The sequence below is a fragment of the Cupressus sempervirens genome, chromosome 3, assembly GCF_028749045.1.
Source record: "Cupressus sempervirens isolate cs-2001-9-10 chromosome 3, ASM2874904v1, whole genome shotgun sequence".
NCBI classification, from domain to species: domain Eukaryota; kingdom Viridiplantae; phylum Streptophyta; class Pinopsida; order Cupressales; family Cupressaceae; genus Cupressus; species Cupressus sempervirens.
The window spans coordinates 464,467,256-464,611,434 of NC_143120.1; the positions used below are offsets into that span (position 1 = coordinate 464,467,256).

Sequence of the window (144,179 nt, forward strand, 5' to 3'; positions counted from 1 at the left end):
TGCTAACAAAGAATGCTCCAGCCACGGTGTCTCGGACGGATCTCTAATGGTAAAATTGAAAAACCACTACCACTCGACCGCATGGAACCTAAATGGCCCACTCCCACTGTGTTGAGGAGATAGTCTCAAGTTCCAAATAGGATATCAAATCACATAACACAAGATAAAAAATCACATAACACAAGTACTCTCTAAGTTTAGGAATCCTGAAAGTATGCTAACTCAAAGGTTCCAACACACAGACCAACATTTAGTTCCCAGAGGCACAACAAAGACATGTAGGAAACTTACTATGTAAGCGAGAAAGTGTCGTCGCAAGAATCATGCTAGAGTTACCTTGGTAGTCTCTCAATAGACCCCGACCCCTTAGTAATCCCTATGCTGCCACTAGTATCCTCTCATACTGACGAGGCATACTACAAAATGCAAGGTCACAACCAAGCATTCTCTCTACTCCCATTCTAGTTTGTACTAGCACTTGAGGCATAGGCGAGAACATACAGTTATCTTATTAGGTTCATTTTAATCCCCATTTAGTGTAAATGTGTTCACTCATTAAATAACTTACAATGAGTTACCCTGGCAGCCACTTAGGGCCCCAACCCCCATTGCAAGCCACTTCCCTATATACTACAAGTAGATAACCTATCCTAGGCTCAAGAAATCACAAATCACAAAAATCACCTTAGTCCTATAAAAGAGACTGAAAAAATACCAAAACATAATCCAAAATAAGAACATCAAATCTCCATGAGAAACTAAAAAACATCCTTTGATAATCATGACCACAACAGTTCTCTATTGGCAACTAAAGGTATCAATGATAATCACAATATCCATCGGTCCTCATCGAGCAACCGTATAGTATTCCAAAATAAATCTCAATATCCATATCAACGATAAATCACAACATCCATCGGTTCTCAACAAGCAACCAAAAAGGCATCTCAAAGAAAATAATACTGATTGAAGACTCCAAAATGGTCGAGTCAAAACATGTCACCACATGACAACATCAAAAATAAATCAACACTTCAGTCCCATCAAGGCGACTGGAAAGTAATATAAGTATGATTGATCGACGACTCAAAAATGGTTAAGTCAAGTATCTCAAATACATACACCTCAGCTTCACACAGAAAGACTGGAAAACAATATCAATTAGTAAATACAAACATCTCATAGAGCATACCATCACATTACCATGGTTGGGTTTAGAAAGATCGAGACCAAATAACATCAATATGCCATCACATTCGCATAATGCCCAAGCCTCTGGTAGACGTCCTAACTGGTCAACACTCTAGGACTACCCAAACCCCAAACATGGATAGCATAAAGAACAAGATACAAACACATATTTTTGTTTGCTTTTGCAATCACATGGTTAAGCCAAATATGAGGTTTCAGTTTTCATTTCAAGTATTCCTCAAGTGTATAAGATTCTTCATTTAATCTCCAAGTCAACCCATTTATCTCTTCGAATAAAACATAGAATTATCCCTCCATTATTTTAAAATAATTTTCTAAATAATCAAAAGATACTTATTTAGATCATTGAAATAGTTCCCATTGACTTTTAATAAAAGCATTAGCATTATTTTACTAAAATCAATGTTACTATTTGAATGAAAATTCTCTTAATATCTAATTCAATTTCTCCAAAAATAATTAGAGGATAAGTAACCATCTAACATTTAAATTATTAAAATAATGCTCTTGAATTTCAACAAATTCATCTTGACTCTATTAAATCAATATTACAATAATTTCAACACTTGAATTAAACAACTTCCCTCATTAATTAATCTTAATTAAATCATATTAATTAAGTTAATTAATAATGTACATAATTTCGCAGTCCATGAATCCTTATCATTTTAATAATACTTAATTAAAACTTAATTAAATATTATTAAAATTTAAATCACTTAATTTTAATCATTATAATAATTGTTTATTATAAATTAAATCTTCACTAAACAACTATTATAATATCTAAAATTATTTATTGACATTTTATAAATTACCGTCTTTTAAAAATATTTAATGTATATTAAATAGTATTTAATATACATTAAATAATATAAAATTAACATTAAATAATATAAATTTCATACAAACTAAATTACATATAACTTAAACTTTACTAAAATAATAATAAACATTACAAAAATTTAAACATACTCATAAGCTATTACAATTGTTGCAACTCATATATAGCCACCGACTTAACAAGCCGTGTGGCCCCCCTTCAACCCTCTGGTACACTATGTCAGCATACAATGTGTAGGCCGACAGTCACATCACTCTACGAATACTGTAGTACAGGCCGCCACTAAAATAATAAGGTAAGTGGGGGTATGGGGTGGGTAAACCCACCCCACCCAAATTTTATATTTTTTGATTTTGATTTTATTTAATATGTTTTATAATAACGTTAATACTAACTTCCCAAATGTATATAATACATTTCATTTCATTTTAAATTTTATTTCATTCAATAAAATATGTCCACAATCCAATTGTGTGTGTGTGTGTGTGTGTGTGTGTGTATCTTATCATTATTATTATTATTTTTATATAGTTTACAAATATAGTCTGATAAAGAATCACTACCAACTATGCAAATTTCTCATTTCAGAATTTCTTTTCAAACCCTAGCAAAATTTAATTCTCAATTCTATTATTATTTTTTAATTCAATCCAAACTTGATTTAAAACTAATTTCTTTCATCAATGGAACGAGGGTTTTCTAATTGAGTTTTTCCTTGATTTCTTCACACAAAGAAAGAATCAACATGCATACCAAACTTCCACAATATAAAACTTCCATCACAAGACTTATCCAAGTAGACATGATGAAGACAAGAAGAGAAAGAGTGTAATAAAATATGTGAAATAATCATGAGTGCCTACCTAAACATTGATGCTAATTCGCTACGCCTCAGAAAATTGTAGAGAAGCTCCTCCTCTTAGAACCTTATCTTTTTCGAAAATTCCTTCCTTCTCCAACATTCACAATTCCTCCAAGAACCGAACCCCCCCCCGCCCAAGTGACTAGGAGTGCTTGTAGAAGCATACAAGCTTGTTGAAGCATACCAGCTTGTAGAAGCCTATGAGCATGTCCATACACACTAGGAGAGCCTGTATATAAAGGCCTCTAAGATGCATCTAGAATGTGTATAGAAAGAACTAAGAGATAAGCATGACAACTAAGCACATATCTTCCATGATAAGAAGATAAACATGATGAGGTGTCTAGAATGTTGTAGACACCATGTGCTCAAATAATGTGCTAACTCCTAAATGTAGACAACACGTGCATAATTAGAGTGCAAAGTCCTATGTTGTCAACATGACAACTCACAAGAGTTCACATACTCCTATGTGAATAAGTATTAAAATAATGCACATTAATTTATTCAATATTCACTTGACTCCTTTTTAAATTAATTTATTAATTTTAAATCTCATGCACTCACTTTATTAAATCCACTTGTTTTATCTTAATATATTTTAATCACATGCACGCATCATGCGATCTAGAATCTTTTAATAATTTAATATCTTTTTCACTTTTAAATTTATTTTTGAAACTTAATTGATAAAATATTTATTAATTTAAATAATAATATTATTTAGCATTTATTTAAAAATGAACTCTAAATATATTATTATTAAACTAAATAAATATTATCACGTTCCAACTTTAAACTTATAACTTTTATCTTCAAATTTAATTAATTTTCCAATTAATAAAATAAAATAAATATTAAAATATCATATTAATTTTTCATTCAATTAAATCATTAATTAAATCTTTTAATTGGACTTAATTAATATAAAATACATCAAAGACTCACAAAGTAAAATATGAAAACTCGTCTTAGCAAAACACATACAAAATCAAACCAAGGGTTAATATCACGAATTACGTCATCCGACGCATTCAGAGGGTACTCAACTTAGATACTTGTCCTAATTTTCAATTAGGACAAATGGCTTAAAGGGTTGGGATTTGGACTTGAGAATTTATCTCCCCTCTCTTACCATTGAGATAATGTGATAGGGTATGCTCCTCTTCACAATTCAGGGAAGTCGATACCTGGTACTTGCAACCTACATAAAATCCATGCATGTACATACACAATATATACTAAGCTAAACAAGCAATGGTAGGAAGTGGTACATCGTGTAGATCCCGACTAGCAGGTGACTACGACTCCCTTCCTTAACCACATTAGAAATGCCATACAGAAAGAAAACAAACATGCACACCATACACATGCAAGTATGGGGTAAGTATCCATAAGAAAACACATATGATAATAAATCATCTAACTAATCATCATCAATAACTGCAAACACTATAATAATCATCATACATACATGAACTATAAAGTACCAAGTAATCTCATCATATAATAAACTGAATCTGAACAATATCTGATAATCTCAAAATAATGTTACTAATAATCATCAACATAAAACTAGCCCTAAAAGAGTTCGGAAATAATAGCAAAATGCAAACTAGGGCAAGCACTACATACCATATATAATGTGAGTAAAAGCCTCTCTTTGAAAAGCATATCAACTATATAATGTTATTACACAGGAGAGATTTAACCTCAGAATATCTACGTAAATATATTATATTGAATTTTTGAAAGTCTAATAATTTGATCAAAATTAACAAAATCCCTCTAAGCCTTTAAAAAACATTTAATTAAACAACTTCCATGACTATTGTGGATTCCCAAATGCACATACACACTCACAGGTCTAGACACATATGCATAATGAATCCAAATTTACCAATTACCAGAGGGTTAAAATAATAATAAAGATACATCGCCCATACAAGGATGATATTGGCTCGACATGAAAGATCTGATCACTAACTCCATGTGCCACTACCAGTGATATAAGTCCTACATAATAAACACACCCAATCAAGTGTAGATGCACAATAATTATAACTGAAGCAATATTTAATTGAAATCACATAATTAAAGCTTTTAATTAATTTAATTTAAATAATCATTTAAATAGTCCATTTTGCATAACAATGGAAGTGAACAAGATAAATATCCACAACACATAATTTCATGAATTAGGCAAAGGCATACTCAACTAGATAATGCAACAATATAAATCAAATCACCTTGACGGTGTAGACCACTCATGGTCCCAATCATGATCACTCATAAAGAAAGATCATCAAGGTTTCATCCATCAGGACAACTTATGTAAATCAAATGGGAGAGGCACTACATAAAACATGAAAATAATCATTTATTTGAGGTTGAGGATCAATTTAGAAATTTTACAGTTGTGGGTTGAATGGCTAAGACAAAAATCACGTGTGAAAATATTTGGCTATGAAGCATGTATTTGGAAACTAGTTCTATTGATGTTTTTTTGATGGTTTGGAACACCATCACAATTTTGGTAGTTGATTGATAAAGTTCACACTTGTTGGATGTTAATTTAGAAATGCCTAAATAATAAAAGGAGAAGCAACAATCACAACAATGAAAGGGAAAATAATACAAAGGGGCAATTTTGTCCCCATGTCTAGCAAATCTATGATCTCTTCTTGGCTACATGTTTTCTTATGATTGAGTGAGAACATTTCAGGGATTCATTGTTTTACTGTTGATAGTGGCTATCTCACTTTATCACATACATAATCTCCTTCTCATGCATACGTCAATCTATTCCTTGGGACCACAGTTGTCTCCATTACATGCACAATTGACTACTCAATTATAGTTTGAAATATTCACACTTGGTTATTGCTTGTTTTTCATGGTTGGGGTTATTGAGAACAAAGGTAAGAAGTGGGAGAGGAGTGAGAGTAATATATTGGAGACTTTCTTATGCTTGTTTGAAAAAAAGGAAGAAGATGTAGAATGCTTTTTTGTGAAGCTTTAGAGAAAAGTGGAGGCAAAAAAGATTATAATTTGTTAAATGAACACTAACTAACTATTTTATTGGTGTAACCTCTAACTACTAAAGTTAGATCTAGTCATGAAATGTTAACAATTTATCTTTTTAAAATTTGTCATTCAACTATTTAAAAAAAATTAAAACTTAATATTTTATGTTTTATATATTTTTCTTATAAATTCAAATATTTGTATTATTAAATGTCATTATATAAAAGTAACAATTATAAACCCAACAATTTTACAATATAAATATTTTTTGAAAATACTAAAATTATATCCCCAAAAACTATATAATAAAACTGTTTTTGAGAAATCTATTTAAAAATTAGATGATGCTAACTTTTAAAAAGCTAACTATACTTCCTTTAGGCCATTCTTTTACTCTATGTTTAAACTTTCCAAGAAAAGAAAAGAAATACTATTATTGTTTACACTTTGCACATGAAGATCTTGATATGTATGTGGACTTAAGGGGTTTTCTTCACTTAAAAAAATTATATGGTGATTATTTATTATTGTTTAATATTGAGATTACAATTATTAGAAATATTATAATTTTATGTTAAAAAAAAATTAAGTGTTGGAAAAATAATTATTAAATATATTCATTTTTTTTGAAGGTTTGATTTTTTCTTATTTTAGATCATTTTCATTGTTCTTAAAAAATTATCAGATTATTAAAATTGAAAAGTATTTATAACTTTAAAGATTATTTTTTAATAATGGTTATTCTATTATATTATGAATTGTAAAGTAACTTTATTTTTAAAGATAATTATTCAATATGAATTTAAATGAACAAAAGACAAACACTACATACTACCCACTAATCTAATTGTGTGATGAATCATAAACATTATAATTATAAAATATAAAAAATGAGTTTCTTTTAGAAATATAACAACTTTAACAATAAAAAGGTTTCTTAATCGTAACTAGAGTTAATTTTTAACAGTCTTAAAGGGAGTTATAGTTTTGATATTTACTACACTATCAATATATATTTATGATTGGTAACTTCCAAAGGCCATCAATTCAGAAACCTCCTCCTCTTCACAAGGTTTTGACTTTTGAACATGTACCTCTTTGATAAGTCTTAAAATATTTTAATAACTTAATCCTAATTTTAATGATAAATATAAAAGTATTTATAAACCGAGATTATAATCTAATAATTTTATCCTAATTTATATAGTGTATCTTTAACTTGTCCATATTGAAAACTTACATACTATCTCTAATTATTTGATCTGTAGAGAAGAGGTCCCTTATGTCTTTAATGTATTATATTCAATTTCTTTTCAAATGCCTTCCATGTGTTATGTTCAATTTCTTTAGGAGGTAGTCTCTTAGAAGGAGCTTCAAGTTCTACAATAATTGAAACCTAGGATCTACAAGTATTGAGTGATAGGCAAATGATATGAAAGGCATGCAATAAGATAAACTAAAAGCCAACTATACTTCCTTTAGGCCACTCTTTTACTCTATGTTTAAACTTTCCAAAAAAAAGAAAAGAAATACTATTATTGATTACACTTTCCACATGAAGATCTTGATCTTGTATGTGGACTTAAGGGATTTTCTTCACTCAAACAAATTATATGGTGATTATTTATTATTATATAATATTAAGATTACAATTATTAAAAATATTATAATTTTATGTTCAAAAAATAATTAAGTATTCCAAAATAATTATTAAATATATTAATTTTTTTTCAAGGTTTGATTTTTTTCTTATTTTAGATCATTTTCATTGTTCTTAAAAAATTATCAAATTATTAAAATTGTAAAATATGTATAACTTTAAAGATTATTTTTTAATATTAGTTATTATATTATGAATTGTAAAGTAACTTTATTTTTAAAGATAATTATTCAATATGAATTTAAATGAACAAAAGACAAACACTACATACTACCCAATCTAATTGTGTGATGAATCATAAATATCATAATTATAAAATATAAAAAATGAGTTTCTTTTAGAAATATAACAACTTTAACAATAAAAAGGTTTCTTAATTGTCATATAGTAACTGGAGTTAATTTCTAATAGTCTTAAAGGGAGTTATAGTTTTGATATTTACTACACTATCAATATATATTTATGATTGGTCAGTCCGAAAGGCCATTTTGATATTCACTACACTATCAATATATATTTATGATTGGCAAGTCCCAAAGGCCATTAGTTCAGAAACTTCCTCCTCTTCAAAAAGTTTTGACTTTTGAACATTGACCTCTTTGATAAGTCTTAAAATATTTTAATAACTTAATCCTAATTTTAATGATAAATATAAAAGCATTTATAAACAGAGATTATAATCTAATAATTTTATCGTAATTTGTATAGTGTATCTTTAACTTTTTCATATTGAAAACTTAGGTACTATCTCTAATTATTTGATCTGGAGAGAAGAGTTCCTTATTCCTTTAATGTATTGTGCTCAATTTCTTTTCAAATGCCTTCCAAGTATTATGTTCAATTTCTTTAGGAGGTAGTCTCTTAGAAGGAGCTTCAAGTTCTACAATAATTGAACCCTAGGATCTACAAGTATTGAGTGATAGCTACATGATCTGAAAGACATGCAATAAGATAAACTAGAATCTAATCTTAGAAAACAAAGATCCCTACTTTGAGCTCTTGCATTTTTAGTAGTTTCTTATGAGATGGGGTTGGTAAGTTACTTCATAGTTTAAATTATTTTTTCAAAGTCATATAATTGGAAGGAACCTTATAGATTTTGAGCAAGTTTATGAAAGAAAGAGTATTTTATTATTATTTTTATCTTGTTGGGATGTAGTATTTTAGTTTCCACAAACTAAAGGAATCATTAGTCTCCTTAATTTTTCATAAGAACATTTGTTAATATTTTTAAGTAACCCCTCCACATGATCATAGACTAAGGAGATGCCCAAAGTCCATCTTATTCCTAAAATTTTTCATGGAATGATTTATAATGGTTAATTCCCTTTGAAAACATTGGAAGTGTTGGAGACTTACAAAAATATTAAAATAGAATGGAAAATCAATAACTTAGGTACTAAAATTGTTGAATTTAATATAATAAAAATAAATAAATAATCCAAAATATGAAGAGAAGTGGAATTTAAAGATATCATAAATAATAAATAGATACAAATAAAATTGAAGGTTTTTAGGGGAAGTTAAGATCTTCTTCAAAGAGATAAGTTCAATTTCTCTATGAAAATCTTCAGAATTTGTTTTGGTCAATAATCTTAGATTCACTTTAAAACACAGGAACTCTTCCACATAAATAATTCACATCCACATAATAAATTTCTTTATCAAATTTGATATGAAAATAACAAAATAATTCAGAAATTGAAAAGACCTGAAAATTAAAGGTATCATATATATAGACAAACAAATAGAAGACAATTGAAGGTTTTTGAAGGGAAGGTAAAAAACTTCCAAGGAGATAAAGGTAGAAAGAAGCAGGTTTGATGGTGTGTTATTGAGAGGAAAAGGGTAAAAGGGTCCCTATCGCCTTTTTTTAAGGCTTGCCATTCCTTAATATGGGAACAAACCCCGTTAAGAGCGAGTGATGGTTCCTCGTAACATTTGGCTCCTAAACTCCGGCCAACAATCGGATTCTCTCTCTTCTGTCTGTTGTAACACCGGATTGGCTACGCCAAGCTACATTTCTCTTTCTTCTCCGTTTCCACGGCCTCCACATCACCTCAATCAGGCGAAGATTACCCATAATGACGAAGAAATGAACAAGGTATAAAACAACGCGGCGCTGGTACTGGTGTTGGAGCAGAGGCGGTGAAATCGTTTCAAGGATTGGGTGCAGAGGATCTATGTCTCCTCCTCTAATGGATGCCCGATCTTTAGTGGGATGGGCTCTGATTGATTAGAGTAAGTGGGAGGGCATCGTAGTGAAGAAGAGGAAGAGGAGGATCTGGTTGAGGAAGGGAAGGGACGAGATGATGAGCGGCGGGGGGACATCGGCGTCGGCGGAGGGAGGTGGAGGAGAGGAAGCGCAGTTATCAGCCGCAACCAGTCCTCCTCCTTGTCTGGAATGGAAATTCTCGCAAGTATTCGGTGAGCGCGCAGCTGGAGAAGACGTTCAAGAGGGTAAGTGTCCCTGTGACTGCCTCAATTTTTTGGCCATTGGCTTCTACTCCTCTCAGCACTTGATTTTATGCATCGATGTCGTGGGTTACAGTTTAGCGTAGTGTAATTGAATTGGTCAATGCGTTTTTGCCTTTGGCATCCTGTTCAGATCTCTGAAGTACCAAAAAATGTAGGCCGGAGTACCCACACATGTTTGTTCGGTTCTGCAATTTGTAGTTTGATCGATCAAATTGCCGGAAGGAAGCTTCTGCATAGATTAGTATCAAAATATCCCGTATAGTTTGTTTGGAAGTTAGCCTTTTGTAAGACATCTTTGCATACCCAAGAAGAATAATTATTCACTAATTCTCTGAAGCGAACAAAAAAAAAAAAGTTTTTGGGTTCCTTGGAACTACTTCTAGACCAAATCCACATCTACCATTGAAATGGAGAATTTTTAGTTCTTCTTTTCAGGTGAACAAAAAAGAAAGGTTTTTTGGGTTCCTTGGAACTGCTTCGTAATGAGATCAACATCTATTTTTGATATGAGGCCTATAGCCTTTTTTAAATGCCTTGTGTCTGTGTTGCACTTGGTACTTGTTGTCATCTATAGTAAGAGAGAAAGTACCAATAAATAACAAGAAATCAATACCCTTGCAGTAGTGTTTGTGTACTTGTGGTCTCCAACTGTTGAGTGAGATATAGCATAATCTATATTGATTCAAGTAAATATGAGGAAGGTGAAGTAGGTACAGGCACACCTGTTAAGCATATTAGTTATAAGGATTCATTACCTCATGTCCATCAGCAGAAAGAATACCCTGGGTTACCATTAGCTGTAACGTAATACATAGATTACAGCTGTTATGGAATATGTGGATAACTTTTTTGCTGTCAGGATTTGCTAAAAGGCAAAAAATGATGTATCTTGTTGGATGTTGTGAAGTATACTTTTTGTATTATTTGTCATGAAATTTGACACCTCTTGGTATTTAGGATTTTCATGGTAATCTACATAATACAAAGTAGGTTTAAGGGCTATCATACTTAAAACAATATGATAAAGTTGTGAAATTTGTAGCAATTAACTTGCAACTATTTACAGATTCTGAGAGTGAAGTTAGATCATTGAAGTTGATGTTGGCTTAAACTTAAAAGTACATTTTTTCTGCGGTTCTTGTTCTTATTTTATCAGTCTTTCATCATTAACACTATTTTTAAAACTTGACTACAATGACTGTGGAAAAACAATTCATTAACTTCATTTACCAAATCTATGCCACATTGACTACATAGTTTGGGGCAGTGGACAAACTTTTCTGCACAATGTCGGTTGAGATTATTTAAAAGAATCTTGGATAGGATAACCAATGTGTTAAAATAACCAACAGCATTTATGTTTGCACATTAATTGTTGCTGGATCACCTTTGAAGGTTTACCATTGTAATCTTCACTGTGCGGGATCACTTATAAATGATCTTCAATGGTAGTACATTTTCTGCCTGTTTTTGAATGCAAGCCAAATGTTAGATGTGATGTATATCATCATAAGCATGTGCTAGCTATGACGGTCAGAAAATGCCTATTACTTCGAAAAGGACATTTCACCTGGCAGTTTTTCCTATACTGGGTGTGCTCAGTTAGGGGCTGGAGGTGGGTGCAGATGCATCTGGAAGTTGATTTGGAAGCGGATGCATCCAGAAGTCCACAGGGATCATGAAAACTTCCCGTGGATGCACATGGATGCACAGGCAGGTGCATCCACAGGGAGTTTTCATGCTTCCTGTGCACTTGGCATATTTAGGGGGCTTATGCATGACATTCACAGCTTAGAGCTCTTTGGTCATTCAATGAAAAGCCAGAAAGACTCTACTCAGATGTCCCTGTGCCATTTCCCTAACTAGAGTGAACTCCTGCAATGAATCTTTCTCTGCCAAATTCTCCATTTCCCTTTTTCCTTTTCACAACAATCAGTTTGCACAAACAAAAAAGGCCAAATCTTAAAGGCCAAGATATGCCCAACTCATGTAAACATACAAATCATATTATTGGAGTGTGAATTATTTTTCTTGCGAGCCAGACTTTAACATGGTGCCATTGCTGGAGCTGCTTAGATGGGCAATGGTAAGTTTTCACTGTGAATCTATGCAAAGATACATGAAATGACCCACATAAATGAATGGAAGGTTGTATTTTAGTCTTGTGCTGCGGCGTTATAGCAAAATATCTCTGCAAATATAAAAGCCAAATAATCCAAGAAAACCCAGTGCCATATGCACAATGAAAATAGTTTGAGAGGCACAGATATCTCAAGGATGGCAATCATCTGCAAAAGGGAGTTGGCTAAAAAAATGTTTGAGAGGAGTGGAGTACAACTCCTAATTCTCAAACACCACAACATCTACCCTTTAATCTATTTTTATATAGAATACAAAGACAATAAATGAGTACAGCACAGGATTCAATGGACATTTTTGTCCCACTCGCTAATTCTGAACTTTAAGGTTATTCAAATAGTTATGAACTATCAATTAGCATTTAATATTTATCTAATATCTTGATCAATAATGAAGTATCATACTATCAAATCATTTAGTTCTGTATATTTCTTGCATTTTTTGTTTGTGTGAATAGATATGTATATATACATACATATCTATCTATCTATATCTATATATATCTATACATATATTTACATGTGCCAAAACACACCCAAAACCCCATTTTTTTTCATGCATCCGCATACCAGATTCTTGTACCTGCATCCACATCTGCACCTGAACCGGTAACTTAGATGAGAAGCATAACTATGGGCTTTGTAAACACAGGCAAAATAAGATATATATTAAGAAATACTATAGCAGAATAAGTTTCTATTAGCTTGCAACTAAGGTTTTAGACCTAAGCCATGTATTGCTAAATAATTTGACCGTATGTTGAAAATTCATAACGATTTTGCTTATGATTTAGACAAATCTAACCCTCTTTATAAAGCTTAACTAGAATAATCTTGATTTCTCACCGTCTGTTTGTTCTGAACAGACAGGTCCTGTTTTTCTACTTTCAGCTGATTCTCTCAATTATTTATAGTCAGTGCCATGGTAGCCAGGGCTTGTATAGTTTTTCCTAGCTCATTATTTTGAAAAATACCCCCTTGTTCATCTCAATATGGAACCTGATTATGACTTTCTGTAATCTACCACATAGATTTAGAGCACGGGTTTATAAAGAATTGGGTGAAAGTTACTGGAGTTGACGTTTCAGATCACACCACATGATTCATCACCAGGGTGGAAAAATATGTTAGGACTGTGGATGAGAGCTCCTTGTATTAAATGCTTATCACATACAAGAAGCCAATTGGGCTAGCGTAGGTGACAAAAAAATTGATCAACCATTCAAAACATTAATGAAGAAAAGATGTGATTCTCAAATTTAATCTCTGGTAAATTTCAACTTGCCTAACTATATAACTATAAATTATTTTCAACACGGCATTTTGTAAGTAATGCCATATTAAATAAGTTGTTCTGGTTGACCACTTTCTTTTTCAGTGATAATAGCAAGCAATTGTTCTGTAGTCATATAGTATGCTTGAGAATTGGTAGGCACCATACATGTCAAATTGATTTAATGTGGCAATTTAACTAAATCACTGTCATTTGCTACATGTTTCTTTGCGACAGTTATTTATATTTTCTACGAATGTTGTTTGTTGGGCAAGAAACACACAAATGAATTCATTAGCTATTTGATCAAAACAAATCTTGAGGTTTTCTAAGCTTTCGTAGAGGAGTAAATTGGCCAAAATCCCAAAACTGCTTGGAAGAAACAACTTCTAGCTATACTAGTCTTTACTGGACTTACTATAAGAGGTATTAAAGGAGACGTCCAAATTACTAATTGTATTGGCATACTTTTCTCTTGGAAAAAAAGAATAATTTCAGAGTATCTATACTCAGAACATTATCTGGGTAAAGATAGCTTCCAACTATAACAGCTCCTGGGTTCCACTATATATCTATGGAAATCTTACTGCAAAAAGCAAGACCAAACAGTTGTTGGAGGAACCATGCATGTTTGTCAGCATTCAAAACCGAAATTATCTAAGATCATCATGAGCAGCATCTTCCAAGGCTTCAACCAATATTTCCCTGAGGATAGTTGTCACAAATTGATAAGGTGATCATGGTTTAACTGACCAATAGAGTTCCTATTGTCCTGCGAGGATTGATCTTCCTCTGACAAGTCTGCTCCCATCCCAGCATAAAATATCAGTTACTGTTCTTTTCTTTAGGAGCATGGAGAAGCATTGCTCGTTGAAAAATATCTAATTATAAGCCGGTCTTCTGTTGATGGATGCTAACACGGCAATTATTTGGACTATCATTGAACTACTTACTTTGGGCCTCTACCAAAGTCCCAGAATCTCTTTCTAGATGGACCACAAGGACTCTATAATTCAAGGTTACATAACATTTCCTTCACATTCCTTTGCAAATTGCAATTATGCTAATTGATAACTTTACTAAAACATGGTTTTCAGATTCTGCAATGAATCTAATCCTATAATAAAAGAGAAACTAAAACATGTTGAAACAGCTTTAACTATCAGGTGCAAGAATTTATTTACACATAGATAGAAAACAATAAATATAACTTAATGAATGATTGTCAAAACCATATCACTGATATTCAGTAATTCTGAATATAAAATCTGCTACAGAAAATAGATAAATTTCTCTCTGTTAGACAAGAAACATCTTCTTAATTTGTACCTGTCCTTTCTCTTATAGATCTGAAAAGGGTATATCTTTTCGGTTACCAGAAGTGAATCTCATTGTAATGCCCCAAGCTTTTGCTCCAACTAACAGACAAGATTAAAGAAACTTTTGTTTCACAAAACAAAAGTGGGAAAAGACAACCCAATCACAAACCATCTGCAACCTATGATGACACACATGTCATGCACTAAGGGCACAAGTGGAAGACTTAACTCCACCTTGGGCTAAGACACCAAGGTTGACACAAACCAAGACATGGGAGACACAAAGGGTTCCCAACCTATTGGAGCAACCTTCAAACATCTCTACCAAACACCTCCAAATTCCACTGTGTTATGTTCAAGAGAAAAACTTGGCAGAGCATTAGACTTTATACGACTCTAATAGCTCTAACAGGTATTGTACTTCTTACAACTCCAATACCTTCACTATGTATTGGATATCTTTAACTATGATACCTTTAATATGCATTGGAGTTCTTCCAGCTTTAATATTGTGGTAATAGATTCCTCCTCTTGTCAATAACCCAAGGGGGACGGTATCATAATTGAAACAACTCTAATACTCCAACAACTAACCTGAAATAAAAAATGCACGAAGGCACACAAGAAAGTACTCTGAATTCTTGACGAGGCATAATATCTTACATTTATGAGCTGTTATAAAATAATTTGAGGATAAATGTTCAATGGGTCAAAGAGGGCACTGACTTGACCACACATGGTCCACTTGAGGGGCATGATTTCCAAGAATCAAGGAGAAAAAGTACACTAGCTTCCAAGCATGAAGGCAAGCTACTATAAAGCAAATTATGAGAAAGACTAAATCAGAAAGTCATACTTTTTCAACACCAATGTCAGACTGGGCCAAAGACAACGCATTAACATTCAACCATTATGGTAATACATATATAGATTCTCATTCACCCACAGACATCCCTAATCATAGTTACAAATTTAGAACATAGTTATTATGATTTCAGCATTACAATCATGAAAACACTCTAAGAAGATAGGTGGAAAAATGTCTAATAAGAATAATTAATTTCCTTCAAAGGGTTTCATAATAAATCTTGACAAATCACAAAATACATCAAAGTACAACTACGCACTGAAAACAAAGGAATCATGGACCTCACTTACAAAGGTTGTTATAGACACTTGAATGAGATCATAACATAATTCCAAGGTGGAGTGTACTTCCCACACATTGAAAGATCTCACTCAAACATACAATTTCTGTAACAAGTATTGTCACATCAATAATGAGCCACCTCTAAGGTGCTTAAATAATCATGATCATAATATAAAATTAACTAGGAACTTTTGATTTCCCAAGATGTCTCTAAGGATGAACCAATGGGGAATGTTACCCCCTGTAGACCATATTACCCATAGTTGGAAAACTCGGACTCGACAATAACTCATCTGACTCAAAATTCTAAAATAGCTAGGACTTGCCAAAAACTCGTTGAAAATATCAGCACTTTTATCAAACATTTGAAAATATATAATTTGTTAAAATCTCCTTACAAAACACACATATACACCAAATTTTAGAACATATACTAATTTGAGATTTCCATCATATATAAATCAAACTTCTGATTTAAATACAGATAAATTTATGAAAATATATTAATACATACTTATTAATTCATAGTTATAATTAATAAATCATTTATGAACACATAATGGTAAGATATTCATAAATTTATAAATAATTAATGAACACATAATGGTAAGATATTAAAATGACAAGATTATATAAATTTATAATTATATATTTGTTATGTTAAATAATAGTAAACCATGATATCAAAATATTGGGGTTGATTGATATTGACCCAAGCTTAATAATAATCAGTATGAAAATAATATAAAATGAAGCAAAGTAAATTTTAATACTATTATAACAAATCTTAAGTCAAGAAAATTTTGAAACTATTATAAAAAACTTAAAAGATTATATTAACCTTAAAGATATACATTTATAATCCGAGATTGTATCTGTGGTTTTGGGCATTTGAGTCGAGGAAAAAATAAAATCATAACAAAACTGGCATTCGACTCAAGAAAAATTAAAATACTATAGACTGGAGATTAAATTCATAGTTTTACAACCTTCTCTCATGTGGGCTCCCGCTACAGCTTTCAATCGTTGGCAATAGTGAAACAAAAACCTAACTTTACCTCCTTATGTTTTGCGTCTCACTTTATTGCTTCGATTTCTTGCTCCTAAAATCATGCAATTGCATGATATTTACCCTAAAAAGTACTACCAAGCTTTTGGGCAGTAATATTGTCTGTGGATAGGACGAGCATATCACGACTTTGGTATGTTTATGCAATTTCTTCAATCATCTATTATATTACCAATGCCAAGTGCAATATATGTTTATGCCCCTCCAAACAACATGCACACTATGCAGATTGTCGTTGCAAAACTCGTCAAATACTTGCAAAGCTTGCGAGCACTGGCGAGCCTATTAATCAGGTGAGTTACTTATCCAATCCTTTTTCAATGAGCTTTTGTAAAACTTGTGGTGATTTTTGCTTGAAAAACTATCAAGAAAATGCAAAGTCTTGAGTTTTCCGATAAAAACTTGTCCAAATTCATCAAATTTAGTTCTTCTTGCTTGTAGTGAAAAAATGTTTTTCATTGGTGATGATCTTCACTCTCTCTCATCTCATTTTTTCTAATTATTTTGCTCACATCTAACACCTTGTACAGATTATTAGCGATACTGCTCAAAACCATTAGGGTCTCCACCCCCAAAACCCTGCTAGTTATTGGGATCGCTTTGCTTATAAATTCTATTTTAGATTTATATATGATGGAAATTAGTGACATGCTCAACAATTTTAGTAAAATGTGTGTTTTGAAGAAGTATTTAAAAATTGCTGAGTTATTGTGATTTTTTCCCAAAGTTTTTTGGTGACTCTTGAGTTTTTGAAAATATTGGGCCAGCCAAGTCATTGTTGAGTCCGAGTTTTTCAACAATGAAGAACATGGATGCATCACTGTCAAGGCCAAGGCTTAGAAAGCTTACATGGCAGGCACTCATGCCAATCCAAGTACACAACATCACATGAGATAACCCACATCAAATAGAGCATAAGGCAATATATGACACATCCATCATTCAATGCATATACATAAATAATAAAAATCCATGTCGAAATTCAAATCCAACGTATGGAAGGACGAGAATGTTGGATAAGACAAGGTCGTTATTGACGTCGTGTTATCTTTGGCATTCATCAATTTTAGATTTGGAACATGCCCTTTGCAGCTAGAACAAGTCTCAAATAGGTTCCAAGTCCTTGCATAGATTTTCTTGTTTAAATAGTACTTATCCAATGTGTCATTTATTCAATTGATTGAATTCTATCACCATGCTTTTTCCTGTGGTCTCTTTATACTGTGGTGAATGAAGAAAGCCACACCTTACCTATCCTAAACATTGAATTGTCCAATTTTACAAGTTTGCATCCAAACAAATGCAAACTTTAATGAGGCTTTGCCTAAAGATGTTGAATTCTGAAATTAAATAGAATTCATATCACAAAATAATACATTCATACGAGGATTAAAATGTCTCAAATCTTCAAGGAGGGCAAAACCATAAATATTCCCATGTCTTCATTAATGAAATCACATGATACTTTCAAAATCCCTTAAATTTTCTAACTTCTGAAATAGAAGAAATAAATTTCGATGATACCATTTTGATCTAAAAATGCACAGCCTACTTTGACAATCAATTTTTCCAAGTATTTTGGTGATAATTTGGCCTCACAATGACCATCTAAAAATATAATTAAAAAACATAAATCAAAACCATAAATTACAATCTTAAGTCATTCCTATAGAGTGATGCCATATGATTCTACCTACATGGACATGGCTAAAGGAAGAAACTTCACTTAAATGCAATTGGAATTAAGGAAAATATATTGTACTCAAGCTCAATCAAGAAGGAAATCCTCCTCTTCAGCAACACATATATAGATCTGAAATCTATACCATGTACTTCCACTCCAAGTGTGAGCAATTCAAATCTAACATCAACCAATTCTGTCTGCAACTTGCATGCAAATATTTTTTTCCCTGTAAGGGTTTTCTTGAGCAAGAAATGCGAGAATGAATGAATAAACAAAAGTCTTCTATTTTCTTTCCTTTTTTTTTCAGTTCTTTTTAATTGTGTAATTTCCTTTTCCTCCTTTTTCCCCTTTATTACCAATTAATTGATTTAATAGAACTATACAGAATATATGTTAATTTAATTCTAATTGTCAACCCCTTTCTGATAGCTATGAACTTAAATCAATTAAATTTAATTATGTTATGATTAGCAATAATCTTACCTAGTCGAAGTACCATGCAAGTATTAAATATTCCATAACCATGTCAAACACAAATTTTGGGGTAAATCTAAGTGCATTCTAAAAGACAAATTAAGCGCACGGAAGGGGCTCAACTGCATAGGGCTTTCACAACATATGCATTTTGGAATTGCCACTGATACGGATCTGGGTAAACACAGGAATTCATGAGGACTATGAAAGGTGGGATGGCTAGGTAGAATCTATGTCAACTTCTCCTCATGCCAACCATTGGTCTAATTATTTTTATTACTGCACACTCAGGTCAAAGTTTTGGTTTGCCCACTACAGGTAATATTAGCTGAGGCAACATAAATTTACCAATGTAGTGTACATCAAAACATGACTTTTTTGATCATCACTGTAAATCATCTTATGATTAGCATGAGGAATGAGATGTACAAGCAATAATGTTACATTGTTGAAATACTTTATTGATCTTACATGCATGGGCACAGCATATGAACCCCGATAATGCATAGCTGGAAATCAATGCCAAAATAAAACCTCATTGGAAACACCTCAATGGTCATACAGACATCTCCACGTAAGTATCTAGAATACACCATCAGAACACCTTGATGGCAAGATCGAGGTCCTTACAATGTTCAGTGCAATGGATCACATCTCTTGAATCGCTCAATGTACTGGTGAAACACTCACTATAGCATATATTATATGAATAAGAAATCACACAAGGAAAACATGAGAGTGGGCATGACTTTCACCCTTTAACTAAAGATCTGCATGAAGGGAAGTGAGAGTGCTCTCCAAGAGAGCTAATATTTTCATGTAATCTGTGCCAGACGTATAGCTAGACTTCACAAAAAAATAAATCCTAATCAATCTAAAGCTGGCACCCTAACTTGAATTAAACCTCAGTCTTTGTTAACTGATGCTGGACCCTAACTGGAACCAGATGTAAGTTTTTGTTAACTGATGCTGCACCCTAACTGGAACCAGACCTTAGTTTTTGTTAATTGATGCTGCACCCTAACTGGAACCAAGCCATAGTCTTTTTAACTGATGTTGCACCCTAAGTAGAACTGTTTTTTAAATTTTTTTAATCCAATGTACTCTACTTATTCTAGCTTCCGTCCCTTCCCTGTCTGAGTTGCCTCTTGATACGCCACCAGCATTAATCTTAGTCAAGGATGAATTAGGGCTTTCTGCAAACCTGACTTTTCCATATGATTCTTAGCTGCTTCATTGTGGGGTCTGTTTCCTTTGCCAAAATCCTAAGCTTTTACTAAAAGTCTTTTGTTGGAGTGAGCTTTAATGTCCAACCAATAGAAAGTTCTCTCTGTCTCAATTTCAGTGTGTAGCGCCTGTCTCCACACCTACTATAAGAGTCCTGAGGTATTTTAGAAGATTCTGTGGTTCCTTTCAAGTCAAGTTTGCCGACAAATATTTTGTAACTGAAAATTCCTAAAGTCTTGAGGAAGGATTCTTTTTTTGTGGGAGAACTTTCTGTCTCAATTTCAGTGTGTTGCACCTGTCTCCACACCTGCTATAAGAGTCCTGAGATATTTTAGAAGATTCTGTGGTTCCTTTCAAGTCAAGTTTGCGGACAAATATTTTGGAACTGAAAATTCCTCAAGTCTTGAGGAAGGATTTTTTTTTTTGTGGGTTCTCTTTGGAACTTTGGACTAGCTTTTAAATATTGTGCAATAGTTTTCTTACATGATTAAAATTTTTAAAGAGTGAAATCCAAATCAGCTGTACAAAAGAGGAAGCAACAATAGATGAGAGGCATTCTTCTCAGCTTAACCACATAGGAGATGATGTGAGTCTTGTTTTAGATTTTGGTCGAGTAGGAAATCTATTATGGAAAGTAATCAAGAGTGTTTATTTTTGGCCTTTTCATGTGATTTCAAATATGCCTGTCAACTTTCAAGTCTTCTCTTTACATAAATTTATATCTCACCTTTACTGAATATCTTTATGATCTCTTGCATTGCATCCCAAGGACATCCACTTTAATAAATGGTCTGCTTTGGGGAATTTTTTAAAGATTTTTTTTGAAAAGCTCCTTCAATTTTCCGTTATTCACATAGCCCATATTTTTCATCTTCTAAAGACCCAAAGTCAGTGACTTTTCTTTGGCCAAGAGAATATTATAACTTTTGAGGCATTGAATTCAGGAAATTCTACCTTCAAGGGCTCATTTTGGTTGCAATAATCTTCTCAAAAGTCAGTAGATTATCTGAAATTATCTCAAAAACACTTTTCTTGATTACTGCAACACCAAGTTTTATACCTGCCAAATGACTGAATCAGTTCCCTCCCCTGGAAATCAAGGAACCACTTTTTCATTGCTTCTAATTGGGTTTTTAGCTGTTAAAACTTAACAGCCAGCATCATAGGCTGTCTAATTTGTTACCCCATTAGCAATTAAGCTTGACAGCTATGACAGTATTATTTAGAATGGCCTTTCCTTGTCAAACCATCCTTGTCTCTTGGCTGACAAAATTTATTCCAGCTCCTCTCTTTTGACTGGAAACTGGCAGAGAATATTACATTTTCTTTCAAGACTGCTTTCAGAGTTGTATTAGAGGTAACTAAATAAATGGTTATAGCTTATAGGACGGACTTAATCAAGGTAATTTTTTCAACTAGCAATAACTATCTCAAGATCCAAAGGGAGATGCTACTTTAATTTTCTCTATATTTGCCTTGGATTCCAGTTTTGTGAGGTGGAGTCATGATAAATATATTAATAGGAAGACAAGCGATTCTTAGTTGAAGAATATTTAAAATTCGATTTGGATACTTATTCTGCATTGAAGAAGACTACACAGGACTTGGCCTGATTAAATGGTTTCCTTGAGACTCTTAGGTTGATATCTAAGCATTCTTTAAAAACACGGGTCTCTGGTAGTTTTGGTTCTCTAAGTAGTTATCTGTCAGCTATGGACTATAGGTGGGTTGGCTTTTCCTATTTTTCTGGAACTTTAATATCACTTTAATGCCCTTTCTCAGAAAAGTAGAGTACAATGTTGCATGTCCTTTAGACAAGACAAGAAGCTAATCATGGAGGATTGAATCTCCTAGTTTGTGGTTTCTAGAGTATTCCACAAACCTTGAAGATGAACACAGAAAAGGCACTGAAGAATAATAGCTCCAAATCAAGCCCACCCAGTCTTGATGAAAACCAAAAACTAACATCTTCTCAAGTTCTTCCCACTCAGGCATGAAAGCTTTAGCTTTATCTGACTTGATAAGCATTCCCATATCATTGGAATAATGCATGTAATGAATCGGTTTCTGGGGTATGGACTTTGCCATCCATTATTTGCCCAGCCTCCACAATTTTTCTTTCTGTTTAAAGAACGTGTAATCCATGGAGAGTTTTTACCTTTCACCAATACTATCGTAAGACTTTAGAGACTACTTTGCATAGAGTATATTATTATTAAAAAAATGTGGCATCTGATTTGAATTCTGGACACCTTAACTACACTGATTGAAACAGAATTAACAATGCTTCGAAGCTGCTGAAATTTTTATAAAATCCACCAAAGTGTGTAACTTTCCTTCTCTTCCTATTAATGACTACTTCCTCCATTTTAATAAAATTAGGATATATTTTTGCTCATGATTAATTTTGGGATAGTTTATAGTAATCTGTGCTGTCTGTTGTTATCGATTTGATTTTTGAAAATACAGAATGATAGAGTTCTACAGCAGGCTTCTACATTGCAGGTAGGGAAGTTTCCAAGGTTTGGTTAGTTCCTCCAATGCTCTCATAACATTGACTTGTGAGCTAAAGGGGATGGATATATGGCAGAGGAAGTGTTTTGGTTACTTATTAAGCCAATTGATTTTGGGATTGGGTAAAAATATAAAAAATGTATAAATGATCTTTATTTATCCCGATTTTGTAAGTTTTTCCATCACTTTTTCAGGCTTTTCTTTATGATCCCATCTTCAACATATTCAATGAACCTCGCTGGAATCCAGTAGTGTTTATCAATTTTGCTTTTTCATTTTGTCTCCTTGGAATTGTTTTAATTCTTGAGTCTTACTTATTCCACAATAGCATCTACAGTCTGCCAAGGGATATCTGATACTTTAAAAATTTCCTATGAAGGTAATTCCATATAATACTTTTGACTTCCTCTTGCAATAGGATTAGTATCTTGTGTCTAGGTAGGATGACATTGAGTCTCCTCCTCTGAGGTGATAGTATCTGGGAGAATTTTTTCTCATTTTACACTTTTGGTTGGTCTGCCAATGACCCTACTGCAGACAAGTTCTCGTTAGATTGGTTACGCAGTGCATCTTCTAAAAGGAAATTATCAGTGTTCCGTGGTGATGCATCCCCAGGAATCTAGATGAGACCCTCAACTCCTTGGATGTCCTGGGTACATTGAGGGAATTCACCTCCTTTTCAGGAACAAACTTCCTGCTCTACCTGGTGCATGAAAATGAAGGCGGCAAATTGTAAGGTGAAAGAAATGCTAAAAGCCCTTAGAAAGCTAAAGGAGGGAGAAAGGTTGTTTCAAATTCAGCACTTTGTATGTACCTTATAAAATATCAGCTACTTTTGTTTTGTTTTGGTACTTAAATAGCTGTCCCCAGGCTGCCCCCCTGCCATCTGAGGCCATACTCCCCCCTGCTGTTTCCAAACTTTGAGAAATTTAATACTCTTCACAAAATTATGTCTGCACATCCTTGTGCCCTATAATTTTGGAGAAATACTGAATTTTTGAATACTGCAAACTGAGTCATGATCTGGTTCCTACCTCCACATCCTTGTGCCCTATAATTTTGGAGAAATACTGAATTTTTGAATACTGCAAACTGAGTCATGATCTGGTTCCTACCTCCTTGCTTTCAGTCAGTGTACTGTCTCGATCTTTTCTTGTGCTCAGTTGCGTGTGGTTTCCTTGTGGAGCTCTCCCATTCCTCTGCTGCTGTTGGTTACATCCTGCATGTTTTATCCTTGTCTTTGCACAATATTATTGCCGCCAAATTGATTTTTTGATCCATTCTCTTCTTGCATATTATACTTTTTAGTGACCAGTTCTCTAGTTGTGGCCATTTCTGAGTTAGATGGCCACGTGTGTAGCACTTCTGTGTCTATTGCACCAGGTCTTCATATTCTAAATTTTGTTTCCAATTGAAAGTACCTTCGTGTAACTCGATTGTGTCTTCTAGAAGGTTGGTAAGGTCCATTTCAACGGAGGCATTAAAATATGCAGGCAATCTATTCTTGCTAGGTAGCTTAAAAAAGGCCCTTATACTATCTCAGAGGGATCTGATAGCTTTCAAAATGTCTTCTTGCCATGATTGAAAAATTCACATCCAAGCTGGGATCTTGGTAGGAAATTCGTCAGTAGGGAATTCTTATAAATTCTCTATACCTATCAACTATATTATAAGAATAAATTCAAAAAGTAACAATTAACAGACAATACAAATAGACATATCTCCTGATGGTTGCCATACAGCCCTTGTCCACTCTTCTACTTTGCTCATGGTAACTCTGAGGTCAATAAATGCACAGATAAGATATGATTCTTTGCATAGACAATGCTATCTATGACTATTTCAGTTTGAACTCCGGTCTGAGTTTTCTTCACTTTTTTTTGTATGTATTTTTTATATTCTTAGGAATTTTGGAATGCAGTTTTAAATTTTAATTTGTCAGTGCTTTAGAAGTATTGCAATAGCTTCCGGCAGTTTGTCTCTTTCATCAGATCCTTATTAGACAGCTTTTAAAATTGATTTTGTGGGATTCCTCTTGGTGCGTATCGAGGCAGACATGGCTGTTGCTAGAAACAGAGAAAGCAGCTGCAAATCCCTACAGTTGTCAGACTTTCTTTCTGTTCAACAAGTATTTTTTATAAAAAGAAATCATTTTGTGGCTACGAACTTGTATTGTATAATTTGTTATGGTAACCAATATTTTCCAAGTGGTAATTCTATCTCAATGACTATTACTGCATGTCCCAAGATCTAGTCTGTTTTGTTTGTTAGAGTTTGGTTTTCTTGGTAAGAGTTCAATTTTTCTATAGAATACAACTATAGGCATCATCTAGAAGAACTAAGAAGTGCTTGGAAATTTTCTCAGTTGAATGATTGCAAAAGTATCCTGTATAGTAAATACACGTGCCTTGAGAGTATTGTGAAGAGATTTGCATGCGGAGTCTTAGATGTTGGTAATCTGGTGCACTCTATCTTGAAGCATTGGTCCCATTCTCTGTTGATACATAAACAGTGAGAGGAAGTGAAGATAGAATGGGGTTGAAGACTGGCAGGCTGCATATGTTTGGAAGCTGTGATAAGGAGGGAGAGAATTTTGATGGTGTAATTGAATTGTATGGTTTACAGGTGTACATGATATGCATTCGTAACCTGCTAAATACTTCTGATCCTCCAATTTTGCAAAGAATTTATCTGATATTGTTGGTAGCATCCCATGGATCTTGAACTCCAATTAATAACCTCTATGATGATGTATTCATGAAAGAATCATGTGTGGGGTTTAAATTAAACAGTCCCATGGACTGTGTATTTTAAAAAAAATAGTCACACGGGTTAAATCTGTAATGTACTTCATTAAATATGGTCACATTGGACAAATGTTCACCACTGCTCATTATTTCATATCAGTTTCCAATTATAGTCACAAAGCCAGCTCGTTTTCTGAAAGTTGATTTAAATAAATGTACAATAAAGTGCAACTTATAAATACATATTTTTATGTGTGAATATGCAGTCCTGTTTTCTGTGCTTGAACATAAACTTTCTTGAAACATGTGAAGTTTCACATCTGCAGTTGAAACCTACACTAGTATATTGAAATTTGCTGTACATGAACGTGTTTTCTTTGCAGATACCACGTGCATAGCTAATTGTTGATTAATAACCTTCTTGTTCTTTAGTTGACATTTCGCTGAAGGCATCTTTGGTGCTCTTTATTGTTGTCTTGCTTTAAGTTTTCTTTTATGTATCTCAATGGTTGTTTTGCCCGTCTACTTTTACTTGTTTTCAGTTGTTTTTTGTGTAGATGTCATATGACTGACTGATTACTATATTTGTATTGTGCAGTTGATATCATCTCAGCAATTGAGTTTGATAAGACAGGTGAACATCTTGCTACTGGAGATCGTGGTGGCCGTGTTGTACTTTTTGAGAGGACAGATGGAAAAGATGTAAGTTTTTGGCTCGATGGTTAGAACATGTGCTTATGTATTCTTTTGACTTATTGCAAAATAAATTTGAGAGTTTGTTCCCAGATCTGATGTATTTATTCTCATAAGCTATAATAGCCCTACTTTGGAATGTTTAACATTCCTTCGGTCGGAATTTTTTTAGATGCATTCTCGAAAAGATCTGGAGAGAATGGATTACCCTGTTACAAGGCATCCTGAATTTCGTTACAAGACAGAATTTCAAAGCCATGAGCCTGAGGTATTTTTCCACATTGTTTAAGTTTCTGGTGAATTTATATTAATCCCAATTTTTGTTCACTAAGCTTCTGCTACCCTGAACATGAACTTGTATTAATTTAGAATTTTGTTCACAATTGCGGATGACATTAAGGATATTCTCTGATTTTTTTCTCTTGTGGGTTTAGTTTGACTATTTAAAGAGTTTGGAAATAGAGGAGAAGATAAATAAGATAAGGTGGTGCCCGCCAGCTAATGGTGCTCTATTCCTTCTTTCAACTAATGACAAAACTGTCAAGTTCTGGAAGGTAATGATATGGTTTTCTTTACTTATCTGAATACCTTTTTATTTCCAGGTAAAAGGTTTTCAAATGTGCTTAGATTGTGTATGAGTGGCATGCCTTACTGATTTGGTCTTTTGCACCTGATGTCTGTTACTTTTCTAATCCTTGGTTTTAGCTGAGTATTTTGTTAATATTCGCATATATACATTTTTATGTTTACCTTTGGCTAGTTCTGATCAATGTAGCAGTAGCTTATTTTGTCTAGTGGGGATTCCGTTAGGAAGAGAAATTGTTTTTGGCCAGGATTTTTCTTTCAAATGCAGGCCTTGAAGTCTAAACTATAGGCTTATAGAGCTCACCTAAGTAAAGAACTTTTACCACTCAATAACAACAGACATCGAATATATCTTTTCTCTATACTAGGCAAGATTATCTGTTTAAAACTTGCTATAAATTGCTTCGATTTTAGAACTTATATGTTAATTTGCCTTGTGTTAGTGTTCACGAGCTTCGCATTTGCTGTTTGATGAGATCTGCTTCTCTTTATGTTTTGTTTTGTAATTTTTTACAAAATCATGTAGTGATTTCCTTACCCCTTTTTCTATATCTACCTAGCTATTTATGGCTTTACTAATTGTCACAAGTTGATTTCTTTCTGTGGATGCCACTGTTTCGCTCAATTACAAATATGCAGATACTATCAGTCTAATCTACATATTTAATAGTATAATCCAGCTTCTTAGTTTGCAGATATTGATTGGTAAGCAGTTTCTTATTGTTGCTTTGCACCCTTTCCAACAAGGATATTTTACTAATTCATTAAGTGGAATCTGTTGACTTGAGACTTGTGCAGGGTTGATATTCTGCAAAGCTTCTTTGATATGTAGGATCAAAATCTATAACATGACTAGCAATCTGTTTAGAAACTACTCTCTTCAGTTTTGGTGGACTTTTTCTGTAGTGGATGGAAATAATCTTCAGTTCTGCTGTATTATTTATGTGGTGGATGAGCAAAACATCTATGTTTTTCTTGACCATCATTTAAGATCAACACCCTGGATATGATCATTAGTGTCTGAATAGAAGACTTTCTAGACTAGAAATGTTTTTTCAAATGTTTTTTTTAAAAATTATTGTTTATTTATCTGACAATAAGAAAGTTTTAGTGCCACATTGTGCTATAAAAAAAGAAACTTTCAATGCACAATTATGCTTGGCAAATAAGAAAAGCTTGATGACATTTTGATATGGCTGCCTATATTTGTCTGTATGTCTAGGATAAGGCATTGATTCAAGGGAGCTCTCTGAATTGCTTTGTGCTCTTCAGCACTTTTTTTGTCAGAGAACAAGGTTTCGTCAATAAATTTGTGGTTGCCTCCTTTCTTGCTTGCTGCTGCACTTGAAAGAGTACTATTTTAATAGCATCTGTCATGTCCATTCTATATAATAATTAATGAGAATCAAGTACTGTAATCGAATGCACTTTGTTTAATGTTTAACACATATTGCCATTTTTTTCACCCTTTATTTTGTGATAAAAAAGAATGTACCCGTTTGTGGGTGCCTTCTTTCTTGCTTGCTGTTGCACATGAAGAGTACTATTTTGGTTGCATCTGTCTTTGTCCATTCTATGTAATCATATAAAAGAAGCATTGTCTGTAATTGTATGCAATTTGTTTACTGTAATACATTTTGTCATTTTCACCCTTTATTTTGTGATAGAAAAATAATGCATCCTTTGTATAGCAAGGTTTGATGGTATTGAAAATCAATGACCTAAATATGAAGATAAATAGGCTGGACGAAAATTTTCTTTTAACTGTAATTTTTGCTTTTTGATCTGACAGTAATTTTACATATATAAGCTTTTTTGTGGTTACCCATGTTTCTCTTGTTTAGGTTAAGCATTGGATGGATGCTTCTGTTTTGATGTCCTTTCTTTCTTCTTGTGAAGTGTTGCTGGAAGAGTTTTTTTTTTTTTTTTGATTGCCTTTGTTGTGTGTACTTTTCTATATTCACAAGGTGATCTAGCCTAGGCTGCAAACTCTACTCTCCCTCTTATTTCTACAAGTGCTTCTTTTGTGAATACCAAATAAAATATATAAAATGCACATTATGCAGCAGTTATGGTAGGGCCATGTTCTGTAGTTATTAAGGGTTGAACACTTATTGTTACCGTACACAATTCTGTTGGCTTACAATTGTTGCATGGCTTATAAACCAGGTTCAAGAAAAGAAGGTTAAAAAATTACTGGATATAAATGTAGAATCATTAGGACATCGAGAAAATGGAAGTACAAGTGCAGAGAGCTCTGTTATTAGCCCCAAGTCATATTCACCATGTTCCTCAAATGGGGGTCTGTCAGATCAGACCAGTAGTTATTCGTGCAATGACTTTGCATTTCCTCCAGGAGGCATTCCTTCACTTCGTTTGCCTATGGTATGTATAATTTGAGCCTCTTAACTAATGGCTAATAATTACAGCTAGGTTTTTGTGTTGTTGAAAATATGGACTGAATCCACTATCTTTTTATGAGTATGACAACCTGATTGCTTTTTGTCCTGTCATCAGGTGACAAGCACTGAAACGAGTCTGGTTGCCAGGTGTCGGAGAGTATATGCTCATGCCCATGATTATCATATAAATTCCATTTCAAACAACAGGTAATACAAGTTGTTTTTCATTTTTAATTTGTTACTGATTGTTTATATAAATTTCATATTTAATCGATCCCAAGGACATGAGATTATGCTGTGTGATTGAGGTTGTATATAAGATGGCAACAAGAATGCAAATGTTACTGATATACTTCTGGGCAACATTATGTGTATATTTTTAGCTTTGCATTCGTCAACTCTCTCATTCATGATGATGTATCATGGAGTATGATCAGAAATGGTGATGCTAAAAATTTACACAAAATCTTTCCAGAAGTATATCAGTAACAATTTCATGGATTGTGGGAATCTGCTATCTTAAATAAGAATGATAATTTGTAACTGTTTACAGTTTTTTTAACATAGTAGTTAATCAGAAATTGTGATGTTCTTATCCTCATTTCTTTGTTTGCTTGAGGTAAGCAACCTTGATTTAGATCAAGGGACACCATTACATTCTTGAACTCTTCAGCTTTGAAATTACAATGTATTGGACCTAAGATTTGCGCTTCTATTGAGGTTATGTTATAGTATGCCAGCAATAAGCATAATTTCTAACTGTTCACATTTTTTTTAACACTAGTAGTTTATTAGAAAGTGTAATATTATTATTCTAATGTCTTGTTTGCTTGAGGTAAGCAACCTTGGTTGAGATCAAGAGACTGCGTTACACCCTACACCTTTCGAGTTTTGATGCACTAGACCAAAGATTCTGTACATGAATTCCATAGAGGATTAATATAAAATATATAAATAATGAAGAAGCAAATGAAGTATATCATCTACACTAGTGGTAGATGGATATTTATAACATCCAATAGGTACACATCTAAGAGTCATGAAGTATCTAATGTGGGTTTTATATACTATAATATTTTGGTTTTTAACAATTAAATAAGGGGGTTCACTGGGTATCCTCATTTGCGAAAAGTGTAACTTTCGACATACAGCTTGAGAAGGCAGCTAGACTTGTAATACACGATCACTTCTAAATTGTTGATTTTGCATAGCTTGGATAGGAACTTTCACACAAAGTTCAGCATGAATGTGTGGGATGAGTTTGAGCGATTCAATTTATTGTATTTTTCGTTTCACTTTGAAGGACTAAAGTGAAAGTCTCTAATTTAGCTAAAAAAGTCAAGTGATTTATACTTATCTTCCATCTTGTCATTATAACTAACAGGGATGCTTTTTGTAACTAAAACTGAATTTGGTGAGATTAGATTCTTATATAAAGCTAGGAGCGACATAGAAGTTTGATGGATAGATTGTCTTTCAAAGGAATGGAAGAAAGTTTTTCGAAGGACCGAAAACTTGTATGTAACATAGTTCATGTTGGTTTTTATTTTTTGAGATTAAACTTTTAACAGAATTGGTATATTGATAGGAACAAGATAGAAATCTGATATGCGATTGTCTTTTGAAGGAATGAAAGTCAGTTTTGCAAAGGAATGAAAACTTGTATTTTACAACATTGTTCATGTTTTTTGTGCAGATGTGAGTTGCATCAGTTGTGGTTGTTGCTTTGTAGTTTAAGAGCTGGATAAGGACAAGAAGTCACCATGCTGACTGCATTTGCTAACATGTCCTTAGTTTTATGCTTCTCTGAAGCAATGCTTGATGCAGATGATGTTGAAATTCCCCTAAATATTTCTCACCTGCTTGAGGATATGCTCTAACCTTTCAATAAGTGTTTTACCTTTCAACATAGCATCATCGTTGGCAGCATTAGTAAGATAGCTAGCTTGAGAGCCTATATCAAGGTTGAGGTCTCTGCCTTTGTTTGTTTTTATGAGAATATGATTTGCAGAAGCCATATGAGCATGTCTTCTGAACTTTGATGAATAATGAGGCATTTAGCTATGACAACCCTGGGTTTCTCCTTAATGGACCAGTAAAACTGACTTTCCAAATATTCCTCAAAGTGGGTGACTGTTTGGTAGATGTTCCCTTATGTGTTTTAACATTGGATTAATATGTAATTTTTAATAGCACTGGATCCTCCTTCTGGGTCTCCCAGGGATTTGAGACTAAACAGATCCTTAACTCTTTAGTGGCCTTCCTCTAGCACTTCTAAGGGTCCTCAGAAACAGCATGGGATTTCTTGTCCTAGGGCTTATCCGTCGGTTCTAGTTTTTTTCCAGCTGCTCGGCTCAACTAGCTGAGCTGTTTGGTTTGGTGGTTTCTTCTTCCTCTTGTTCGTTTGTTCCGTTCTGTCTTTTCCTCAGACACTGCTTGGTATTCCTGCTGTATGCTGCTTTGTTTCAAGCAGTTCCTTGGGGCAGCGTCTATGCATCCAACTAAATGCCTGTGAATAAATAATTTTTAACAATTTAATAATTAGTTTTAAAATTATTTGCAAAGGGTTTGTTATTTTTAATTTAATAAAAAAATTACAATAAACATAAATCCATCGGCTAGTTAGCCACTGGCGTCCCTTGGACCCTCTTGTTGGCCTTTTGTTGGACATTAATAAATTTATCTTATCTTAATACAAGATAAGCTTGTAATATAAAAAAGGAGCTAGGTTTACTATATTTCTCTTGTTCTTCAAGAGCTTTGACTTTGAATCATTGTGAAAACCTTTAATCAGTGATGAAAATCATGTTTGTTTTAAAAGTCCTTGAAGGCTCTATGGTTACCGAGTCCAGCTGTTTCCAGATTTTTTGGACTAACTGGTTTTGTCTGATTTGTCCCGTGGAATTTTCAATTCCATTTTTTTAAATTGAAATTTTAAAATTCCCTTTTTTTGACTTACCGAAACTTGATCCTGGTAACTGAGCTATAATCACATGAAGGAGATAAGACTGCTTGATCTTGATATCTTTTCAGACTAATGGTGCATCAAATTGGGGTAGATCCATTCTAGATCAATATTGATAGCCCTTGTATTTGAATAATTGTTTTGAGGATGCTTATGAACTTCAAGCCATAAAAACATTCAATAACTTGGAATAAGATAATTTCTTAGGAATTAATGAAAACTTTGTTGTCTTTAATGAGAATCGTCATGATTAGGATGATCATATGGTTCAATAAGGCTTCTTTATTAGTGGCAAAAAGTTTGTCTGCATTCTCAATTGGTTTTGCAGGTTCTTCTTCATTAGTCAATTGCTTCTTAGTTTGTGTTTGCGACTTATGACATGCATATTTTATTAAATTTCCGTGGTTTTGATTCCTCAAGTGAGCAGTTCTGTGACATGATGCTTTAAAGGATGGATGACTCAACGGTAGGGGATGGAGGCCTATTTACACGACCTTCACATCTTCATATGGATAGTAACCTTTTATGAAATATCCTAGACACACCATGATGATTTACATGATTTTAAGTATTCTTCTCAGTTACACTTCAATTTCATAGTACTCTGAAGGATTTTGATGGTTAACATGAAATTTTTATTAGCTAGTTTTACTTTTGCAATATTTTACTGCAGACTCATGGAAGGGGCTGATAACTTATAGGATATTCCACATATACACTACCAAATTGTACACATTCTTTGGCTGTTTACAATTCAACTTTGTCCTTGGGGAAGACTATTATAGGCTGTCCTGAATGGCCTCGTGGAATATCTACATCTTGTTATGATTGACCCACTTCCATATTGTATTCTCATTTATCTCTTCATGTTGGTAGGTAGAGTCCCATCCACACGTGAGGAAGTTTATTTTGCTCTCATATTACAAGGACATTTATAAATAGTGACCAATCATTGACTTTGAGTCTTATTACTTGGATTATTAGAAATTTTATTACTTAATGTTCTTCATGTTAATTTTGTTGACCGTTATCTAGTTAATTTACTTAAGCAAGTGAAGATGGGCCATCATGTTTTTAATGGAATCACCTTTGTACATTCCTTTCTTTATGATTATTAACGAGGTTGCCAATTTATATTTGTGAGGGAGAGCATGATCAATACATATGTTAGCTGGAAGTGAGAATAAATCATTTCTGTCTTTTTTGTGGCTCGATGTGCCCACAGTATTGTGAATTTTCTTTGTTCTATGCATCCTTGGCTACAATTTGACAGAACACATGATTTGTGTACTGTACATGTAGCTGTCTTCTTATGGTTGTTAGTGAACATGTTTTCAAGTCTTCTAACACTCTATCAATGAAGTGGATGCTTAGGTTTACCATTTGTTACAGTCTCCAGGGGACATGCTAACATGCTGAAAATATGTTCATATATCAGCTTCAAGAGATCTCCCATCAAAATCTGGTTCGACTTTGACCCACTTGGCGAATTAAGTTGTAACCACCACATTGTCCTTCTTGATCTCCCATTTCTCATAAGGACCAAGAGATCAATTAGGGCATTACAATTATCATGTATACTACACTTTTCATACGATTGGCATGTCAGAAACCTTATGCAGTCTTTGAAAAATGTTGGTGAATGTTGAACTGCATCCAAAATCTTTCTTCTTGTCATTTGCTTTGATTAGTGTCCACTACACCTGCCATCTTGAAATTCTTCAGTTAACTCATTCCCTTTGTCTTACCCCATGGTGTATCAATACTTTCCATTATCCCCCACATGATATAGGAATCCACTTGGCTTCAGCTGTGATGCTATTAGGAAAGTTGAACTCATTTAGAAAATTGTATATAGCCAAATGCTCAACTAGGAGTTTCATTAACAAATAATCCAAGTTGCATTGGAAAAATCTTAATTAATAGAGGACCCCATATTTTCCAAGGCCTGGGAAACTGAATCTTATTTAATGTGCTTCTTTCTGCACCGATCCACTGTATGAAATTTGTATTCTTGCAAAAACAATATTCATGTTAGTATGCTAAAGATCAGTTGGGCATGTTTACAATAATATTTCAGCGCCTGATCATCCATTATAACAATAAACTTTTACCTTTGAAAAGTTCGTGAACTTTATACATTAGAAATAATGGCAGAGTCCTCTTTCTTGGTTAAAATGTAATTTACTTTAGTGCAACTCATCTGCCTTATGCCAAAGTATACTGGATGATCATTTCTGAATGTTCATTTGGCTCAAGGTGCTCCTGAGGGCTGTATCTAAGTATCTGTATAAATGAATACTTGGTTCAGCTTGGATTTCTTAGAATCAGCGAAGTCATCAAAGGCCTACTTAAGTTGCCCGAAAGGTTTGTGTACCTTCTCCTCAGTTCAAAGGGATTAGGTTCTCTTGAAAGCAATGCTAGGGAGATCTTGATAATTTCCAGTGAACCTTCTGTAGTAAATCATGAAACCTAAGAATGACCTTGTTATTTGTAATTGCAGGTATTGGTAGTTTCTAAATTATTGCCATCTTCTGCATTAGTTTCAATCATCATCCCAAAAGGATGGCCCAACAAGTTACAAGAGACCTTTTTAAACAGTTGAATAAAATTTTAGCTGGATTTAATGATCTCTTTGATATTTCCAATTGTTTGATCACCTTTCCTAACTGGGATGAATAATTTACCCTTTTCCCATAAATACAAAATCCTTGAATTTTTTTTTGATAAAACTGCCAATACAGGCTCAAAAACTTAATTTCTAAACCTTTGAAATGTTCTGGTGCATCGCAGGGACCAAAAGGCATTACTTACTAAATAGATGTCCCTCAAGGAGTAGTTAATTTAGTCTTCAGTTACTCTTTCTCAACTATACTTGGGATGTATGTAATCATAGGTATCCTATTACTTCAGCCCGGATGTAATTAGGAAAAAAATAAGAAGTTTAAGGATTCTACAATTATGGCGTGTCGTTTATGAGGCTAGCAAATTGCATGTGGTCAATAGGCTGTAGATACTAGATACACTTACTTTTGTATACTGAAGCAATGGCTTCATGCCTCCAATGCGACTGGCAAATTGTGTGGTTGACAAGTTGCAACTATTACTTATCTTTTTATCCTAAAATAATTTGGATAACCCTTTTGTGTGGTTGCAAAGTTGTTTACTTAATGTATTTTAATTTAAGTAATTTTACAAATTGTATGTATTTTGGAAAGCATGACGGGATTGACAAATTTAAATGTTTTATGTTCTTTTATATATTGGGAAAATAAATCCAAGTTAAGCAAAACCAACTTTAAGAGAATGATATTAGTGTGGAATTTTGATACTCAAACTATGTTTCACATTTCTTTTTTTTTCTATGGAATCGAGAGCGATATTATCATCCTCCTTATTATTCTTTGAGATCACCCACTTTGAATATTACCAAAGACAGTAGATAGAAGGCTCTTGAAGGACAGTCTAGGAACTTGTACATTATCTCTCCCACATAAGGGTTCGGTAAGGAATCCAACTTATTATGGGATGGGGAATGGAGGAAAAGTTGGCAATAGTGCCTTTTTTGGAAGAAAGTTTGAAGTCCTCTTCCTAACACTAGCATTTACCCCGTTTTTATTCACAAAGACATGCAACATGAACTCCGAGCTTCCAACATACCACAACCTTTAATGATTTGTGCCCTTAAAATATTGAAGCAGAGGAACAAAAATATTGTTCTAGTCGGAAATATGGGTTAGTTGACAACATGTACATTTCATTATTGACAATGGTAGCTAGAAGTGTTTGATTTCTTGAAACCTTACCTACAACAATATACCAAAGGATGGTTTGTGTCATTATAGGTTTGTGACATGATATGAATATTTGGATTCAACTACATAGTTTTGGAGTCAAAATCATTGACCCATATTTCATAAGTAGTGGTTTGCATCCCATCTCTCATGAGAACGCTCCACTTATAACTCATTGTATAGAGGTGATGCTTGCAAGGGTTACGCATCAAGACATCCTAGAAGTTCACCAATAATAGATGGAGTTATCAGACATGCCCAAGCCTACATAGCTTTAGAGTCAAACTCATCGACCTGTATTGCATGAGTAATGGCTCAAATGAACCCATTTGTGATTAAGCATATCTTTTTAAGCACCGTAAAATTGATGAAGCAAATCTTAGAATTGTTATCATGCATGTTGATAATATTAGATATCAATTATTGGTAGTTGGCCATAAGGTTTTACTCATCTGTACCAAACAATGCAAGAAGTTCAATTCTGGTTAGAATTTTGTGCTCCTAATGGCAGGACCTAATATGAGGATGTTGTTGTGGTAGAACCCCTTTAAACAAATCAATGAAATTGTGATATTGCTATCAGGATTTAACTATGTAGTTTTTGGGTCAAACTCATTGACCCACGTTTCATGAGTAGTGATTCAGACGAATCCATCTCTAATGAGAACGAATGGAACACTCAACACTCATTGGATCTAGGTGATGCTCATAGAGGTGATGGTTTTGCAAATGGGTTTGAAAGTAGAATGGGTTTAATTGTGGAGGAGTGACCTAACCATGGAGGAGTGACCTCCCCGGAAGTCCCGGTGCTCCACCTCTGTGAGCATCACCTAGATCCAATGAGTGCTGAGTGTTCCATTTATTCTCACGAGAGATGGATTCGTGTGAATCACTACTCATGAAATGTGGGTCAATGAGTTTGACTCAAACGCTACATAGTTAAATACTGTTAGCAATATCACAATTTGACTTGTTGTGGAAAATATCTCCTACTTATCAAATCAATGAAAACTAAATATTTTAGGTGGATTTCAATATTTTTAAAGGTTATGTGTTGGAGTGCCTAAGTAGCGCACAATGAGTCATTCAATTGATTTCTAAGCAAACTTTTACTAAAACATAAATTCCTAGAGAATGAAAAATCAAACACTAGATCCATGAACTATTGAAGATGGACACGTTAGGCACATCTCAGCTTGTGACAGTCCCTCTCTGCTGATGCTAAAGAAGGTAGCATATGGAGGCTGTGGACAAATACAGAGCTCTCAACGAGATCAATGTGAAGAGCCTCTATCCTTGTCACAAGATTGAGGACCTATTATCCAGCTGCATGGTGCCAGATGTGTCATTAAGATAGATCTTATGTCAAAGTACTAAGAATTTTTGTTAAATCCTTAGAATTTTAGAAGATACCCTTCAAAGCAAGGGAGGCTTTTTTTGAAACAGCTTTTGCTTGACTTTCCTAAGCCATGATAAGGATGATAAATGAGGTTCTTTGGCCATTTGTAACTTTATTCATTGTTTATCATTTTCAGCAAAATATGGTTAGAATGCTTGTGCATATTCAATAAGTGCTCTATAGTATATACATGTAGGAATTTATTGCTTATGATAATGATGTCATAACACACAATGGTTATGTCTAACTAGGAAGTAGCTTGCACAATGTTAGCTAAAAAATCAATGTTACTTCCTTATATTTCACTAAACGTAGCATATTCTTTTTGAAGTAAATGCTTACAATCATCCCAATCTCCGTGCATCCTTCCTTTTAATGTTTGGTATTAGAGTGATTAAGTCCAAGTATAGCATATGTTAAGGTTTAAACCAATCTGTTTGAAAGGGCAAGAATTTAAATTGTATTTGGAAGGTTGAGAAGGGTCAACCGTGAAGAGGAAAAGCTAATTCTGAAGGCTGTTTGTTGCTCCAACTATTGCTTATTGTAAGGGCCAATAGTTGCTGACAGCAAGGGTCAATTGAATTTCTGTGATAAGGTTAACTACAACTTGGAAGAACCAAGTACAGCAATGAAACGACTGACTGATATTGCTGTATGAAGGTAGACTGGGCTTTTTGTTAGTGTTCTTTTATCTGAACAGAGTTGTGCAGTGTGGGCTAAGAAGAAGGAAAAGGGCAGATGCTATGGTCAAATCCTAGTGCTTCAGAAAAAGGGAAGGCACTCCGGTGAAACTTTAGTTCTATGAAAAAAAATCTAGAATGATGCGACATATATGGTAGCCAAATAGAGGAAGTTAGATGCGTACTGTGTTTTTATTCAGTCTACTAGTTTGCCTGTATCTGATACAAGACTCCATTTTTGGTAACAAATGGGTGTTTTAAAGTTGGTGAATCATCATGTTTATTGCGCTTGCACCAAAACACATAGACTTTCATTGTTACTCCATTTGACAAGGTGTTGATTCTGATATATGTTTCTCTCATCTATTTATGTTTTATCTTCTCTATTTGCGACCTGATTTTCCTCTAGTATATCAATATGTGAATTTTGAGTTGAATAAAAGAAGATCAGATATGTCAAACACTGTCAAACTTATTGAAAGGATCAGATTGACATACCAAAGAATGCAGTAACAACTCTTGGAGACACAATCCAAGGAAAATGATGACATGATCAACATGGGAAAGGGCAAGCACACCAAAGAGTTCGAGACTAAATCTCGATTGGGCTTGCTCTCCACATCAGCAGGTATAGGCTTCAAGCAAAAAATTAATTCGTATGTCCATTAACAAGAATGCAGGTTGACAATACACCCAAGGGAGACCAGCTTCCATAAATAAGTTGGAGACAGATTGTTTTACTCTTTAGTAGTTTTCTCTTCTTTCTTAATACACGAAAGCTTGAAGATTGGTCAGAAATCGATCATAGATAAATGAACAAGAAATTTTGCTGTCATTCCAAAGTTCAAACAGATTGAAATTTTGGCTGGTTGCCTCTTCAAATATGAAAATTGATATCAAAATTAATGAAAAGAATCACTATAGGTTTGTAAAGTAATTATCAGTGTTGCTACCTAGATTGGTGCAATTTTGACCATGAACTACCAAGAAATGACTAGTTAAGGCAATAGACAAGAAGACTGTCAAATAAGGTATCACATGACATCAAAATTGTTCGATATTTGATAGACAGCATGATATTCCAAAAACTTACCGAAAAAAAACTGCTCAAGAAACTCTAGAGAATCTGGTCAAGATGTCTTTGTTTGCGGAGAATGGTTTATCAGCTGGCACCAGATGTTCTTCTGTGAGTTTATCTGAAGGATTCCTTCCCAGCAATGGAAAATGTGCAGGAACATTGTTTGTGGTAGATAACAGTACAACCTTTTTAAAGATTCTGTCATTTCCAACCTCTTTTCAAATTGATATCAGTCTGTGAACTTAATATCTTTAGTTTGTTTTTAAAAATTTACAGAATCTTTAATTGTCTGTATAAAACTCATTTTATGTACATTTGGCATAAAAGTTTCCATAATCATCTAATGTGGTTCTTCAATGTTGCCTTTCACACAAGAACATCTGTAGGGATAAGTATGATGAACTTTGCCTCTTAGAATCTGATCTTTTTTTGAGCTCTCTTTTCTATTCGTTTCGAGTTAAGTAATTTTTATCATGAGTTCTTATTCTCATTCATACTTCATTGTTGTTTTTAAGTGATAAATGTTTCCTTTCACATAAGAACATCAGTAGGGATAAATATGATGAACTTTGCCGCTTGGAATCTGATCTTTTTTTGGGCTCTTGTTTCTATTTGTTTTGAGTTAACCAATTTTTATCGTGAATCCTTATGCTCATTCATACTTCACTGTTGTTTTTCAGTGATGGTGAAACTTTTATATCAGCAGATGACCTAAGAGTGAACTTATGGAACTTGGAAATAAGCGATCAAAGCTTCAACATTGTTGACGTGAAGCCAGCCAACATGGAAGACCTTACTGGTAGCTGCTGCTTTTTAGTTTCATTTCTGTAATATAGTATAACTGTACAATAAGATTTTGATTTTGTTGCAGTAAATGGTAGTTCTCACCATTGTTTCAAATCTGTTTATCTTTATTCGCTTCAGTAGAGATGAAGTAGTTTGTTATTGGAATGATTCACTTTTAGGCTGAAATGCTTTTTGGATTTTTTTTCTGTGCTAATCTACCCAAGAGACGCAGGATTAACTCTATATAAATTGTCTTGCTTGGATAGCAAACATCTTACAGTGAAACAAATAATCTGCATCCCCCTTCACCTTATGGCCAATGTCAAAGTTTGACAAATGGATAATTTTAGTGGGTTTTATTTTGGAATCTATCATAGCGGCAGTCTCTCTTGCTTGGTTATAAGAGGTGGTAAAAATGTGATTAGTGTGCAATACTGTATGAAAGATTCATTATTATTTTTGCAGCATTTTGGTGCCTTTACTTGCTGTAATCATTCATGAGAAATTCATTTTGACAATTAGGTTGAACTTCTTCCTAGTGTTACTTGCTGTAGTAAATCATTACATATTTTCTGCACTGGGCTCTAAAAGGGCTGAACTTGTTTCCATAGTATATGAAATTCCTGTGTAAGAGAAAATGATAGAAGTTTTACCATGATTCTAGAGTCAAAATTTTCCAGCAACAATTTAGCTGGTCTAGGACCAAAATAGATTATAATAAGCCCCAAACGAGGTCTATTGATGTAAGCGAATGTTCAGTGTAAAGCTAAAAGACAGTATAAATTTATCATAGGAAGATAGTGTAAAAAAAAAAGTTTATTTTAACTAAATTTAACAAAGTGACTATGTGAAGGATAAATCTAGTAAAAGAAATAGGTGAATCTTTTCATCTCTTAAATTTTCTACATTACTTGCTATTAACCATTTTTTCTTTGTAATCTCTAAATTCTCTACCTCTTGGCCTTCCTCTCACTGCTTCATATTTTCAAATTCCCTTTGTTGCATAGAGTGCATTACTCAATCAGCAATTATTTACTTATTCAACCCAGTTTTAAATTGAGATGTTGGAGCTCTCTGCCTGGAAAGGGAGATATATTGGAAAAATAATTTTCTTTGGAGGTTGGCTCCGTTATCTTCACAACTATCAGATTAGCAAGAAGATGAATGAAAACACATCATTAATTCACTAAAAATAGCAAAGAATTTCATGCTGTCTAGTGTAAGGAAAATTATAGGGAAAAGGAAGGATGATGACAACATTACTCCCATCCCACATTTAAATAAAAAGACTTAATGAATGGAAAGGCAATGCCTGCCAGTAAGGAGGAATAGAAACATTCTCTGTACCACGTTCAATGCAGTAAAGAGAAGGTAGAGAAAGAAAGCACAAACAATGAAAGCTTCTGAAATGAGCATTGCATGGAAAAGAATGATAAAGGATGAGAAACTTAAAGAATAGGGAGTAGAGTCTCCTGTTTGGAAAAAAAACAGCTACACACCATGCCAAATGTGCCAAAAGTGTGGTTCATTGTGGAATGTTTGCTATTAAAAAATCCATTTGCCTACTTTGAACTGATGTATAAACCTATTTAATATACCATGCAATGATTATTTGGTTTTTTAAGTTATTAATTATCAGCAGTTCTTTTTTACTCGTTTATTTTGTGGACATAACATTGATATATTGGTTAATTTTGTTTATATTTTCAATTTTTGTTATGGATGTATCCAAGCTTTAAGGATGACAGTGTTCCAAAAAATCTGGCAAACACTTGAACCTGTATCTGCAGACTGGGAATTCAGGTAATTTGACCTTGTATCTTAGCTGTCTAAAAAAAATATTCAACAGCCTCCCAACAGCTACACATAAGCATGCACTATGGAGTGTTCTTGTTAGCAAAAGAGTAACAAGTTAGCAAAATCGCAAACATTTCCGAGCTAGCATTATGGCCATTGAAGATTTTGAGGCATGGGATTTTCTACTTTATCCTTGTGTGGAGGACTAGGTCCTCTCTATTCCAATTATTCAAATTAAATGACAACTTGAAGTTTACAACATCGAGTTTGTAGAGGAAGAAAACAAAAGGACATGGGTAGTATGTGGTTGGTCAAAGGCACATTTGGTCTGTTGACAATGAATCTGCACACTGGGAACTCAGGTAATTTGACCTTGTATCTTAGCTGTCTAAAAAATATAGCCAACAACATCGCAACAGCTACACATAAGCATGCGCTATGGAGTGTTCTTGTTAGCAAAAGAGTAAAAATTTAGTAAAATCGCAAACATTTCCTAGCTAGCATTATGGCCTTTGAAGATTTTGAGACATGAGATTTTCTACTTTATCCTTGTGTGGAGGAATAGGTCCTTTCTGTTCCAGTTATTCAAATTTAATGGCAACTTGAACTTTACAACATCAAGTTTGTAGAGGAAGAAAACAAAAGGACATGGGTAATGTGTGGTTGGTCAAAGGCACATTTGGTCCGTTGCCAATGAATCTCCTTTAATGTATTTAGTATGCAATGCTCGGCTCTATAGGAAACAGCTTTCTACTCCTACTTGGGGACTTTAAAATAATTAAAAGTGCAACTTCTAGCAATGTTAAAATTGTTTTAGTTGTGCAAAGCCCTTTTGCATTTTGGTGAATCTCTAGATATATCTCTTGTATATGCTTCCTTTGATGAGTTATAGTTCTCCTTTCTAGTTGCAAGTGTGATTGTTGAAGATGAGTATTAGACACGATTCAAATATGTTGCACTTTTGTGTGGATTTCTAGATGCTTTATGAACATGCATATTTTCTTCTTTCTATTGATTTTTGTTTGCCACCGCAAAGATTCATCCCCACATTTGGGGTATCTTTTGGGTTTTTTTAATTCCTTGAAACCTAAAATTGAAGTTGGGGTGGTGGGCTATTGTTTTTCTAATCAACAATCTTTAATCAATTGAGGAGTAGACTAACAAGTAAACCAAATTTTTTGCATGTTAAGGTTCAACACATTTACTATGAACATCACCATTGTGTTGACATGTGATCTTTGGAACAAGGATGGATAAACTACGCCATCTGAATGTAACCTAGCATTAGGTATAATGATTTTGCATCATGCTCATCTTTAACTAATGATTGTCCAAAGGGGAGAGGAACCTTGGTATACAATATTTAGGTGAGTGAGGGAAGTCCTTTGACAGAGAACAATCTACTAAATTTATCAATAACCTGTTGCATCAGATGAACATGCATAATATTCAAGTTAATAAATAATTGCATAGTTATGGAGACTCAGGTTAATATTCTTATTTTAATTCACCATGAATATGTACGATACCAGTGTTTTGTAGGGTCATGTACATCTTGAAAAGCACACCTTTTGGATATAGGGATGTGCTTAGGGGATAGGGACAAAATAATCATTATTGCTCCCTATTGCCACTTGTAACGAGGTGCCCTTAAGATTTCCTTACAGAAATAAGGGATGTCCTTGGGGCCTCACCTCTTGTAATGTACAATGAGGGAAGTCCCCAAGATAAATAGGGGAACCCCCATGTACCACACAAGAAAGCATCTCCATATCTCTATCAAACTCATCATTCAATAAATCTTTGTAGGAGAAGGCTTTGCAAGATAGTTGCAAGTGATGAAGCCTAGAGGCCACTTTGAGACTCTTCTCCAAGGAGTCCCTTGGAAAAAGCTTTGGTTGCCAGTAATGAAAAATAATGAAACAAAGTTGACCACCTTGAAGCTTTGCACCTTTTGCCAACGACATGAACAACACTGGATAGTTTCTTCACCATCTCATTGATTCTTTTAAAATTAACATGTTGCCAAACCATTTTGATTATGGATTCGTTATTGATGAATGATGTATGCCTCAAATACTTGATTTTTTGGATAATTGTCTACAATCTCCTTCACATGAACAATTCTTGGTATTTTCTTCACCATCTCATTGATTCTTTTAAATCTAACATGTTGCCAAGCCATTTCAATTATGGATTCCTTATTGATGAATGATGTACGCCTCAAATACTCGATGGTTTGAAGTTTGGATAATTGTCTACAATCTTTTTCACATGAACAATACTTGATAGTTCTTCACCATCTCATTGATTCTTTTAAATCTAACATGTTGGTACTATAGACTCACAATCGCTTGTAGGATGTTACCATTTTGTGTTGCTAATAATACACCTAAATTGATTCGTTATTTCTTATTAAGGGGAAACGAAATAACTAAATAATCTCTCCTAAATATTTTACTATAGAAAAATGTTCATAATCATTTTATATTTTCATTAAGTATTATAAATTCACATATAAAAATATTAAATATTCTATATATAATAGTACATATTATGTTTGTGTATTTGTACTATATAAATCCCATATATATATATATATATGTATGTATGTATGTATGTATGTATGTATGTAAGTCTATATTTATTGTATTTGCACCATTAATAATTGTCGCCTTGATGACCCTTGTTGCTCTCAATTTTTGGTCCATCGTTCTATAGTCCTCAAATCCCATCCTTATGCGCTGCCTTGCACCTCCTCCTGAAACTTTGCAGAACATTGCATTAGACATCTGTTTAATAAAAAAGAGTACTAGGAAAGACATTTGCATTGATCTGAGACAAGAGAACATCCTAACTGATGTTTATCACTGGCAGCTTTGGTGAACCTACATACATGGAAAAACCATGTGTAGTGTGTGCCTTCCTTTGTCTCTTTTGCCACCTCAAGTTTAAAATTCAATTACAAGTATGTATGGAAACAAAGAAAGGTTTGTTACAGTCAAGATTGGGTTCTAAAGTTCATTGGGTTCCATAAAGGCTTGAGGATTAATCTTATTCTACCTCCTTGTTGTTGCATCAATACATTGGGTGATGAGTGCATTGATGAACCTAACTTCATATGCTTAGTGGTGTGTATAAATGTTGGTTAAAGTTCAAAGATATAGTGTTCTAGAGGGTATCAATGCCCTCCTTATTGGCATTTGACCTTGTTGGTGATGGAGTTGGTGTCGAGTAGGTGATATGTTGCTGTTGAAACTTTAGTACTTTGCTGTTCATAGGGAGAACTAATCGTGTTAGTAACTTATCACATAGAATCATGAAGAAAGCTAATTGGAATGCTGACACTTTGAGGAGAACAATGTAGAACTGTATTGTTTTGAGGAGAGATATTTTGAGTGTTTTGTTTTTGAGTAGAGCTACTCATAATGATATTTTGTTCCAGGACTATTTTTGACTTGGGGAGAATTGAAGAGGTTCTAGCCATTTTGAATTGTGATGAAGCAAAACATGTGGAACTTGAATGGTGCTTGGATCATGTGACATCTAGAGTTGAGGACTTGATCACCATACACTAATGCATGGATGAGTTTGGCACTATTTGGTGTAGCACTTTAGAATTAACAAGTTACTTATCATAAGATTCATTTTGACTCGCCCCTCTATAGCCAAATCGAGAAATGTTCTGGTTGTAGGTTTCATCCCAAGAATGAACTATGCATGGGCTTTAATGGTTATCCAAATGGCATTGTGTAAATGCCTTGAGTTTTGTCTTCCTTATCAATTACTATGTTAGACATACCATTTACGTAGATCCCATGATCTTGATTATCTAAAAGATTGAAGATGACTAGTTGCTTTGTAAGCCAATCATTACCCACACACTTAACCTCTTTCTTTCAATTTGAAAAATCCATGCCAGATTCCTTTGGTTGCAGTTTACGATTCTACTTAAAAGATGAATTTTGTGCTAATAAATTAAAAAAGTCAATGTAGTGCTTGTAGGTTTACACGGTTCAAACAATTGGGGTGCATCTTGTGATTGCTCATTTTAAAAGTGAAAAATGGAAACCCAATTTTAAAACAAAAACAAATCTTATAATAGTTATAAAGGCATCTTTTAATTGCTTTACTCCAAAGTTAGCCCAACTTTTTGGACAAGGATGCTAATTTTTCAAAACCAGAATAGCATTGACCTGAATATTAAATATCTAAGAACACAAATACAGATTGACACAATTATTTACCCAATGGAAACCCTCCCACTCAAGGAAAAAACCAACCACACCCAAAATATATCCTTTATTTATTGATGAGTTCAATTTAGGCAATCAATAAGCCTGATATACCTCCTTTACAAGTTAAACACTTTGACTGCATACAACAACAACCAAGAATATCCCCTAGAACCTAGAAATATGAAAATGATTCACACTAACACATTCATCACTCACAATCAAAATCTTTGGTAATAAATAGAACTGAGTTCTCACTTGTTATAAAAATGATATTTTAATGCTCCAATCTCAGCATATCATAAGCTGCTCACCTACCAAGCTCTCTAAAAGTTCTTCAATAGCACAAAAAACATAAATAGACACTCTGTAAGCCATATTCACTTTTGGTAGAGCAAGAGTCCATCATACGAAACTAAAACGTCGCATCCTCCATAGAAGCATTACCAAAACATAAAGGGGCTCCCACAAAATTGCTAGAGTTGACAGTTACAAACTTTGACAAAACACATGATAGCCTTGTCATACGATAATGGTGCTAAGTCATCAAGTGTTTCAGTAATACAGTAGTGAGAAAGGGGAATAGGATAGGTGTTGAAAAAATACAAGAACCATTTCCAGGCAGATGAAAAACAACAGACATAATGATGAGCCATATCACGATGCCAATACAAGAGGCATATGGAACCAGGTCACACACACAATAGTGAAGAAGGTAAGAGGACATTTGAGTGAAAACAGTTCACACATAATCCTCCTCATCAACTTGGGCCACATCTTCAAGACCAACATCCCACTGTAATACCAGAGTCTGCTGATATGTTGGAGTTAAACAATCTTGAAGTCGAACAGCACTTACCTTCTTTGTTTGTCTAGAGGTAAGTCTCTTCCTTTTTATGGAGTGGAAAAAGCCATATGTAGATCAATTACTCTTTCTAACAAAGGAATTAGCAACTTGTGCAACAAGGCAAGAGGCTAGCACCTTTAATTGTGATGTATCCCTCCCATGCCATGTCCACCATCCAATAGGATTTCTCCGCACCAATATGGATCTATCCAACCTCACTGGTGATTTACTCAATGTCAAGGAATTTTGTGTGATGTATGGAACCTTGCTCCACTAGAGACATCTTATCATGGTGTTGGATTTCCTGAGATCACTGTAAATGTAATGGCATTGCTGTTTTGTGGTATGTGTTTTTCAAATGCAGATCCAAGTGTATATAAATAGGAGTAGAAGAGACGTCTCATGAAAAGACATGTCTTTACATTAATCAATATTGGTTATTGTAAGTTAATTGTCATTAGACATTATTAACAACTATATATATACATGTCTAATTGACGATTAATTGAATGCAATCATGTTTAAACAATAAACATAGGGGATCGAGTCTGGATCAAATCAATCCGACTGAAGCTACAACGTCAACACTCCCTCTTAGCTAGGGAGGATAAACACGACCATTATCTCACTGTAATATAAGAATATCTTTGATTAGAAGATATTCAACATTTTGATATCACATTTGATATCATGAGTATTGGCCTTTGGAATATCAATTTGCATAACATATAAAAAATGTTCATAAGGTATTACGGTCTTCCTCATCTATAGATCAAACCTATACAACGTCACATTGCCAAACATTGGCTCAAGCTTATCTACATCTGCGATCTTCACTTCCTCAGTGTCCCAACCCATAGATCGTATGATTGAATTTGTCAATTTAGATATGATGTTGGGAGTGGCTGAAGAGCTTAACGAATTTTTTTGCAATCTACCAATAGAGAGGAAAAACAAAGATTATAAAACACTTGTTGGCTCTATGAGCATCGAAATAGCCAAGATTTTCGTCTTGCATTGTTTTAAGTATAGAAACATATGTGAACAAAACTGTGTATTATGAGTCAACCATGTGATTTGCTTATATATTGTGGGTCCCTGTCTATCGACTAAAACTTCCCAAACATACATGTATAGAGAAATATAGCCGTTTGTAAAACTTCATGGTAGCATATGACGACGATGTCGCCTCTTGTGAAATCATGCTTTCTAAGCCTCCTTATATTTTCTTTCCAAGCTATAAAAATCCAAGTTCTGTCCTGCACTATTTCACCACTTGTGGTTGAATGCAATAGTTCAGGATTTAGTCTGTACAACAACTAGGGCTTTGCAGAGAAGTGTCATCGATTCATTTTGTATTGGTGTTCCACAGATTTTGATCTTTTATAACATTTGCTTGTATTGTTAGAATGGATTGGGAAGGCAGAGACATTTGTTTTAACGACGAATCTATTAACTCTAACATACTCTTCATGTTGGATTTTGCCGAGTCTATTGCTGACTCTTTTTTCTTCTTCCCATGTATTATTTTCCTACTCCGCATCTTAATAGGCCTTATATGTTGCACATATAACCCTAAAGTAGGATCCTTTGCCTAAATTGTTTTCTTTATCTTTCCAAATATATTGTCAAATGTCTCATATATCTCTCCTAGAGTAGGAGAGCTTGTATTGGCATAACTAATGATGACTATGATGGGCGAGATGATAGAGCAAAGATATCTACTAAATGCAATCGTTATAATCAGAAATCTATAGGAAAAGCATCGATCTAATATTTAATTATAAATAAAATCAGCAATTTAGTTGTTATTACCTCGTAGTGCTCTCCAATTGTCATCAAGGATCTCTTGCTTCAACAATTATCCTTGAGGAGAGGCTTAATTAGGCCATTAGGTCCAACATTAGATACACCACCTCAAACATCCTCTCCAACAAGATGAAGTAAGTGACATACTTGTAATATATATAATTAGAATACACAATGTAACTGGAATAGTGAATATACATGTAACAATGTTTGAAAAGGAGTAGGGTAGATTTTTCAAGATTTGGTGTTACAAAGTTGGAGGATGTTGAGGAAGATGACGATCATACTGGATTGGGGGTTTATGTTGTGTGGTGGTGGTTGGTTTTGTCCTAGTTGGGCCTTTATGTGTAGGCATTCATTGGTTGTACAAGGTTGGGGCTTCTTTGGTCCTTGGCAGAATTGGGGTTTCAACTGCCCAAATGACCATGATGATGTGGTTATCTTGATGTTTGTGTCCTAGCTATTTTGGTTTCAGATTGGCTTTTATGGAAGTCAATATTTTTGTGGAGGGTTTTGGGTTTTTGTCTAATGTCGTTGCTACCTTTAGTGGCTCTATTTAGAGTTTGACAAAAGATTGTTGGATTGATCCCTTTAGTCATTCAATAATGTTTCTAGGGGTGGACTATTTCTGTAGATAGGTTTCTACTAGTTCCTCTTCAATAACTGCTTCTAAGTAATTATTCAAGTGGGGGCAATGCCCTAGAGAATGCTTTGCTTTTACCCTTATTGTGACATCCTACTTGACGCTAGATTTGTCCCTGGCATGGGGCTATCCAATGGAAGAGGTTTGACATCGTTCTTCTCAACAGTCTATGCTAGGTGTTTCTTGATTGTGAGACTACATCTCGTCTCATGGGTTTGGTTCATGTTACTATGTTGCCACTAACCACTTCTCTTTGGTTTTGACTTTACAAACTCCATCTGCATCCCATGTGTCTTTGTTTGAGGAATGTAATTTTTGGGTGGCTCTTTGAGTGGGTGTGAATAGGTGTTCCATGACTCCTGTGCTAGTGCATCTTTATCACTAATCTCTTTTGTGTTCTTGGCGAGGGGAGATTCTTCTTCCTTGGTTTGGAGGTGGAGGATTTATTTTGGTTTAGTTTGTATGCTCCCAATTGTGGGTATGCCATTTGCGATTCTTTCTTGTGTAAAGGTGTTGGATGTCTTTGATTCCTCTCATGAGTGGAGCTCATTTAATATGGTGGTTTGCCTAAGGAGGGATTTGGTTGGTGTGGTCATTGCCCAAAGATTGTTTCTTTTGAAGTTTAAGCCCTATTTGGGGTTGTGGTTTGGTGGTTTTGTGTTTTTTTATGAGGCTTCTCTTATTCATCAAGGTGCAATTGACAAGTCTTTGGATCCTTGTAGGAGGGAAGTGGCGTGTGCCGCAAGGGTTGTTGTTCTGGCCCTTATAAGATGGTTGATGGAATCAATGTACGAGTTCTTTTTTTGTTGGTTAAGGTAGGGGTCTTTTCCATCATCTTTGGTAGGTATGTCCTTGACACTCTCGATGAAGGGTGTTTGGTGTCTCGTGAGGTTGACTATGATCTGATCTCTGAGTTTGGAGAAGATATAGGAGTTTGGTGGAGTTGTATGCTTACTGCTTCCGGTAGAGTCTAGCATGTGGAAGTTTTTGTTGGCTCTATCTTTATTGGGGCTTGGGTGGTTTTAACCTTTAGCTTGTTGGTGTTGTTATTCTTTTAGAGTTTATGTTCAATTTGGAGGGAGATTTTACATCTTCTTTGCTTGGGTTTTCTTTCCTTTTGTAATATGTGGATTTGGAGTGCTCTATTAGCTTGTAGTAGAAGTTGTCTACTTGGTGATTGGCCTCTCATGGATGGCCCTAATTTGGCCGTTGGGGCTTTGATGTTGGCGACTTTTATTTGGTTGTGTTGTAAGACTTTGGTTAACTCTATTCTGTTACTGAGGGTGGCTATTGTGGCTATGTCCCAAAGACCACTCTTCTTGCGGCTCTTCCCTTTTCTTTGGGGATTGTGGGTTTGGTGTCTCTTGTGTGCTTGGAGGTGTTGTGCTTCTAGTGGGAGTTGGTGTTTTTTGTGCACTTGGATCTGTTGATGTGTTGCTAGTGGGGTGTTGTGTTTCTTTCCTTTATAACGTTAATCCTTTGCAGATTTTTGTTAGCTTTAGTCAAGGTTGATTGGGCTCTTGTACTTATACAAAGAATACTCTTGTGCTAACTAGAGGTGCAGTGGGTTGTGATTTGATTGATGAAAAAGTGACAAACCAACTTATTATAAGGCCTGGGGATGGTTATTGGTATTTTTTGCTCCCCCCTTGCAGTGAGCTTGAAGATGGTGCTTTTTGTGGTTTGCAAGGTTGGGTTTCTTCACCCTTTATAGTTGGGTCATTGATGCAGGAGCATCCTGGGTTGCCTTGCTATTGTGCTCATCTTTGTTCTTTTTGCTTGTTAGTGCCGAATTCCAGTGGTTGCCGAGCTGCAGTTGTTGCTGAGTTGTTCAGTATTGGCCAAGTTGTTCAGTGTTGGTCGAGTTGTTTAGTGTTGGCTGTGTTGCCCAATATCGACCAAGTGCTTTGGTGGCTGAATGTTCCTTCATGCACCAAGTGAACATGATGTTTGTTGATGTTCGGTTCTTTCTTTGACTGAGTTTGTCTACGATTGGTTCTTAGTTTGAGCCGACTTGTGTATTTAATTTGGATCGTGAATTTAATGTAGGGATCTTGTCTTGGGATGAGTGCAAACCATTTTAAGGTTGACCTTCTATTATGTAATGATCTAGAATCTATCCATATGGTATTGTGGAGTCAGAACAACTTTATCCATCTATTGTAGTTTGCAAGCTAAGGTATTTTGATAAATCAACAAAATAATGTTAAACTAGGGACCTACGTACTTACGCTTCCCCGAACAATCCACGACTTTCAGAAAATAAGAAGAAATAAGGGATGTGACAATAATATTTATGTCTAACACTAGTCCACCCATCCATTGCAATAGAGTAACCTATCCTTACTCAAGTCCATCTCATATCCTCCAAGAATGCATTAACCTTGTAATACTTTGTCTAGGAGGGGAGGGTATTTTGTAGCTTATGATCTCTAGGGGGTATGAATGATCTTGAGGGACCCATAGTAGCTATATCTTTCAACATTTGTTTGAAATAAGAGGAACAAGCCATATGAAATGGAATGGCATGATCTAAAAAGAAATTGGGTATAGAAAACTTTGTAGCTTCTTGTGCTTTTGCATTAGACTACTTTCTACCAATTCTCCTTTCTCACTACCACTAATCTTCTTTTTTCCTCTTATCTCAATAGGACTACTACCATTAGTGGATGACATAGGCCTAGATGATTGTGCACTTGCAAAAGAAGGTGACATCCCCATGTCACAAGATCGTTTCCGATACAGGGATAGGGCCTTTAAGGCTGAGGATGTGTCCTCGAATAACGTAGATTTATTCATAATAGATGGCATTGTAGCATGCAAATGCAAAACTTATATGAATCTTAATAGTAATGAGTTGGAGGAGGAAAATCAATTAGTAATGGTTTGTAGTTTGACTGTGAGTAGCAAGGACTCTTTAGTGACTAAGTAACTTTTAGAAAATCCCACTCCATAATGACATTTTGATGGATGAGTGGCCATTTCTCACGTATCTATAAACTTTCAAAGTCTCATCTTAATACATCATAATATCAGCAACAATTTGATGAGGAAAAAGTAAGTGCATGTCTGTAGTCATACTATCTATTAAGATAAAGGTCTGACAAATAACAATGGAACATAATGTAATGTCCCGTTTTTGGGACATTAGAAAAATTAATTATATAATGTTAAAATTTGACTTGGAGAGCGTGGACTCAAATGATTAAAGGTCAATTTAATATAATAAAGTAGGAAAAAAGGACAAGGAGAGGTAAGACGAAAAGCCAGGAAGGGTAGTCGAAGAGTCATAGCTGTGCAGATAAAAGGAGATGAGGCTTATTCCTTGGGATATGCTTGATTTATTTTTCAGATTTCAGTTTCTCTCTTGCGAGAGTATTCAGAAAGCTTCAACTTTCAGCCAGTGTGAGGATGTAGCCCCTCGTGCTAGCAAACAGTGGACACAAACCCATTGTAATTGGAGACGATCACTTCAGGTGTCTTGTATGTGCTTACAGGTTATTATCTTAGTGTTTCAATCTGACTGTAAATTCTATGTTTAAGATTGGATTTTGAATGCTAGTTGTTGTATTGCTGTTGTATAATGCAATAACGTTGTTTTAAGGAGTTTTATGAGAGTTTATTGGTTTCATTCTATTGGTTTGTAACGCATTTCCATATGCTTGAATCCTGAATCTTATTTTGAGAAAGAACGGGTTAATATCTATTGGTAAATATACTGATTTTCTATTGTGTTTTGTTATACATATGCCTATATTCAAGTGCTGAATATCAGTTTGAGGAAACAACCAGATAAATATCATTTGGGTATATTTTATTGGTTTCTATAATGCAACGTCATATATTTTTGTCCTGATAATATTTTTAAAAAAGAAATCGGTTAAATATCTGTTTGGGGTACTTGTGGTATCAGAGCTAAAGGTCTTGCCAACTTGTGATGTTTAATAATAGTTGAGTTATAACGGCTTGGTTAGATTTTTGGAAAGGGTCACATTTCTTTTTTGAAGAGATAAAACTTTATCTTCAGAATATTTTATCCTAGAACAATAAATGTTTTGAATGTTTTATCACCAAGTATTTGAGTGTCCCTGGTGAACATACATGGTCAAGGAAATGAATCATAGAATATTGTTCAACCTCCAGCTTACCAAGCACTTGCATGGAAGTGAAAGCTGTTCAATATAAAACCATTCCATCATCAAGAGTCTATGCATGTGAATATCGATGTCAAAACTATCATAGTAGAAGTCAGACCTGTACACTCGAAGCAACACTAAAAGCTTGTTGGGTAGTATTCATACAAAACTGAATTGCGCTACATAATTATAGATATGTTCCTATACCAGTGATACTTTATTCTGAAATGTGGAGATAGAAACCAATTCCTTTGATCGATGTATTGCAAAGTTACTGCTCTCTATAGAAAGTTCACACTTGTTAATAAATGCCATTGACAAACATCTATTATCCTCATTTGATGTGGAGACTAGGACAACTTCCCTGGTTATATCAAGATAAAACACAGGGGAGAGATGCGCAAGGTGCAACTGTAGCATTTCCATATTTTGCACTAACGACATTTGATTCAATAGATCCCTTTAATGGAATATCTAAGCTAATAAATGTTGAAATGCTCATAGGAGATGCTAGGACAAATTAGAGATTGAAAGGAGACAAAATGAACGTATGACTAAAGAGATTTCACATCAAAGGAGCAAGAAATACAATCAAGAGTTTATTCAAGTTTTGTCATAAGTTGCAAAGCTCGTAGTCAATGATCATAACTCCATTTTGCAACTTCCGTAGGCTGGAATCGCTATTTAGAGGAGTATACTTGCGGAGATTATTATCCTTGGACTTTCGTGGACAACATAGAGCCTGGGTCGAATTGAGTTTTTTGTTGCTGCCATGTAATGGAGAGCCCATATTTGCGGGTCGTCAAATTTAACTGAGATGATTCTTGGCCAATACGTTACTAAAAGACGTGGTTTTAGCTCGGGCACAATAGAGAATTTTGGAAGAGGCCACTTGGGCATGTCTGTTTGGGCATCTTTCTTCCGTTGGTCAAGTTCCGATAATGCAAGCTCATCTTCTATTGCTGCGTAATGCAGTGTGGGACCCGGAGTAATATGAGACGTCATGTGAGGAGGGAGATAACAGGAGAAGTACAAGTGTGCGCCGTGGTATTCATAACACAATATTACACAATGTTTGTAATTGCCGTTAGATTTGGAATTTTATTTTCATTGGGAAAGCGTAACGCTTCTGTCACTGCTAGAAATAGCCCGTCTCTTGTTGCTAATATTCACTGTGGTCTTAACTATCAAATAGACATGATGCTCATTACTGTCAGTTATAGAAGCATACAAATTTTGCTTGTTGAAAACTTCTGGGAAAGAATATAAGACGTTTTACCTCTTGTTGGGAACTTGTGAATTAAACCGTTAGGGAGTCCTTTAGTGTAACAGTTGACAAGTGCACTTGAGTGTTGCAATGATGCTCGTTGCTTGCTTTTGATTACATGAATCAAATAAGAACATTTTCTTAATACCGGCGAGAAGTTATAGTGCAAATAGGCGTAAGAACGAGTTGCTTGTAAAAGAGGCAGTTTGGTTATGAACAAGGTCTGAATCCTCTAGCGTCTGGAAGCAATCTTATTCGCAAGAAGTTTTTTGAGTGTAACTCTTGGATTACAAATTCTGACAGAGTCTGTTCATCTTCACTCCTGTTGTTCGACCTTCTGTGTGAAGAAGTTTATTGAAAAATTGCTGACTAAATTTATTGGTGGATGTGGACTCTTTGATTCTTTTTCTAGGAGAGCTATTTTAATAGACTTGTGGAAAACATCTTTAGAGCTGTGAACATAAATTGACGAGAATTGGGAATAGACGATTGAATGCTAAGGAACGAAATAGGTGAGGAGACAACCATTTTCTATTGCAAGATTATTGCTGAGGACAAATAGACGATCAATTACATGGAAGATTCTCTCCAATCATATTGCGTGGGAAGCCTTAAATGAATATTAGAAGGGCTTAACGTAGAAAGGAGTCCTTCAATACAAATTATTGCACTCATAATAAAGAATCTGTAACTTAGTTGTTCCTCCCTCTCCTGTACAAGTTATTGGTGGTAGAATCTTGTTGACAAGAAGGGCTGTGTGTTGGCACTTACACAAGGGTTGGACTTTCAAAGTAGGAGTGCGACAAGAGATAGTTGTTCAGGAGGTTGTCACAAATTTGAATATCCAACAATGACATGCAGACTTAGGCCTCTGTTAGTAACTATCAAAGATCTATACTGTTGTTTGATAAGCAAAATGTTACAGTGTGACTACTTCTATCAGAAAATAGTGCATCAAGAAATATTAGGAAATACGCTGTCCTAACTGAAAGGAAAGAGAATATTTTATTGTCAAATCTTCATAGATTTTGTGTATGCATGCCTTGAGTGAAGTCAACTTGAGGAATACCAAATCTTGTTGATATTGTCAATTGATAAAGAAATCAAAGTAGTTGACTATTTGAGGAAGGCAATTTTGGGGTAGAATGTAGTTGTTGTCAGACTTATAGTAGCAGGATAACAACATTCATCAATGGGAAAAGATTTGGATAAACTCAGGAAGGGTACTATGAAACCACAAGAGCAGTTATCCCAAAATTCCAAATCCAATATAAAAGCAGAAATACTCGACATTTATGGAGAGTATAAAGAACTGCCTACTTGAATTGAAAATGATTTATCATTCAATGATTACATGGATTTTCATCTAGAGCAGCAAAATAAGACTGATATGGCAAAAAGAAAGTATTTGGAATTGGTTCAGGATCTCCTTGCAAAAGACCAGCTCAAAGTTGTGTATGAAGAATTTCCGGTAGACCAAAATCATCAAATAAAGGGTCTTGAAAAAGAAGAACAATGAACTACCATTGATTTGTAGCCTTCTCGCGATCATGTAGGAGATGCTACACAGGGTGCTAGTTTCTATGTTGGGGATTTAGGTGTTAGTTTCAACAAGCAGGTTGATGAGGTTGGTTGCACATGAGGTAATAACAGGCTGGAATCTTTGTATGATGAACTATATATTTCTGATGCCCATGACATGACATGAATTTAGAGGAATAGTCTGAGATGACATTGCAAGATGATGAACTGCTTCAACAGGACAATAATGAAATGCACACCTTAAAGAACTAGTTGAAGGTTAGTGAAGACATGACTGTGGCATCTTTGGTACGTTATGATAGCACCCACAAGATGGTTGAAGATCTGTACAGGAAGGCTCAAAGTGAAGTGGAAGGAGTTTGGCCTGTTGCTGATTTGCAGGTGGTCAAAACAACTCTCGAAGCTATGAAATCAGATTATTTATATTTGCTGTCCGATAGGGATTATATTCTTAAGGTTGCTGAAATACATGCTGATCAATCAAATAGAGAAAAGAATGAGATTAAGGAACTCAACAGGGAGCTTAATTATGCTCGTGAGGCATTGGATGAAACACAGTTTTCTCTTAAGGAAGCAGAAAATCAGATCAGGGTAATGAATCACTCTCGAGAACATGAGGGTAAAGTGAGGCAGGAGTTTTTTCAAGAAGTCATTGATGAACTTGATGGCATTTAGTAGACTTATGACTTGGATAGCTGCCCCAAACGATCAAGTATCAATACTTCAGATCACATTCAACTTGTAGACAACCTTTTGTTTGAAGTTGCTGCTGATTGGACTTTCGATAATCTCCTTTTTGTGATAAACAAAGGAACTCCTTTTGATTGCCATAAAGAGGATGATTTTGATTTCAGGATATTGGATCCTGGTACAGTTTCTAGCAGCGAATTTGGGTCGGAGGAGGGGAGTGGTGAATTGACTACTATTCCTTGTCATTGGATCAGTCCAAACATAGTTTCCGATTTCACCCCATATAGGAGTTGGATGGATTTCCTACATCAGCCATTGAATAGAGCTTGGTGGAGTATTGATGTGAGCTATGTTTCAATCATAATGATTAGCTTTTCAGTTTCGTACTTACTCATAGTACCTATGCACTTGGGGGTTCTCCAAATTTACGACGATAGTATGGGTTTTGATGTACATGTGGTGTTAGTTTCAGCTTTTGAGGAGCTCGTTTCTTACATCATCTATTTAGGTCAGATCATCACCATTTATTGGGTTATACATAGTCTCTTGATACATTTCTACTTCATCATAGCAGCTGATCAAGACAACATGGTTTGGGATCCAAGTGTTGACAGCATGTATCTATGGCTTATTGAGGATTTTGTTATAGTTCTACTCAGTTTGAGACTAGATGTGAGGATAAGCAAAGTTGTACAGCCTACAGATGTAGTGATATTTCATAGATTTATATGGGACCTAGGAATCAAGTTGATGAATGGGTTGCAGAGTGACACCTTGCTTTGTAGTGTGTTCGGATTTGTTTTCAGATTGGGCTACGGGTCTATCTGCATATTCGTATAGGATCTCGGTACTGATTGCTTGAGGACAAGCAATTTTAAGGAGGGGAGATTTGTAATGTCCCCTTTTTGGGACATTAGAAAAGTTAAAGACATTTATATAATGTTAAAATTTGACTTGGAGAGCGTGGACTCAAATTATTAAAGGTCAATTTAATATTTTAAAGTAGGCAAAAAGGACAAGGAGAGATAAGACGAAAAGCCAGGAAGGGTAGTCGAAGAGTCACAACTGTGAAGATAAAAGGAGATAAGACTCATTCCTTGGGATATGCTTGATTTATTATTCAGATTTCAGTTTCTCTCTTGCGAGAGTATTTGGAAAGCTTCAGCTTTCAGCTAGTGTCAGGACGTAGCCCCTCGTGCCAGCAGATAGTGGACACAAACCCATTGTCCATGGAGACATCAGTTTAGGTGTCTTGTATGCGTTTACAAGTTCTTATCTTAGTGTTCCAATCTGACTGTAAATCCTATGTTTAAGATTGAATTTTGAATGCTAGTTATTGTATTGCTGTTGTATAATGCAATAATGTTGTTTTAAGGAGTTTTATGAGAGTTTACTGGTCTCATTCTGTTGGTTTGTAACGCATTTCCATATGCTTGAATCCTGAATCTTATTTTGAGAAGGAACGGGTTAAAATCTATTGGTAAATCTACTTGTTTCCTATTGTGTTTCCTAATACATCTTCCTATATTCGAGTGCTCAATATCAGTTTGAGGAAACAACTAGATAAATATCAATTAGTTATATTTTCCTAGGGCTTATTTTGCTGGCTTCTGTAATGCCACGCCATATGTTTTGGTTCTGAATATATTTAAAAAAAAGAAATTTGTTAAATATCTGTTTTGTATACTTCACATAACAATAACAAGAAAATTTTAATGTAGCCTTCACCTTAGAAGGTAAATATCTATCCTAAACTCAACCACAATTCCTTCTTCATAATAAACCTAATGAATAATATGTAGTTCAAGTTTATTCTCCAAGTTAATTTAACAAGATTAAGAAGCCAATGTCCATGACTTGAGGTTAGAGAATGGAATAGCCTGTTAGAATAATGAAAATGTGATGATCAATCTCTCAAGTCCCAAGTTAAATGGAGGAAGAGAGAAAGTGTTTGATAGGACGAAAGGAGCGAATTAACATAATCAGTTACATTGTATCTCCTCGTCACATGCCAACTTGTCTCAAACTAACGAAGACATCATCCCTTCCTCTTGGCCATTTAATAGAGCATCAAACTCACACCAAAAAATTTAAAAAGGAATTTTTTCGCAAATATGCTTACTAATTACTCATCGAAATCCTATGAAGCCTTTCATTTGTATAAATGTTCCCATATATGATTGTTGTTAGAGAAACCATACAAGTTTCAAGGATAACAAAAGCTATCATGTTAAATAGTTGTTCCTTGTAGTATTTTTTCCATCAACAAAGTGCACCATGTCTTTGTTAGTGTTTCAATTCGTCCCTTTCAAGATAACATAGAATAAAATTACATGCAAGGTAAAAGCTTTCTTCAAATACATTTAATAACATAATTCTAGAACATCTTTGGACATAGTTTACTAGAAGATCATCTTAAAATAACTCTCCCAAAAATTAGCAACTACTAAAAAATAGTGATGATAATGGGAGATCCATTAAATTAACTATGTAGGTGCAAATAGGGGTTGGAAATTAGCAACACCTAGATTGAGAATGGGTTGGTGATAGAGGGTTTAGTATAGCTGGTAGAGGACTCTAACAACAAGTGCAAGGGCTGAGGTCCAAGCCCAAGCACTTGTATTGTAAGCCACACCTGAAAGGATAATGGGCTCACCATATAAGGTCTAGTAGCTTAGCTGGTAGAGCACTCCAACATGAAACAAAAGGTCCTAGATTTGCATCTTGGATGGTCCATATCAACTGTCAATGGTAGTGAACTATACCTTGTCTATGATGGAGACTTTTTTAAAAATGAAGAGCGGAGGAAACAACATGCTCCCCTTAACAACTATAGTAGTTGTTTAAGGATGAAAAAACTTGTTGAACAATGGACTTCTAGTTAAAATTGAAAAAGAAACTTGAGTTCTCCAATGAAATACCATTTTGTTTTGTAGAAGAAAGTTGGACTCCATTTACAGGGCACTCTTTAAGTGCTTGGAAATCCTCTTATAAGCATTCTGCTGCACCTAATGGTGCAACTTTTCTCTTATGTTTACTTTTGACACTTGATCACTTGAGGACTTTGTGAGCACTTAATGACACCTTTTCCTATGTTTTCAACTTGAGACTTGCTCAAAGCATCTTGGGCATGTATTTTCGCAAGACTTTGGAGCACCATTTCTTATTTTTTGATTTGATCTTTTGTCACTTGAATCACTTGGTGTGCTCCAAAGTCCCCCCATTCACTTTTATCTTGTCTTGCGATTGGCTTTTTGTCATTCAAGTGGCTAGTTGTGTGCCCATGGATTATTCAAGTGGCTATATGTATTAAGTGGGTGAAATAATATCATTGAGGGACTTGGGGCAAATCAAGGGGACATATTACAGGTTTTGGTTATTTCTTCTCTTAAGTGAAAGTCTCTCACCACTTGCACTCCAAGAAGGTTAGAACACTTCTTGATCTATTTTGATGTTGTGTTTTGTCTTTTAAGTGACATAGTTCATTTCTGAATCATTTTATTGATTTCCTCATCTAATTCGTCATTAACATTGGACCTCATTTAGTACTTTATTTTTTTTTGCTAATTTGAAGTTAACTTACTATTGCCCTTCCACTTTTCATTTGACCAACAGTGTAGCTTTAACATCAATACAGTACTCCTTTTGACCAGTCAAGCTCTTGTTCTACTTTAGATTCATTGAAAAGTAGCATTTTTTTGATGAATGTGTGCTAGGCAACTCATTCACCCTTTTCCAACTTGAAGTCACCAAAAAGTGATTATCCTTTGTGTAAATTGTGTTTTTGAGAAGAAAATTGGGGTTCTCCATTTAGAGGGCTCTCTTAAAAGCCTTCAGTTGAGCCTAATGGTGCAACTTTTCACTTGTGTTTACTTTTGACAAGCTTGAGGGCTTGTGTGAGTGAGTACTTAATGACACCTTTTCCTATGTTTTCAACTTGGTACTTGCTCAAATCTTGCTGGGCATGTATTTGCTTTACTCAAAGCACTATTTCTTAGTTTTAACTTGATCTTTTATTGCTTGAATCACTTGGTGAGCCCTTGCATCCTCCCATGCTCTTTTGTCATGTTCTTTTATTGACATTTTTTCATTCAAGTGGCTATATGAATGCCCAGTGGGTGAAATGCAATTCTGCAATTAAAATGATATCATTGAGTGGCTTAGGGTTGGTCATTTTTGCACTTCTGTGATGTTCTTTGATCACTTACAGGCGAAGAAGGTTGGAACGTTTCTTGATCTATTTTGATGTTTTGTTTTGTCTTTAAAGTGAGTGAGTTCATTTTTGAATCAATTCAGTGATTTGCTCATCTAATTTGTCTTTAACATTTCACTTTTCATTTGGTACTCACCTTTTGTGTTTATTTGAAGTTACCTTACCATTGCCCTTCCACTTTTCATTTAATGACCAACTGTTTTTTTTGACATTCTAGGATTCTTTTCACTATCAATATAACACTCATTTTGACCTATCAAAACCTTGTTGTACTTGAAATTCATTCAAAAGTGGCATTTATTTGATGAATGTGTGCTAGACAACTCATTCACCCTTTTCCAACTTGAAGTCTCCAACAAGTGTCTATCCTTGCATAGATGTGTTCTAAAACTTTTGATGGCTATTCACTACCTTAAAATACATTTGCCTTTAGTTTTCCGGTTTCCATGTTTACCCTAATTGATGGACTGGATGATTTATATAAATATGATGAGAATGACATCGGCAACCATTGGAAACAAGTCTTCAAGATGGCCTACATTGAGATACAACTGGATTTTTCGCTTAAAATATTTCTCAATAAGATTTTTTTATTTTGTGATAGGCCCAACAGTTTTTACAAGATTTGCATAATTTGTCACTAATAAAAAAACCATGTAATATAGGGTGTGAAACATTGTAGCTCACAAGAATATGAATTATGGAGTCTTAAATAAATAGAGATGTCTCTCTTAAGGCTTAATAAATGATGAGTATGAACATGTATTTGAATTTGTCTAGGATGTCCCCAATTCAACATTCTGCAACAAAATTATTATGTGCAAAGTCATTAAAGAAGGCTTCATGAGTTCAAGATAGAGTTGAACAAGGTCCAATGTTCCAAGCATAAAGAGCTGCATTTTAAATATAAATGGACTGGCTGAAATCAGTAGTGAGTACATTGCAATACCTTGACACTACTATGTTTGGGCTCCAGTTTACGTCCAGTTATTTTGTTTAAACAGAGACAACGAGAAAACTTCTGCAGTCTAAACCAGAATGCATGTCATGGTTAACAGTTCAAAAAGTTTCATAGAAAATTTGTTTTGCTAAAACAAAAGCTTATTTTAAAGAAGATTGCGTTCGGTTCACAGTTTACAAATGCCTATCTAAATAGAAACAAAAAGCAAAATCCCAGTGAACTGCTGTTTGCTGAGTTAAACTGCAGTTCTGTGCCTGGCCAGCAATGCAATGATGAACTCCTGCTAAACTGGAGTTTGAACAGATTGAGCTGAGCAAGGTACAATGTTCCAAGTGTTAAGAGCTGCCTTTTAAATATAAATGGACCGGCCGAAATCAGCAGTGAGTGACATTGGAATACCTTGGCATCCGGTGCCATACCCCTTCGCTTCTTCCTTTTCAGCGAGCGGTTTGCTTCGTCAATGTGTATGGTTGTAGATAGTGGAATATCCATATGTGAGTTTGCCCTACTATTCTAAGGGAACCGGAAGCTATGTTTGGGCTCCAGTTTACGTCAAGATATTTTGTTTAAACAGAGACAATGGGAAAACTTCCGCAGTTTAAACCACAATGCATGCTGTGGTTCACAGTTTACAAAGTTTTATAGAAAATTTCTTTCGCTAAGACAAAAGCTTATTTCATAGCAGATTGCATTCAGTTCACTGCATCTCTCTCTTCATCTTAGTGATGGATTGTGTATAATGATCCAAAATATTGATGACAAATAAATAGAGTTGAAATAAGATGCACTCAGGTTCAGGATAGTGGACTGTGGAAACACCATGTGTCTGCTTATATACTAGTGCAATATATTTTTGTTTTTCTCTGTAAATCTGCTGTACTGGGTTATATTGTGTCTTGTAGCTCTGTGATCCACCAAATAGAGGTATTACAGTATTAAAGTTCCAATACTGAAAATTATTGGGTTAATAACCAATTGAGCTTCCTTTTGCTTTTGATTTCTTGGAATGTCATCCCATTTTATATCTTGTTTTTTTTTTAAAATGCCTTTATTGTCTAATACTTTTAATTTTTTTTTCAATATCACAATAGAAATAATTTTTTTTTAACCTTTATTTAGAGCTGAAGGCTTACCATTATTAAGATGTATGTTCAAAATAACTCCGTTATTCCTCACAGGACTGATTATTTCTCATATTTCTTTCCTTAGATTATCTTTTGATGTGACTTTAGCCTAATTCTTTGAAATGTTGCACATTTTTTTATTTTGGGCTTCTTCAACAATGACAGTTGTATTTGCATTGAATACACGGGGCATTGCAGCCTTGCCTTGCGAATGTGTATAAGAATTAGAACAAAAAAGAAATAAGATATAAAATTTGACATCATCTACATTGGTTGTTTTGTACTTGTTTAGAAATAGGTTATTCTAAGTAGGTATCACAGGTTTCTAGTCATTTTAGTCTCTCTTTGGATATTTAATTTTATAATTGTGCTTTACTTTAGCCATGCATGTCTATGTTTTTAAATTTCAAGTTATGCGTAAAAACATTTTGTGTATCATACCTTTTATATACGCTGGTTCTAGTTTCCTAAATGAAGATTCTTAAGTTTTCATCTTGTGTTCTGCAAGGTCATATTTTTCTTGTGACATTGAATTTTACATTTACATTTTACTATTTGTCTACAGAGGTTATAACATCAGCAGAATTTCATCCTAGTCATTGCAATATGTTGGCATACAGTAGCTCTAAGGGGACAATTCGCCTAATTGACATGCGGCAATCAGCTTTATGTGACAATCATGCAAAATTGTAAGAACCTATTAAAGTATTCTGCTCTTATCAGTGTTTTGGGACTGTAAATTCATCCCTGTATGCTTGTGCAGTCTAGAGGCTTATGATTCTTTTTTTAATTTACTTGTGATTTGATTTAATGGGTAAGTACATTTATTCCTGTCTTTTTTATAGATTTGAGGCTTATGGTTCTTTTTTAATTTACCTGTGATTTTTTAATGGATAAGTACATTTATTCCTGTCTTTTTTATAGATTTGAGGAGCAGGAAGCACCTGGCACAAGATCATTTTTTACGGAGATAATAGCTTCAATCTCTGATATTAAGTTTGGAAAGGATGGCAGATATATCCTCTGTCGTGATTATATGACTCTCAAGGTCTATGCTTTCTCTTTTTCTGTTTGATGGTATTCAGCCTGTTTAGAGATCGTACCCCACTTTTTAGAAAATTACAAGATACAGAAAACAATTATTTATACCATTATTGCACAAATAAAGATGTTATATTATTTGGGATGGTAAAGGCTGCATTTTACATTGATTACAAAATGGCTTTTATGTAACATACTCGACAATATAACATGCTAACAACTAACATGTTTATTTATTTGACTATCTTGAAACACTAACCTATGATAAAACAATCCAACATTCACCCTTTATGACATCACTTCGTCTAAGGTAGGAACATTGGTGCTAGACTAGTACTACAAACCAAATAAAGACCAAATTAGACTTTTAGCTCGATGAAATTTCAAACCTCCTTGTATTTCATACGTCAATTGTCTCAAGATTCCAGAGAGCCATTGATCTTTTATGTCATTTGTAAGGACAGGTATCTTTGCAGATGTTGCAGGTAGTGACAAGATGTTCTATTCATAGTTCTGGTTGTCATGCTCAAAATACATCTGTCCACTTGGAAGTTACTCTAGCATCGTGATGTCTCCAAAAAAATGAAAAGGGCCAGTTTTGAAACACCTGCAAATACATAATGAGCAAACAAACCATAGGCTACCATTACTTTTTCTTTTTTGGGTTTGGATGCATTTGGGTGTGTATATATATACACAATTTAAAAAAAAAGAAATATACAGATGCGTAAAACTAAATCATTTGATGGTATGGTACTTTAGCTTAGATCAATGCCAAATATTCATAAAAATTGAGAAATATACAGTCCAGGATGTGCATCCTAGACACTTCCTCACGCATCCAGATGACAATCCAAACCAGTACACATGTGGACCGGATGCACAGGGGCAGGGCACATCCTGCAACTATGTAGTTATACAAATATGAATATGCATGTAAAGCTGTTGATAAATCTTTGTCTATATTGATCGTTTCAGGAGCTATCCTAAAAATAAAATGTAGTGATTAAAATGGAAAATATTTTTGTTTTCTGTTGTAAAGATGCTGCTTCGGTTTGTGAGAATTTAGTTTGAGGCAGGACTAGTATTTAACTTGGCCTCATCTTTAATATGATGTGTCTTGCCTAGATATTGAACCTGAATGGTCATATATTTGAATGCAGCTCTGGGATATAAACATGGAATCTCGTCCAGTTGCAACATTTAAAGTCCACGAGCATTTACGTCCCAAGGTTAGTGCCTTTATCATAATAGTTTATAGTTTTGTACTACTCCAATTGACTGAACAATTTATGGTGTTTAATACTATTTCACAGCTTGGTAGACATCTTTGGTAAGCTCTTCACAGAGGTTGTGGCCAATTTTATGTTAGATGCTTTGTTGGCTTCCAGTTCAAAGAAAAATCTGAAGCAACTTAAAAGTTTTAAATAAGAAATTAAAAGACAAAGCAAGTAGAAACTATTTAAAGAAAAAACTAAAAGACAATTGATGTTAATGAGTAGTAAGTTAGAACCACAAACTCTTTCCATTCCGCAATGGATGCCTACTTTGTAAAGTAAAGGTGTCAAGGGACGATCCGGGGAAGATGACATTTGCAATTGCATATTCAGTATGACACATGTTCAAGTTCCGGAAATAAAAGACTGCATGGGCTATAGAAAATACACTGAAGAGTTGCAAGTACAACCTAAAATCAGTATACAATCTTGTTTTATTGGCTTCTTCAGCAATTGAACATACTGATGATCTAAGATGATCTAAATAGTTCCTTGGAATATATAAGAAGGTATGACATACTGAGGAGTACTCAACTTTTCTAGTCAATATATTTTGGGAAGAATAGTGTCATAGGAGACTCCCCAAAAACATTTTCTGCTAATACAGCTGGTTGAATTACAATGGAATAAATTTAGATATATGATTCTATGCAGCCTCCCAACACATTAAATCTTCATAGTGAATTGTCATTATCAGAAGATTGAACAACTCATTATGGCCAAACCTATATACTATCAGCTTTACAACTTAGCACTTCCTTTAAGCTTATATCTTTTTGTTCCAATGTGATAATTTCTTTTTCTGTTTCAAATCTCAATGGCCCTAGAAACTTGAATTCTGTTCCAGGCGCTTCTCTGATGGGGAAATACATGACAAACATCAAGTTAACAAGAATGGCCTTTTTGAAAAACTCACCATATCTGTTTTCATGTCTCATAACATATACTAGCAACCACATGCATACATATAATTTTATAATCAAGGTTGCATAGGGACAGGGGTAATTGGGTACTCTCGGTACAGGTACGAGTACGGCTATTTTTCAAAATAGGGGACGGGTATACTTGGGTATGTCAATTAAAAGAAAAAATGATTTAATATTTTATAGAAAATTTGAATACTAGTAATGACAATGTGTTTTCAAATAAAAAACAGTGACCAAGTTTGCTGATGTAATGTATTGTTTTCAGTTTCAGATTGGTGATATGTTTGTAATAAGATATGCTAAATGTTTAAATGCATATCAGAGATGGCACACTTCAAACATGAACAAGAAGATCAAAGTCATATAACAATGACATATTGCAAATGATGAAATTCTGACTTGAACAGTGATAAAGTTTACTGTTACATATTGAATTAAGCTCGATAAATAGCAAGCTGATATGCAAACAAAAACTGAAGCAAAAGTCAGAATTCTCAATCAAGGTCCTTAGCCATCATGCTCTCCACTGAGTACCCAATATGTGGGTATGTGTACCTGGTACTAGTACCCGGTATATGTCCCAGTGGTATGGATACAAGTACCCATGCAACATATATATACATACATACATGCATACACAAATATTTGAAGGATAAATAAAACAGGGAATCACTTTTGTACTAAATTTGTCTTGCATTTGATTCAGGACTCTTAGATAATGTTTTATGGCTGAGGTTTACTATCAAATATCTTGGATTGTTTGTTTTCATCATCATTTAAATTTCTGTGCTATCTACATTCATCTGTTTTTGTGTGGGATTTGCTTTTTGTGGGACTGTGGCATGTTTTCAAATGATTTTGTGGGATTGGCTCATTATCATGCGACTTTAAATCTACTCTTCATGGAAGATTATTCCCATGCCTTTGACTAAAACTATATAATATTCAGGTCTTCCCAGGTCACTGTGCTTGTATACATTTTAGCTCACATGTGTTTATTTGATAATATTGTAATTCCTGAGGCTTTTGTTTCAAGATAAAATGAAGTAATATATGTCTAGGTTGAACTCTAAACATTGGGCTAGCTCTTTGACTATTCAGTTTTGTTTTAGTTTTGTGAGGCAAATATTGTATTTACCTATTAATCGTGAAGTATAAAAATTGCTTTATATCTCATCTAGTTGCTCTCTTGGTTGACACACTGAACTTTACATCTTTTCATATGCAGTTATGTGATTTATATGAGAATGATTCAATTTTTGATAAATTTGAGTGCTGTCTAAGTGGGGATGGACTTCGTGTGGCGACAGGCTCATACAGGTGTAATTCCACATTTCCATTATAGAAATCTTTCAAATTTTATACGATATTTGAATTCTTTGTGCTCTTGTATTGTGATTAATTTGCATGCAATTAAGTTTTTGTAACATATATTTGCAACTTGCTGAATCTCGTAACCCTAGTGGTCAGAGGAGTGATGTGTTATATGGTTATTAAAACTCCATTACGCACCTCTGCCCTGTATTATTTTATCTCGATAGAATAATAACAACTCTTTGGTCGAGGTAATGAGATGGTGTGTATCATTCAATTTTTATTTGTTGACTTGTATAACATGTTTACTTAATTAGTTTCCCGAATCTTCTTACAGCAATCTGTTCCGAGTTTTTGGCTCTGTTCCTGGCAGTGACGAGGCAACCATGTTGGAAGCTAGCAAAAGTCCTAACAGGTATACTTAGGGTGCTCCTTCAATCTTAATTTACCCAGTGAACATCAGAGTTCATTTTCATTATGGTTAACTTAATCCATCTGTCTTCAGATACAAACATTTAAATAACTTTGTTGCCAATGTCTTCTGTATTTTTTTCTGCGTTTGTATCAGAAGACGGAATATGCAGGCCTCTTCTAAACCTTCAAGATCTCTTACCAGTCTCACCCGTGTGCGTACACGACGAGGTTGTTCAATAGAACTCTTTCTCCCATTTGTAAATCTTGGTCATAGCCTCTCCTAGATTTGCATTAAAATTGTTGATAATGTATGAAATTATTAATGATATAAGAGTCCTGGCACCTTTTCAATCTGCATTCTTATGTTCCTTATTTTCTGCATCTCATTCTCAATAAATGAACTATCTTAATATAAATTATGAATTCAGCTGTTTCTGTGGGCATGTTCTATTTCCTAATCATTTTTCCTATGTTACTTTAGGTAATGAGAGCCCAGGTAGTGAGATGAATGGAGGTGCTTATGACTTTAGTACCAAGCTGCTTCATTTGGCATGGCATCCAACCGCAAATGTTATTGCCTGTGCTGCTTCAAATAGCTTGTACATGTACTATGCGTAAGGTTAAACAGTCATTTTACAGTTTTTAAAGAAAAAGGTAATTATTTTTACTTCTCCACTATTTGTGGAGCAGCTCCGACAAAACTCCAGGGTCGATGCAACATGTTATGTGCAGGAACTTTGTTATTTGAGCCGATGGACATAGCTGATAAGCTGATATCTCATAGGTTGTTCATATACTGATTCCCAAGCTATAATGGTTGTCAGAGCCCTTTTATCAAGAAATGCTTGTCTTCTCTGTCACAGCAAGAGGCATATATCTGATAATCAGTTTCAATGTAGCTTCTTTCAGAATGGGTGCAATTTTAATATTAAATAGCATTTCGAACATGAGCTGAGAATGTATCTTGCTAAGTATCAATTTGTATATCAGTAGTAGCTTTGAGCAGATGATGTCCAAATTACCTTCCTGTCATAGAGAGGAATAACCAGCTGGTCTGACAAGATTTGAAACCTCCAAGCCCTATCAAGTATACTGGTTACAGTGCTCACAGGTTAGAGGAGGGGTTTTTAAGTTTACACTTGGGGTTTTCAAAGAATTGGCAGGTCTCAATGGCACACTTTGAGCAGCTTTTCCAAATGTTGCAACTTTTAGCTAAGATCCTTGCAGAATTATGTCGTCCAAATTTTTTAATTGATTTTTAACAAAGCGATCAATCCCTGTAACTTAAACCACTGAAGTTACTCTTCTTCGAGAGGAATTTGGTCCTAAATTTATGTCTTTTTTTGTTTTTTTCCCATTTAATTCAATTAATGTTATTGAAGTTCACAAGTGTCACAGATTATTTATCGTTGTAATGTTTTCTTCAAAGGACACGAGTTAATCTGACATGGCTGCTGTAGTGAGTGATACGAGGTTTCTTAGCACCACTGAAAATTTCTCAAAGCATTTCAACCAAATCATAGTAATATTTATATCCAAAACTAATTTTCTGGAAAGTTTGCTAATTTGATTCTGGCTTTGACCACATTGCTGCAGTATTCTTTCTAAAGTGTAAACACTGTCATTGAAGCTTCAAGGTTCAGGAGGGAAAACCTTGCTGGCTGTGTATGTCATTCAGACATTAATTTGATGTATTTTATAATGTATGGATCTAAGTTTGGCACCATACACATTAAATATTAACCAGTTTGATTTGACGAGTTGACATCTATATGAAGGAGTTCTCCCAAATCTGCAACTCCTAATTTGGAATGCATGTATATTCCCTTTTACATCAGGATCTATCACAAAATACACATATTTGAGATGGATGAAGATATTCAAAATGCACTCGTATAATGTAAATTGTCTATTCCCTTGGAGAAATATATATTGCTTTTACATCAGTCTACCACGAAATACACATTTTAGATGAATGAAGATATTCAAATGCGCTTGAAAATGTAAATTCTCTATCCCTTCAGGATTAAGAAGTATCAAGCACTGACTAATAGTGATTATATTGCAGATGGATCAGTCTTCATATATGCAAATCAAATGTTCATACTATTATTATAGTCAACAGTGGCCATGATTACATTCCTTTGAAAGTAGCTGTAAATTTGTGTATGTTCATGTCTCCTGTACGGTCTCAAATTTTTATGATCTTTTAGAATTACATGTTTATTGGGAGAAAATGAGTGCAAGGGTACAAAGTAAGAACTGGAGATCTATGAGCTTACCTTTCCGAGATATTTGTGGTGTACTGAACTAAATGTTCATTTGATGTTGCACCAAGTCCATACTCTATTATTATTACGAAGTAATGTTTTTGAGTACTAAGGTTTATTTTTTTGACGCGAGGCTTCCTCCATTGAATGTATATAACGAAGACAAATTACTTGATGAATCATTTTCTATTCTCACTTATTTAAGCAAATCCTACTAGATTGAACGAGGAAAAAGGAGGGTGGTCTTGGTCTTCGATCTGCTCTATTGAGTAGTCAAGCTTTGGCTGCTAAACTTTATTGGCGATGGTGCTCTGGACAACATCAACTTTGGGCTCGTATTATCACTCATAAATATTTTCATGGTGCTGATCCTTGCTCTGTTTCTGCACTTCCTCTTGAAGGCCGTGGCTCAATGGTTTGGCATACTTTGAAGACAGGCGCGATGTTGGTAAAGAGGGGTCTGTTTTGGATATGTAAAGGAGGTTCTCAGGCTTTGTTTTGGTCTGATGCTTGAGATGGATTCCCTTCCATTTTATCCATATACCCTCATCTTCAGCCTCTTTGTGGCTCTTTTCTTGCCGCTGGATGGGATAAAGTGACTCATTACAAGACTCCTTATCAATTGGGACCTGTTGTTGGTTACAGATGGAAGCATTCTTTTGATTGGCCTCTTGGAGTTACAGACATGGATCGTCAGGAGCTTTCTCAAATTCTGGCCTCTAGAGAGTGTTCTTCTTTGCTTGGTCCAGATGTTTTGGCTTGGGGCGGTACCTTGTTTGGTAAATATCATGTCTCTGCTGGGTATTAGGAGATAACTAGACAATTATTTGGGGATGCTGAGGTCCCTTGGTGGAAGCAAGTTTGGAATAAAGTTTTTTGGTCCAAGTGCAATTTTTTCATGTGGCTAGTGGCTCACAACCGTTGTCTTACCTGGGATAATCTTTGTAAACATGGATTTCAGGGCCCCTCTTATTGCGTTTTGTGTGGTAATGGAGAGGAGTCTGTCTCCCATCTGTTCTTCCATTGCTCCTATTCTACTCAGATATGGCACCTTTGGTGGAGCGCTTGGGGTTGCTCTTGTCGGCATGCTTCCTCTTTGCCTGAGTTTTGGGCCCGCTTGGGTACTGCTCCTTCCAAGTCTTCTTTTCTCCATGCTACTTGGATTGCTGGCCCATCTTTCATGCTTTGGCATATCTGGTTGGAGAGGAATCGTCACATATTCCAAGATGTTTGGCTTGGTGTTTTGCATCTTTGGTGAAAAATATCACATTCTCTTCAGGAAACTATTCTTGTGAAGTGTGAGCTTGATGGGGGTATGGATCCGGTTGATCTTGCTATCTGTAATTGCCTCAATTTTCATTTGCAGGATGGGGCTGCAGTCATAGGTTTCCTTCTATGTCCAGGCAGCTTCACCATCAGAGGAAGGGTCGGGTTAACCGGGATGGGCACTGGACTCCTCCTCCCTGTGGAGTTCTGAAAATTAACACTGATGGTTCTTCCCGTGGGAATCCTGGTCCGGCTGGTATTGGCCGAGTGGCTCGTTGTAGTTCTGGGGATGTTAAATTTTTCTTCTCAGTTCATAAGGGTGATTATACTAACAATCTCATGGAAGCTCAAGTTATTTTATATGCTGTGGAACAATGTTGCTTGCGGGGATGGAGTAAGATTATCTGTGAGTCTGATTCCCAGGTGGTGGTGAACATGCTTTCTTCGCAAGAGCTTGAGGATGTTAGTTGGCAGCTGGCCATTGTTGTTAAGCAGATTCTTTTCTTCTCTTCCTCTTTTCAGTTCATTAGGTTCACGTATATTCCTCGTGAATGGAATAGAACTGCTGATTGTTTAGCCAAATGGGCATCTAGTCATGATCCGGGTTGGAATATTAGGGATAGGAGGCAACTGTCCTTTGAGATGGTGCAAGAATTTGATGATCTTGTTGCTCAAGATTGAGCTCCTTGTTGAGCTCTCTTTGTTGTATTTCTTTCTGTCTTAATAAATTTTTACCCCTCTTTTTGCATTGTTAATTTGTAAATAAAAATTACAAATTAGGATTCTATCGAGAAGTACACACACAAGGTTGAATAACCTAGCCATTAGGTTTTAACAAATATGCGACCTTGAGAGAGAGAGCCAAATGATGTTTTGCTATAACTAGATTGTACAACTTAAAATGGAGAAAGTATTTGTTCAACTTGTGGAAGTTCTTCTTTAAGTTTGCTACATGCTATGACAAAGCAAATAAAAATTTGTAGTGGTTGATGCACCTATGCTAGGGCACTACAAGACCACTATACATATTTGAGTTCTCAGTTGAAGTTTATACATACATTGGACATGATGTGTGTGGTCTATGTTAATGTGCAAAAAAAAAGAAAATCTATGGCGAGAGTATATAATTAAAGTTTTGGAATATCCTATGTTTGGCTAGGAAAATTGAATTTAATGTAGTTATTATTAAAACATTCTAAAGTAATGGAAAGAGTGGCAGAAATAGAATATTTATTCAAAAGTTTGGGAAGATTCTATGTTTGACAAGGAAATTTGAGTTCCACAGGAGAAGGGTTACACTCCAAGAAATTCACCGATAAAATGAAGAGGAAATATGAAAGCAGAAATACCCCCAAAGATGGCGAAATACGGAACTTGAAATGTTTAAAAACTAGCGTCCCTCCAAGCTTCAAATTAACAACTGTGAGCCCATGTCTTTATTGCTTCCAATCATTTTGGAGCAAGGTCTCTTTAAATAACCATAACAAGGTACATGGGATGTGGGTATCACCTAGAGTTGAAGCTTAATAATGAAGGCATTATTGAGGAACTTGTTGAATGCAAATCACGAAGTGTTTGTATTAGTGTGGTTTGACAATTGCAATTTCTAGAATTATATTCAAAATTAAGAAGACTAGTATTAGGTGTTAGCTTTAATTACAAATTCAACATTACAAATAAAAAATAAAAAATAAAAAATAATAATGTATGATGGTCTACATTTTGGATAAGAAATAATAATATTTGATCACTAAAACATTCAATGTCTAGAAATATTACATAATGTGATGCTTACAATGGTCGATTATATCATCAGTTAGGTACAAAGTTGGGTTATAATTTTTTTATTGATTATAGTGTTCTATAAGATCATAAATACAAACAAGTTTCCTGTTTTTTTAATTGATGATTTGATGGTGTATTTATAATTTCACGAGACTATTATCATAGACACATCTTAGATCTTGTTATAATTAGCTAATAAACTCTATATGAAAAAAAAACTTTAACTCTCTTTATTGTCGACATCATTTTTAGGTCAGGCCTTCGGGCTCTATAATGTCTTGACTATATTTTATGTATATTCAAAGAGTATTTAACATCTTAGTCAAGAACAAAATTTTGTTTATATTTTCATTGTTTAGGTCATGGTATTCCTTAAGACCCGTACTTTTCAAGCTCATTGATATGCTTGATGAATTATGCGGCAAATTATTCAAGATTTACATATTAAATTTTGTTAATATTAAATACCAATCTAGATATTTAATATACAAACTTAAATTTAGAAATTGTTATGGTCCCAATTTTTTCCAAATCACACATGGCAAAAATTGATGAATAAGTAGTTAACATCCTTTCTACAAGAAGTATTCAAACAAATCTTCTATGGATATGTGCAAATTCAAAAGGGTCCAAAAAGTGGTGATGTGACCAAAATTGGAAAAACACACTAACTTTTGACATGGGATGGGCAAAAGCACATTTAGCCATGACAAATATTTAAGAAAAACAAATTTGTTCAAAATAGATATTTTATAATTTTAACATATATATTATTATATGAACATTATACTATATATTATTATAAAATACAAAATATAATTATATATAGTATATGCATTAATATATTATATTGGTCATATGTATATTATGAAATATCTTTAATTATAATATGAATAAATATTATATATAGTATTATTATAATATATAATACAATAAATTTATTATATATTCTATAACATATATTATATCTTATTTATTGCACATTTATTATATGGATATCAGTTTATTCTAAGACGATAAAGGAAAAAATAGAGCCATTATGAGCCATTTAAACCTATGACAATAATGAAAATGAGGGAAAATAAATAAGTTTAAACTAATATCCATTATGCGAGAGCTTAAAATTTACCTCAAATCAAATCAAACATGTTAATAATTTGTATTTTTTCATTCATTTAAATTGTCTTAGCTTAAATTAGTTTATGAAAATGAATTTTAGTTTTCAACATAAAATTTGTCAATTTATTTAATTTCAACTCTAATTAGGATTTTACCAATGGCTAATAATCCATCTCTAACCAACCAAATCCTCTACCACCAGAGCCTCCTTAAATTCAAGATCTTATTAGTGTCAATTTTCTCAAATATGAAATATTGCCAAAATATAGTGTAGGTACCATTGATTTGTCTATGATGATAAGCACCTTAAGTCCATTATTTCTAATGTTGAAATTCTTTCACCAATATGGTTCCTTTGTGGAGTGGCTAGAAGCCATATGGAAACACTATGCTAACCGGTTACCTTATGATAAGGTGAGAGAACTTGAGATTTCCAAATCTCAATTAGCCAATTGTTTGTCAACCCAAAACTAGACTTGTCAATGTGTGTCAAAATATTTAATTAAATGTGTAAGCATGATCATATCAATAATAATTTTGGGGATTGTTAATAAATAGTTTTTTAGAAGCCAACTACCAACAATAGACATGCCACTATATTTTAGTCACAAACTTATGTTGAATTTGTTGGACATGTTGAACAACATATTTTGACATATTCAACATGATTTGTCTTGGATAAGCATGCTAACTACATTGACATGAGAGATTTCTAGGGTATGAGTAGAGGAAATTTTCTTGATATACCTAGGGCGATTTTTGTAGTATAGGTCCATATGTTTCCTCTTCTAGTGCCCCTACACCTGCGATACATCACCTTGATATCATTGCATATGCAATCTTAATGAGCATATTGGTTGTACACTCTTTGATTGGTCATTTGATTTCTTAGAGCTCTCAAAACTCCTTGCCACAAGACCTTGATACACCCAGTGGATCAAGTGGTGATGATACAACCTCCCCGAATTCACATATTTGTGTGATCCACACTTACTTTGTGTTCAAAGACATGTTTAAGTCCTCTCAAACAACCTACTTAGCCTCCTATTGACATAGTGGATCATGATCTACATCATATGGAAGATGTACAAAATGAGTTGGTAAGGGTAGGACTATGTTTAGAAGAGATATTAGTACTAATGTACATTTATGTGGTCCATTTAAAAGTTGATGACTGAGGATGATATGTCACATGTTCAATATGGTAACATCTTGACTGTTTCATTTGGTTTAAAGACTACTGTATATGTAAAAAAGATGTTTACATATTTTTTTGCAGACATATAATAAGCACGCTTGAGTTGAAGTAGTATTGGGATGGTTTAACCCATAGGAAGTTACGATGCTTCAACAATGTGAGCATCACCTAGATGCAATGACCATTGAAGTGTTCTATTCATTCTCAAGAGAGATGAGCTCTTGTGAACCAAGTCAAGTAAGATGGGTCAATGAGCTTGATTAAAAAATCATATAGTTGAATCCTAATAGCAATAACACAATTGGGTTTATGATGGAAAATGTTTCCTACATATCAATTGATGAGCTTAATGGGTTTTCTAATGAATGGTCCATAAGTTACAACACTCGTTGAAGGTTTTGCAAATAGGGTTGCAATAAAAGTGGGTTAAACCTTGAAGAAACCATGTATTTAAGCATGCTTGAGATAGAGTGGTACTGAGATGTATGACCTCTCGGCAGGTCTTGATGGTTCACCTTTGTCATCATCACCTAGATGCAATGAGTACTGAGTGTTCCATCCATTCCCATGAGAGATGGGCTCTTGTGAGCTACTACTCATGAAATACATGTCAATGGTTTGACTCAAGAACTACACTTCTGAATTTTGACAATAATATCATAATTTAATTTATTGAGGAAAGCATCTCTTACTTATCAATCATCTAAATTTTGATCAATTAAAACATACATTAAAATTGATATGTTGGTCTTATTTTACTCTTGTAGGAAACTTTAAGTATGAGCAAGGTGTGATGTTTTTATAGCCTCTACGACACCACAATTGAGTTAGAAAAGGTAACTGAACACAAAATTTTAACTCATTTAATAGTTTAAAGTTATATATAGTTTATTATAGCATGATTTAGATGTTAACTTTTCAAATTTATTACATGATATATATTTGTACATAGTTTGATGCAATCTTACATTCTTGTCATTTTTACATAAACCACCCATTACGTTTACATCAATGTTGATTGCTCCTACAACACTTGAAGAGCCACAAAAAATATACCATAAGAGGCATGTGTTTATTTTATATTGTAGCTACATATGTTTTAATTGAAGCATCTACAAGTATTTAGTTTATGCTTATTTTTTCAATAATTATTTTAATCTAAATAAATTTTATTTTATGTGTCAGTTTTTTACACTTCGACAATACAAAGAACTCTCTACCACATTTGTAAGATAAGATGAATTGTCCTAAGGGTGTATGTATGTAGAATGTTTTTCAAGGAAAAGATATGGAAATGTGGTAATCAAAAATTCAATTTGAGAGAAATTATAGTTCAAAATATTTTGACTTTGATGTTAATTTGACAATTCTAAGTTTTATCATCTAATTAGGAAAATATGGTTGAATTCTAATTGTTAGAGCCACAAAATACGTCAAAAAGGCTCAATTTTGATGATCTATCACAAGTTAATGATTTTCTAGATATATCATTAGTCACTTGTGGACATTCAGAGATTGATATAGTTATGCAACATGTATAATGTACATGTAGGTCTTGAGATGACATATGCCACATTTTGTGAGAAAATTATTGAGTTGGCATGTGTCATTTTTGTAAATGTATATACACTATTATTTTATACAAGTTAATATTCAATCTGATTTTCCCGTTGTGTGCATCTCTTACTACTTTGAAGCTTAAAATCTGAATGTATAGTCATTTTATAATGATTATGTTATAAAAAAACCATATGTTGTAGATTGATAATATCACACTTCAATATAACATGAACAAGAATTAGTAATTCATCTATATTCTAAGTGTTAAATTTAGTTTCCTTAGTTAAATTCACCAAATTTGATGATCTATTTTCTAATGTTATTAATTAAAACATGAATGCTTAATAATGACAGACAAGTAGTCAAAGTTGGAGTCAATTTCATGTTGTACCTCCTCTACTCTTTGTATACTCTCATTTCGTTACTAAAAAAATCACGTAGTAGGCCATTAATTAAACATACTACTTACCAAGTCTATGTTTACCCTCAAGTTTGTAGAAGTGACACAACATGTAAGAAAGAGGGAATGTCTAGTTTGAGAGAAATAGGAGGATCTTTCATGATGTGCAACTGGGAATCAAGCACATGTGGGGGAAAATTGCTAACTCTCTCATGAAACACTCCTAGCTAAATGTGACTTTGGTGGAGGTTTGTACCTTAGAGATCCTGGTATTTATTCACACCTTTCCTTACCTCTTTAGGGCGGCGCTCCCTCTCTCCCTCATAGATGCTCTGGGAATAAAGCTAGGCAACGCTCTCAGTGTGTTAATTGTGAGGAGCATTGGACTCCTCCCAGGCTGGCGTTCTTAAAATTAACACTGATGGATCTTCTCATGGAAATCCTAGACTGGCTGGAATTGGGGGAGTTGAGCGTGACAACTCTGGTGATGTTCAGTTTTTGTTTTCTATCTACAAGGGTTACCATACAAATAACCTCATGGAAGCCCTTGCTATCTTGGTTGTAGTGGAACAATGCTGTCAACGGGGCTAGAGAAAAATTATCTGTGAGACTGACTCGCAGGTGGTTGTGAATTTATTGAATAGGCGAAACCTTGTGGATGTGGATTAACATCTAGCATTGGTTATTCAACAAATCACTAAGTTATGCAATTCTTTGGATTCTGTGTCTTTTATGCATATCCCTCGAGAGTGGAACAATTTGGCTGATTGCTTGGCTAAATGGGCCTTCGAGCATCCACCGGATTGGAACATTGTTGATCATAGGATGCTTCCCCCTGACTTATCTCATAAGCTGGCTCAACTTGTTCACCAAGATAAAGCTCTTTAGTGCTCTTTGTTTCCTCTGTTGTTCTATTCTCTTTGGTATTCAATAAATTTTTTACCCCTCTTTTAGTTAAAGAAAGATGGATCACAACTATAATTATACAAAGACTTAATATATATTTGTTAGTTTTTTCTTTCCTTCCATTCTCATTTTCTTTTGGATTCATTTACCATTTAGAGTCTCAATTATTAAATTTTTCATTGATCATTAATGAACCTTTAATTATCCATTAATGCATCTCCATGTTTTTGATAAATAAATGCAACAAAAAGAAGGGTGTTGAACCTTAGATTAAGTAGGTTTGAAAGAAAAAAAATAGGCCACCAATAACACATAAGATAAGATAAGATAAGATAAATTTATTAATGTCCAACAAAAGACCACAATGTGGGTCTATGGGACTGGAAGCTTACAAAAAGGAAAAAGCAGACAAACAGAGCACTAAACGGTGTCCAAAAAAGAAAGAACAAGCACAACAAAAGAAGAAGAAAGCAGGAAACATCACGAAAAAGATTAGGTATCCGTCTTCATAGGGAAAAAGTCCAACAATGATTGATCTGTGCGGCTACCAGAAGCCTTGTGATGAATCTGAGTGCCACGAGAGGAGTGTCGTTGGCAAAAAAGTCCCCTGCGAGGTCTCACCGATTTGGAACAGCCCGTGTTAGGGAAATTGTACAGTCGCTTCACACCCCGAGCTAGAGTTAAGGGCGAGAAGAAGGTCATAATAAGCTGTGCCTGGGTCTGACTCCTAGGAAATGAAAGCTGTAAAGTATGGTCACGAAGCTGTAAGGACTCGCAGAGATAGAGTGCAATGCAACACTAATCGGTGTACCTGAAATTTTTTGAGAGGGATCTGCAATCTCTAAACAAACAGTAAAATCTCCCTTTAATCTCGTAGTATATGGGGCATCTGAAAAGAAAATGAATCTCAGATTCTGCCTTTGCTAAGGTATAAAGTGTACACACCCGATCCTCTCTAGCAATATGGTGATCAACTTGAATCCGGAGTTTGTGCGAGCCCACCCTAAAGGAGCCAAGGGAGATACGTAGGGCATGAGTCCAGTATCTATGTAATTACTCAGGGCGTACAATAATCCCATCTTGGATAACTAAGAAGTGCTCAGCGTAGAAAGCCATCCTTGGACATAGTCCCCTTGGAGGATCCACCCAGGTCCGTGTGATATACTTCTTGTAAATGTCAAGTCTGACATGTCCGTTCAACTCCTGCCGAGAAGGGAGTAGATGAGCCAGGGAATCCAATGAGAACTGGTAGGGAGGAAGATGATCAATGTCGATCCCCACTGAACTCAGTAGGATAGTAGCTTGAGCATACCAACCCCGGGCTCTAGTGGCAGGATCAACGTTAGCAATAGCAACTGAGGAGCAGTAGGCTAAATAAGCGTATCTGTGTTGGCCTTCCTCCGAGTCAACAAAGCCACGAAGACGGTGGAGAAACCAGATCAAGTCAAAAATGGCTGCAAGTTTGAATGGGTGAGCACCGAACTCGGCCAAAATAATACTGTGGGGGGTAGAATCGTGACATCTAATAATCCGACGAAGGAGCATAATCTGGGTATGCTCGATCATGGCCCAATCCAAGTCTAAAAGATAAGGACCCCAAACCACCGAACCATAGAGCACTGTGGGTCTTACTAAGGAATCCAAGAGGGATAGCTTAGATGATGTATCCTGAAAGTGGTGTTTGAGCACTGTCTCTCGAGCATGGCAAGGGAACCCAACCCTTTACTGATCTCAGGCTGAATAGCTGATCTCAGGCTGAATAGCTGATCTCAAGCTGAAACGAGATCCAAAAAACTTAACCCTAAGGTATGTGTAAGATGATGTAATCTCAACTTCCCGACCCTAGAAGTGAAAATGGAGATGTGAAGTCTTCAGACTGTTGAAGACCATAACTCGAGTCTTCTCAAGGTTCACAACCAGCTGTCTCATATCACAAAAAGATGCAAGTCTATCTAAAAGCCTCTGAAGACCCTCAGGAGAGGAAGCAAGAAGAACCACATCATCGACAAAGAGAAGGATGGAGATCAATACCTGGTGTAGATGACAACCATCACCTGGAAGCGAGGAGTCACTAAGAAAAGCCTCGAGTTCATCAATGTAAATCCCGAACAAGGTGGGCGAGAGAGGGCAGCCCTGCTTCACCCCAATGGTGCTCTAGATAGGATCAGAGAGGCCCTCTGTGGTCTTGAGTCTACCAATCAAAGTCTCATATAACCTCATAATAGCTGTCAATAAGATCTCAGAAATACCAATATCTCTCAGTCTCTGAAAAAGGGTTGCTCTGGGGATGGAATCAAAAGCCTTACGAAAATCCACAAAATAACAGTAGACTTTCTTCGAGTGATGTCGAGCCTCCTTGATAATAGCTTGTAGTGTAAAGATATGATCTATGGTTTGGTAGTCTGTCCTGAATCCTACTTGACCCTTAGCCCTGCAATTCGTCCTATCAAGCTCACTAGATAAAATAGTATTAAAAGTTGTAGCATAAATTTTGGCAAATGTATGCCCAATCATGATGGTCCTATAGTTTTTGGGATTAGAGGTTAGCCCAGACTTATGGATCGGGTGAATAGTGTTTCTCGACCAAGAGTCCAAAAAACCAAAAAAAACCACTCTATTAAAGAGCATAGAGAGATAAGGGCCCAAGATCGTGGTATCGAATTTGAAGAGCTCCGCTTGAAAACCCTCCTCATCAGCTGCCCTATTGCATGTCATAAGTCTTATGGCCTCATAAATGCTGGAGGTGGAGAATAAGTGACAGTGGGGGAGTGGGCTGGGAAGGGGGGTGAGTTGACCCGAGATGTCATACAACGTGGAGATATGGGAAGCAAGGAGTTGAAGGTCGGGGGTGGACTGGGGTTGGCTATTCCTGGGGAACATGATGCGCCAAAACAACTTGGGATACTAAATAAGCGTGTCTCGGAGGGATCTTCCTTGTGAAGAAATAAATAATCGCTTCTTATGGTGAAGAAAGTGTTTGTAAGAGAGCCGTAAATTGGTGAAAGCCGGGGAATGAGTATCAAAAGCCAAGCGCAAGGAGTTGTGGAAAGTTTTACAGTCATCATCAAACCACTGATTCATGGGACAAGTATTACTTTGAGCCGATTTGTGAGTGCTGAAAATGGAGCGGTGAGGGATAGAGAGGAGAGCTGACTCCCAAATTGTGGTAGCTAGTGAGTGAAACACGGTGGACACCTGACTGTGATCCGTGAAGCTAGCTGGGCAGAGGAATCTTCTCAAATGAGAAATGAAGAGGTCTTGATCACTATCCTCGAAACAGAAACGAGTGTGGGGGCGAAATTGGGAAGGGTGAGTAGAGATGGGTGATAAAGGGTGGGAAGAAACACAGACCGAAAGGCTAAGAAGGGCATGATCAGCCAAGGGAAGATGGGAGATAGTAAAATTTTGGATGGAGGGGAGGAAGGAAGTAACAATGAGGATGTAATCCACCACGCTCGCACCCCCATTATGAGGCCAACACATAAAAAGCTCAGAACCCGAGAAACAAGAGAGGCCATTTAGAATCACCAAGTTAGGGGACTCACAGACCTAGAGAAGGTGGCGACCATAACAAGTTAGAGGTCCATTGTGATCCTTGGATAAACACTGAAGCCCCATACTAGTAAGATCCCTCTGAGTAGTACAAATCAAATCGGACCCACGGTCATATTGGGGGGTCTGGAGATCTTTAGTTTGTGCATTAAAATCTCTTAAGATGATGATATCGCCCATAGCCCCAAACTTGAAGATGCTCTCGAAAAGGTCTAAAAAAGGGTTCCCATCCTCAACACTATGAATGGCATAAGGTGAGGTAGTCGGCAGGAAGTAACAAACATCAATGAAGATATCTTTCTAACGGTGACTGGTACCTCCAACTCGGATCCACATAAATCTGGCATAAGTGTCAGAAAGAACCAATGTGGTATTACTGAACAGATCATCTCTAATCAAACAAGCAACTCCACTGGAACCACGCACACCACCCGAAGCTCGGACCTCCTTTCTGCAAATTGAAAGCCACTGATACCCTGCGTAACCTGGAAGGGGCCGAGCAGGACTCTCATGAGTCTCGGTAACAGCTAACAAATCAGCATCCCCAACTGTGTCATGAAGTAAGCCTGGCAAAGACCACAGGGAACCATTGCCATTCCAACAGTTGACAAGCAAAGAGCCAATGGAGGGTTTAGACTTGCCAAACTGTTGGTGCTCAGATTGTCATTTGGCTTGGGTATGTCTCTCAACCCAACCCTTGGGAGGTGAGTCACGAATAACTATCTTTAGATTCCTTATAACTGCCCATTTCCCGTTACTCCTTGCTTCTACCACAAGACTCCTAGAGTGCTTTAGTTCCGATACCTGTGATTTTGTGAGGTCCTCATCAAGAAATATCTTTGTGGGAAGAAGGAAGAGCTTCTTCTTTGCCTTGAGAGCTTGTAGTCGATCAGCCAGTGAGAGAAACCTAAGAAAAAGGGTGCCATCGTGTCCAAACCATGCCCTGTCTAATGTAATATCTGAAATACCCAGTTGCTCGTTGAGAAATGAGTAGCTTGTGGGGAGAGGATCAATGGAGGACGAAGGAAGACCTCTAACCTAAAGGTTGAGTTCCCCGAAGTTCCTAACTTGTTCTTCTGCCAACTTCTCTTGGACAAATTTTTCAACCACTGGCAGAGGCGTAGTGCTGGAGTTTTTGCAAGTAGAGGCCCAAGTTTTAATTTGCTGCTCTGTTTCAGTCAAAAGAGATGATTTTTTTTAACAAGCTCAGTCTGCTTATCCTAGAGGTTTCCAATGTCTCTGAAGTCTTCAATAATGGAGCTTATATCTTTTGTAATACCTACCGTTTGTGTGGTAAAAGTTTCAGAAAGGTCCTGGATGGGTGAAGAATTAGCTACAACCTGTTGGTTCAAGTCATTTAATGATTGACATAGGGAGTGAATAGTATCTTGGAGAGTTTGATTCACTGATTCGAACTTCTGGAGCTGCACTAAGAGACCTTGGAAAACTGTTGAGAGAGAAAGAGTTGTGACTTTCAGAGCTGCATTATCCTTCTCTAATATTGCCAAGCGGTCAACTATCTGCTGTAATGTTGCTGGATTGGGTGGGAGGTCCGTGATTCAAAACAATACTAAACAATATATGAACAAACAATACTAAGTCGTATTTGAATAAAAAAAAGCAGAAACGGTACCGGACATTCTGTCAAAAAAAAAAAGAAAAAGAAGAAGAGAAAGAAGAAAAGAAAAGAAACGAAACAACAAACGCTGACTAGAAGGAGAAAACAAAAGTCAAAATGAATAGAAATCTTTCAAAAGAAAGACCATCCTTACTCCCCATGAGAAGATGAGCGAGAGTTAGAATAATAATTCTTCCTGCGTCGATGAACAACTATTTAGGCGATCCCAACAAAAGAAACTCCACTGGGCATCCGTAATCACAAAGGCCAAAATGTTGAGGAGGAAGAGCACTAGTATAAGGATCATTTTGCACAACCAAAGCATGATCAATAGCATTAGAATGAACTGTAAGACCACTGAGAGTTACACCTAAAGTAATATGAGAAGTGTCCAGGGTTGTAACATGTACAAGAAATGGAATTGAAGTAGACACATGCATTCGAATAATATGGTTTTAAGCATAGATCTCCTCTTCATTAGAAGATAGAGAGTACTAGAGGAAGAATCTGAAATAAAATCATAAGAATTGATAATCAAATGATCAACGCAAGATCCTACCACTAAGCAGTAACTCCCCTACAACACAGAAGAGTGCAGTTAGAAGCCATGTGCCTTGTAGAAAAGTAGCACTAATAATAGACTAGAAGATCCTTATAAAACTAAAACAATATGAGAAGAAAAGCATGCCAGTTTTTTTTTAAAAAAATTTCCATTGCCCAAGTTGATCACATTCATCTCATTTATTTGTCTATGCTCATTTGTAGTTTAGTCATCTATCAATTACATTACATATGATATAGACATGTCGGTTTATGGCATCTACGTTAATCACATTCATCTCACAAATTTTATTCCACCTTTTATTTTCATACACATAAACCTCATAAACATGCATACCAACCTCCCTTAGCTTTTGAAGAATCTACTCTAGTTGATCAGACTAACATGTTCTCAAATGTTATTAGTACATGTTATTTTTGTTAAATGAAAATTTGTAGAGATCAATAATTTTCATTCTATTTGTCATGGGTAGGAACCATTAGTTCCAATACATATATTAGGAAATTTCTTGTTACTCTCCCTAAATCACCCAAATGTTGTAGGCTATACCCTACAAAATCTTTTCTCTTAAGAGACCTAAGTGTGAAAAATTTACCAAAATATGATGGACTGTTTCTTAGCATTCATTGAATCTATGAAAGTTTTGTTTGAATCTATAGGGTCACATGAGGTCCCCTACAATAAGTTATCTTAGTTTTGGAGAATCCATTCAAGTTGACCATTACAACAAGTTTTTTATTGTAATAAAAAGTGTCAATTGTATTCAATGAAAAGATTCAATATTGTATAAATTTCATTCTATTTGTCATGGGTGTGAACCCTCAATGCCAACACAAATGGGCATACAAGTAAATATTTGGAAAATTCCTATTTAGGTCCCCACTATTGGAATAACTGATGTAGTGATGGTAAGTAATGATTGAAGTTTTCATGATACATATTTGGTTACATGATGGCCAATTATTGTGTTGTCATTGATTGTAAGAATATTCAGAATAATTAGGAGGGTGGTGGGGGGAGGTGGGGGGTGGCGGGTTAATCAATTATCCTCAGGTCTAGATGTACCAATTCAACTTTTAACAACTTCAAACAACTTATTCAAACTCATAAAATCACTTGGCCAATATAGCAACTTATTAGCAACTTAACTTATTCATTCATCACTAGCTCTCTATTTAGTATATGCTGACTGACAAAAATAAACAACAGTAGATAACATGCATAACAAAAAAATATTCACACATATATGACACTAGGATTTGACATGGAAACACAACTTGGGTAAAACCTCCAAGTAACGTGCTACCACTTTTCACTCTTCTCAAGTGAGCTCGGTTAAGAGTCAACCTGTTAAAGGTTACAAAACATACTATTAGGTGTGACCCTACTAAAGGATTTAATCACTGTGTTATGAGTGGTTTGGTTGAGGACTTTGGATCATTCCATTAGAATGTCACCTTGATTAAATGATTTACAAATGACTGTTAGGTCAACCTTGATTAAAGGATTTTACTACCACAATGGTTAGAAAGTGATAGATAGGTTTGATTTGTCAAGATACAACTCACTTTGCAAATTTAGATCTCCATTCTACCACTAGTAAATTTGGACCTATTTTTCGATGAGGGTTGCTTGATTTTTTGATAACCAATGGTTGATATATTTCGTCGTTATAATTTCATTGAAATTTTGATGAAAGCCAAGGATGTCTATTTATCGACGGACAATCCCATTGAAAATGAGTTCAATCTCTCTTAGGAGGTGAAATCAGACCATAACTAGTAAACATCTAAAATTCGTCGATTAGGAGTGACTATCGACGAGCTTTCCATGCCATCGATGACAAGCCTTGTCGAGACGTCATCCAAATCCTATGAGATTCTGACAATGTTTCCATGTCATCAACAAAAACTATTGTCAATAGATCGATGAATAGTCATTGAAACTTTTACAATATCCTTGTTTTGTTAAAAAAAAAAATTCATAAGAACCCTCCACATCACGAGATCATGTTCTCTTCCCCAACTTATAAGGGTATAATCCCAAGTCAACTTTCCCTGTACACTCAACTTACACATTGAGCTGGTTGGCAATTTCAGAACACTACTAAGACACACATTGAATATTATTGTTATGATTTCTTACTGGATGGAATTTTTTTAAAACAAATTTCACCTATGCTAAGATCAAATTGAGAATGTGGAACATGTGGTCTCTATTGTTACCAAACATTAAATATTTTTTAGAGCTTAATAGTATCATAAGCATCATGTTGGGGTTCATCACAATTCCTCAAAATATTGAAAATCAACCATACTCCTAAGTATTAGCTCTTATTGCCTACATTTGATAGAAGATTGACTAGTTTTATAAGATTGTGGATTTTGTTGATTTCAAAAAGATAGGACAAATAGGTGATAACAATGTTAGTCAAAGATAAATGTAAGGTGCCTAATCCAAGGTGAGTGAATATAAATGATGTTTGAAAAATCAAGACAATATGTATGATCAATAACTTGGGTCTTTTTGGGTTATGGAAGATGATGGGAATTGGCATCTCCATAATCTCGATTTAATTTTTTTTGCTTTTGTTTCAAGATTGGAAAAATGGAATTAGAATACTTGAATTCTAATTTTGCCTCAAAACTAGGTTATCATACTTCCCTCTCCAGACCAGGAATTGAAATTTAAAGCCTGATTGCACTTTTTAGGAAGCTGATAAAAATGAAAATAGACCTTTTTCTACGTCCGTGTGCTTAATTATGGAGGATATATGACTCTTTTTTGGCATCTACGCGTGTAATTGAAGTATTGAGGAATTGCAAGAATTGGAGTAGGATTCAAGTGTCCAAATGATGCTACATGCTTGATTGAGAATCGATTCAAGATGAACAAATTCAATGGTTGTTGCATGATAGTGTAATCTCCTCAAAGAAACATTTATTGTTGTTGCAAATTATTGAAATCTAATAAACTGTAGTGTGAATCAAATGAGGAGGGTCCCACCATTAGTCTATTAAGACACTGTCTATGCGTTAGATTTTGTTGATACCAAATATATGACAAAGGGAGTTGTTGATTTGGAATCAGGATTTGCAAAACCTTGATTTGGCTAAATCGACAATTGTAGAAATCTCAATTTCTTCAATTCCACAAACAAAATGGACCCTAAAGGAATGACCAATGAAAATTGTTCCTTCTAATTCAGAAAATAACTCCCCCTAAGATATGCAAGCTAATATTTTTGTATTTTTCTAGGCTAAAATGATGACTATGAAAAGAAAATAAACTTTCTAAATGCAAGATGCCAATTGCTTCTATATGCTAACCACTAGAGAGGTACATGTTCTAAAAAGAGAATGGTTGCGATATGGTTTATAAATACAAAAATTATTTACAAAAATAGAAATTCATGAGCAAGAGAGGTACAAGTACATAATGTCCCTCATTCAACACCAAACATGTAACAAAAAAACATTATGGAGGAACCTTTAAAAAACATTGTCATCAATACTTTCCTTCTAGATTCAAACCATAAATAGATTTAGTCCTTACTTGGAACTACCCTCAAATGATAGAGAGATGCTTTCTTTACCCTACAGCCAAATACAATAAAATCATGACCAATTAATGTTACCAAAGATGTTGAAAAATTTCAAGATATGTTCCAATTTTGTTGCATTGGTGTGTGTGCTAAATGTTAGATTAGGTGAAAAACTAATCTCCCAATAGGTGAAAAACTAATCTCCCAAGAACACCTGCATGCATAACCCTATCACATGGATGAAGCAAAGAACAAAGGCAAGGAAAAATCAAGGAGGCCAAAAAGCCAGATCCATCTTATGGACATGCAAAGAGCAATATCTCATATAATCCAATAAGTGAATGAATAAAATACAAAGAGGTGAATCCTTATAAAGGAATCACGAAACCTGAAAAGGGAAACTAAAGCCTAAAAAAGCTAGGGTTGCACAATATAATTAATAAAATATTAATTATATGCACCTACAAGATAGCTTAAGAAAATTAGAGTAATAGGAAACTTAATTAATTAAATCGAAGTGATTTAATTAATAAGTTAGAACAAATAATTACTCTAACACCCCCCCTTAAGCGAAGCTTGGGAGGAAGCTAACCTAGCACAACTATGAAAGAGAATTGGGTCCCGACAACAAGGCTTGATCAGGTACCCAATCACAACAAAATCTCTATAAAGAGGAGAAATAGAGAAAACCACATGGGAAAAATCCTACTCCAAAAAGAGTTAGAAAAGAATGTTCCAGAAGAAGGAACAAAGAGATCAGAAGAGAATCATTGAAGCATGAAGAACCGCAAAACTTTGTCAAAATGCTGATCTGTAGAACCTCCATGGAAATAGAAGGCACGAACCATCAACCAAATAAGCATACAACAACAATATAACCTCCCCTTAAGGCAGGAGAGGTGACAGGCAGCTGAAAAGATGGGCCAAGAATCTCCTACAACACAGGAGCCAAACACATCGAGAGTGAGGTACAAAACACCAATAAAGGCACGTGTCACCGACACTGCATGAGGAATTAGAGAAAGAGGGCCTATAAGCGGCAAACAACTATCCCCCCATGACACTTTATATAATAGTGCGAGTACAACGAATCACAATGATGAAAAAGATCTCGAAACGCAAGAGTGACACTTTATCTCAGTGCGTTGCATAAAGATGCTTACAATGAATATAAAAAATGATGAAAAAAAAACATAAGGCTGAAACAACAGAAGGTAAAGCCCAAAACGAAGCAACTGAAGCAACAAAATTGATCTCCGAACCTGAAACAAACAGAATATCCACTAGAATGCTAAAACTCAAAAGACTGAATAAGATGTGCCTAGAATAGAATTTGGAACAAAAACTAGCATCACTGGAAAGAGCACAGAAAGAGCTTTCCAGTGATATAAAGAAGTCCAAAATTGGAGATCGGAAGCTCAAGATACGCCTCCCGGAGTGCAAAATAGAACATCCGGCTTTGACTGCCATAACAGGCAACCAAACTACATCAAAACCCAAAAACACCTATACCAGCATCTCCATCTCGGAACCAGATTTTTGGCACATTTTTCAGATTGAAAAAATACATCCGTATGCTCAAGTTACAGAGAAAAAACCTCCAGGGCCTCTGAAAATGCAAAAAATTATTATTTTTTTAATAAAAAAATAATAAAAAACAAAAAAATTTAAAAAATCCCTCCACCGCCGGCGGAGCGGTGGGAGGGAGGAGGGCCGCCGTGGGGTAGAGCTGCGGCGGTGCCACGACGGGAGCCACTGTGGGCCGCTGGCGGACCGCTTGAGGTTTTCGCCAGTAGTGACCGCAGCGGTTAACCGCTAGCAGTTTCGCTGCGGCTTATTAACTGCCGCAGCTAAAACTGCCACAAAAACAATTTTTTTTGCAATTTTTTTATTTTCCGCTTTGAATTGCGTGTAGAGGCCGTACAGCCCTGTCGGACGAAATTTTTTTTGCCTCCCAGACCAACAATGTCCAAAATGGACAAATTTTATATGGATTTTTACTGCAAACGGCCTTCCGGATCCAATGGAAGCGTCCGTTTGAGCCCAAAGTGCCCCAATTTTTTTTTTAATTTTTTAAAGTTGTTTGTATGGTCTCCCACTGCTCCGAAAAACGCAGCTTCTGAAACACTTCAACAAAACACGAACAACGAGCAACAAGCTAGCTCTGATACCATGTTAGATTAGGTGAAAAACTAATCTCCCAAGAACACCTGCATGCATAACCCTGTCACATGGATGAAGCAAAGAATAGAGGCAAAGAAAAATCAAGGAGGCCAAAAAGCCAGATCCATCTTATGGACATGCAAAGAGCAATATCTCATATAATCCAATAAGTGAATGAATAAAATACAAAGAGGTGAATCCTTATAAAGGAATCACGAAACCCGAAAAGGGAAACTAAAGCCTAAAAAAGCTAGGGTTGCACAATATAATTAATAAAATATTAATTATATGCACCTACAAGATAGCTTAAGAAAATTAGAGTAATAGGCAACTTAATTAATTAAATCAAAGTGATTTAATTAATAAGTTAGAACAAATAATTACTCTAACACTAAATGCATATTAGGATCTATAGTGTTATAAAAACAACTTTAAGAAGACTAAGATCACCATGTTACCAATATGGTTGCAATTAGCAGAGATCAATTTTAGTGAATGAAGGCATGACACATTTCAACAAAGGAATCAAACATTACTTTTAATAACATCAAAATATAGAATGAACCAATAGTCAAAATAAGGAACTCATCGATAGAACTACAATGTAAATAATGAAGAATCATTGTCTGTAGCCACTAAAGCATCCATATTTCTTTGGCCTCTCTCCCTCCCATCCAAAATAAGATTCAACCACTTTGAATCGAGAATGCATGCGCAACTACGTTCCATATGCATGGACAGTAGGTGGAGCTGAAAAAATGCACCACATTTACATTAATGACCTGTAACAAAAATGCAAAAATGTTGTATTTTTCACCTCCATATGATGTCCTATGCATATCAATTGAGATTGCATATTGAACTAGGGTGTCCTTCTGTATTTCTTGAAACTAAGAGATTGACACAATTAACTTCTAATACTATCTCCATTAATTTGGTGCACTCAAGCATAATATTTTAATTTTTCTTTGAAACATAAATAGTAAAGGATATGCAACATATTAATTGCCATTTTCTCTTGAATATATTCACTGACTTGATCAACTCATAGATAGAAAGCAAAGTGTCTAATGTAGATGCAACAAAGAGTTCAAGTGTTACTGCAATTACTTTAGATACCTACGAAATAGAAATGAAGACAAATACATTATCAATATGCAAAGAAGATTTTGAGAGTATTACCAAGTGTGTAATGTGTTCATATGTTCTTGTTTCATTCATAAGATATATACAAGGGAGTTTCCCCTCCTACATGCAAACGAATATCACACTATGAAGTAGTTTGTCCTATAGTTGTATTTAGTTTTTCATAGTTGCATTGGGCACATTGTCAAGAGTTTCAAAGTGACAAGTCTATTTACCAATAGATAATATTTATCAGAGAAGAGATGACTCTGATTCATTATGGAAATGCAGTGATAATAAATAATAGTGTAGACATGTGATGAAACTATAGTGGCAATTGATATGGAGTCTATAACAATGAACATCATAGAAATGTCTACATCAACATGGAAGAAATGATAGTCATTAGGGACTATGGTGAAGTTCTCTAGCCACTCGATGATGGGACCATATATTGGTATTTAGTTTTGATAGGTTTAGTTTGAGCTTTACTTGGTTTCAAAAATCCTTTAATATTCTCTAATTAACAAGGTCAACCATGTGAAGGTGGAAGCTCATTTTTCCTCCCCCCTATAATCACTTTAAATTCTCCATTAACATCTAAGTAAATATTTCATTCATTCATACACAAACTATAAAATTGAATCATTATAATCACATAACTTTCATTAACAACTTTGTAAATCAGCCATCCAAAGTAAGATATTCCATTATAACAAACAAAAAAAATTCCAAGGTCGAGAAACAGAGGTAGGGTTGAAATATAAGTTACCAATTTTCACCAGTTGGCTTTGCTCTTTTTTTGACTTCACGAATTTGTCAATAGCCCTGTCTAACAACTTCCCATCCTGATAGAAGTTAATGCCATCCATATCCAACCTTGTGGCTTCTACAATTACCTCTTCAGTCACCTCAATTCTCTAGTTTCCATAAAAAATAGAGCCATCCCACCATGTTTTGATGAATTGATGTGTTATGACAAGATTGTTTCCTTTGTGCTTTTCCATAAATCTAGTACAATTTCCATACCTTAAAATGTCCCAGACCTCCTCTTTCTTCATCCATTCCTCGCAGCTTGCACGTTCAACTCTCTTCCTTTTACCTCCCATATTCTTACCTACAATGTCCTTGGAGAGCTTTCTCTGTAAAACCCTATACGCACTATCACCAAAATGAAATCCACATTCAAAGGAAATTTTGGAAATGACAATCCATAATCCATGTGAAATAAAGCTTGGCATTTAAAAAATCATCACCCACCATAACCTGATTCCAGTTGTGATTAGCACATAATTACAAATCTCTGACATAATCATTATTAAAATGTTTTTTCCTACACCTCAATTTATCATAATCGATAAATTGGCGACCATCAATAGGTAAAGGATCATTATTATCCCAAATAACTTTTTGCTCACTTAAACATGCCACATTAGTAGCCCAATCAGCAACACGGTTAGCTTCCCTAAAGTTATGGGTAACAATACATATATCAAAAGTTTTGATAATATTACTAGCCTAGAGAATAATATTGCTAATAGTCCATGAAGGTTTAGTAATATTATTAAGATAGTTAATGATATTGAGAGAGTCTCCTTCCACCCAAACCTTCCTCAAATTCAAAATCTTAGCATAAATAAGACCATGAAGTGCACAAGATTCAACCACATGATTAGTTTGACACCCAATAGGAATAGCCATACATCCCACTTTATCACCATAAGAGTTCCTAATAACAACTCCATAGCCAATAATACCTAGGTTCACTTTAGAGACCCCATCAAAATTTATCTTGAACCAATCCACTGGTGGGCTATCCCATCTAGCATTATCCCTCGGATTAGGGTCCTTCTTGTCCTTACACAAGCTCCCAAGGTTCCAATTTTGGATCACTCTATCTTCCCAATCATTGTGAGGTTCCTGTCTAAAACCAATAGCTTTGATATTCTCTATAATTAGAGCCTTTATTTTACAAAAAACTTGATCTGCACTTGATTCCACGCCTCTAAATACCTTGTCATTGCACTCCTTCCAAATGTCAAAACAAAGATGGTGAAGAATTAAATCCCACATTCTTAAAATCAAAACATTCCTAGAAGGGGGTTTCCAGCTAGAAAAGAACATTTGAATAGTGGCTGGAAAGACCCAAACCATATTTAGCAAGTTACACACCTTATCCCATAGCATTTTGGTAAAAGGGCAATGCAAAGTAATATGGTTGATTGATTCACAATTGTTCTTGCAGAGAACACACCTATTAATAATGATGAATCCTTTCTTTTCTAAATTGTCTAGAGTCAAGATCTTATCTTGCAAAAGAATCCAAAAGAAAATATTAATTTTAGGTGTTAAACCTTTCACCCAAGCCTTAGCCCAACAAGGTACTTGATGCATATCAAAATAGTTAGCATAGGCTGAGGAAATAGAGAACATTCGACTAGGATTAGGCTTCCATATTAGTTCATCCTCCTTTTGACTTAAAAAGGTAGCATTCAGACTCTTGCTAAGGTCAACCAAATTTTCATTCACCCTATTGAAGTCCACCCACATCTCATTTCTCCAATAATACATCACAACAATACCAAAAAGATTCTTGCATTGCTCCATATAATTATTCCACCTTGGATCCTCAAAAAGTGGATGATCCAAAATCCAAGAATCTTCCCAAAAAGAGCTGTTCTTCCATTGCCCACCTTCCATCTGACACCTTTCCTTATTATGTGTTTGAATTTTTGAGCATTTTTCTAGATCATGGATCCCCCTTGCCCCAAATCATTATGAAGGAATTTATTAAAATCAATGTTATCCCTGTTGTATTTCTTAGCCCAAATATTCTTCCCTTCCCCTTCCTTTTTGTGCCATCTCCATAAAAGTTTGACCAATAAAAATTCATTCATAGTTGTAACTCTTCTCAGACCAAGCCCACCCTTATTAAGGGGCATACAAACTTTCTCCCAAGCAATCAAAGGTAACCTTTTTTTAATCTCCCTACCTATCCATAAAAAGATCTTTTGAATTTTTTCAATAGCCAGAGCAAACTTCTTTCGAATTTTGGAAACACTCAAATCATAAAGTGGGACACTTTGGAGGATAGATTTTAGAACAACAACCTTTCTAGCCTGGCTAAGGAGGGAGCCTTTCTAGCCAGCAAGTTTCATGTGAATTTTGTTAATCAACGAACTCCAAAAGCTATCAAGCAGGTCCAGACCCAGAGGTAACCCCAAATAGGAACTGGGAAGAGAGCCAATCTCACAGCCAATAATCTTTTTAATTTTATTTTTCCTAGGCTCATTGACATTAATAAAGTATATCACACTTTTGCTCTAGTTAATAGTTTGTCTAGAAGCTTTCCCATAATCCTCCAAGGCTTTTTTGAGATTTCTTGCATTTCTAATCGAGGCCTCTCCCATAACAATAGAGTCGTCAACAAATTGTTGATGAGAGCATATCAAAGCCAAGGAGGAAGGATTTAGGCCCACAAAGTTCCCCTTCATCACCATTTTTTCCACAAATCTCCCTAAACATTTAGCCAAAATTATAAAAATAATAAGAGAGATTGGGTCCCCCTATCTAAGGCCTCTTGAAGCTTTAAAGAAAGGGGTAGGAGATCCATTAACAAGCACCAAAAAAGTAGCAGAAGAGACCAACATGAATATCAAATCCCTAAATCTCTTATTAAACCCAAATGCTTCAAGACCACAGAGAAGGAAATTCCAATCCACTCTATCATAAGCTTTGGAAAGGTCCAATTTAAGAAGAAATCCTTCTTTCTTAGACACCGAAAGAGAGTGAATATTTTTGTGCACAGTAATAATGGAGTCCAGAATCTATCTACCAGGAACAAACTCGTTTTGCTGTCTAGAAATGATAAAAGGAAGAAGAGGCAAAATTCTAAGAGTCAACACTTTAGAGATAATCTTATAAAAATAATTACAAAGGCTAATAGGTCAAAATTGATCCATACTATCCACATCCGGCTTCTTCAAAATAACAGCAATGAAGGTACCATTCACTTCTTTAAGAATATTCCTAGCACCAAAGAATTCCTTAACCCCATTACAAACATCAATACCAATGATATGCCAAAACTTATGAAAGAAAAAAAAGGAAACCCATCAGGTCCTAGGGCTTTATCTCCTTCAAAAGAGAAACAAACTTAGCAATCTCATCAACAGAAGGGATGGAGGTAAGAGAATTATTCTGATAATTAGAAACACAATTTGGAATACAGTTAAGAAACAAATTGCTTAGCCATATCCAAAATGGGTACACCTTGAAGCAAGTTACTAAACAATTCCATAGCTTCCCTTTTAATAGTCTCATCATTCTCAGTAACTCCCTCTTTCATATTAAGCTTGGAAATTCTATTAGCCATCGTATGATTCAAAGTAGTCATATGAAAATACTTAGTATTTCTGTCTCCTTCCTTCCAAAAAAATCTTTCTAGATCACTGCCTTCAAAAGAGTCTTTCTAGATCACTGCCTCCAAAACATCTCCTCCTTGGAAATGATATCATGAATCTCAACTAGTTTAACACTTTCCTCCTCCCTAGAGATAGCCTCATATCCATCCTTCTGAATCTTATGTAGTATTTCTTTTAGTTCTTTCAAAATATTACTTTTATTCTAAAAAATATTGCCAAAGGTTTCTTTGTTCCATTTTTTGATGTTTTTCTTGACATTTTTTAGTTTGGCTACAACTTTAAACATAGTTGTACCTTCCATAGTAATACCCCACCACTCCTTAATGAGGTTCTCCAGGTTCGAATGAAGAGTCCACATTTTTTCAAACCTAAAGGGGAAATTTCTCTGATAATTAAGCTTATTAGCCACAAGGAAAATTGGATAATGATCCAAACCCAAATGGACTTGAGCACTAAGAGAACATTTTTAATTAAGGAACCAACCATAACTTACAAGAGCTCGGTCCAACTTGACCTGGATGAGATCATTTCCAGTTCTTCTGTTAGTCCAGGTGTACTCAACCCCATGCAAGTCAAGATCATGAAGAAGATGATTATCAATAAAGTCCATAAGGTCTAATCTATTATCCAGATTTACCTCCCCATTTTTAAACTTCTTTTAGAGGGATATTGAAGTCCCCCACAATAATCCAGTTATCATTATCAAAAAGCTTTCTCTGGTTAGAAATTTCTTCCCAAAGAGCCTTTCTTCCCCACTTTGAATTGGGAGCATAGACATTAGTAAGAACCCAAGTGAAACCATCCTTGGAGTTACTAAATCTAACATTCATCATGTTTCTATTCTGAGAGATAAGATATCCTTGAATCGACCTATTAATCCAAAAAATTGCCATACCTCCTAATGCTCCCTAAGAATCATTCCTTATGATCTTCCCACCCCTAAAAATTGGAAGACCTTCCACTTTTACCTTCAGCATCAAATAACCAAAATATCTAGCTTGTTATCCCTAATCATATTTTTCAAAATATCATGTTTGTGAGGATTATTTAACCCTCAAATATTCTAAGAGATAATCTTCATATTTTATGAAAATGTTTTGATTCAAGGATAGTCCTCTGACTACCATCCACAATACTTCTATTAGTCTCAACAATGCTTTTATGCATGTTAGAAGGTGTTTCCACTGGAGAAGTGGAAGTGCCAACATCCCCATTCTTGAGGATCAACCCTATAGGTGTTGAGGAAGGACATCAATCTCTACTCTTGTTATATTTAGAATCCCCTGTTTTGATTCTAGGTTTGAGGATGTACCTGAGATGCCCCCTTTCTTATTCCTGGATTTGGTAGCAGCAATCTCCACTTCCTTTTTGTTATTACCTACTCCTTTCTTCTTGGCTTTAGATTGTTTACCAATTGGGATCCATTTGGCACTATCTAGAAGTCTCCTCCTCCCACATTGCTTCCTCTTGAAATAGTTAAGAGATCCTCTACATCTCCTCTGAAAAAGCTGCCTACTATAACAACAACTTGAGCTGGAGGTTTGGTACTCTCAACACCAGAAAGATCCTTATGGATTAACCCATGACCACTGTCCTCCCCTTTCTTGGGGTAAATCTTCTCCCTTCCTTGGGTCTTATCACTATAGTCACTAATAGGATTTAGCAGTTTAGCCTAAAACTACAACCTCATTCCCTGACACCAGCTCCTTAACTCCCAAGTTAGGTTGAGGGACATCCACACCCAAAGACTCACCTCCACTCTTAGTAGTCTCAACAACCCCACCCAAGAGCTCATCTTCACTCTTAGGAGTCTCTATACTGTAGATTTGTTCTTATGGGAGAGCATCCATTGCCAAGGACTCACCTCTACTCTTAATGTTCTCAGTAACATTGTTCTATGCCTTTCTCATCCACACTTTCTTGACCTTCTTAGGAGCCCCCTTCAAAGAAGGGCAATTTTAAACCTAGTGGCTAGATTTTTTACAATGAAAATTGGTGAATGAAATAGATTTATACACAATATGTTGATTCTAGATACCCAACTTAGATTTGAGCGAGATAGATTCAGGCAAGTCAGTACCCTAGAAAACCCCAACATAAAACCTAGCATAGTTCAATCTTCTCCAAGAAACTGTCACAAGATCCAGTGAAAGAAGCTCCCCAAAGGTGTTGGCAATGCCCTAAAAAACATCCTCCACCAAAACTCAAGTGGGGGGCTAGTCAGCCTTATCCAAATAGGGGCTTGAATAGAGGAATCATCCAAAGAGTATAAATTTGGAGTCCATATTTGCAATATCAAAGTATGCTTCCCCAAGACCCAAGGGCTACAACACAGAATATCCCACTTGTCTTCTTGGCAAGAAAAACAAAAAGAAAGACACCCTTTGGCCATCACCGTAATATCAACCTGGCCTTTTAGCTTCCATTTCTTACTCACATAGGCCTTAATGACTTTGATGTTGGGTCTAGCCCCTAAAAACCTTCCAACCAAAGTTGAATCCATACAAGATATGTTCTTATCAATGATTTGATCTAGTATTTTAATGGAATACATACTTTTGTCCTTCAAGGAAATATCCTTGACTAGTAGGAAGATAGATTTTCCAATTGGTCGTACCCCAAATAGGCTAGACCATTTTTTATTCTTCTTGCCCCCCCTAAGTCCTCCAAAGACCCCCCTTCATTAGGATCGTAAGTTTCAATAGAGGAATCTTCGAGAAGCTCAACTCACACTCGAGACCTAGACAAACTAGTCACGTTTCTGCCAGAGGAATTCAAAACCAAATTCTTACCCACTCCCTTCTCCATGCTCCTGCTCACCATCCATGACATACAATTTATTAATACATATAAACATTGATCAATAATTTGTGAATACATCAATCATTATAATCACATAACATTCATTAATACAACATTTAATATATTAATACATATAAACATTCAACAATAATTTGTGAACACATCAACCATTATAATCACATAACATTCATTAACATAGGCTACAATTCATTAATATGTATAAACATTCATCAATAATTTGTGAATACATCAATCATTATAATCACATAACATTCATTAACACAACATACAATTCATTAATAGTTATAAACATTCATAAAAAAATGGTGAACACATCAATCATTACAATCACATAACAATATTCAATAACATGACATAACATTTATTTATAAGAAAGATTCATAAAAAAATCATCAACACATTCATCATCAAACAAGGTGTTTAACATTCATTCCTTCTTTTGTTTTTTCTTTGATGTTTGTCGAAGAGGAAGGCTTATAGGCAAATCATGACTATCTTTGCCATTCTCCTTTGGCTCTTTTTTCAAGCACAAGGTTGATGCGCCCCTACAATAATAAATAAATGGGTTTAATTCTAAATAATTTTTTAAAACATAATAAGTATTTCATTAATCTAAAGAACATAACATGGATTTTTCTTTACCTGATAGTGCCACACCATCTACTATCACATTTTGTTCAACCCCAACCTCAACATGCTCAACACTAACATCACACTCGACTTCGTCACCATGACGTTCTACATACTAAAAAAATCACATAAAGGTTACACCAATTGTAATTTAAGATGTTAAATTTTATTAATAACTACATAATTAATTTTCAATAGAAATTGAATATGTGCCTCTATCACCGTGATGCACATTAGGGTCTTCGTCCTGTGTAGGGTTTGTGCCTTTGTCATGTGTAGGATTTGTGCTGGGAGTAGAAGGATGCAATGAAATATCATGCACATTGTTATCATTATTCAAAATTAACATCAAATAGATTATTTCTCATGAAGTTCTCAATTTTTGTTATTATTCATTAGGCCCATTTACTTGTGTGTGAACCAACACATCATAATCTTCTACATCACTTTGGCCATTGGAATTCGAGTAGTGGCAGACAGAGCACGATCCTTTTTTTTTCATTTTTTTTCATTTTTCTGATCATCTTCTTGTCACTTAGATAGAAAAAGCTAATGGAATCTAATCCCTTAGAATCAGTAGGATACTCGTTCATAATATGGTTCTAAATCAAATATCCAATTTATCATCGTGTTGGTATTGTAAATATGCAGTTACAAATAATCCAGCCAAAGTTATAGGAATTAGACCTAACACAATTTCGGATAACAAAACTTTAATCAATTTTTTTTTAATTAAAAAAGAATAGGTAAGGGTTAATAGCTAATCTACATGGTACATCAAATTGACTTGGAATCTCAATTCCTATTGAGGTTATCTTCCATTTCAAATAAGTTCTATACTGCTTAACCCAATGAATAAGACTGAGGTGAAAATAAGAAAAACTAATAAAAAACCAAAATAACTAATTATAGTAAGCATGGAAGAAATCAATTAAAAATAATAATGATTGATATGTATTTTTGTCAAGTAATTACCTCAATTTATTCTTTGGGAGTAGAAAAAAAAAGTTTAAATAAATAAATACAAAGTTAGCATTGAATATTTCATAATGATGTTATCAACAAAAATAGAGGGAATATACAATAAAAAGAAATTATGTTATAAAAAAAAAAAAATGAAATTTCCCACCTACAAATAAAATAAATACCAATTGTGTAGTAATTTAATTAATGATCCTACTCCTTTTCTATATTAAGTAAAATTATTGCTATGTTAGAAGCAGACTAGCTATACTTCAAAAATACCCTTGGTATCATATTGACAATCAAACAAGGATCGTAGAAAATATCAGTAGTTTTCCATTTCCTGATCTCTTTCTTTCATGGGATCAAGTTACTAAAGCAACCAACCATATAACTAATTTTTACCTTCTTGAAGACTTCCAATATTCAACTAAATAATGACATATATCATAAATTTGATATGCCTCTGAAAAATTTTGAATAACAAAAATAAACTTTGAGTTTTGGATTTTCTTCCAATGGCTTATCCAACGACTAAAACATCTAGGTTTTTCTAGCTTAACTAATAGTCCAATATCATATTCCCAAACATTTTGTATATATTTCCATACATCAAATGATATTGATAGATCATTTCCCTGAAGTACTTCATTAAATACTTCTTCATTTGTTTCTTGCAATAATTTGTCAATATTCTAGCAGGATAACATAAGATTAAATATAGGGAGAATTCGATCGAATTTGATCATTTAATATAGGGAGAATTTGATTATTTAATATTATGAGAATTTGATCATTCAATACTGTGATAATTTGATCAATTTTATCTCTAAATTCCTACTTTAGAACTTTCCAAAATTGATGATAAAGTGTTTACAAAATATTTAAATTGTGATTCCAATTTTGCCTATTATTGCCTGGGATTGATACCAACTAATTAATATTATTAATTGGTATTTCTATTTCCAAAAAAAGAGTAAAAAATAGATTTTTAGTATATTTCCACCTCGTGGAAGTAAAAAACCATAACCAGGACTTACACGTTTGAAATAAACCCCATTTCCCCAAAAAAAATTGACCAAAAAGAATATTTATTTGATTTTGATTAAAAGAAACTATTCAAAAACACTTTAGTTTTGAAAATACTAACTTTAGTTTTTCTTTATAAAAAAAGTCACTTATGGATTTGAATTCCATAAACTCACCAATGGCTTCATCTTCCATAAAGTCACCTATAGCTTTGTCTTCTATTATATCTTTTAAACTTTTCTGTTGAACTATATTTTTCTTTTTCTACAAATTGATTCATTCGCAAAGATATTTTAGACAATAGATCATCTTGATAAGTTTGAGTTTGAATAAGACCTATGTTTGAACTAAAACTATTTTGAGAATATTGGCTAGAGGTCTTTTATTCTAAATCTAAACTATTTAAAAACGGATAGCAAGAGTTTTTGTCAAAATTGACAATTTGTAGGCTTATTAAAGAAGTTTTAGAAATATCTTCAATTGAGAAATTGATATTTTTACGGATAATAGAATTCAATTTGTCAAAGAAATTAGATGATTTATGCAAATCATGAATTAGCACTTTGTCACATAAATATTTGTCCAATAATATATTGACTTGTGACTTTATGAGTGAGATAGTTTCTTTCTCTGAGTGCACAACTCTCATTTCATTAATAGACAAAGAAACTTGATTGTTAGGAATGAAAACTAAATTTAATAATTGTCCATATGTTACATTCTTATTTTTGATATGAATCCTTCCCATGTAAGAAGCCAATCCTTTTTTATAAAAAAGATGAGGACGGTGTAAATAATCTAAAAATTCAAAGGTATTTTCTTTGTAAAAAGAAGCTCTCAATGAATCTTGATTAGATAGTTTTAAAGGTTTCAACCAATTGTCTTGATTATCAAATATTGCCGAAAGACCTGTGTTATTAAATAGTTCCAATAATTCCATGTAATTTTTTCCATTATCAAAGACGTCAACAAATTCAATTATCAATTTTTTTCTCATTTAATGTTTGTTTGGATTCAAGATTAGGAATTGATTTAGATTTTGTGCCATTTTCATTAAGCTTGGCCCTGAGAATCTTTGAATGATTAATATTCTTTGAGATAATCCTATTAATTCCAGTATCATGACTTTCATTGGGATCCTCAAACCAACCCCAATGTTGAATAGTCGATAATTCAATTGGATCTAATACTCTTTTTTAAATTGTTTTTTTGGAAATGGACAATAGATATTCTAATCTTTGTTGAAAGTATTTGATCTTTTTGGATAATAGTGCTGAATTATCACTTTTACAAGATACATGTATAAATATGTGTGTACCAATACCATGAATTGTGGAGAAATTGGATAATTCAAATCAAATACGACGTATACGAAAATTACAACTCGATTTAGCTATCACGAGAATGGCTCATGCTAACCCGCTAGAGGCAAGAGCAATTAGTACTAAATGGTCAATGGAATTTACTTTTGCCCAGATTCATGGTTTTCCAATGCAAGAGATGTACTTGAATTGGTTACCCAACCTCTACATTGTTAGAAAAATTTAGAAGACTTGGGTCGAACCACTTTGGTCAGAAAAGAATAAATTTAATTTTAAAATAATTAAATCCATCTAAATTGTTTTTAATTCTTATTATTATAATAACGAGAGATTTGAAATGAGTATATAAATCATTTCAAATCTCCTTATAGCCTTTCTTGAAGCCAATTTGTTTGTCCTCTTCTGTGGGTGCTAGATTAAATTCAATGCCCTGCATTTTTGCATAATATCATCAATATTGAATGTATTTCTTATTTGTAAGTTTATATGAAAAAGAAATATGAAACTTCATTTATTGCTACTTACAAAGTCATGAATGAATTTTCATATATCCATTAGAGCCAAGATGGGTGTTGACCAACCTTATCTTTTCTAGCTTGTATAGCCTTTGATGTATCCTGCAGCCTATATATGTAAACCTTGAAATATGTTAGATTATATAAATATTAAGATCACTAATTTGTGCATAATTAAATTATAGCTACCACATACCTATTTTCTTTGGGTGGTGGTTTAATTCCTCTGTCTTTTAGTCTTATCTCTTTTGCACCTTCAGTGATTTCACTCCACTCCAACTTTGGAACCATAGGGGGATGCTTGTAATTTGGGTTGACCTTTAGAACCCTTATGTATTGGTCTCTCATAGTCTTTAGATATTTGCAAGCATTTTGAAGAATTTGGACTCTATTAAAAATATTTTGACCAAAGAGTTCCTCTAGAGATTTTATGAGCTGATCTTTTAATTCAGAGCCTTGGTCATTCCACCTTTTAACAAAAAAAAAAATTGTTAGATAAAAAATTTAGTTCAAGCTATGTACCTAGAATATATTACAACAAATGGATGAATGTAAAATTACTCTACCAATTATATGAAGCTACACACTTTTTACGTAATGTGGGCCCAAATATCTTCAATGTTAAATCATAAAAAGTTTCATAAAAAAGATCATTTCTTGCAAAACCATCATGGGATCATTAGTCAAAAATTAGTTATGAATAAGTAAACTAAAATTACACTCTAAATAATTATAATTTTAAAGTATCTGGAAGCTTAGACAATTTTAAGGCAATCATGTCTTTTTTGGCCATAAATAATTATGCCTCCAACAATCTAGTAGAAGTAACATAGGCTGCTCTAGGAAAGGATGGTAAATTATCACTCGTACTAGTATCTATTATATCATAATGAGGTGTACCTATCATTGTACAAAGTTAATCAATGCCATACTATGATCAAATGAACAAGAAAATGAAAATCAAACCATATTTAACACATAACAAAATATAGAAAAACAAGGAATTACTAGTTCTAGTTGTAGTAGGTGTGGATGTTTGCATGATCCTTGTCATTGATCATGTAGTTGACAATCTTAGAGTGTTGGATGACCTTGTTGAAGGAGGTGTATGCATGTCATTAGGACCTAAAAAAAATCATATATACAATGTATTGTCTTTTTAAAATATAGATTACAAAAACATGGCAACAGTAATATAAAAATATCAATAATAATCATGAAGAAATTAATGGTGCAAATTTGACTATTAATGGACTACAATAGAGAAGCATTGGTGATTTTGATGATGTCCCTTCTAATAGTTGAAAATTAAAATCACATACTTGTAGGCGCTGCACTGGTATGCTCATAAGGTGGAAAAAATCAATGAGGTCTAAAAATATGTTGTAACAACACATACATATTTTGGTTCATGATCCATAAATTAGTATAAAATATAAAGCTTTATTGAACTACTATCTTAGTTAAAGATTCATTGTTTCTTACTTTCAAACAATGTGCTCTTTGATGCAATTCTTTTCTCATCGCCTATTTCTCTTTGGTTGGATTTGGATTCATCACAAGCGCAATAATTTGTAGATTGATTCTTTTTAGTCTCTTTTTACACATGCTTATAGGGTTAGTGGTATATGCGATGTCATCATGGCATAATACTATGGCCGCCATATCAACAAATAATTTCTCTTGTGTAATTGGTTCTTTTCCCTTTCCCTATCAATCAAATTGTGACAAAGCATCAATAAAACAATCATAAAAGGTCCAAATCCTTAAGAAAAATAACATAATAATATGAAATTTTATAAAATTACAATTACACCAATTTTTATATAAAAGGTTTACCTACACTGAAGAAGGGGTGGGAGAAACATCTCTGCCTCTGCCCTATGACAAAGAATATAATGGAAACCAATTTGTTAACATTAGTTTGGATGCTATGCAATAGGTTCAAATTTCCTTGTATTATTTACACTCCTCTCTCCTCAAAATTGTGATGCCATTGCTAATAAGTATCCAAAAATGAATCCAATTGTAGCCTTGCCTGCTTTCTTCCAAGTGCAACTCTAAGAGTGATCTTAGGATTATCTAGAACTATAGGTCCCACCACCTTGTTCAAGTATCCTCTTAATAGATCATTCTTCTTACATAGCATTATCAATTTTGACTCATCTTGGTCCATGTATTTAAACATTTTCTTGAGGCCTGTAGAAATCAAGACCTTTGTCATATCTACTGTGAGATTTCCCAATATGACCTTCTTCATATGGTAATCCTCCAAAATTAATTCTTTGGTGTCGGCATGAGGAGGGGGAATAGCAATATGTGCTAGAAGGTCTTGGTCTTGATTCTTCATAATGAAGGCAAGTGCTCTAGTATCACCCTTAGGTGGCCCAAGATTCTTTATCACTTTTATCAATTCTGTCATTCCCTCCTCTTCTGTTAGTTCTATCTCCTTCTTTTGTCGAAACATGGCCTCCTTCTTTAGCCATGATGGTGTTGTCCCCATTGAAAACATGTATTGTGCTGAAGAAGTTGGTTCTAATGTAGGCTCCTTTCCCTTATTACTCCTCTCTGGAGTCTTCTCATGTCAAAGAAAATCTTCAGAGAGAGCTTCTGTACTATGTTGGGCTAAGGACCTAGCCTTTATATCTGGAGGAACTTGTTGTCTTTCTTCTATTATTTTTCCTTCTTTAGATACTTCATCTACACACAACTATTCATATTTTCCTTCCTCTATTTCTTGATTTTTTGATGTTTCTTCAATTCTCACTACTACATTTGGGATCGAATTGTGATGACCACTCATCACCTGAGTAACAATACCATGATTTGGCTTCCCTCAGACAAGCATCAAACTTTTGCTGTCACAAATTGTGACAACAAAGGCATCTGTCACAATTGTGATGGATAAAGGTGTCATAACTTGGAACATGCAAGGGAAAAAGTTCATCTTCTTTACCTCCCATTGGTGATAGTAGATTGTCACAATTTTGATAGTATAAGCTTCTAGTTTGTTGTCAGACCGATCACTAGCTATTAGATCTATCCATCATAATTGTGACAGGTAGGTGACAAGTGTACTGTAGAAGTGAAAATTATCTATTGGCATAGTTTCTCACAATTGTGATGGGGATCCAACAATAATTCTATTAGTGTGACTACTATCCGTTAGAACATGCCATCACAATTACAATGACTTATTGAATTATTTAAAAAAAAATTGTAGCAAATGAATCCGAGCTGCATAAATTAAGATCCCTTTTTAAATGTGGCTGGGAAAGGCTAGGGAAATTCAAGCTAATAGGCCTATACTATTTTAGTTCTATTATTTTCTTAAATCGTCACATCAGACCTTAACCATGGTTGGTTATGGGTAAACTCTCCTTTCTATCCATGAGATAATTTTTGATGATTTCTCTGTAATGTAATCTTCCTAACACAACCCAACATGATAAACATCTATAGCTGAAATGTTGATGCAAAAATATGGCACAATCGAATCTAGTATATGCATCTCTCTGATACAATATGAATTTTATTATCATTACTTAGTTGTCATGCAATCATAGGTTAATATTGAGCTTCACTTGGCTTTGAGAACAATTTAATATTTTTTACTAATCGCGGCCAACCACATGAAGGTAGAAGCTCACCCCATACACCCCCCCCCCCCCCCCCAACATATAAATTCCTTGTTAACATCTAAAATCTTTAAGAAATGATCAATCTTTAAAGTACAAAAAAAGGTTCCAAACCTACAAAAGTGACATCATTTTCCCATCTTCTGGTGCATGTCATATTTTCATCGCATCCAAAATAAGATTTTTCCACTCTGAATCAAGAATGCATGTGCAACTGTGTTCTATATGAATGGACAATAGAAGGGGGTGAAAAATCCACCACATTTACATTTATTTAATAGGTCTATGCAAACCTCTAACAAAAATGCAAACTTTTTGCATTTTTTCCAGCTCCACCCGATGTCCTATGTATATGAATTGAGATTGTATATTGAACTATGGCATCCTTCTGCATTGCTTGAAACTAATAGATTCACACAATTAGTTGTCATACAATCATAGGTTAATGTTGAGCTTTACTTGGTTTTGAGAATAGTTTAATATTCTCTACTAATCATGGCCAACCGTGTGAAGAGCTCATTTCCCCCTCCCCCAATATCTAAATTCCCCATTAACATCTAAAATCTTAAAGAAGCAATCAATCTTTAAAGTACAAACAAGGTTCTTGACTTGCAAAAGTGACAACATTTTCCCATCTTCTAGTGCATGTCATTTTTTTGTTGCATTCCAAAATAAGAATCTACTACTCTAAATTGAGAATGCACATGCGATAGTGTTCTATATGCATCGACAATAGATGCATTTGAAAAAATGCAACACAATTAAATTTATTTAACAGGTCTATTAAGTTTTTAAAATTAACACCATCAACATTATAACTCTAGCTAATATGGCCAAGATAATGTTCGTGATGGTCCATAACTTAAAATACCTAATTAAAGACCTCTAAGAAAAATGCAAATCTATTGTATTTTTTAGCTGCACCTAATGTCATATGCATATGAATTGAGATTGCATTTTGAACTATGGCCTCCTTCTGCATTGTCTGAAACTAAGAAATTCATACAGTTAGTCATCATGCAATCATATAAGGTTAATGTTGATATTCACTTGATTTCAAGAATAGTTTAATATTCTCTACTAAGCAGGGCCAACCATGTGAAGGTAGAAGCTCTTTTGGCCCCACCCCCCTAACATTTAAAATACCTAATTAAAGACCCTAAGAAAAAATGCAAATCTATTTCATTTTTCAGATGCACTTGATGTCGTATGCATATGAATTGAGACTGCATTTTGAACTATGGCCTCCTTCTGCATTACCTGAAACTAAGAGATTCACATAGTTAGTTGTCATGCAATCATATAAGGTTAATGTTGAGCTTTACTTGATTTTGAAAATAGTTTAATATTCGCTACTAAGCAGGGCCAACCACATGAAGATAGAAGCTCTTTTGGTCCCACCCCCCCTAACATCTGAATTCCCCATTAACATCTAACATATTTAATAAATGATCAATCTTTAAAGTACGTGAAATGTCCTCATCACCTCTTGCTACTCTCAAGGGAAGTCCATATTCATTGCTCACAAGAAATTCATCATAGTTCTTTACTGATTTCCATACATCTAACATGAGTATATCTAGGAATGTCTTCATCACATCCTACATAAAATAAATCCAATATTAAAAAATATCCCCTAAGAAATAATAGTTCAAGTGAAATAAACACATGAAAAATGAGAGAGAAAAAGAGGAATATACTTACCAATAGGCATTGTCATCACATCTATGGCCATGCTATGTGTTGAGTGACTTGTATTGTTTTTCTGTTGTGCCAAGATCTCTTTTTTGACACACACACACACACACACACACGTGTGTGTGTGTGTGTGTGTGTGTGTGTGTGTGTGTGTGTGTGTGTGTGTGTGTGTGTGTGTGTGTGTGTGTGTGTGTGTGTGTGTGTGTGTATACATAGACACATACACAAATATCACAAGGGCATGACAACGAGATGCAATGATCACAAGGGAACATACATATGTACACATACATACATACATACATACATTCATACACTCATAAATACATGCATGCATGCATGCATGCATACATACATACATACATGTATATATACATGGAGGTCTTTTTTAAGGTGCCAAGTGACTTACCTCAAGATCCTCCACAAAAATAATGTAGACTAGGAAAAATGGGCAGAGGTCACAAGAAATTTTACAAAAACATATCATTGTAGATATTTTTAGAAAGAAACAAGCCATAACCCAATTAAATGGGTCTAGTTGCCGACTAGCTGGGTTGATTACAAATTCTTGTAGAACTATCATCAGATTAGGCACAATAAAATGAACGAGATGCAAAAATCACAAGGGCACAACAATGAGATGCAAAGATCACAAGGGCATGACAATTAAATCCTAGATCTCCATTGATATATTCATACATACATACATACATACAATATACACACACATATGCACACATACATACATATACACACATACATACATACATACATACATACATACATATACATGTATTTATGTATGTATAGAGAGAGATCTTTTTTAAGGTGCTTATTACATCTTAACAAAACAAAAAAATTGATCTAGCTACATACATATTCCAGAATCCAAATAATAAAACACTAAAACTCACAAATAATGCAATGTTAATGGGCTATATATATATATATATATATATATATATATATATATATATATATATATATATATATATATATATATATATATATATATATATATATATATATATATATATATATATATATATATATATATATATATATAGATGTAGGGGAAATATAATGCCCATTAATAATGACATTAATTCTTCCCATTTTTCCTAGTATGTATATACATACATACATACATACATATACATACATGCATACATGCATGTATACATACATACATACATACATTTGCATCATTTGCATGGTTTAGAGGTAATATCATTGTGGCAGAGGCTTTTGTAAGGGAATGAGCCTCATGATTATGTCATTTACACAAAATAAATGGGGAATGATTAATGTCACATTTTCTTTTCTTTTTTGTTTATTTTATGCAGTCCTCCATATGGCCTATAGTAATATATGTATTGCATCTACATTATCTTTGCTATTGCAACAACAATAATAGATACTTGGGATCCTCATGGGGAGAGCATGCCAATACATGCATGGCCACATCCTTGGCTTCCATTGTTAGGCCATCGAATGGATCCTTTATATTAAACCATTCATTATAAATTGGGGAATGTGCTTCATGGTTGGCATTCAAGTGATGCACCTGCATATGCATTTTATCACCTTAGAAAACTATATTTGATCCTACTAGCTGGGAACAATTGATTGTTTATTTTATTGTACCTAATATGATGATAGTTCTAAAAGAATTTGTAATCAACCCAAATAATCCACAAGTAGATCCATTTAACTGGGTTATGGCTTGTATATATATGTATATACATGCATACATATATATACATAAATAATAGTAATATATGTATTTCATGTACATTTTCTTTGCCATTGCTTATAAGAGTGTTTCAAGGATGGGATCCACTTCAACATCCTTTGCATGGTTTAGAGGTAATTTCATTGTGGCAGATGCTTCTGCAAGGGAATGAGCCTTGTAATTATGACATTTACATGAAAGCAAAACTTGCTTCTTCAACTTCTTACACTCAAGTCTTCACTAAAGTTATTCTTGGAAGCCCAGGGAACTTGAACCTATGCTACATTTCTTAGAGACATAGGAGGAGTTTTCATAACATTCAGGATCATATAGTGATGTCAAAATTAATAAAAGCAATAGATACTTGGGATCCTTGCAGGGAGAGCATGCCAATACATGCATGGTTACATCCTTGGCTTACATTGTTGGGCCACCGTATGGAACCTTTATATCAAACCATTTATTATAAATTGGGGAATGTGCTTCATGCCTGGTATTCAAGTGATGCATTTGTATATGCAATTTTATCACCTTGGAAAACTGTATTTGATCTTGCTAGCTAGGAACAACTAATTGTTCATTTTATTGTACCTAATCTGATGACGGTTCTCAAAAATTTGTGATCAACCCAACTAATCAGTAACTAGACCCATTTAAATGGGTTATGGCTTGTATATATATGTATATACATACATACATACATACATATACATAACTAATAGTAATATATGTATCACATCTGTATATGCTTTTCCATTGGTTATAAGAGTGTTTCAAGGTTGGGAACCACTTCAACATTCTTTGCATGGTTAAGAGGTAATATCATTGTGGTAGAGGCTTCTGCAAGGGAATGAGCCTCATGAGTTAACATATAATGTCTTAAAATAGTTAAGCACTACCTAACTATGTCCAAGGCATCTACACACTAGAGGCATACTCCACCTACCAGGCTACCTACATACTTGTATCCATAGGATCAAGACCCTTGAACTACTCACTCTAATGAATATATAATTATGGTTTCTAATTTTTTTGATGTAGATGTATTCTTATAACCACTAGTGAGCTTTACTCACCTAATACAACTCTTCATCATCATACACCCACTCGGGCAAATCAGGTGATTTTCAATAATTACAATAATGTAATACCTTGGTGCAACCTTTGTGTTGTAGTTTATAGTTAATGTAAGGTTAACATATATACATCCCAACTCAATCATTATAAATTTATGTTTAAAAGCTTGTGACAATAATCAATGGGTCTAAATAGACTAGTCAAGTTAATGCCGAAACTCAGAGTTTAGCCTTCTATTTTCAAAAGCGAGGTATACTAGGTTGCATCTACTAAAATGTCTTAAGATAAACCAAAAGTACATATTCTTCATTCTATAAGGGGACCCTTTATTCATATGTAAAACTGGTTGAGTGTATAAATTCAGTGAAGAATTGAGTGTAAGGAGTTACTACCTTGAACCTATGCTACAAATTCCTAGGAGCCAAGGGACCCTAAACCTATTCTACTTTTTTTGGAGACATGGGAGAAGTTACTACTGACTTCAATACTTCATAACATTCTAGATCATAGAGTGATGCCCAAATTAAAAACAACAATAGATACTTGGTATCCTCATAGGGAGAGCATGCCAATACATGCATGGTTACATCCTTGACTTCCATTGTTGGGATGCACACATGATGATCTTCAACTTTATGGCTTTGGCACTCTCAGTATCTATCTAGATTTTGTAAAACAACAAGTGCTTGCATAATCTAGAGATAGATGGGTGATTACATCATTGGAGCCGTTAGTTGAGATGCATTGTAATCGAATTGGAGGAAATCATTGATAAACCAAACATATACTGAATAGGAAACTTGAAAAATTGAATGCTAAAATGCTGAAATGAAAGCTATCAAGTATCAAACAACCTATGCCAAAGTTAAAACACAATATGAAGTTGATTTTAGACATAAAAATAAAAAGAAAACATGACATAAATCATTCCCCATTTGTTTTAATTGTGGAGAGCTGTGCACAAAAGAGGGTGGAGAGCTCTCAACATTGGTGGAGAACTCTGAGCTCAAAACATTGGTGGAGATTTCATTACAATGCCTTTGTGATCGCTTTATTTTGTTTTTGTGCCATTATGATCTTTGCATTTTGTTGTCGTTCCCTTGGTGGAGATCAATGGAGATCTATGATTTCGATGTTGTGCTCTTGTGATCACTATATTTCATTGTCGTGTCCTTGTGATCTCTGCATTGTGTTTCCATGCCCTTGTGATCTTTGTTCCCTTTGCACTACAACATTTGGGGTCAAATTATGATGATAGTGTAATTTGTGGTGATTTTGATGTTTTTTTTTTGTAATTCGTGGTGTAATTCGAGCTCAAATGTAGTAGTGCTTTCTCTGCTATTTTCTTCAAGGATAGAAGAGGTACCTATGTAAATGTACTTTTCTTTTCCTTCTAAACATGTATCTCTTTATATTTCCCCTAGTAGGTGATTAGAGAAGCTTCTCTTTATGTATATGTATTTGTATATACATACATACATACACACATATGTGTGTGTCTATGTATGTATGTATGTATATATAGACACACACACACACACACACACACACACACATATACATATGTATATACATACATACATATAGACATATATAGAGATCACACGGGTATGACAAAGAGATATAGAGATCACAAGGCACAACAACAAAATATAGAGATGCAAAGATACATATTTATATACATACATACATATATATACACACACACATACATATACACATACATACACAATATATTTACATATATACATACATAACCTTGGAAAATTGTATTTGATCTTTTCTCAATCACTAAGAGATAATTAAGCTGAGAGGCTTTCTACAATGAAAGCATTCATCAATGTAAACTTTTTAGCATTTAAAAAAAATTGATGGTCATTTTAGTGTCATGAATATTAAAATGCCAGATAAATCATATTAATAATACTAAACATTGACATAATTTGATTTAATTAATTTTGTAACTAAAACAAGAACTAGCCTTTTTTATCATTGTTGTTAGCTATTATTGCGTTCCTATTTACAAATTGGTGATCCAAACAATCATATTAAATATTTGAAATATTTCATAATAAAGTTGTTATCAAAAGGAAAGAATCATAGTTGAAATATATTTAATAATAATACACCGATTACAATAAAACTCTTATTTTATAATATTTCTGGAGGAAAAATAGATTGAGGAAGCTTTATTGAGTTCACTATTACTGAGTTTGACATTTGCATGGATGGTTACAAGCTAGGTAGTTGATTGTGAAAGGAATTGAAGCACCTCCACAATGGTAATTCAAGGGACAAATGCATGAAGATTAAGCTCGCTCAACTTTTATTATTATATATTTCAAGCAAAATTTTGAAGCGTAAATGCAGGCATGGTAATGAAATCACACACCATAAATATTGACTAGGCTTGCTATGTAATTTATTTCTCAGTTTTAATCATCCATGCATATGGAAATCCCTCTAAAAAAAGGTAATGATTGACTTTACAATATTTAACTTAAATTGAAGATTTTCTTTGATTTTGTGCCAACTATGAGTATTTTAGAGTTTCATTGAAATAGGTTGTTTACAGAAAATATATTAGGTTTTAATCATGCTACTTTGAGAGACAAAAAATTCATTTGCATAATGATAGTGAAAGATTTTTAAAGCATACCCATTAATTTTGGTTTTGTAGTTTATTCTGTGTATCTAGCTCTATCTCTTTGCCCCTTCTGATTTACTTTTGATTGAAATACGAATGTACTCTTTTTTCCCAAATACAATTTCCTAACATTGTCTAAAAATCAACATTATTTCACTTTTTTTTTTTCTAGATTTGTAAATCAACATTTTTTATCAATGCAAAAGTCATATCCTAAGATTACTTTATTCATTTATATATATGTGATATTTAAAGAATGCAAAAATGAACATATTTCTACATCTTAGTTTGGTGTGAGTAGTTTCGATTGAATGCAAGGATAATTGCTTGTGTGAATTCAAGACATGTATGATTCATTTAATTTAGCACAAGTACTCTACAAGTGTGTATGTATGCATGTAAAGCAGTTCACATAGTGAACTAATATACATACATACATACACATATGCATACAATCATCATAATCAATTATCCTTGAATCTAACCAAAACTATTATATATGAACAAGAGATACATGTTTAGAAGGAAAAAAAAACATTTACATAGTTACCTCTTCTCCCCTTGAAGAAAATCCTAGAGCAAGGGCAAAAATATCGTGAGACCATGACACAACAATGAAATGCAACGATCACAAGAGAACAACAACAAAATCCTAATCTTCATTGATCTCCACGAACATTCAGAGCTCTCCACCCTCTTTCATGTGCAACTCTCCAAAATCAATCAAAACGAATGGAGAATGATTAATGTCGCATTTTATTTTCTTTTTTTTTATAATCCATAATTCACAATCCACAAGATCTCTCTATATACATATATACATACATACATATACATATATACATATATACATATATACATATATACATATATACATATATACATATATACATATATACATACATACATATATACATACATACATATATACATACATACATATATACATACATACATGAAAATAACAGTGTTGAAATGAAAGATATCGATGATCAAACACCTATGCCAGAGTTATAACACAATGTCAAATTGATATTAGATAAGGTAGAGGTAGATATTAAGAAGTTTGAAAATCAAAATTAAAGGCACGAGAGTGAAGGAGAAGTAGTAGATTTAGAAAGAGACTACACGAAAAAAATTGTTGGATACAATTGTTCAATTGTGTGTTGTCTTTGATGTTACACAAATGTCATATCAGTTATCAGATAGAGTTTACTAAGCTTAGTTGGTTAGCAAAGAAAATTCTAGAGTCTATCGAGCATTCCTGAAAAATACTTTGTGAAAATAGTTTCTACCAAGCTAACTTGGGTGTCGAAGGTTTTTGTGGCAGAAGTCAATTTCTACTGAGCTCACAAGGTCAACAAAGGAAAGTTAGTGTTTATCGAGTTTACTTAGTCTCCAAAGAATTTTTCAGAGTTTTTAGTTTTCACCAAGCTTCAGTTGGTTAACACTAGAAATCATTTCTGGAGCAGTGTCTACCGAGCAAGGTTGGCCAATGAAGAATTTCAATGTTTTGGGAAATAAAGTTTAATTGTTTCATGTAATATTTGTAGTTGACTGATGTAATGATTACTGATAATTTTAACTTGTAAATGAGCCAACTTGATAATTTGTAAGGTATAAATAAAAGGTCAAGTTATGAATTCTAAGGTGTAATGAATGAGCATGCAAGTGTGTTGATTGTATGAAGAGGAAAGTGTGAGCGAATTTTGAAGAAGGATTAGATATCCTTGAGGAGTAGCAAAGTTGTATTCGATCAGAGAGGATCTAGTGAAGCAGAACAAATTAGGTCATTTAGGTCAACTCATTGTTACTTTCTCACAATTGTAGCAGTGATTTTTGAATCTCTTAACAAAATTGGTTTAACAAACATTTTGTAAATCCTCTAAAAAGATGATAGTTCTATTGAATTGTTCTAAATTCCTCTAGCAAGGCCACTCCTAGTAGGGTGATCAAATCCTCTAACAAGGTCACACCTAACAGTGTGTTTTATAACCTTTAACAGGGTTGGCTCCTAATAGGGATCACTTCAAAAGAGTGAAAATCAGTAGCTAGTTACTTGGTGGTTTTCCCCCTATTGGGTTTCCATGTTAAATCTGGTGTCTTATGTGTTCATGTTATTTCTTTTATGCATGCATGTTAAATCTATGTGAATGTTTAAAGATCATTAATAAGTTAATATACAATACATCTACTGAGTTACAACATTTTTTTGTATGGCTAATGAGTGATAGCAGTAACTAGTTTTATAAGACATCTAAGGGATATTTGGATTTATTTTTGTGGTAATTGATTCACCCATCCTCTCAGTTACTCCATCTATTTTTCCAACAATTGGTATTAGAGCTCTTGGTGCCTGTAGGAAGGATTTCAAGGATCTAAGCTAAAGATAAGGATGTATTACAAGAGGGAAATTCCAAAGCTTAATAGGGATAACTTTTCAGCATGACAAGGTCTCATGAGACTCCATATAGCTTCTATTGGAGATACATGATTGAAATATCTTGATGAAGAATATACAACTCCAGCTAGTATATTATCTATCAATGACATTACTGAGAAGAAGACTCATAACACCATGATGATAGACATTGCATCTGCCCTAAGCTATGAAGAATTTGATGATACCAAGGACTACAAAACTACCTTTGATATGTGGAACAAGCTAAAAGATATCTACGGAGGTGATGATAATGTGAGGAGAGCCAAAGCAAAAACTCTAAGAGGACAATTTGATCATATGACGATGAGAGAGGATGAGAACATTGCTAAGTATGTTGAAAGAGTCAAAGCAAGCGTAAGTGCAATCAAGGCTTTTGGAGGAGATATCAAAGATGAAACAGTTGTAAGTAAAGTTCTTAGAACATTGCTTCCTATTTATGCAATTAGAGTTTCTACAATTCAAGAAAGAAGATGTGAAGCAAACCATAAGATAAATTTAGAGGCCATAGTAGGAAGATTGATCTCATTTGAGCTAGATAACTATGATAACTATGTTCTAGCTCCAAGAACATTGAATCAGCATTTGAAGCCAAGATTTCACTCAAAGAAAAGGGCAAAAAGATAAAGGATTCTCAGTCAGAAAGTGAAGAAGAATCAGACAAAGTTCTAACAGTGATCTTGAGGTGGTTGAAGCTCTACTAGAAAGGAAATATTCTGGAGGCAAAGGAAAATACAAAGGTAAGGTTCCTCTAATCTATTTTTCATGTGAGGAAATTAGTCATATTGCTACTAGGTGCCCAAACAAGAAAAGCAAGGATGAGAAGAAAGGTCACAAGTGCAATGGAAAGAAAGACTTCAAATCATTCAAGGACAAAGGTAAGAAAACATGTTTCATGGCTAAGGATTCTGATAATAGTGAAGATGAAATTGTTTACATTGCTGTGAAAGATGAATATGATAATGATGAGGAAGATAAGATGGCACTTATCTCTCATGTAAGCAAAAATGATACATGGATGATAGACAGTGGTTGTTCACATCATATGACTAGTGAAAAAACAAAGTTTGAACATTTTGAAGACTATGATGGAGGTAGTGTGAGGTTTGGTAATAATGAACCTTGTCGTATAAAAGGAAGAGGGAGAATCTCACTAACCAAAGAGATTGTATGTGATAATGCCTACTGGGTTGAAGGACTAAAACACAATCTATTAAGTGTAACACAACTAATCAATATTGGATTCAAGGTGGAATTCATGCATGGAAAGGCAAGACTGTTGGATGACAAAGGAAAGCTGATTGGATCAAGCATACAAACAAAAGGTAACTTGTTCTATCTTGAACTTGGTGAATGTTCATGTTTTATTGCTCAAGTTGAAGAAAGTTGGTTATGACACAGAAGGTTATGTCATGTGAACTTTGATAACCTGGTGAAAATAAGAAAGTTTAGGAAAGTAACAGGCATTCCTAGTATAAAGAAACCTGATGTTGGTCTATGCAAGAATTGTTAGATTGGTAAGATGGGAAAGACTAGCTTTAAAAGTAAGAACTATCAGTTTGAAGAAGTTTTGGAAATTGTGCATACTGATTTGTGTGGACCTATTAGAATTGAGAGCTATACTGGAGAAAAGTTCTTCATTCTTTTTGTTGATGATTACTCTAGAATGATGACTGTCATGTATCTAAGAGAGAAATCAGAAGCATTTGAAAAGTTTAAATGGTATTTGGCCAGAGTAGAAAAGGAAATAGGGAAAAGACTAAAATGCTTGAGATCAAACAGAGGTGGTGAATTCATCTCCCATGAATTCAATAACTTTTGCATTGAAAGAGGAATCAAAAGGTAGGTATCAACTCTTGGAACTCTCGAGCAGAATGGAATAGCTGAAAGGAGGAACAGATCTATCATGGATTGTGCAAGGACTCTAATGATTGAAAAGAACGTTGCTATCAAATACTAGAAGGAAGCTATCAGTATTGCAGTTCATACCTTAAACCGAGTACAATTGAAGGACTCATTCAAAACCCCCTATGAGTTATGGTATGGCTATAAACCCAATGTGAGTTACCTAAAAGTATTTGGAAGAAAATGTTACATTTTGAAAGAATCTAGAAAAGAAAAATTTGATGTGAAGGGTGATGAAGGCATATTTTTAGGATATTCTTGCAAGAGTAAGGCATATAGATGTTTGAATTTATCTACTCACAAAGTCATAGAAAGTGCACATGTGAAAGTTGATGAGTTTATAGAAAGGATTAAAGAAGAAATAAAAAAGGAACTAGAAGATTACAGGAGATTTTTTTTCATTGAACTTGATACGGTGCTAGATACATCTATCAATTAGGAAACTTCTACTCTCGAGTCCTCAGTCACCGAGTTACAAGAAGTTCAAACTAAGTTATAGGAACCTGAGTCACATTCAGATGCTATCAAGCTAATGCCTACTGAGCCTAAAGGACTCGAGCAACAATCAAATCAACTAGAGGTAGAAATTGAAATTCAAAATGAAGACAGTGGAACTCAGTCAAAAGGCAAGGAACCTGTATTGGCCAAGTAGGTCAGAAGACATCATGCACCAAATCAGATTATTGGAGACAAATTTGAAGGTACTATGAAAAGAAGTAAGTTAAAAGGTACCTATTTACTTACTGATTTTTAACCTAAAAATGTCAAAGATGCATTGAAAAATGAAAGTTGGATTGAGGCTATGAATGAAGAGATAGAGAAAATAGAGAAGAACAAAACATGGACTCTTGTACCTAGGCCTAAAGATAAAAAAGTGATTGGAACTAAGTGGGTATTCAAAAATAAGTTGAATGAAGATGGTAAAGTATCAAGAAACAAAGCTAGACTAGTATGTAAAGGCTACTCTCAAGAAGAAGGAATAGAATGTGGAGAAAATTTTTCTCCTGTTGCAAGATTGGAAGGAGTTAGGACCTTACTTGCATATGTTGCATACAAAGGATTTAAGGTATATCAGCTGGATGTCAAATCAGCATTTCTCAATGGTATTCTAAATGAAGAAGTCTACATTAAGCAACCTAAAGGTTTTGTTGATCCAGACAAGAAGGACATGGTCTACAAATTACACAAATCACTGTATGCTTTGAAACAAGCCCCTAGAGCATGGTATGAAAGATTGCACAACTATCTCATTTAGATTGGTTTTCAGAGTACTAATGATAATAACAACTTGTATATCAAGGAAGGACCATATAAAAAGATTGTTTTGATAGAAATATTTGTGGATGATACCTTATTTATAGGAAATGATGATCTATGCAAAGAATTTTTAGAGAAAATGAATAAGGAATTTGAGATGTCAATGTTTGGTGAGATTAAATTCTTTGTTGGTCTTCAAATTCAACAGAGCAAGAATGGTATCTACATCACTCAGTCTAGATACATCAAGGAGATACTCAAAAATTTTGGTATGGAAGATTGTAAACTAGTTGGGACTCCCATGTGTATTGGAGTAAAGCTTACCAAGGATGATGAATCAAAAGAGGTAGATCAGACCTTATATAGATCAGTGATTGGAAAGTTGCAATATGTAGTTCATACAAGGCCTGATATTGCTCTTGTAGTTGGTATTGTAGCAAGATTTTTAGCAAAACCAAGAGAAAATCACATGATGGCAATCAAAAGGATCATGAGATACTTGAAAGGCACTAAAGATTATGGATTATGGTAAAATTTTGGAGGTAATCTAGATTTGAAAGTGTTTACTAATGCATACTAGGCAAGAAATATTAATGACAGAAAGAGTACAAGTGGTGGAGCATTCTTTCTTGGAAAGAGATTGGTTTCTTGGACAAGTAAAAAGCAAAATTGTACATCCCAATCTACAACAGAAGCAGAGTATGTTGCAACAACAATAAATTGTTCTAATATTGTTTGGTTCAAGCAATTATTGGAAGGCATGAAGGTTGAGATCAAAGAACTAGTTGTTATGTTTTGTGACAATACAAGTGCAATCAACATATATAAAAATCTAGTGATGCATTCCAAAATCAAGAACATTGCAATAAAGTATCACTTTGTTAGAGAATTGGTGTAAGATAGGGAGAGCAGATTGGAATATGTCCATACAAAAGAACAAATTGCTAACATATTCACCAAGACATTACCTAAGGATGTATTCTTGTATCTAAGAGGTAAGTTAGGGGTCATTCCCCTATCCGAAGCTCACTAAAATGAAGTTTTAGTGATGCATCAATAGGTACCAAGTTGGAGATCTATCAGTTGATGCAAAATAGTCATGGAAACATTGCATATGAATCAATACTCAAGGTACATTGTTACTCATTTGGGTTGTGTTTTCTTTAGCATGTGTTGCCAAAGAGGGAGAGTGTACTATCATATCTTTCTAAAATTTGAAGTTGATTGTGGAGAATTTTTTGTTTGAAAAGAAGCTATGTAATTCCTTCACAGAGGGAGATTACAACATTAGAGAAGATTGTGGCATAAAATCTAAGAGAGAGAAATGTTTTGTCAGAAATGTCTTGTTCTCAAATTTCATTGTGCTATGACATGTTGCATTGCAATCAATTCCAAAGAGGGAGATTTTTGGATACAATTGTTCAATCATGTATTGTCTTTGATGTTACACAAATGTCATATCAGTTATCAGACAAAGTCTATTGAGCTTAGTGAGTTAGCAAAGCAAATTCCAGAGTCTACCAAGTGTTACTAAAAAATACTCCGTGGAAACAGTTTCTACCGAGCTAACTTGGGCATCAAAGGTTTCTGTGGAAGAAGTTAGTTTCTACTGAGCTCACAAGGTCAGAAAAGGAAAGTTAGTGTTTACTGAGTTTACTCAATCTCCAAAGGATTTTGTAGAATTTGCAATGTTCACCGAGCTTTAGTTGGTTAACACTGGAAATCATTTCTAGAGCAGTGTCTACCAAGCAGGGTTGGCCAATGAAGGATTTCATTATTTTGGGAAATAAAGTTTAATTGTTTCATGTAATATTTTTAGCTGATTGATGTAATGATTATTGATAATTCTAACTTGTAAATGAGTCAACTTGACAATTTGTAAGGTATAAATAAAAGGTCGAATTATGAATTCTAAAGTGTAATGAGTGAGCATGCAAGTGTGTTTATTGTGTGAAGAGGAAAGTGCGAGCGAATTTTGAAGAAGGATCAAATATCCTTAAGGAACAACAAATTTATATTCAATCAGAGAGGATCTAGTGAAGCAGAACAAAGATTCGTATCAACAATTTAGTTGCATCTCATTTAGGTCAACTCATTGTTACTTTCTCACAATTGTAGCAATGATTTCCAAATATCTTAATAGAGTTGGTTTAACAACCATTTTGTAAATCCTCTAACAAGGTGACAGTTCTATTGAATTGTTCTAAAGTCCTCTAGCAAGGCCACTCTTAGCAGGGTGATCAAATCCTCTAAAAAGGTCACACCTAATAGTGTGTTTTGTAACCTTTAACAAGGTTGACTCCCAACAAGGCTCATTTCAGAAGAGTGAAAATTAGTAGCTAGTTACTTGGTGGTTTTTCTCATATTGGGTTTCCACGTTAAATCTGGTGTGTTGTGTGTTCATGTTATTTCTTTTATGCATGCATGTTAAATTTTTATGAATGTTTAAAGATTAGTAATAAGTTAACATGTAGTACATCTATCAAGTTACAACATTTTTCTGTGTGGCTACTAAGTGACAATAGTAACTAATTTTATAAGACATCTAAGGGATCTAAGGATTTGTTTTTGTGGTAATTGATTCATCCCCCCTCTCAGTTACTCCATCTATTTTTCCAACAAGAAACAATTAGAAAAAACTCTTTACACTCAACTCTTCACTGAAGTTGTTTTTTAATTCCTTGCATATGCAATTTTATCACCTTGGAAAATTGTATTTGATCCTACTAGCTGGGAACAACTGATTGTTCATTTTATAGTACATAATCCGATGAAAATTCTACAAGAATTTGTAATCAACCTAGCTAAACCATTTAATTGAGTTATGGATAGTTTCTTTCTAAAAATATTTTCTATGATATGTTTTTGTAAAATTTCTTGTGAACTCTGCCCATTTTTCTCGGACTCCATTATTTTTGTGGAGGATCTTGTGGTAAGTCACTTAGCATGGGTTGAGTGATTTTTATTATTTTATTATTTGAGTTCTAGAATATATATGGAGCTGGATCAATTTTTCTGTTGTGCTAAGATGTACTAAGAACCTTTAGAAACATCGCTAAATATACTCTTTTGTGTTTTTGTTGTTTCTCTTTTGGCTTTTCATTCTGGCTTTTGCTTAGTTTTTTTAAAGACAATTGAATCTAGCCTTTTTGTTGGCCTTTGTTGTTGGCTGGGCCTTGTGCTTATTATCAGTTGTTAGACTCATTTTATCTGGTTGGGCTCTTTTGCTTATTATCAACCTTGGTTTGTAGCTACTTTTGGGTTTCAGGGTCCCTATAAAACATATTTATCTTATCAAAAACATCTCTAAATATACATGTTTTGAAGGAAATATAAATAGATTCCTATTTAGAAGGAAAATAAATGAACATTTACATAGCCCTTGAAGAAAATTGTAGACCTAGGGCATGACAACTAAATCACATAGAAAGGGCATGAAGATCACAAGCGCACGACATGGCAACAAAATTGTAGAGTAAAAGCATGGCAATGAAATTGCATAGCAAGGGCACAATAACAAAATGCAGACATCACAAGGGCACGACAAGGAAATTGCAGAGCAAGGGCACGACAATAAAATGTAGAGATCATAGCAATAAAATCATAGAGCAAGGGCATGGAAACAAAATGCAGAGGTCAAAACAATGAAATGCACTGATCACAAGGGCACAACAACATTTAGAGATCTCCACCATCATTTAGAGATTTCTACCCTCTTTTGTGCGAAGCTTTTGACAATCAAAACAAATGGGAAATGATTTGTGTCATATTTTTTTGTTTATGCTCACACAAGTGTTGCAATTATGATGTCAACATCGATATTGAGACAACTTTAGGGACAATTGCAAAAGAATCATGAAAATAACCACAAATTACATCGTCATTGCAAATTGTTGTTGCAATTTGACCCCAAATGTTGTAGTGTGTCAAAGGAGGTGGAGATATTGAGCATTTATCCATTACTATCATGTCCTATGCTAGAGGTGGAGGAATGCCAAGAGGTCCTTGAGGTAGAGGAGGCAACTGATTCCAATCCTCTCCTAATGGCTCATTCCTAGGAGTATCGATTATTTTTTCTCCCACCATCTTGGTGCCTACAAGCATAAAATTAAAATTTGAGAGGTGAAAAATCTCGTCTCCCTCACTTTCCATTTCTTCTATCTATTTTGATGCTCATCTTATGAGGTCTCAACCTAGATAGAAAGTTCTTTGATTTAAGGGGACAAATTCAATTTTTTTCCCTTCTTCCTCATCCTCTACTTTAGGAATGGTTTTTGGAACATGTGGTGAGGAAGTGCCCTTCTTCTTTAATTTTCTCATTTTTACTCCTACCACTTTCATTTATGTCTGGGTTGTCTTAGGCACTGACGTGGAGGATTCTTCCTTTGAGGTTCTATGTGGTGGGATTGATTTCTGTTGTTGATGTTCTTATTTTTGTTGCTCCTATTGAGCTTGTTCTAGAATTTGTTGGGCTTCTTCTTGCTAAGAAGTTGGTTCTACTTTCTTTCTTTCCCTAGGGGCCTCCCTTTTCCTCTTCACCTTTTCTTTTCCAGTCTTAAAATAGTTGACCTCCAACTCATGTTGGTGTACCATTTCTGACCTCATTGGTAACTTGGTAGGGTAGGTTGCTATAGTGAGTTTTGTTCTTTCTTCTTTCTTGGATTTGGTTGTAGCCTAAAGAGGTATGGCTCGAGGAAACAGATCCATCTAAAATGGTTACCTAATCCATGTCATCATTCTCCTCATGCCTTATTTCTACATTCATGATGGACTGATCATAGATCTTATCCTTATTGTACAAGGGATCCATTTTCTCAGGGACATCCTTGTCCCAAGCCTTTAGAGATATCTCCAGGTTTATCACTTTTTCTACTAGGTGTAGACTCATTTTGCAATAGTCCCTAATACATACATTGTAGTCATCTACTACATTCATCCAATGATCTTCAAGGGTTTCCTCATGTACAAATTTCTTCCCCACTAGATGTTGCACCATCCCTATATTATCAAAATATGGGCATGGATCCTAATAATATTCTAGGGTATATTGATCACATTCTAAGTCAAAAGTAGAAATATCTTGCTTCTACTTCACTTCAAATTCTTCGATGGTGATCAACCATACCCATGTTTTCTTATGTTCTTTTCTCACTATGTCAGTGCAAAAGTGAGTTGGTAAGCTATCTCCAATAGGATGAGCCTATCTAATGTGTATCTTGGGAGGTTATTGGGGCACAAAATATTACCAACTACCTAGAGATAAGTAAAGGTCTTAAACTAGATGTAGTAGGCACCAACTTAAGTTATTGTTGTTGCAACCTCTATTGACATCCTCTTCATATAATCACCTTCTATGAATATGATGATGTCAAATATAAAACCATTATTTACCACCCTATATTCCACACTTTGCAATGGAATCTTCTTCTTCACAAGCTATGGATATACTACATAGGGCCAAGCATTTTCATCTTGCATGCTTCCTTTCCTATAAAACCTTGGGTAGTCTACGGTTCTTTTTTCCAATAGGTATACCATGTAAGAAGTCATGTAAAAGTGGGGATCATTCTTCACCATTATAAGTTGCTCATCTAAATTATCACTTAGGATAGTGGCCCACTCAAGAGTATTTTTTTGTGTTATGATGGTTTTGATGAAGTACACCATCCATGTCTCTAAGTGACCTACTATGGGAAGGCTGATGGTTCTTGCTAAGGAGAACAATTTAATATTCAATATCATCATTCATGTACCACTATGTTATATCCACCTTTCCTACTCTTCAACCCAAGGGGGTCTTGTCAATTAAGTATGTAGATTTCCATAATTCCTCAACCTCTTTCTCAATTTCTCTAGACCATTTGGTTGCACCTTCATAAGATATCTGAAGGTATTAGTTTTCCCTAGGGATGTGAAAAACCTTCTCAATGTTGCATGTCCTAAGATCAAGGACTATCTCTCCTGTCACACTCTTCACAACCTTCTCATCTAGCACATAGTATTGAGCTAATGCTATGATTAACTTGGAGGATTGAAGTAATGTAGGGTGTGAAGTGGCATTCACTAACCCACTCTGGATCAAGGATGACACCATCACTAATATTTCTTTTGGTTTTTTTGCAGAGGGTTAGGAAAATATTCTCGTCAATGTGGCCAAGTTTTGTGTCTCAAATCTTTGTGTGTTTATCCTAGAATCAAGATTTTTTTGAAGCTCCTTGGTACTTGAATGCTACTAGTTTTGGTGCCATCTTTTCTACCATGGAAGATGATGAGAATGCCATTGTAATTTGTACAAAAGGGGGAATCTTTAGTATCTTGATGTAAGAAGACCCTAATGATTCTTAGTCGAGGTCTAGATTGACAAAAAATTAGCAAAAATCAAGTAAGACTGACAAACCTCCCCTTAAGAGTCTATTTTGCACACTGATACACCTTGTGCACCTATAGAGTTGCATAGGGTGCGCTAGTATTCTTTTATTTTTTTATGTGAGCACAATGTGTGTAGTTGTGCACCTACACATGTGTGCAAAGTGCACACATTGCAGAATTGTTATGTGTAAAGGGGTCTTAGTATTTTTTTGTACAAACATGTGCACCTAATGATGGTGAACACATGCACATTTGTACACCTTCATTAGTGTTGTTTTACCTTAGAAGTTGGTTGGTCTTGGAGAGCGGATAAGAAAACCTATGTAGTTATGAACTTGACAAGGGTGTGAGTGTACATAAGTGAAAAGGGAGGAAAAATATAATGAGGAGATGAAGGGAGAGGGGTCTATTTATAGATCCTCAACACATAGATACTACACACCTCTAGTGGTGCACAAGTGTGCTTTTAGCACCTTTTAAACAAAAATCCCCAAAAATTATCTTTTTGCCCTTCTTACCTACTTGACACTGCCCAATAGGAGACCAGGGCATGACCTAGACCCTAACTACATGCCTCATAGAGATTTTTCAAAGTAGGGGGTCCCCATTTTGTGACTCAAAATATGGTGTACGTTGTGAGACCACAATAAACAACCCCAACAAAATTGAAGAAATGATAATGGCATTTCTTCATCAGTAAGAATTATTCTGACATATGTCAAGTGTCTACTAGATTCCAAATTTTTCAAGCAGCTTTCAAGTCCTTTGGAAGTTGAAACTTTAGAATCTTGAATCTCTAGGCTCAATGTTTGCTTTGTGTGCCAATTCCTGTTGATGTCTCAAGGTGTGATCTATTACGAGTATCAAAAAACTTGGAGAAAATATTTTGCTTCACTAAACCAGACATTGGAAGTCCTGAGGGCTCTTGGCGAGTTATCAATTCCATCTCTTTGAGTTTTTTGGCAATCTTCTTTAACTTACTTCACGGAGCTCGCATGTTTCTACTTGATTCTTCCTTGAAATCTTTTCATTCATTGTATAGAATAGGATAGTTAATCAAAAACACATATCCATATATTTGATTACCTCCTATAGTTATCTAGAAACTTTATCTGTATGACCATTGTAATTCTCTTTTTTTTTCCTACCTTGACCACATTTAGATTGTGTGGCCAAGACATTGGTCTTCTTTTCTAGATCAATACTTAGTTTGGTAACTCTTGCATTCATGTTTTAATGAACCTTTGGGAAAGTCTCATGCCAAACAATGATCTTAGTAGGTCTTGGAAGAGACCCATTATATGAATCGATAAATTTTGAATTATCCCTTGCTACTGTCAACTTAGATTCAAAGACAACCTAGATAATCAATTCTTTAATTTTCCAAAGTGTCAAGAGTGATCAATCTTAGATTTTGATTTTAAGACAATAAGTCCTCTATAACTACAATTAGTACCTATTTTTCAATTGGTGCAATAAAAAATAAATCCAAATGCTTTAACAAAGAAAAACCTCTTCCCTAAAATTGAGACCACATGGGGTGATGTTGGTTATGCATCAAGAAGGAATATTGATTGTACCTAACCCTTAGAAAGACATGAAAAGAAACACACTAATTTAAAAGAAAACATGTGACAAAAACTATACACACATTTTGAAAGTAAACACACATGCAAAAAGTAAACACACATGATTTTTTTTGAAACATTTTTTTTGTGTTAGGCTTCGAAATAATGTTTCACAAACTAGCCATTGACTATTAATGAGACCAATTCCACTTGTAAAGAACTTAGCCTAAAAGTATTTTCTCTCAAAACCTCTGCAATTTGATTAGGGCCAATCCACAAGCATTGAAACTTGGTATGAATACTTGGTTTTTCTTTTGCCTTGTCCCATAGAAGAACAAGGTCTGAGATTCTGAAAGATTTGATCGTGGCTTACTTGTTGAACCAACATTTTATTGAAGTTGATGACCTCCTCAGCTTCCAAGAATCAGCTACATGCAAACACCTATCACAGAAAGAGAGAAGCAAAAGCTATGGAGGCTAGAATTCCCAGATTCATAGATAAGACATTCTTGATCAAAAAAGAGATTTTTATTATCAAAAGTGAATGAATTACAAAGAGATCATTAGTCCTTATAAAAGGAGATTAAAATCCTAACATGTAAAACCTAGGTTGCGTAATAATAATTAATAAAATAATTAATTATTAAATGCCCAATATTTAGCTTAAGTAAACTAGAGATAATAAGTGACTTAATAATTAATCAATATAATTTAATTAATAATAAAATACTTTATTACTCTAACACTTCCTTCAAGATAAACTTAAGAAGTAGCTAAAAACCTAGAAACTACCACTGGAAGTAAATTTGGGTCTTGACAACAAGGCCTGATGAGGTACCCAAGCACAACCAACTCTCTTAAAGGAGGAAAAATAGAGTAAACCACATGGAAACAAAACTACTCCAAAAAGAGATGGAAATAATTATAAAAGAAATAGTGGATTGAAGAAGCCTCCAAACTAGGGAATGCCCTAAAAGATAGGAGCAAAAGATGATCATGAAGAACACTACCGAAGCATTAAGCTACAAACATTGCTAAACTATTGATCTGAAGAACCTCCACTATATAGAACATGAACAAGTAGAGAAGACTAATTCTAAAGAGATGATGAATCAAAGATGGAAGGTATCTTCATGGCCTCCAAAAATAGGAAGGAAAGAATGCCTATATGGAAAATGATCCATCTCACCGAAATGCATAGGTATCTAGTCACTACAATCACCTAGTACATAGGATCAAATATTGAATACATAGCTCACTCCATCTAACTAAGAAAGTAATAGAACCAACGTAACCCACCTATAATGCTGAGAGGTAAGACATGAACACTGAAACTGAATGCAATATCTCTTACAAAAAGAACCTGGAACATCAAGAGTGGAAAAGAAGTACAAACACCTATAATGGAACATGTCATCAACACATCATGAGGATGATGTAATGTAAGGAAAACTCACTTGAGAAATAAAGATGGCAAATATGGCCAACATGAAACCTCCCAAGGCACTTTATAATGTAGTGCAAGTACAAAAAAACAAAAAGATGTTCATGATCTTGAAATGCAATAGAGTGACACTTTATCTCTATGTATTTGCAAGAAATGCATATAAATGATGTCTAAATAGACTAGAAGAGACATAAGGCTAGTATAATAGATAGTGCAACCCATGAAAAATCATCTGAAGCAATCAAATTGATCCCCAACCTAAAACAACCAAGATATCCACTAGAATGCAAAAATGAAAAAGACTAAATAATGTCTACAGATGAATTTGGAAAAATAACCAACATCACTAGAGAGAGCTTGGAAAGACCTTTCCAACGATAGACAAAATTCCCAAATCAGAGATCAGATACTCAAGATATGTCTCTTAGAGTGCAAAATAGAACTTGTAGCTTTGACTACATAAATAGAAAACCAAATAGCATCAAAAGTCCAAATAACCTACACCATCATGACGAGCTTAGAAAGATCTTTCGAAGGATATAAGATTTGTCAAAAAATACTTTTGTATGCCCAAGATATGGGGAAAACATTATTAATAGGTCTTTAGGACAAAACCCATCAAACAATGATGGGTGAATGACCATAAAATTTCAGCATTAAAAATGCTGACATTGTGACTTGTGGTTGTCAGACCTGCTATGTCAGTACTCTACTGATGTCAACACTGAGCAGGCATCCTTTGCACCTTTTAAAAAAAAATTGAAAAGAAAAAAAACAAAGGCTTTCTAAAACTTTGATTTTTTTAAAGCATGCCTTTGTTGTTTTTGTTTTTCATTAAAGTTGAAAAAAATTGTTTTAATTTTTTAATTTAAAAAAATCATCACATTGGGAAGCATGCCCAAATATGAGAGCAAAAATATTTGCCTTACTAGTCAATTGTGTCCAAAATAGACAAATTTTATATAGAAATAAGGGTTTTTGGGTGCTAAGAATCCAATGGTGAGGTCCATTTGGGCTCAAAACACACTGAAAAAAGTGAATCCTAGATCCACTACAAAAATCCTCTGAAAAATGCAACTCTTTGAAAAAAAAGTCACACATATGAAAGCCAAGCCAAACTTCTCATAAACAAAATAGAGGCATGAAGATCTAGAGGTCTAATACATGTTGAAGTTGATGAAAGATCAACCCCACAACTCCCAAGAATCACCTGCATGTGAACACATGTCACAAAAAGAGATAAGCAAAAGCTATAAAGGATGGAATTCCTAGATCCATAGATGAGACATTCTTGATGAGCAATACATTGATTGCTATTATCAAAAGTGAATGAATTACAAAGAGATCAATCCTTATAAAAGGAGATCAAAACCCTAGTAGGTAAAACCTAGGTTGCATGATAATAAATAATAAAATAATAAATTATTAAATCCCCAAAGTTTAGCTTAACAAATTAGAGATTAAAAGTGACTTAATAATTAAATCAATATGATTTAATTAATAAGAAAAATACTTTATTACTCTAACACATTTTGTGAAAGCTTGATGTTTGGACATGTGTTCTAATTCCAAGAGATTCATCAACTTGATTTGGACCCTGTCAGCATCCTCAACATACCTTCTCATGAATTTCAACACTAGAATCTTGAGATTGAGTGGGAATAATAGTTCTTGTCCATAGACTAGTAGATATGGGGATGTTCCCAAAGTGTTCTTTATCCTAACTCTATCTATCCATAATGCATATTTCAATTGAGTGTGTGAAACTTTTGGATTCTCTATGAGAAAGTGTTTTATCACTATAATCAAGTTCTTGTTGGTGGACTTAGCCACACCATTCACCTGGGACTCTTCTCATCCAATTCCAAGAGATTCATCAACCTAATTCCAACACTGGAATCTTGAGATTGAGTGAGAATAATAGTTCTTGTCCATAGACTAGTAGATACAAGGATGTTACCAAAGTGTTCTTTATCCTAACTCTATTTATCCATAATGCATATTTCAATTGAGTGTGTTAATCTTTTGGATTCTTTGTGAGAAAGTATTTATTCACTATAATCAAGTTCTTATTGGTGGACTCGGCCACACCATTCCCTTGAGGATAGTAATTAGATGAGAACTTTATTATAACTTGATTGTTCAATGCCCATTGAGTAAGAAACATCAACACAAAAGATTACCTAGTATCACACACCAGGAAGAATGGCATTCCAAACCCAGTCACTATGTGTTCCTCTAAGAAGTCAGTAACTACTTTCACTGTACAGTCTTAGAAAGTTTTAGCTTTAGTCCATCATGTGTAATAATTTGTAGTTGTAATGAAAAACATACATCTTGTTGCTGATGGTGGGTTCATAGGTCCAATAAAATCTAGCCCCCATTTGGAAAATTGGCATACCTCAAATATGTTAGAATATAAAGTCCACCGATATAATTGAGAGGGGGGAGGGGAGTGAATTAGTTATCCAGCTATTATCACAATTATCAACCTTAAATTTTTTTAACCATATGAGTAATATAATCAAAAACCACAAAAAGATACTCATACATAAATAACACCAAATATGTTAACTAGGGAAACCCTTGATTTGAGGAAAAACCCTGGTGGGGATGGTACCCACAAGATGATGTACTAATATAAATATTCCTTGTTAGAGGATGGGTCGTATTAGGAGTCTATAAAAAAATTCAATACATATCAATCCCTTATAGGAGATTCTAACCTTGTTAGAAGTTGTGCCAACCCTGATAGGGGTTGTGGAAGACAACTAGACCCACTACCCAAATAGCTTCAAGGTTAAGACCAATGAACCCACTATCTAAATGATCTTTGTATTATTCCTTGTAGAATAATAGAAATGAATATTACTTCCTTCCTCTGTCCTATCAATTGAACCTCTTAATCACCTACTCACATTCAGTAAACACTCTACTCCTTTTCACACTTCACACTTCGTACAATGATCACAACACTTGCTTATATTAAAAATAAGGAAAATATCTTTCCTTTATACCACATATTCAAAATAATTCCTTAAGTCAGCCTTGAGGCTTTCCAAATTAATTATAATAAGGTAATTGATTATTTTACAATTACAATATCACTGTCGGCTCATAGTCTATACAAAACTTCACACATGCTATACTAGGGCTTGTGCATCTGTTGACATCATCATCTAAATGACCTTTATCACTAGCTAACTACACATCTACTCATTCCTCTTAGATGAAAGATATAATACAATCATCAGAAACTGCTTTCCAGTTACTCTGTCTTTTAACTGCTCTCTGTAAATCAAGTATAACTTTCATACATCTTTGACTTATGTGTTGTGAATTGAAGCACATCATCAAAAAACTATATTGAACATGTCCATGACCATGCATCACTAGAAAAGAAAAACCTTGTCCATACAACTATGACCTCTCTTTGTTACTCTACCGATCTTCACATACTTACTGATATGTTGACATCAATGATAAACATACTCATGAATGCAACATGTCAATACTCTTCAATGCTTGGGATACACCCCCAATTTGGTATCATTAGAATTCATGCTAATAGAATACTATTTGCAATGACATAGCTGGGTTCCTTTATCTGTTGGCACTTGTTTGACAAGTGTGGCAGGAACCTACATGTTCAAATATGTCATTGAAAATTATAGGCCAAAAGTAACCTAATCTCAAAATCTAATAGGACATAGCCTCTGATGATCAATTTCTACTATTTTACTTGTCATGATATTGTTCTAGTACTTCTCTCACTTCTTCACATCCCAAGCATAACAAATGAATTCCCTCATAGTTCTTCTTGTAAACTTTCCTATCTTGAAGCTTGTAGGATTCACATTTCATCTTGAGTCCTTTGTGTTGGGAACTGTTAATCCATTGTGGGTATTAATTTTTCAAGAGGTAATACAGAATATCTTGATACCAAACATTTGTGATCATTCGTTCATTAATGTCTACTTGAGACACTATGATTTTTTCTTCATTGTCAATTATGATCTCATTGTCAACTACCATCTTGGTTAGCCCCTATTTTCTTACTAACTTCATTGGTTGAATTTCCAAATCAAACTATTGTAATATATCCATCAATTTTCCTCTTCTTTCAGGTAATTCATTCTACATCAATAATGACTTGATTGCAAGATCCCAAACAATAGCATATACCTTAATCTTGAGTATGTAATGGAAAAATTTCTTAACTACCTTTATTAGGGAAAACGATTGTTAACTACCTTTATTAGGGAAAATTATTGTTTGTTAAAATTGGAATAGTTGAATTCAACATTCTTCAATGGAAAACTTATGAATGTGATAGGTATCTCATCTTATTTGTGTTTCTTTTGTGTGAGAAGCCTAGCACATGAGTGTTCTAAAGAAAAATAATAGATTTTGAAAAGCAACTCATAATTTGGACTTATAAGTACTAGAGTCATGGAGATAGATACTTTGATATCTTTGAAAGATTTCTTGAGTTTAGAAACCCATTCATTTTTTTCTCCCTTCTTTAGTAAGTCATTAAGGGGGAAAACTATCTTAGCTAACCTGCTAATGAAATTTTGTGAAAAAAAAAACTTTGCATAGAAAGATTTAAGCTCTTTGCGACTATGGGGAGGTGACAACTTTAGAATCACTTCTATCCTCTCAAGATCAATTGATATACCAAATTTAGAAATGATGTGACCCAATAACTTTCTTTTGGTAACCCTAGATGAACATTTCTTAAGTTTAAGAGAGATATCGTACTTCTAACATCAGTTGAAAACTTGTTTTAGATTAGCAATATAAGTACTCTGATCTTTTGAAAAGATAGTTAGGTCATCCATATAGATAACTATGTTGGAAATATGAGAGGAGTAATTGAGAGGGGAGGGGTGAATTAGTTACTACAAAAATAAATTTCAGATCCCTTAGATGTCAGTACAAAATAATTCTGTGAAAGCTTAATTCTGTTGATGCTCGATAAATATACAAAAGTGTTGTAACTCGGTAAATACTGAATATGCTCAACAAAAAATTAATATGAAATCTTTAGATGTTATTTTTGGTTACCATTACTTTAACTTAGTTGAAAACTCATAAAAGAAACAAGATGAACACATTTGACACCAAGATTTAACATGGAAACCCAATTTGGGAAAAACCACCAATTGCAACTAGTTATTGATTTTCACTCTTCTAAAGTGAGCCTTGTTAGGAGCCGAGCTTGTTTAAGGTTAAAAAACACACTATTAGGTGTGATTTTATTAGAGGATTTAATCACCATGTTAGGAGTGGCCTTGTTAGAGGTCTTTAGACAATTCAATATAACTGCCACCTTGTTAGAGGATTTACAAATAGTTGTTAAGCCAACTTTGTTAAGAGATTTAGATCACTGCTACAATGGTTAGAGAGTAACAATGAGATGAATTGATTTTAGATGCAACTAATTTTTTGATTATAGATCTCAATTTTGGCTTGTATACTTGATCCTTCTTGATCCAATATATCTTTTCAGCTCCACAAGGATATTTTGCTTATCCTTCTAATTTGCTTCTTAGCATCATCAAATATTCCACACACTCACACACTTCTAATCCTCAACTTGACCTTATATCTTTCATATTGTCAAGTAAACTAGAATATAACTTAGAATAATTAATATTCATCTCCTCAGTTGGCTAGAACCAACAAATAAAGCAATTAAACTCAATATGCCAAAATAAGAAAATTCTTTGTTAGCCAAATTTGCATAGTAGATACTAACTCAAAATTGATTTTACTATGTTAACCGAGTGAACTCAGTAAATACTACATTCTTGCAAAGTTCCTTTGGTAAGTGAGTGAACTCAATTATCATTAGTTCCATCCAACATTTCCTTCATTAACCAAGTGAGCTTGGTTAACACTCAACTTCTACAAACTTTCCTTTGATACCCAAGTGAACTCGGTAGACACATGCCTTCTAAACTAAACAAACTTTGGAATGCTTTGTAGCCACAAAAAATTGTCTTCAATGCCCAAGTGAGTTTGGCATGTACTAACTGATAATGATATGACATTTTGTGTCACATCAAAGATAATACACAATTAATCAATTGTTCCAAAAATCTCCCTCTTTGGCATTGTTGGCAATGCAAATGTCATAGCACTATTAAATTTTGGAGTAAAAATAAAGTAAGGAACATATCCTTAGTTTGATTCTGATTCTCATCCATGAGAACTCCCTCTATCAATGTGAACTCTATCTCTAGTTTCTCCCTCTGTCAGAAAGCTTCTATCTATTACAACTTCTTCCAAGTTCATTCTACCTCTTTTCATTTCTTTCTATGATAGCAAACATCTCCTTCTTTTCAAAAAAAAATTCTATGAGATTTGACAGTAAACTTCTCCCTCTTTACCATCTCATGCCAAAGACAATTTTTAGGGAATATCAATGTACCTCAAGTGCTGATTCATTTGTAATATGACCTTGTCAATACTACACCAACTGATTGATCTTCAACATGCTCTAGTTGATGCATCACTAAACTTCATTTAGTGAGCTTCAGATAGGGGAATGACCCCTAGCTTATCTCTTAGATACATAAATACATCCTTAGGTAATGGCTTGGTGAATATGTCTACAATTTTTTCTTTTGTATTTACATATTCCAACCTGACTTCTTTATCTTGTACCAATTCTCTCAAGAAATGATATTTTATAGCAATGTGCTTTGTTTGGGTATGCATCACTAAATTCTTTGATGTATTGATTGCATTGATGTTATCACTGTATATAACTACTAGATCCTTGATCTCTATCTTCATACCTATCAATAGTTGTTCGAACCAAACAATATTAGAACAATTGGCTGCTACTGCCACATATTCTACCTCTACTATGGACCGAGAGATACAATTCTATTTCTTGCTTGTCCAAGACACTAGTCTTTTATCAAGAAAGAATGTTCCACCACTAGTGCTCTTTTTGTCATCAATACTTCCTACCCAATCAAAATTTGTAAATACTTTTAAGTCCAAATTGCCTCCTATTTTGTATGATAAACCATATTCTTTAGTACCTTTTAGATATCTCATGATTCTTTTAACTGCCATCATGTGATTTTCTATGGGATTTGCTAAGAATCTTACCACCATACCGAATGCTAATGCAATATTAAGCCTTTTGTGTGCTACATACTGTATTTTCCAATCATTGATCTATAAGTGGTCTGATCTACCTCTTTGGAATTATTATTTTTGGAAAGCTTATGTCCAGTAGACATAGGGGTTCCAATTAGTCTTGAATCCTCCATTCCAAATTTCTTTAATATTTCCTTGACATACTTAGATTGAGTAATGTAGATACCATCTTTCTTCTATCATCTCATTAAACATAGACCTCTCGATTTATTTACTCATTTCTTCTGAGAATGATTTGCACAAGTCATAATTTCCTATGAATAAAGTATCATCAACAAATATTTTTGCCAATACTATCTTCTTGTCTACTCCTTCTTTGATATACAAGCTAGTGTTATCATTTTTTCTTTGAAAACCAATTTGTATCAAGTAGTTATGAAGTCTTTTATACTAAGTTTTGGGAGCTTTCTTGAGACCATATAATGCCTTATGTAACTTGTTGACCATGTCCTTTTTGCTAGGATCTACAAAACCTTTTGGTTGTTCAATGTAGACTTCCTCATCAAGAATTCCATTCAAGAATGTAGATTTTACATCCATTTGATAGACTTTAAATCCTCTATGAGCTGCATATGCTAGTAAAGTTCTAACTCCTTTTGATCTTACAATAGGAGCAAAAGTTTTACCATAATCAAGACCTTCTTGTTGATAATAGCCTTTACATACCAACCTTGCTTTATTTTTGGAAACTTTTCCATCTTCATTCAGCTTGTATATGAACACCCACTTTGTGCCAATTATATTTTTATCCTTGGGTCTAGTAACAAGAGTCCAAGTTTTTTTCTTCACTATCTATTCTATTTCTTCATTCATTTCTTCAATTCAACTTTCATTTTCCAAAGAATCTTTAACATTTCTAGGTTCAAATTTAGCAATTAAACATGTACCTTTCAATTTGCTTCTTGTCATTGTTCCATCTGATTTGTCTCCAATTATTTGATCAGGTGCATGACGCCTTCTAAAATAGTTTCACTAATTTCATCATGAACTTTAGTATTAAGCTTAGGTCCTGCTATCTTGACTTAGGTACATCAGACTTGGTTTTCTCTAGCTTGATAGCCTTTGACTATGACTTAGGTCCTTCAAACTATGAATTGGGTCCTTCAAACTATGACTCAAGTTGCACTGTTTGCAATTCAGTAGCTGTTGGAGATTTTGGGGACAAGGGAGGTGAAGCATCCTTTCTTCCAGATAGGTTTGGCAGGGTATTAGGTTCATAGTGGACAAATCTTCTATAATCCTTTGGCTCTTTATTACTTTCTTCTTCACTCTTTTCTAAAAACTCATCAATTCTCACATGTGCACTTTCTATAATTTCATGAGTAGACAATTTCAAACATTTGTATTCTTTACTTCTACAAGAGTATCCTAGAAATATGCCTTCATCACCTTTGACATCGAATTTCCTTTTCTGAATTCTTTCAAGCTACAACATTTTCTACCAAATACTTTCAAGTAACTTACATTAGGTTTGTAGCCATACCATAGTTCATAAGGAGTTTGATTTGAGTCTTTCTTTAGCTGTACTCTATTCAAGGTATGAACTGCAGTACTGATAGCTTCCTTCTAGTATTTGATTGCAACATTCTTTTCTATCATCAAAGCTCTTGCATAATCCATGATGGATCTATTTCTTCTTTTAGCTATGTCATTCTGCTAAGGTGTACTAGGAGCTGATACTCGTCTTTTAATTCCATTTTCAATGCAAAATTATTTAAATTCATTGGAGATGAATTCATCATCTTTGTCTGATCCCAAACATTTTAATTTCTTTTCATTTTCTTTTTCAACTCTTTCCAGATACCACTTGAATTTTTTAAAAGCTTTTGATTTTTCCTTTAGATAGATTACAATCATCATTCTAGAATAATCATCAACAAAAAAATAAAAATAAATTTCTTCATTGTAACTCTCTATTCCAATAGGTCCACATAATTTTCTATGCACAAGCTCTAATACTTCTTCAAAATGTTAGTTCTTGTTTTTGAAACTAGTCTTTCCATCTTACCAATTTGGCAATTTATGCATAGAACCATATCAAGTTTCTTCAAACTAGGAATACCTCTTACTCTTTTATGTTTACTTATCTTAACTAGATTGTCAAAGTTTACATGACATAGTCTTTTGTGCCATAACCAACTTTCTTCTACTTGAGCAATAAAACATGAACTTTCACTGAGATCAAGATATAATAGATTACCTTATGTTTGTTTTCCAGATCCAACCAGATTTCTTTTTCCATCTAGCAGTTTGGCTTTTCCATCCATGAATTTTAACTTAAATCCAATGTTATTCAATTGTTCCACACTCGATAGATTAAGCTTTAGTCCTTCAACCCAATAAGCATTATCACATATACATTCATTAGTCAAAGAGATACATCCTCTTCCTTTTATGTTACAAGGTTAATTATTTTCAAATCTCACACTACCACCATCATAACATTCCATGTGCTCAAATTTTGTTTTGTCTCCAATCATATGATGTGAGTAGCCACTATCAATAATCTATGTATCATTTTTGCTAACATGAGAGATAAGTGCCATCTTGTCTCCTTCACCATCAGATTCATCTTTTACAAAAATATATACCATTTCATCTTCACTATTATCAGAATTTTTAGCTAGAAAATAAGATTTCTTACCTTTATCCTTGTAGTTATTGAATTCCTTCTTGCCTTTGTACTTATGGCTTTTCTTCTCATCCTTTTTTTCTCTATTTGGACACCTAGCAGCAATGTGACCAACTTCTTCACAAGAAAAACAATTCATAGAACCTTACCTTTGTACTTTCCTCTCCCTTTGGAATACTTTCTTGCAAGTAGGGCTTCAACAACTTCAAGATCACTATTAGAACTTTCTTCTATTTCTTCTTCACTTCTTGATTGATTGTCCTTTGATTTCTTACTCTTTTTCTTGAGTGAGAGTTTAGCTTCAAATGAAGACTCAATACCTTTGGAACTAGGAACATAGTTATCATAGTTATCTAACTCAAAAGCTATCAATCTTCCAACTAGAGCATCCAAAGTTATTTTGCTATTTGGATCACATCTCATCTCTTGAATAGTAGACACTCTAATTTTATAAATAGGAAGAAGAGTTTTGAGTACCTTTCTTACAACTATTTTGTCATCAATGTCTCCTCCAGATGCTTTGATTGTGCTCACACTTGCTTTGATTCTTTTCACATATTTTGCAATGTTTTCATCTTCTTTCATTTTTATTTGATCAAATTGACCTCTAAGACTTTCTACTTTGGCTCTTCTTACATTTTCATCTCATCCATAAATGTCTTTCAGTTTGGTCCACATTACATGAAATGTTTTGTAGTCTTTTACTTCATCAAATTCAACATAACGAAGAGCAGATGCATTATCAATCATCATGATGTTATGATTCTTCTTTTCAACAATATCTTCAATTGATAATGTTCTAGTGGGAGTCTTGTATTCAGCATCAAGATATTTACAACTTGAATCACTGACAGTCACTAAATGTAATCTCATAACTCCTTTCCATGCCACAAAATTGTATTTGTTCAACTTGGGAATCTCTCTTCTGTAAGACACCCTGATCTTTAGCTTAGGTCCATGAAACCTTCTCTCAAGCACCAAAAGCTCTGATACTAATTGTTAGAAATATGAGAAGAGTAACTGAGAGGGGAGGGGTGAATTAGTTACTACAAAAATAAATTCTAGATCCCTTAGATGTTAGTACAAAATATTTATGGGAAAGCTTAATTATGCCGATGCTCAATAATATTCAAAAATGTTGTAACTCAGTAAATATAGAATATGCTTGACAGACAATTAATATAAATCTTTAGATGCTATTTGTGATTTCCATTACTTTAACTTAGTTGAAAAATCATAAAAGAAATAGCATGAACACATTTGACACCAAGATTTAACATGGAAACCCAATTTGGGAAAACCACCAATTGCAACTAGTTACTGATTTTCACTCTTCTGAAGTGAGCCCTATTAGAAGCCAACCCTGTTAAAGGTTACAAAACATAATATTAAGTGTGACCCTTTTAGGAGTGGCCTTGTTAGAGGTCTTTAGACAATTCAATAGAAGTTCCACCTTGTTAGAGGATTTATAAATAACTATTAAGCCAACTTTGTTAAGAGATTTAGATCACTGCAATAATAGTTAGAGAGTAACAATGAGATTTTTTGATTTCAGATGCAACTAATTTGCTGATTATAGATCTTAGTTTTGGCTTATATACTTGATCCTTCTTGATCAAATATATCTTTTCAACTCCACAAGGATATTCTACTTATCCTTCTAATTTGTTTCTTCTTAGCATCATCAAATCTTCCACACACTCACACACTTCTAATCCTCAACTTGACCTTATATCTTTCATATTGTCAAATCGACTCGAATAAAACTTAGAAAAATTAATATTCATCTCCTCAGTCAGCTAGAACTAATATATAAATCAATTAAACTCAATATGCCAAAATAAGAAAATCTTTCATTAGCCAACCTTGCTCGGTAGACACTAACTCAGAAATAATTTTTCTATGTTAACCAAATGAACTCAATCAACATTGTATACTTGCAAAGTTCCTTTGGTCACTAAGTGAGCTTGGTTAGCACTGGTTCTATCCAAAATTTCCTTCATTAACCGAGTGAGCTTGGTTAACACTCAACTTCTACAACTCTCCTTTGATGCCTGGATGAACTCAGTAGACACTACCTTTTGAACTAAACAAACTCTGGAATGCTTGGTAGAAAAAAAAAACTACCTTCAATGCCCAAGTGAGTTTGGCATGTACTGATTGATAATGATATGATATTTTATGTAACATCGAAGACAATACACAATTAATCAATTGTTCCAACAAACTATGCATTTATTTATCAATCCCTTAAACACCTCATCCATTTCTCTTTAAAATGTAGTTCCTACGTCGATTAATCCAAAGGGAATCCTCCTGTATGCAAATGTTCCCCATTTTGTTGTGAATGTAGTGTTCAACATGGCTTCCTCATCTATCATCACTTGGTTATGTCTTGAATATCCTTCTAGAAAAGACATCATTTTAGACCTATTTACAATCTGCAATACTTCATCTAGTGAAGGAAAAGAGTAATTATCTTTTTGGGATTCTTGGTTCAAATTGTGAAAGTCTACACAAAGGAAAACCTCTCTAGTCCTTTTCCTTATAGGTACCAAGTTAGAAACCCATGTAGAATCTTGGCATCAAGCAACTCTTGGACCTCTTTTATTATTAATGGCTCAATAATGGGGTTCTCTAGTCTTTGTCTTTGACGAAAAGGCTTAGCATCAGGCTCCAATGGAATATCATGAGTGATGATGTTAGGATCATAGGTCTTGAGTTCTTCATAACTCCATGCAATGACATCTTTTTATTCTATGAGTAATTGAAGCATACTTTCTCCTTCTTGGGGATTACATGCCTTTCCAAATCTCACCAACTGAGGGTTGTCTTCCATACTTAGATTATAAGAGTCACATTCTTTGATTCCTTTTCCTTCAATGGTACTTTTACTATGTTTGATTCATCTCAATCAAAGATACATTATAGCTCTACCATATCCTTAGGAATAGTATTAATTTTCAAGTTTATGATCCCATCTTCATCTTCTAGTTCATAATCTTTAGGTTTGTGATTGGGTGTATTGTCAATTTCTTGTCCTTGGAGAAAACCATTGCACATAATGAACTCAAGGATATTTTGATCATCTTGGAAGACTTTGAAGTTGGTAATGTTATATGGAATAGATGGGGTAGCAACAAGTTCAAGTAAAAACCTTTTGAGTTTTGATCTTTCAACAAGATGTAATGCACTAGCTGGAATTGCAAGCACATCACCTACCATGTTCTTCCTTCTTGGAATGGACCTTATGTTTAGGGCTTCAAAAAATTCCATCAAGTCCCAAACTCTTTTTCGGTAAGAAATTAATCTTCTACCATTGCAAGAGTATATTGACTTAACTTGTAGAATCACTAACTGAGAGTCTCCTTCAACTATTAGAGTTTTTACATCCTTTTCTAATGCAAAGAGGAGTCCGCAGATCAAGGCTTTGTATTATACAACATTGTTAATACACCTAAATTGTAAATGCTATGCATCATAAAAATACCTACATTTAAGATTAATTAGTTCAATACCCACTCCAGCTCCTAACTTGCATTTAGAAACATCAAAATTGAGTGTCCATAGTGGTTGCTCTTTTAGCTTCTTTAACTTGTTTTTATTTGTCTAAAGTTTTTATTTCACCTAGACTTTGAAAGAATTTTTCTTGGGGACCCATTGCATTCTTTCATGTGTTGGACTTGATGAGTTACTATAGTTTACCTTTGATATGGAGATTGCTCTTTTTTTTTTGTTGATCTTCAATTTCCCTAATCAACCCTATGATTTTATTGATTTGTGGTTTAGGTTGAATGACCACCGAAGTCTAGCATTGACCTTTCACAAAGCCTCTTCTCCTTAGAAATTTAAGCATACCTAGTGGAGGGGAAGGCAAAGCTCCACCATTTGAAGAGGTGTCATTATATGATGCATTTATATATTATTTTTTCTCTTCTTCATTATTCATGACTTCAAACATGTTTGTAGGACTTGAATTCCCTATTGGTACTTCACTTGTGGCTTGACCATTTTTTGAGTGCATTATCTAAGTCAACACCCAAGCAATCAATTTTTGAAAATTTGAGCATTAAAATTTTGAATGACTCACTTTGTGTAACCTATGGAATCTTGGAAGGAGCAAGATGTTTGGGTCCACTTCTTCCTCTAAATACTGCAAATTTGCAATCATGTTATCTATGAATTGAGTCACAATCCCTTCCTGTGGGGTAGGGTTTAGTGATTCTTCATTTGGATTATATGATTTATCAATTGAGGTTATGTCAATAGCCATTACCCTATAGGAGCCTAAGTCTAATTGAAGAAAAACTACTTCATTTAGAGCATTGTATTATGTGATCATTGTCTTCAATTTTGGCTCAACATCTATCTTTATCTGGTTATTTAGTCCCTTCCAAGGCATCCATAGTTGAGTTAAATTAGTTGAGAAACATCCTCTTAGGCACCATGCCCATTCTTTTCTCAATAATAGGATGTATGTTTCCAAAATCTCCACCACATATATGTCAATGATATCTTGAATCTGGGGGTCTATAGTCAACTGTATGTGAACATCTTTCAATACCCCAATAACCTTCACTTGTGTTTTGTCTATTGAATCACTATTCAATTCATAGGTTATGGAGTGACTGCCAACTATGGCATGAAATTACAACAATCTCCTAAATCTATGAGACAATTGTGAATGTTCCTTCAAAAAATTATAAGACTAAGCAAGAAAGGGCCTTGTCTTTATACATTGTGGGCATAGCCTCAAAGGTGTTAACCTATTGTGATACCATCTTCTAAGGGCCTATGGTAGGCGTTGTCTTTGTATGATCAAGAGTTTTCAACAATGCTTATATTTGACTAGGGAAGCTTTGTAGCGTCATGGGTTCCCTTTGATTTTGTAAGTATTTTGGTTATCATTTTGAAAAGTAAACATTTTTGTTGGTTCAGGGTTTGATTCTTGATTGAACAGAGAGAAAAATTCTTTATTAACTTATTTTTCCATTTCAGTTTTCCATGGAGAAACATAAGATTTTAACAACATAGCATTGAACTACATAGGGGGCTCATTAGTAGTGTATTGTGAATTCTAGTTTTTTCTTGATTTCCATTGAAATATTAGTTGCCATCATTGGGTATGTTTTGATTGATGTCAAGTTGATTGATGTCCATGAATTAAGAATTGTTATTTTTTTCTGTAGGGATACTTCCATTGTTTGAATGGGTATTCCATTGTCAATTCTATCTTTGGAAACCATTTTTGTGATTTGAAATGTTGAAATTATTCCATGTATTGTTATTTCCACTAAAATTCCTATTGTAATTTTAACCACAGTTGTTGTTGTAAGGGGTTGCATTTTTTTCTTTCAAAGTTGTTATTCTTCCCTTGTGACAACCTTAGACAAGTTCTCATTGGTTATCCGAGATATGGTCTTTTTCATTTGATCTAACTCAACTGTGACCTTATTTTCTACCTCAATGGATGGTGTTTCTTTTTTCTCAAACAAGGCAAATTTTAGAGGTTCA

At 34.4% G+C, this 144,179-nt stretch overlaps 1 protein-coding gene across 2 annotated transcripts; it reads left to right on the forward strand.

Moving 5' to 3' along the window:
- Positions 1-9,743: 9,743 nt before the first annotated feature.
- On the forward strand, positions 9,744-69,685 carry LOC149567133 (Protein phosphatase 2A, regulatory subunit PR55). Of its 2 annotated transcripts, none has more exons than XM_089820333.1 (14): positions 9,744-10,065; positions 26,277-26,380; positions 26,544-26,639; positions 26,806-26,925; positions 29,126-29,341; positions 29,474-29,565; positions 39,955-40,073; positions 63,890-64,013; positions 64,249-64,372; positions 65,529-65,597; positions 67,797-67,888; positions 68,220-68,297; positions 68,451-68,524; positions 68,778-69,685. In XM_089820333.1, exons 1-14 carry the CDS (start codon positions 9,915-9,917, stop codon positions 68,912-68,914), a joined length of 1,596 nt encoding a protein of 531 aa, XP_089676459.1. In that variant the 5' UTR covers positions 9,744-9,914; the 3' UTR covers positions 68,915-69,685. The 2 variants fall into 2 exon arrangements, with proteins under 2 accessions (XP_089676459.1, XP_089676460.1); XM_089820334.1 differs by having other exon boundaries at positions 68,454-68,524.
- Positions 69,686-144,179: the final 74,494 nt, after the last annotated feature.

Excerpts from the sequence above, each read along its gene's own strand:
- LOC149567133 (XM_089820333.1), top strand. The coding sequence starts at position 9,915 with ATGATGAGCGGCGGGGGGACATCGGCGTCGGCGGAGGGAGGTGGAGGA. Across the intron at positions 64,373-65,528 it reads GTGATTATATGACTCTCAAG|CTCTGGGATATAAACATGGA; the intron begins GTCTATGCTTTC and ends ATTTGAATGCAG. Across the intron at positions 65,598-67,796 it reads ACGAGCATTTACGTCCCAAG|TTATGTGATTTATATGAGAA; the intron begins GTTAGTGCCTTT and ends TTTCATATGCAG.